Here is a 144,179-nt window from a genome sequence, read left to right on the forward strand (position 1 = left end):
GTCAGCCATCATTCAGAATGCTTTGTGTTGACTGTTCTCTTTTTCAGATTCCAAAATTGTGGCACTGTAATTGCCTCACAAAGTGCTGTCTGCATGAATGGATGATTAACTGGTTAATAACACAAATTGTAACAGTATTTAAATGCATTATGCAATATGAAACATGATATGAAACATTTACTAAGTGTTTTGAATGTCGTTTTTTCTTCTACTCATTGTGGTGTATTACAACAGCATTAATTTAGTTTCATACTCCTTGCTAAAAACAAGTACTGCATTTAAAGATGAATGTCTCTGTAATGCACTTTCAGAATCCATGTTACTTCTGTGTCAAAATTTATGCTGCAGGAGCTGACCAGTACGAGTCACACGTGCCCTTGTGTTGTCAGTGCTGGAAGAGAGACAATAAAATATGCACGTGACTAAAATTTGTGGCATACGAGTGACTAAAATTCGGAAGTGCATCTGGCATTTAGCTGAAATCAGAAAGCGGTCATGTGACGTCCGTTGCTTGGTACTCCACATTTATCCCTTTGCTTTTCACATACTTTGTGAATGTCACTCTTTCAGTTATTTTGGAGCTGTTGAGAGCCACCTGTTCCCATCTCCATCACTACTTCTTGACTTTACAAAAGATGTCTGTTCAATAAATTCCAGAACATTGTCCATAAAATTTTTCTACACTTACGTTTTACTTTTTGTGCATGGTCTCTATTGAAATACTCTCCTCCACAGTTGATACACGACTCCCAATGCCATTTCCACTTCCAGAAGCAGTCTTGTTGTACCTCTTGCTGGATTGCGCAAAGTACCGTCTGTGAATTTTCTTTTATTCATGTATCGTTACAAATCTTCTTACTTTTAATGGGGTTTTCAACTCTAGAAATAGAAAAAGAGTCCACAGGTGCCAGGTCTGGAGAGTATGGAGGATGAGGCAGCAAAGTGATTTCACCTTTTGTGCAGTAGTCACGCACCAACAGGGATGAATGTGCAGTTGCATTATCGTGTTGCAAGAGCCATAAATTGTCTCGCCACATTTCAGGCCATTTGCTTCTCACATTTTCTCACAGCTGTCACAACATTTTGATGGTACCATGGACTAACAGGTTTCCCTGTGGCACGAATTCATGATGAAATAATCCTTCAAAGTCAAAGAAAACTATCAGCAAGGCTTTGACATTTGACCTGACCTGACAAGCTTTTTTTGTCTTGGAGAACCTTTCCTGAATCATTGTGAAGATCAAACATTGGTTTCAATGTTATAACCATAGGCCCACATCTCATCATCAGTTATGATTCTCTTAAGGAAAATCCCGTTTTCATTTGTGTGATTCAAAAGCTCTGCACAGATTGCAAGGTGGTCTTTCTGGTGTTGACTCATGAGCCATGAGATGAACTTGTTGGCTACATGACGCATTCCAAGAAGCTGTGCCAGGATTTCTTGACATGATCCAACAGAAATGCTACATTCTTCTGCAATTTCTTGGATAGTCAGTCTTCGATTGGCATACACAATTTTATTGACATTCCTGACACAAGGGTTGTCGGTAGGCATTGGTGTCCTGAACAAGGGTCATACTTAAGTTCCATAAGGCCATTTTTAAAAAGATTGAACCATTCGTAACACCGAGTATGGCTTAAGCACTCATCACCACAGGCTTCTTGCATCATTTGGTGTGTCTCTGCAAAAGTTTTCTTGAGTTTCAAGCAAAATTTAATGCAGATGCTTTGCTCCTCTGACTCTACCCTCTCAAAACTGGCAAACTGTGTGGCAAAACATTCTGCTCAATTCAGCACTTAAAAAGTAACTAACAAACATACAGTAATGAAACTTCCGGCAGTTAACACATTAAACACAGGAGTGTGTAGGGATGCCAACTGCATTTCGCTCCAACACACCACTGATGTGAAAATGTGAATGTTCCGGAATGTTTTTGAACAGGCTTTGTATTTACCCTGAAAATTGCCAAACACCTTACCTCTCCCTCACTTATGAGTGCCCTAATGAAAGCTAATTGCAACAGTGTAAAAAGGGCAACCAAAATGACAACCTGAACAATAACTTCAAGTGAAATTAAGTCTAAATAAGATCTCAAGATTTTCGTGTAAGTGTTACTTGCCAATAGAAAAGTGCATTGAAAATAAGATAAAAATTAGTGAAAAAATTATTTATGGGAGCAGAAAAAACATAACAGATGGGGAGAAGCCAGCTTGTTGTCACATGCTTTTGTGTGTGTCTTTTGGTAGAAGTTGGAATTTAACCTTCCAAAGGGAAGTTCTGACTATTCATTCTGTCATCTAGTAATTTTGTACTTCAACTATATTCGCACATAACTTTCTGCAAATCATAAGACATATATGGCTGTGTTGAATTTGTAACCAGACTTTAAAATGACATTTGGTATTGCTAACACTCCAACAGCTTCTCAGTTACTGATTTATGACCATGCATCACATGTACCATTAGAGAAGTAAGCTTTATTGTGCAAAAATGAATGTACAAGGTGTGATAAAAAGTAATGCATCCAATTGTGTCTGTACAACTAAGTTTATTGTTCCAAATTGTACAATCTATTAAAATTATTCAATGTTGTTGCCTTGAGCAGCGATAAAGACTTCTTCCAGCAATACCCCTATGCCTCAAATGCTTTGTGGAAGGCAGTGACTGGAATTTCCTTTAGAGCATGTGTTGTCACCTTTTGCCTGTCCTCAATGGTAGCAAAATGGCACCTCCTCATCTTGTTTTCATGTGCGGAAACAGGAAGAAGTCTGATTGTGCAATCTTAGGATTGTACGGTGATGATGACGGTATGATGTTGGTTTGTAGGGCGCTCAACATCATGGTCATCAGCGCCCGTACAAGTTCCCAATCTTTCCAGTTCCAATCTTGCCACTTCCCAAATGATGATGAGATCAACACAACCTCTCCGGGAATCGAACCTGGGTCCCCGTGATCCAGAGGTAGTAACACTAGCCACTAGCTGTACAGTGGCTGTGGCAACATTGCCAGGTTGTGCTTTCCTAGTAATTCACAAATCAACAGAGTGGTGTAGCATGATGTGTTGTTCTGATCGCTGTCCACATTGAAGTAGGCATGTGCCTTATGCTGGCGATGCGAACCGCTAGTCTTTTTAACACTCTGAGGTAGTAAGCTGCATTCACAGTCATTCCTTGCAATACAAACTCTGAATGGATCAAGCCTTTCACATTGAAGAAGCTGATGAGCATGGATTTCATTTTTCATTTGCTCATTCTTGCGTTCTTGTGCTTGGGAGACATGGGAGTGTGCCACTCAACATCTATATGGATACTCTGCAAATCACATTTAAGTGCCCAGCAAAGAGTTCATATAATCACCTTCACAATTCTCTATTATTCCAATCTAGTAAAGCGCGCAGAAAAAACCAACACCTACATCTTTCTGTGTGAGCTGTGATTTCCCTTATTTTATTGTGAAGACTGTTTCTCTCCATGTAGGTCTCCCTATATAAGTTGGCACTTTGTTTCTGGGTCATCACTGGCTATGACATTATCTAAAATACCTGGGTCTCTTTCGAGCCATTCCACAAATTCTGTCACAATCTCCAAATGATTACACTTCTGGTCGCCACTCAACAGTTTTGTAACCAATTTGGCACATACTTTATGCATGTTCAAATAATTGGTAATGATGTTAAATGCCGTCCCATACATTTTTAGCTCATCCGCTAGCCACTGGACACTCACACGTCTGTCTGCATTCAGCAACACACGTGCATGGGTCATGTTATTGGGCATTGATCTTGTTGACAGCCATCAGCCATCCTGAGCAGTCTTCATCAGCAACTTCTTCCCAGCCCTCGTTAAATTGTTCTACCCATCTAGAAAATTCTGACTAAGACATGGCAGACTAACCATATGCCTCTTAAATCATTTTGTAAGTTTTAGCCAGAGGTTTTTTGAGTTTTGCACAAAACTTGAATAAGTAGCACTGCTCCAAAATTGACTGCATTTTGTGTGATGACACAACCACTGAACAAGGGTTTACACGAACAATGATACTGATGCTTCCACAGCTCGGAGCGGACTGTAGTGCTGGAAATCTGATATCCTCCTCCACCATTCCCCAATGTCAGGGTAGCACTCGGGACAATAGGAGCATTAGGAAATGACCACTTGCATTACTTTTTGATCATACCTTGTATGTTGCATTTACAAGTTCTTAAAAATTTTACTTTCAATCTTCTCTGTGGCCATCAGGTTATTAGAACTAGCCACAGTAAGAGTATCAACTACCAACAGAACTTGTTCTGTTTAATACAAAAGAAACTGATGTAATTTAAGACAATCAGAGCTCAATATTTTGTTGTTTATATTGTAGGTCATTCATATATAGCATCCCAAAGTTTGTTGTTGACGAGAAGTATTTGTTTCAAAGGAATAGATGGATACATTCAGTGGACGCAACAGGGAGACATGATATCAAGAGTGTCTTTGCTGTACATAAAAAGGCTGTTACCCTGCTGCATACATTTTCTGAGAAAAAGAAATGCTATCATTCTGAGATATATATTTTCGAGACCAACTTGGAGGCTCCTCTCTTCAGCAGCCTCTTCTACTCAATGCATGAATACTGAGGCCAATTACCATGTAATGCTTTTTCTTATAACTTACTAAGACTAACAGTATTTGGGAAATATTGTGCTTCTCATTAGGATTCCATGTTTTTACTTGGTTCAGTTTTAATGCCTTGTGTTTCTGACTATTTGCTAAATTACTCCTGGTGAACACTGGAACTTGTTCTAGTAATGTGTCACAACAATAATCTTCCCTATCCTTTGGCAATCATTACAAATTTGGAATCAACATCTGATGCTGTCACATTACTGCTAATAATAATAATAATAATAATAATAATAATAATAATAATAATGATGAAACAACACAATTTTATTATATTTAGGATTCAATTAATTTATCAATTAGGAATTGAATAGGGTTGTTTGTCTTCAATATTTTGTTTCATCTTTCTGATCTCATTCTTTTGTAGGAATTTAATTGCTGGTATCCCCATGTCTCTCTTCACATGACATCCTGGACGACTTTCATACTTGTTCCGAGAATAATCTTGTTTCAGTCAACTTAGTCTTCTTTTTTCTGGTTAATGAATCTTACACTGTCAGAGAAAGTGTATTAGCTTGCTTTCATCTGGAAAGAGGAATTTTCTGTCTATTTGGTTGAAGACACACATATTGTTAGATTTGTTTCACACACCCTATCTTTCACATTTCAGAACTTTTAGGTGGCAATCAACTTCTGTAGTTTTTATACTTAAATTCAGGATTAACTTACTAGTTACGTTTTTACCACAACTAATATATAAGTTAGCAGTAGGAGATAAAACTGCAGCTATTTTGTGTAACTAAGGGAACAACAGCTTTTCTCAAAGTACTTTCTTTTCTGTTAAATTTATCTCATTAAGTTATGCCTATGTAAGTACAAATTGTATGGACAGTCCAAATGAAACTGGCCTGAAAAATGCTTATGAAAAGAATTTTAGGGTGTAGTGTCCTGTGAATAACAAGGTCATTAGAGAAAGCACAAACTGGCATGAGGGAAGGAAACTAGCCCTGTCCTTGTCAACAGAATCATCCTGGCACATTCCTTAAGTACTTTAGGAAAACCACCAAACCTGTATTACGATTGTCGAATGTCAGTATTGTCATATGCACCACCAACTCACAGAGTGAAAAATGTTTATGAGCTGTGACATGAGTTAGTCCATTTATTGAATAGAGCAGCTCTTTGCGGAAGATGCTAGAAATGCCACCACTGATGATGTATTGGAGAATGTGTTGAACAATAACTCCCATCTGCACAGTTCAGAAAGCTGGTGGGGGGAAGGGCAGAGCCTAGTTGGGAGTTATTCTTACAACATATTCTCCACTCCTAAAATCATCCAGGCCTTAATCTACAATAACATACTGTTCCCATACCCTCCAGCCAATAGTTTTTGCCCCTCTGTCCTATCACCTCCTCACTGTTCATGTTCCCTCACCCTCATTGTGCACCGCTCTCTGCCAATACACCCATTGATCTTTCCCTCCTCTTCTCTTCTCCTCTTCTTTTCCATTTCCCTTGTCCTGCTGCCTTTTAGTCCCTGCATGCTCTGCCACACAGTGCCCTTCTCTGCTATCAACCGTACCCTTATATCCCTCTCCTTTCTCCATCCCACTCTGGATTGCTGCTTTCATTCGGTGTGAGAGTTGCATTCAGGCTGGAGTGGCAGAAGATAGTGATCATGTGTGCATGAGGTGTGGTTGTTTTTGTGAGTGTGTGTGCAGTTTTTTTCTGTAGAAGACTTTGGCTGAAAGCTCAACATGTAACGGTCTTTTCGTTTTGCCTGTCTGTCTGCAATTCAACATGTCAACTTTAAAACGAGTAGGAATATAATTGTTTCATAATGTTGTTGAAGTAAAACAATCGTCAGTCTAGAAACTGGCTTGAGCACCACAGAGTTTGCTAGACAGTCTGAATGGAAGCGGTATTGCCCTTGCCTCCCTCCAATTTCAATATTTGTTGGTCAGATATTAAAAGAGAAATTTACAATCAAGTTTGATCTCCGAGTCACTTTGCAACTTGTAATCTTGCACATACAGAAAGCACTGATTGAAGAAAATCCTAGAATTAACTGGAATTGAATCTCCACAACTTTAAACTTTTAATATGATACTTACCCACTAAATGACACTATCTGAAACATAACCATGAGGAAAAAGCAAGTTGGATAAACAAAGAGGAAAAGGCAAGTCGAATAAACAAGCATCAATACTTTGCAATTAAAATATAATGAACAATGCTACATTTTATTTCTGTCCTGTAATGTTGTGAGGTAAAGACATTGAGTTCTGGTCCCATATCCGTGGGTGCAGCAAAAAGCAGCAATATGTCGATGCACAGATACAAGTTTTCAAATATTGAGATGAAAATGTGGAACCACATGTAAGTCATATTACTGCCATATTACTGCTACTCAACAATATGCCAGAAAGAGATAACATGATGTAGATAAAACAGTTACAGCACACACACCTAAACCAACTTTCCCTAATTACATTTTGTACTTGGGAGCTTCATACTGTCACAGTCAAAAACAACTTTTGATGGTAGTGTATATGTAGTTTATTACATACTACCAAAAAACAATAAGAAATTGAGGTAATTCCGCAGCATAGTGCAGTGAGGAGTGGCCACACAGCTGGAGATATTGCATTGTTACCAGTGGGATGATGCTCGTAGGCTTAGCAGAGAATGTTATTCGATTAAGACATGAGAAGGTGGTATTAATAGCTTCCGACCACAAGTGTGGCACCACTGATAAGCTGTTAGCTACTATACAATGTCAGCTGTCCTACAGGGTTAAAGGAAGGATTTTCACAGAACTTCAAGTGATAGGATCAAAAAAGGTCAATGCATACTGCAGTCATTAAAGAAAGAGTGGGGTTGGTGGAGACAAGACTTTGGTACAAGTGCTGCCAGGGCTCAAGAATTCAGTCTTGGGATGTAAGTTTTTTGACACAGTGTGTGGCCAAGTGAGGCCCCTCATTCATTTCCTGGATTAGTTGTAGGTATTTGAATAGGGTTTTTATCTGAGAGCAATTGAAGTCTTTAGTTTGGTACTGACTACCCTCAGCATGGTACCTACAGAAAAGACAATTTGTTCACCTAACACCAGATATGTGACACAAGTTCTTTTCAGTACCACCCAGTATATACAATTTTGCTCCTGACACAAATATTTAGGCTTTCATGGCCAGTATCAATTACATTAAAATCCTTTTGCATGTCATATAAAATAGATTACTAAAATAAAAAATGTTTCAGCTGTGTTGCAGCAACCTTCCTCACACTAGACTAGACTATGTCCTGAAGGAGGACACTGTAAAATGGCTGAAACGTGTGTGATTTTAGTATTTAATGTGATGATGTGGCTGTACACCTCAAAAGATTTTAATGTAATTTAATCCTGTTGCCTATTATCTACCTAGATGTCTGGAATGTGACAGTATGCTTTACAAAATTAAATGTATCACCGCACAAATACGTCTAAACATTATGTCATATGAATATAAACTGCAAACTGACAGTCAAACTGTGGCTGGTTCAAAATTAACAGTGTTACCTTTACGTGCTTTTTTGTTTCAACAAACTGCAGATCACTACTATCCAATGAGTGTAAAATTTAGGCCACAAGATGAAGAAGAAAGAAATTGATATATGATAAATTAACATCTGCTTAAATATAAACATTTTAAAAAAATGTCTTCCACTCTTTTATAATTACAACAAAATATAGCTTAGAACATATTTGAAATGGTTTCATACAGTCGACAACGAACAAGTTAAGTGGTGTAATCACAAAAACAAATCGAAAGAATTTATTTACATATTGAAAATAATACTGTATGTAACTTTAAAATTATTTCCCACACAAAATGGGGTTACTGAGACCACATAAATTCTTCTAACAAAGCAAACCAAACACAATTAACTGTAAATATAAACAAACGAAACTGTCAACATTATCTCTTTAGGCTGAAGCATCAACAGACTTCAAAATGTAAATGTAAAACACATTACAGTTACAAACTTTGCACCCCAAAATCCGCTGAAATATGGCTAATTATTTGTACAAAATATAAGACATAAAACAACAACACTTTGTACTGCTTTTAAGCGTAATATCATAAACCCTGTTCAGTGTGGCACCTCGTGTGGGAGAGTAAACAGTTTTTCTTGTTGAACGATTTGCCACAAGTCCTACAAGTGTAAGTTTTACTATCAAGGTGGACCTTCTTGTGTGAGCTGAGGTACCAGTGGAAGTGGAAGCCCTTCCCACAAATATCACAGACAAAGGGACGGTGCTCGCCATGTGTCCTGAGATGCTTCTGCAGCACAGCCTGGTCACTGTAGCTCTTGCAACACACAGCGCAAACATAGTCGCACGACGCAGATCGGCTATCACCGTCACCCTCCGGGGGTGCTTCCTCCTCTGCCTCCACCGCAGTGTCTGTGAGGGAAGCGGGCCCATGGGAGCGTCGGTGTTTCGTCAGGTCGGCTCGCCGAATGTACTCGTTGCCACACAAATTGCAAGGGAAACGTTCCCCAGTGTGCACGTTCCTGTGGATGTTGAGGTTCGTCTTCCACTTAAAAGACTTTCCACAAGTATCACAGGTGAAAGGCGTGTCCTGTAAGTAGCAAGATATACCAATAAAAGAATGCGTAAAACATTGCTCAGAGACAAGAAACGAAGAAAAATGTCACACAATACTTAGAGGTTCCTAAATATCAATGTGGTCCTGTGGATATAACTAGATAAGCAGCAGCTATTTAATATAAGTGAAAAAGGGCTAATATTTTCCCCTTCTCCCTCCACAGTAACTGTCACATGCAGCACACACACACACACACACACACACACACACACACACGCACACGCACACGCACGTTCGCACATGTTCCACCTCCCAAACTAAAAGATCAATCTAAACCAAACATGATACACACCTCACTTACTGTCTAAAAGGAAGTACTGAGGGGGTGACGTGTGACATGACATTTTTAGGATAGCGTATCCCACTTGCAAGCCCTGTGATGATGAAAGACGTTTATGACATTTAGAAGTACGTAAGTACATATTGTGACATCCAACTGTGGGAAATGTTGTTATGGTATGTCTAGATGGAAGAATACTTTGAATCCATCACTTCTACAAGACAAGATGGGGAGTGAGCATCCCCAAATGCTATGTGGGGGTGCTTGTTTCTTGGTACCATGCTTTGAAGCTGTTTAGAGACAAGAAGAGAAAGGGGAAAGGTCATGACCATAATGGACACTGTACAAATGACTGCTGAATTGGCTTATGTGATACATAATTCCTGTATTGTTTTTGCACAAGCTAAAGATGTATAAAACAATCTGTCAACCCACTTAGTATATGAGATAGTGTTGTTGTAAAAGAAAATGTGAATACAGGAAGATTAAAGTTCAGCTGTTTACACTATTCAAGTAGCTTGGAGGACAATTGCTGCTCCCATTCAGCACCCATCCATGCACAGGGAGACGAAGTACTGTGAAGGCTACTGCATGAAGGCTACTGCATCACACCTGGTAGGAACTCACTAGCAGGTCCACCTCAACAAACTTCATTACAGATTGCACACACAAAATGGAAAAATGACGCCAGGCGGAGAAATCGCCCACATTTCAATCCAGGGTAAGAACCACCTACCGTATTTACTCGAATCTAAGCCGCACCTGAAAAATGAGACTCGAAATAAAGGGGAAAAAAAAATTCCCGAATCTAAGCCGCACCTGAAATTTGAGACTCGAAATTCAAGGGGAGAGAAAAGTTCTAGGCCGCACCTCCAAATCGAAACAAAGTTGATCCATTGTAATATGAGACAAAATTTAGGTCGACTGAATGACGATACAGCTACAGTAGATTGGTTCAAGTCTTAAGCTTAGCAGTTAAGCTTTACCAGGTAGCCATTGCTTTGCGTCAGGCGCTCCATCCGTATTTATATGGGTACCCTTCCTTTTTCATGTGCTTCGTCTGGTTTGAATAGATTGCTTATTTTGCTTTGATCTCATAAGTGCCGTTTTCTTTGTTATAGGTGTTTACGTCACTAAGCTGAAAATGCATTACTGTACTGTGTCATGCATTGTTTGTCGCATTCTGATATTGCGTGTTTACGGTCTGTCGCCGCTCGCGGCATGGCTTGCTTTTGTGCGCGCTACTGCCGCTAACAATAAAAAAAAAGAGAGGAATCGTCTCATTAGCGAAACAATGGCAAGAGACTGCTATTTGTTGTTACTTACACTGCTGCTTTCTTTGATAATGACCAACAAGAACCAAATAATAGACTGCGTATGATAGAACATGTTCTGAACGAGAGTTAGGCGAAAATTTTTCTCCGTTTGAAAATTTTTGCGGCCGCTTCTTTAGTACATCAAATTCTGCACAGAAATTAGAGTCATCTTAAATTTAAAAATCTAGTCAGTTGCCGTGCTTCATTTCTGACTGTATCCCTATTAGGCATAAGAATAATACGAATATAAACATGACCCGATGCGTATATTCTTCTGCGTTTGCTGTTGTCTCACTCTAGTTTCGTAGTTTATTAGGCAGACAGGATTTAAATGAGATAGCAGCAAATACAAAAGAATACATGGCAAAATGTTTATATTCGTATTATCCTTATGGTGAAGAGAATACTGCATGTGATTCACATTTCATCAGGTTCCTATTAGCAACCATCTCTTCTCACAGGTAGGAAAAAATTCAGAACGTAGAGTTGGCCATATTGACAAACATCCCAAACAGTCTTGCCAGTCGGATTTTCATAGTACATTGAAATTCTGCTACATTCGAAGATGAATTTGTATTTACTTCATTGGATAAAGTATGAAAATGCAGTGTTCGAAACTCGGGGCGGAGAAAAAAAGCTCGTCTTCCACCTTTGTTTCTTAAATTTATTTACTGACGCAGAGGTTTTGGCGCCAGTATATATCTTTGTGCCTACAAACCATGCCTGTGTAGAGGTACATATATTCGACGGCAGAATTTAGTTGCAGCACCTACCAACATTTTTCAGAACTTCCGCTTGCATTGCACTCGATTCTAAGCCGCAGGTGGTTTTTTGGATTACAAAAACAGGAAAAAAAGTGCGGCTTAGATTCGAGTAAATACGGTATCTGCCAAAAGGGTGGGGTTGGGGGAGGAAAAAAAAAAGTATAGCCCATGACGTGCAAATGCTCAGACTTGATTCATGCAGTATTTGAGAATGAGAGCACGTAATTACTAGCAATAAACTCTGTACATAATTTATGAAACTTTTTCTCGCTGACACCCTGCACAAAATGATGAAAGGAAAAAAGTTTATTGTTTACAAAGTTTTCGCAGTTCCTGCAGTAAAACTGCCACAGCAGGCATGCCATTTCAAATCATTACCTCTTTGCTACTAGTTCTATTCATGACACACTTTGCAGACAATGTACCAGTGAATGTACCTACAAAATTACATCATTACACGACACACAGTTCAGGAGATAGCCATTATTAACATTGAGCTGTGTGAAAAAAAGAAGTGAAATGTGTTTACAAGTATGTCTGAAATATATTGAAACACATATAAAATATATTTGTGAAATGCATATGATATGCATACATGGATGGAAGCCATGGATAAGAAGTGCCTCCTAGACCCCTGGCTCGATTTCAACTAGACCTGGTATACATATTATTTACTATCTGGAAAGAAATACTGTGTGGTAAGAACCAGCAACCTCTTGCTGTGGTGGGGGCGATTGCCAGTGAAGCATGAGGGGGAGGAGATGGACAGAGAGAGGGGGGAAGGAGGAGGTGGACACAGATAGGGGGGGAGGTAGAGATGAATAGAGAGAGGGCGAGTGAAAAAAATAAATACATAAATAAAAAATAAATAAAAAAACAGTGGTCTGTCCACTTCGGTAGCTGTTAAGTCAGCACAGTGGATTGCTCCGAAGGGGCTTGGGTTTGATTCCCAGCTGAAGTGGAGATTTCCTCCACTCGGGTACTGTGTGTTGTGCTGTCCTTAGGTTTGTATTGTCATAACTGACAATCCATGGTTGAGATGGCTGTATGGGTATGTCCCAAAAGCAATTTTTTAAAAAAAATAATGGTCTGTAATGAAACATATTTACAATGTGGCTTGTGTTTTACATAAAAAAACAGTTCATTACTAAAGAGGTTGATTTTACTTATGGTATTTTATGTTCAATTTCTACTCACATCAGGAAACGCAGTTCATGAAAAGGATAGATTGCTACCCCCACCCATAAACCATAAACAAGGATATTGTCATCAGGAGAAACAAAAATGGGGTTTTATGGATTGAGTGTGGAATGTTAGATCCCCGAACTGGACAGGTAAGTAAGAAAATTTAAGAAAGGGGAACGGATAAGTTGAAGTTGGATATAGTAGGAATTAGTTAAGTCTGGTGGCAGGAGGAGAAGGACATCCGGTCATATGAATACAGGGTTATAATTACAAAGTCAATAGGTGTAACACAGGAGTCGGTTTAATAATAAGTAAGAAAAAAGGAATGCAGGTAAGCTACCATGAACAGGATATTGAACGCATTACTGTAGCCAAGACAGACATGAAGAATGTATGATGAGATAAAAGAAAATATTCAGACAGTTAAGGGAGATGAAAATTTAATTGTGATGAGGGACTGGAATTCGATGGTAGGAAAGGGAATAGAAGGAAAAATAGTACGTGAATATGGACTGGCAAAAAGGAATGATAGAGGAAGCCCCCTGGTAGAATTAATCATTGATAACACTTGATTTAAGAATCATGAAAGAAAACTGTATACATGGAAAAGACCTCGAGGCACCAGAAGGTTTCAGCTTGACTATATAATGGTAAGACAGAGATTTTGGAACCAGATATTAAATTGTAAGGCATTTCTAGGGGCAGATGTGGACTCTGACCAAAATTGAATGGCTGTGAATAGTAGATTAAAACCGAAGAAACTGAAAAAAAAGTAGGAAATTAAGGAAATGGAACCTGAATAAGTTGAAAGAACTAGAGGTTGTTGAGAGTTTGAGAGCAAGCCGTAGCAAAGATCGACTATAAGAGGGACAGGTATACAGTAAATGACGAATGAGTAGCGTCAAGAGATGAAACAGTGAAAGCAGCAGACAATCAAATTGGCAAAAAGACAAGGCCTAGTGGAAATCCTTGGATAACACAGGAGATACTGCATTTAACTGATCAATGGAGAAAATATAAAAGTACAGTAAATGAAGCAGGTAAAAGGGAATACAAATGTCTAAAAAATAAGACTGACATGAAGTTCAAAATGGCTAAGAAGGAATGACTAGAGGGCGAATATAAGGATTCAGAAGCATATTTCAATAGGAGAAAGATAGATAGATAACACCTAAATCAAAATTAAAGGGAAAAGAGAAGCAAGGCTATGAATATCAGCAGCTTAGATGGAAAACCAGTCCTACACAAAGACAGGAAAACTGAAAGGTAGAAGGTATATTCAGGGCCTATACAATGGACATTAACTTGAAAGCAATACTACAGAAATGGAAGAGGGTGTGTGACAAAACAAGCTGGGATAATTTTACTTCCCTTTTGTTTTGTTATCGGCCTCCTTAAAATTATCTTTTTTTTTTTTTCCAATTTTAACTAACCATCATTAACATAAGTTTATATAATCTGCATTTTCATAAAAGAAAAAGGTTGGCCCTTAGTCTTAAAGTATATAACACCAGATCTTATTTTGTGCTTAGTTTTATGTAAGTAACTGATTTTCTAATTTATTTCAACTATTTCTAGTTATTATCTTTCATTATAGGGCAAAATAGTAATTGTTTCATAACTGAAATTCTACTGTTGACATATAAACAAATACAAAATCTGTACTAATTATAAACATTTGGAAGATGAAATACTAGTAATCTTAAAGTATCTATTTAGCTCTATTCGAAAACATGTTAGCAAAGCCAGCACTTAATTAATTCAAAAGTAATTACCAGTTTTGTCAAAAGTATTGTTTGCTTAATGATAATTGTTAATTCCATGATTTAAACAAATAATTCAGTCTACACCTTGTAATAGAAGAAACTGTTAAAAGGAACGAATTTTTCGGTGTATTCAGTTAATTTAATGAGTTAAGTTTTAACTGTAACTTCTGTAATTTAACTTCGAACAATGTGTAGTTTCAGCATCTACACTCCTGGAAATTGAAATAAGAACACCGTGAATTCATTGTCCCAGGAAGGGGAAACTTTATTGACACATTCCTAGGGTCAGATACATCACATGATCACACTGACAGAACCACAGGCACATAGACACAGGCAACAGAGCATGCACAATGTCGGCACTAGTACAGTGTATATCCACCTTTCGCAGCAATGCAGGCTGCTATTCTCCCATGGAGACGATCGTAGAGATGCTGGATGTAGTCCTGTGGAACGGCTTGCCATGCCATTTCCACCTGGCGCCTCAGTGGGACCAGCGTTCGTGCTGGACGTGCAGACCGCGTGAGACGACGCTTCATCCAGTCCCAAACATGCTCAATGGGGAACAGATCCGGAGATCTTGCTGGCCAGGCTAGTTGACTTACACCTTCTAGAGCACGTTGGGTGGCACGGGATACATGCGGACGTGCATTGTCCTGTTGGAACAGCAAGTTCCCTTTCCGGTCTAGGAATGGTAGAACGATGGGTTCGATGATGGTTTGGATGTACCGTGCACTATTCAGTGTCCCCTCGACGATCACCAGTGGTGTACGGCCAGTGTAGGAGATCGCTCCCCACACCATGATGCCAGGTGTTGGCCCTGTGTGCCTCGGTCGTATGCAGTCCTGATTGTGGCGCTCACCCGCACGGCGCCAAACACGCATACGACCATCATTGGCACCAAGGCAGAAGCGACTCTCATCGCTGAAGACGACACGTCTCCATTCGTCCCTCCATTCACGCCTGTCGCGACACCACTGGAGGCGGGCTGCACGATGTTGGGGCGTGAGCGGAAGACGGCCTAACGGTGTGCGGGACCGTAGCCCAGCTTCATGGAGACGGTTGCGAATGGTCCTCGCCGATACCCCAGGAGCAACAGTGTCCCTAATTTGCTGGGAAGTGGCGGTGCGGTCCCCTACGGCACTGCGTAGGATCCTACGGTCTTGGCGTGCATCCGTGCGTCGCTGCGGTCCGGTCCCAGGTCGACGGGCACGTGCACCTTCCGCCGACCACTGGCGACAACATCGATGTACTGTGGAGACCTCACGCCCCACGTGTTGAGCAATTCGGCGGTACGTCCACCCGGCCTCCCGCATGCCCACTATACGCCCTCGCTCAAAGTCCGTCAACTGCACATACGGTTCACGTCCACGCTGTCGCGGCATGCTACCAGTGTTAAAGACTGCGATGGAGCTCCGTATGCCACGGCAAACTGGCTGACACTGACGGCAGCGGTGCACAAATGCTGCGCAGCTAGCGCCATTCGACGGCCAACACCGCGGTTCCTGGTGTGTCCGCTGTGCCGTGCGTGTGATCATTGCTTGTACAGCCCTCTCGCAGTGTCCGGAGCAAGTATGGTGGATCTGACGCACCGGTGTCAATGTGTTCTTTTTTCCATTTCCAGGAGTGTATTATTGTGAGGATATATAAGGGCACAATTTTTGGTCCCAAGACAGTCAGTCCATGGCCAATTTTCATGCGAGAAACCTGTGCTGGTTGGAATCACAACAATGCTTCAACTTAAATGTGAAATAAGTGTTACACAATTAGGCTGTGTATTAGAAGAATGACAGTGTGTGCTCCATACGTACTTATCTATTCTTCAAGAACTGTGAACTTTGTGGTTAGGTTTTCACTGCTTGTAGATATTCAATAGTAAACTATGATAGCAGTATGTGGAGGTTTGCCTGAAACCTAGGAGGCTTATCGGAAGTTAAACAATAGTGCACTGGCCATATAACTGTAATATTGGGGGGTTGTGAACAGTGAAAGTAAAGACTGTGAAACACAAATGTGCATCTGTCGGATACATCATTTACAGTAGATAGTAGTTGCACTTCCATCCCCTATTTTTTCAGCCAGTATGTCAACACCGAAGACAACAAATGAAGAGACAAAGCAGGTGAGCGTCGCTACAGACGTAGATGAAGATGAGAGAGGGGATATGATAATATGAGAAGAATCTGACAGAGCACTGAAAGAACTAAGTTGAAACAAGGTCCTGGGAGTAGACGATATTCCGTCAGAACTACTGATAGCCTTGGAAGAACCAGCCATGACAACTCTCTTCCGTGAGCAGAGGTAAAATACAGGGACTGAAAGGCTATTTACAACTTGTACACAAACCAGATGGCAATTATAAGAGCTAAGGGACATGCAAGGGAAGCAGTGGTTGAGAAGGGAGTGAGTCAGTGTTGTAGCCTATCCCTGATGTTATTCAATCTGTACACTCAGTAAGCAGTACAAGAAACCAAAGGAAAATTTGGAGTAGGAATGAAAATTCAGGGAGAAGAAATAAAAACTATGAGGTTTTGGAATGACACTGTAATTCTGCCTGAGACAGCAAAGGACTCCGAAGAGTGGCTGAACAGAATATACAGTGTCTTAGATGGAGGATACAAGATGAAGAGCAATCCAAGCAAAATATGGATATTGAAATTAAGTCAAATTAAATCAAGTGGTGCTGAACGAATTAGATTGGGCAATGAGACACTTAAAAATATGGGTGAGTTTTGCTATTTTGGCAGCAAAATAACTAACGATAGCTGAAGTAGTGAGGATATAAAATGCAGACAGGCATTGGCAAGAAAAGCATTTCTGAAGAAGAGAAATTTGTTAACATCGAAAATAAACGTGAGAACCTGGAAGTCTTTCCTGGAGGTATTTGTTTGGAGTGAAGCAATGTATGGAAATGAAACATGGGCGATAAACAGTTTAGGCATGAAGACAATAGAAGTTTTTGAAATGTGATGCTCCATAAGAATGCTGAAGATTAGATGGGTAGATCACATAACTAATAAGGAAATACTGAACAGAATTGTGGAGACAAGAAATTTGTGGCATAGCTTGACTAAAAGAAGGGATCAGTTGATACAACACATTCTGAGATATCAAGGGCTCACCAATTTAGTACTCAAGGGAAGTGTGTGGGATGGGTGGAGGGAGGGGGGGGGGTAAAATTTGTAGAGAGAGATGGGGGACCAAGAGATGAATAGGCCTGCACAGGATAGAGTAGCATAGAGTGCTGCATCAAACATGACTATGGACTGATAACAACAACAACAACAGAAACAACAGACTATTACTGACCATAAACATGGCCCACAGTTGCAGGCATGTACAACTAAAAGACTGCTACACACTGAGCTTTTGGCCAAAGCTTTTTTCAGAAAAGAAAGGAAAACAAACAAGTAGGGATACCTCATGTGCACATGACAGTTATCTTACGCTGTTCTGGCCAGACTGTAACTATTGAGTACATCGAAAGAAGCAATCTGGTGTGGGATATTGAAGGGGGAGAACTAGCATGATACAGATGGAGAAAGGGAGATCGAGCAGCGATTAGAAGTTGCTGGACAAGGCTGCCAGATGCAGCATCGGGTCGCTGTGTGAGAGGAGGACAAAGGGGAAAAGACTGGTGGATGATGGCAGAGGACAACACACAATGAGGTGAGAGGACATGAACTGGGAGGTGGTAACAGGAGAGAGAGGGTATGGAAACTGTTGGGTGAATGGTGTCGGGACAGTAGATTATTGTAGGTTGAGAACAGGATAACTCTGGGATGGAGAATGTGTTGTAAGGATAACTCGCATCTGTGCAGTTAAAAATAGCTAGTGGTGGAGAGAAGGATCCAGATAGGAATTATTCTTACTACATATTACTACAGAATATCTTCAATAATATAGTGTCTGCACACCCTCATCTGTTCCTAGATAGAATACTCTATGGAATCACTTTGCCAAGACACCAACCTTCACACAGCCTCAAAACAGATCCTCACTTAATCATCCTACCTGCAGACAAAGGTGCCAACATTGTCCTTATGAATCACAGTTACTCCATGGCGTGAGGTCTTGCCAATTGTCTGACTTCTCCACCTACTAACTCTGCCAGAATAACCCCATCCCAGAAGTCCAACGTAACCTCCAGTTGTCAGGTGTGATAACTCAATGAAAAGACCTTTTTTCCCTTTATCTAGGGGATGCTGACAGACATTCGTGAGTTTCTTATTTGGGCTTAAGTAACCTCTTTGGGTTGAGAGGAGAAATTTTCCATCTCAGAGTAAACACTCTGAGGAGATACTGGAAATCAGTCTCATGACTTCTAGGTTCACAATGAGGACACTGTGACCACTACATTACGGAAACAATTGCTTTAAAATGGTGAAGTTAAACATAAAAATGTTTTGCCAAAAACAAAGTGCTGTCTTGCAACTTAATGGATACAAAACATTAGTCACTGTATTCCTAAATCGATTTAATATCTTTTATATAGAGACAAGTAAAATAGTTATTTTGTGAATTTTAATGCCACAACACATGCATATTAAGATGCAAAATTCTTTTTAAGACAGAACAACAAACCTTCGAGTGGACCTTGTAGTGATCAATGAGATGAGAACGAACACGAAAGGCACGCCCGCATGTGTCACAGACGTGTGGCCGTTCATCAGAATGCGTGCTCCGATGTGATTGTAGGTTGCGCATATCACTGAATGCCTTGCCACACGTTGAACAGACAAATGGCTTCTCACCTGTATGTGTTCGGCGATGTCGATCTAGTTTTCCACGCACCTGTGAAGAGAACAAATACTTTTTAACCGTACATTTTATATGACTTTTTTTTTTAAATTCTTTCTTAATCTCTGAGAGCATTTTATTTCTACAGACGTGTCATTACATTAGAAGTGCTCTGCCCCAAGTATTTTCCCGCTTTTCAAATAATTACAAGTTGCAATAAACAAAGATGAAGGATGGTAACCATTCACCTACAGTTGATTGACATGCGGCACATAGACACACATAACAACACAGAGGCTTAACTAGCTTCTGAGCAACCACTATTTTCTAGTGAAAATTTATAATTTCACACACGCAATCACAAACACACCCAAGTGTGCCAATCCATGGCCATAGCAACACTAGTGAAGACAGTTTTCCGACTTGGCAGAGGTAAAATGGTGATTTAAAATGAAAACCAAGTAAAAAAGAAGTGATTGTAGGAACAACAGGCAGAGAACACATCCAAACGGTGAATAAGGTTAATGTAGCAATACAGCAGTTCAAAAGAAGGGACTGGAAATTATGTTTAAAAAAGCATACTGAACAAGATATAACTCTGATTGTAAACATGGTTTAGTCTGTGTACTGTTTCGTGTGACCATATGTTTGTCCTTCCTCATCTTTGTTTATTGTTTCCATTACAAAATATCTGCTGTAGCAATAACTATGTTTAATGTGAGGCTTTCTCCTTCTCCTTACACCTATCTCTGTTGTATAGAGAAAATTTTGCTGACATCAATCCAGTTTTCTTCCATCGTGCTGGAGATTTCAACTGCACTCACTTAAAAAGGTAAACACATACATTCCTACAACTGTCGTGTTGAATGTCCTAACAGTCCATCACCATCAAAATGTCAATATTAACAAGCTACATTGAATTCTAGATACCGTAAAGAAGACACGTCAAGTTATAGATAGGCATGATTAAAAGACGCTCACATAATCATGCCTGTCTGCAACTCGGCTGTATTCTTTATGGTAAGTAGCAATCTATCTTTTCATACATTGTTGATATTCCTACTTGGAGTTTCCATTGTTTGAAGTCTAGACTGTTTAAATCTATGTCCATGCTAGTGCAGAGGGTGCATTCAGTGGGCACTGCAAGCTTCAAATGTTAGGCAGACGATGAAGTTCCACAGGGAAATGACAAGGAAGTCAGGCCAATGTCCATTTGATATGGTCGCCTGGAGGTCTCTTCCAAGATGTGGTGGAGGGTTTGTTGGAGGCTCCTGAGTGCACTGGGTTCAATAAACCAAATGTGGTACTCTGGTTTGGATTTGAGTAGATGGTTTAAAGCAGTGGTTCAGATGACCGTGTGAAAATTTGGATGCAAATTTCTCAACCTCTGCAATTTGGTGTAGATTTGCAGGAGCCCTCCTAAGCACTACACATGACACGCCTATTATGGTAACAAACTGTGTGACATGCACTTATGGGTTTTTAAGATACAGAAACACCTCCTCCTCCACAGGCCTAAATAAATCTGTTCCTATTTCAGAGGGGGGGGCAAGAATTATGGACCTCATTAATTACAGAGGGTAACATTTGTTATGACACATCATAGGAAACTGCGAAGAATTACAGTCACTCATAAATGGTGCTAATGCCCACCAAGAATTAGGAACAGGAAGTTGATATGATCAGCAATATAAATTTAAATTCTGATTGGAATGTTTATTGGAAAGGTATGCTGTGCATCAGTGGCAAAGGCATGTTTAAAGCTATAAACAATGCAATATAATTTTTTTGTATATTTTATGGGATTAGTACAATTTCTGAATTTTAAATAATTTGAATGAAGACAAGTATTAAAATGAATCAAACATTTTAATCAGATACTTTTATAGTCTTCCTGCATCAGGAGCAGTACTGGCAGGACATTTCTGAGAAAACTTGGACAGAGTTGCATAAAATTTGCTGATAATGTTATAGTATTAGGGGGAGAGTTCAACTTGTCAACTACAGACTCTAGGGGACTCAGGTGATTAGGATGAGACACAGGAACAGGTATTTGTGTAATACCTTTCCTTTTTCTTCTTTTCTTTTTTTTTTTTTTAAAAAAAACCTACCTTGCACAGTTAACAATAGAATGACAAACTGTGTGGGTAACATCCCACATATCCTTACTAAACATGACACAAACTCACGATTCAATTGATGTATAGGAAGGAACCAGTGCTCATCAGGCTGCTATAGCATCACTGACTATAGGTGCAGTATGCATTTTAAGAAAGCTTGAAAGATATCGCTGCTAAGTAAGTATGACAACAAACAGATTTCAGATCACCATAGCAGCCAACATCAAACATTCATCTCTAAGACTGAAAATTTTCAGTATAAATCATAAAATCAAAAGTACTTTATAATACGCCTTGGACAGGTACATGCCAGACAAAGTTCTGACGGACTGGAAAGACCCACCAAGATTCAACAGGCATTTTTGAAAATTGCTATGAGAGGAAAGAGAATTTCATCACAAATTTAAATGTAGCCAAAGCCTTGTTGATACACAAATCTAAACTAAGGCACAACATATCTATATGACAAAAAGTCCATGGATCAACGCCTTTTATCCAGTCCCATCATGACTATAGTGACCCCAAAATAGAGGACGCAGTGTGAAGGTAGAAATGTTAAATTCTATTTTCCAAAACTGTTTCACTGAGGAATAGCATGCTACGATCCCTCCTACTATTTGCTACATAAGCATCAACATGACAGATATAAGTGACCGTATGACAGGAAATCAACTAAAATTGCTCAACACAGGGAAGACAACTGTATGATTCCATGCAAAGTATGCAAAAGTGCCTGTTCTTCTTCCAGAAATCATTAAAAGTGAAGTGGATCCCTCTAAATCAATGATTACTGTACCATAGATCATGGGAGGAACAAAGAGAACATATGCACACAAGTATAGGTTTATACTTCTTATGTCAGTCTGCTGCAGAATTATGGCAAGCGTAGATTGCTGCTTTGTGTGTGTGTTGTCTAATTCAGAAGACCTTGTAGCCGAAAGCTCACTTGCTTAGCAGTCTTTTTGTAGTGCTTGCCTGCACTCAACATCTCTACTGCATGGGGAGTAGCAATCTATTCCTTTCATAATATTGACATTATTCCATACTGGCTTTCCCACCGCTGTAGAGTTACGCAACAAATCTTATGTTCATGCATCAGGGCATTTCTTCTGTAGAAGGTAACACGGACAGAGCACAAATCGATCTTTTGAAAACCAGCTCACTAAGTTGGACCACATGACCCAGAAGACATTACATACTGACACTGCGTTTGATGCAGTGCTTCTTGACTTCCAAAAGGCATTCAGTATACTTCCGCACTGTCAACTAATGCATATAACATGAGTGTAAAACAAGCTCCGAGACTGGATTGAAGAGTTCCTAGAAAATACAGCACAGTACATTGTTCTTAACAGATCTAAATCTTCTGGTGTAAACTGTCAAAGAGCTCTTTGAAGAATGATGGAGTGGCCGTTTACATGAAAAATGGTATTTCATTTGAATCTATTGATGAATCGAAGCACTGCACTGAACAGGTCGCTGAATGTTGTGCAGCAGCAGTTGAATTCAGTGAAACTAAAGTTTTAATTTTAGTTATATACAGTTCTCCTAACTCTGATTTCAGGACATCATCTGAAGCACACTTTATTCTTTCCAACCAGAGTGCAGGGGAACAGGAGCATAGCTACTGACAACATTTTTGTTCATTCTTCATTATTAGAGAGGCATTCCAACAGTGAAAGTGTGAACGGCCTTTCAGACCATGATTCACAAATTTTAAAACTAAATGGGCATGCAGCCCCCCCCCCACCCCCACAAACATATTGCAATAGAAACTTCTTTAAAGCCCCCCCCCCCTGAAATTTACATGAATTCAGTGGTGTGTGTGTGTGTGTGTGTGTGTGTGTGTGTGTGTGTGTGTGTAGATATGCCAACTCCCTCCAGCAATGCCACAAAGTGTCACCACTGTTATCTGGGCCAAAAGTGCTATTATGTAGGTGGTCATAATGGACTGGTTAATCAGTGTATAATGCTTTCCTCATCACATATATCATTATCCTTGAAAGTTGCCTTCTATTAGAATGTTTAGAATGAGACAGTAGCACTAACATGCAACCTGGATTACAGACTAATTGGATAACGGTATCATTTAAAACAAAGTGTGTATTGTATCAAAACATTAGAAATAATGAAAGCTCAGGTGCAGGAGCCCATTACAAACAGTACTAAGGTCTAGAATGAATTCTTTACTCTACAGTGGTATTTGCTTGGGTAGCTCAGTTGGTAGTGCACTTGTCAGCAAAAAGCAAATGTCCTGGGTCTGAGTCACAATTTGGCACACAGTTTCAATCTGTCAGGAAGTTCCAGTACTGGAAGGGCTTCAAAACTTCATTAGGAAGGCAAACACTTGTCATGTGGAAATAAAACAGCTATTTATCAGGATAAAGTTAAAGCAATATTATCAGTCATGCAGGAAGTGTCTGGCCAACAGCAAAAGTTTGAAGATATAAAGTCAATACACAGTGAAAATGTTTTTGTAACCGCATGTACAGCAAGTACCAGTCACTTTTTGAATATTGCAGGTGAGTTAAATAGCCAACATTAAATTAAATTTCTACAGGGAATCCTGTAACTTTCTAAGAAAATGACTTTCCAAAACTGCTATCTGGAATACACATCCTTGATTCTGACATGGGGAGATTCACTCAATAACTAAATTGTTGAAGACTAAGCACTGTCATGGAGTTTCTAGCAGGATACTAAAGCACTGTGCTGCATATGAGGTGTGTTCAAAAAGTATCAGGAACGTTCTTTTTTTGAAAATTATTTTATTTATTTGTCTATACTAATATTATCTCCTCCAAAGTATACCCCATCAGATATTATATACTTATACAATGACTTCTTCCAATCCTCAAAACACTTCTGGAACTCTTATCTTTGGGATAGCATTCGTATATTTCAGTGATTTACTTTTAGTCTGATCTAAGCTTGTAAATCAATGGCTATGTACGGTTCTATTTATGTTTTGAAACAGGAAATTGTCATACGGAACCATATCTGGTGAATATGGAGGCCGCAGCATCATACAGCTTTGTTTTTCACCAAAAATTCATGAACAAGCAATGAAGTGTGAACATATGCATTATTGTGGTGCAAAAGCTACGAATTGCTTTGCCGCATGCCACAACACCGCCGCCCCCCTCCCCTTTCCCCTGCTGCCCTCCCCACAAACAGCATCGAACTTGTAGGTAGTACTCCTTATTGATCATCGTTTGATGTCTTGGCAAAAACTCATTATGCACTATGCTATTAAAATCGCAGAGAGCAGAGCCTTCACATTCCACCGCACTTGCTGAGCTCTATTCAATCTTGGCGATCCAAATGTCTTCACTGGGAGATGGGGGCTTAGTTACAACATCATACCAATACACTCATATTTCATCACCTTTTATAACATGTCAGTAGATCTGCATCGTTGTTGACTTGATTTAGTGACTCCTGAGCAACTTACATTCGCTGTCCTTGTTTTGCTTGAAATTCAATACCTCTGGCTCAAATTTTGTTGTCACTTTTTCCATTTCATTGGTTGTTGATGTGCTGAGGCATACAGAACATTTATCACCTACAACCCCTCCAAGCAATCTTGGAAATGCTTATACCACTCATAAACGCTTGTCTTACTCATAGAAGGCTCACAAAAAGCAATGTCCAACACTTCTAAGACTTTGTTATATGTTATTCAATTTTTATAGAAAAATTTAATACAAATTCTCCGATCCATTCTTAAAAGAAATCAATAATCGCCAATCATGAGCAAACACATGTAACCTTCTTGACAACTGATGGCATACTAAACATCCAATATGACTACTAGTGCACAGATTGGTTTCAGACATGTTTATGAAAACAACAACGAAAAATTGCATAAACTGAACCTGCAGAATTACACAATTCTCAATACTTTTTGAACACACCTCGTGTGACAGTACTGTGCTCTGCCACATTTGTAATTCTTCTTTTACAAAATGTCAGTTTCCTGAATGATTAAAGAACTCAGTAGTGAAAATGCTTTTCAAAATTGGAGAAAGGGATAATGTAGACAATTTTAGATCTGTTTCTATGCAACGGGTGTTTGTGAAAGTTATCGAAAATGCTGTATATAGGATGTCCCATGAGGAATGGTCAATATTCAGGGAAATAACAGGAACAACCATCGGAAGCGAGAAAGCCTACAGTAAACAGGGGCTCTACAATGCATACTTTAAGAGCTATGAACCTTTGTTCAGTAGATGATGTGTTTCACATTAATTAAGATGAACAGGTGCTCATAGCTCTAACAGTATACACTTTGGAGCTCATGTAAAATGGACATTTTTTCTTGTTTTGGTACACACTATCTCCTCCCAAAATAGGGAAAATAAATTGCAGTAGAAGATATTTGTTTCCAGTATTGTAACATGAGAAATTGCTCATAGCTCTTAAGGTATGCATTTTATAGCCCACATTCACTAGACTTTTTTGCTTCAAATGATAATTCCTCTCATATACCTGGATACTGACAATTCCTTCCTCCTGGCACACTTTGCACATTATTTTCAAAGTGGTTTAACAACTGAAAATGCTATATTCTCTTTTCTCCGTGCAGCAATTGATGGATGACTCAAAAAGCTGCAACCATTTGGTGTCTTCCTTGATTTTGACTAATATGTTTTATTATGTTGATCACAAAATATTGCTGCAGAAGTTGGACATTTGGAATATGAGGAGCAGCTCGCAACTGGTTCCTCTGATAATTTCCTACAGCGAAAACTCATTCTCGACAGTAATGAGAACGGCTTCCAAGTTGCTTCTGGTTGGAGCACAGTTAAGTAGGAGTTGTCTTGGGGGTTAGTGCTGGGATCACTACAGTTTCAAGCTATAGTTTCAGTGTTACAAAAAAGTCTCGAAAGTATATATACACAATATAAATGGGAAAAGCTGGTAACAAAAATCTTGAAAAGTTCATGACAAAATTACTTCAAATTTTTATTTGACAGATTTTTACTTGAGAGATTTATTTCGTATTTTCACACAACACTATATAAACATTCGGATGGAAATAGGCTATATATTTTTAAAATATATATAACATATAACTTACTGTATAAGACAAGCTATTGATTAACACTGTTACTAAAAATCTCTAGAAGTATGTGGGCGAATTACTTCTGATTATTCACAATACCCTAACAAACATTCAGATGGACATAGGATTTTTTAAATTATATGTTACAGAAATATATACCTAATACATAAAGGGGGCAATTTGCTAGCCAAAAATCTTGAAAAGTCCTTGAACAATTAATTTGAAATTTTTATATTATATTCTAATAAAAATTTGGACGTACAAATGCTGTATGCCAGCTCCTCCAAGATTTATGTTCACAGGAAATTGTGAAATACATGCTTAGAATTTACAACTATATAGAAATTAAAAAATGACTTCAAGTTTCCGGATATTTTAGTCAACGTCCAGTACAGTAGTAAACTTGGGATTTCATTACTGATAATCTTAAAAATTTTGTAACTCATCCTTTTGAGCTTTAAAAGCCGTCTTTCTATGTCTATATGTATTGTAATTGAGTAGTGGAAGGTTTTTATTAACAAAAAATATTATTTTTTGGAACATAAACTGAAAAAACTTGTCAAGTTAAGGGCTTAATATAATGAAATATTTTCTTAAAAGTTTCCTTCTCCTGTTTCACCCCCTCGGGGTTTGAATTTCCAAAAACACTTAAACATGTAATTTTTTTTTGCTATTGACAATTGAGAAGTCACATACCAGCATTCATAGATGTAGCCTTAAAAATACTTTAGTATTTCTTTAATACTGATTTATTTACAAAAGCATTTTCACCTACTATTTTATCCTCTTAGTGGTTGAATTTCCAAAAATGCTTAAACACATAATTTTTTAATTCTAACTGAGAAACCAAATACCAATTTTCGTAGTTCTGGCTTAAAAATTGCCTCAATGACAATATATTTTGAAAAAGCCTTTCATCCCTTATTTCACCCCCTTGAGATAGGATTTCAAACAAGCCCTTCTTAAATTATGCCTACAGTATACGATCAACATTCTCTCCAAATTTCAAGTTTTTATCCTTAGTGGTTTGGCTGCACAACGATGAGTCAGTGGATCAGTCAGGGCCCATTCCACACCTTTAGGGGTTGCATTTCCAAGTACAGTGAAACATGTATTTTTTCCAGCAGTGAAACACACATTATTTTTTTTTTTTTTTACTTCTAGCTGAGATGTCACATACCTATTTTCATAGATGCAGCTTTAATAATTCTTTGTAGTACTTTAATCATGATTTATTTTCAAAAGAATTTTCACTCACTATTTTACCCCCTTAGTGATAGAATTTCCAAAAATTCTGAAATGTGTCTCTCTTCATTTCTTCTGAGAAACTATATGCCAATTTTTTGTCTTAATACTGACATTTTTCAGAAAAACCTTTCATCCCTTATTTCAGCCACTTAGGGGTGGAATTTCAAAAAATCCCGTCTTAATAAAAAAATTCCTCCTTAAATGACACCTTTTGACATTGGCACTATATAGGCAACTGATAGTAGTCTGTGTAAAGTAATATAAGTACAGAGTGAGTCAAAAAGGACTTTACAATTTTCGAATGATTTAGAAATTTATTGAGACAACTTACAGAATCAATAGATGTGTCATTTCGTAGCGAACACCTTCTCCAAATTTCAAGTTTCTTTCATTAGCGGTTTTGGCTGAGTGATGATGAATCAATCAGTCAGTCAATCAATTAGCACATTTCCTTTAGACTTTAAATAAAAATTGTGTACACAATAGTGCACTGTTTTGTTTTCTTTGTCACAGTCAATTTTAAGAGGGAAGTAGTACTTATGGGCTGTCTATTCATGATTAGAATACTACTATGGAATCTTAAACTTTGCAATCCTGGCCAGATTAAAACGGTGAAAAAGGTTGTTATTGAAGCTACAATCCTAAAAGATACAGCAGCTGGAGAGGCCTCTCCTACACTCCTTATATTAATGATCCCAAATGATTTACCCATTCATTTTAAGTGACTTCATTTCCCAATCATGGTTTTGGTTGCAGTAATCATAAACAAGGCTCAGGGTCAGAGAGAGAATGAAAGAGGAGATGGACAGAGGGAGGGGGGGGGGGGTAGAAAATGGACAGAGAGGGGGAAGAGGAAATTGACAGAGAGAGGGGAAAAGAAGAGGAGATGGAGAGAGGGACAAATTGAGGGAGAGGAGAAGATGGACAGATAGAGGTGGGGAGAAGGGCATTAGATGTATTTACAATTCCCATGTATATTTAGCATTCATGAAGCATTGCCAGGTTCACTAGAGAGAAAAAGAGAAAAGAGTGTCTTTTAATATGACAGGTGATTCTAAAATATTTCTGTTCATTGATGACAGTAGCTTCGTAGAGAAGGATGTTGAGTGTAACATAGGTAAAGTATCAAACAGTGTAGTTCATAGCTTGTAAAAAATAAAGTGATGCTAAATCACAGTAAGATTCAATTTTTACTGTTTCTAAAACACAACTGAACTAAAGCTGACATTCTTATTCCACAGAGTGGATACATGATTAGTGAGTCTGGACAGTTTGTTTTGTTTTTGTTTTAGGGAGCGAAAACAACTAGGGTCATCCGCACCCAGGTCAAAACTGTAGAACACGAAGACAAAGAAAGGAGTTAAAAATGACTACATGTCAATCCCAATCGATGGAAGAGAAGACTGCTGAAAACAGAGACATGCAGAAAGGTCTATAAATACTGAGCAGTGTGCTGGAAGCTGATACCGAAAAACTTTGGAGCTAATGACAAAGACATATCTCACACCACGGTCAGTCCAAGAGCCACCAGTGTACACAAAGGTACCTTTGCGAAGTTCTATGCATACGTCGTGAAACTGAAAGTGATAGAGCGAGGCTGGAGTAGTGTCCTCAGGAAGCAAATGAGAACATCAGCCACCGCACAAAGCTGAGGTGGTCAAGGGTTCACATCCACCACAAAAGTTGTGGGGAGCATGAACTTATGCTGCCGGAGCAAGAGCCAAAAGCGAACTCCCAGAGGCAACAGAGAAAAGGGATGAGTCCCGTACTGGCAATCAAAGGAGTCATTGAAGAAGGAAGCATAGGATGGGTGGCCACACAGGGCAGAAAAACGGCATGGATATCTGCTCAGGAGAAAGTCACGGCAGTAGGACAGCAGTAATTTGGTTGGTTCTGCATACAGACTCTCAACTGGGCTAGCGTAAAATGCAACAGTGGCCAAACGGATGCCACGATGGTGGATAGTATTGAGATAGCGTAAGAGGGACGGATGTGCAGATGCTTAAACAAAGCACCCACAGTCTACAGTTTTGAATGGACAAGGGACTGGTACAAACGGAGGAGGGTGGTTCGATATGCACCCCAGGAAGTATCACCGAGGACACACAGAACAGTGAGGGACTACATACAGCAGGCTGCCAGGTAAGACACGTGGGAGGGCCAAGAAAGTTTCCTATTGAGCATGAGCCCCAGGAATTTCGTAGTTTCAACAAACAGAAGAGCTACAGGCCCAAGATGTAAAGACACTGGAAGAAACCAATTGTGCCACCAGAAATTCATACAAACGGTTTTGTCAGTGGAAAAACTACAGCCATTGTTGATGCTCTATGAGTAAAGACGATTGAGACATTGCTGAAGATGCCACTCAATGAGACAAGTCCATGGAGAACTGCAACAGATGGCAAAATTGTCAACAAAAAGGGAGCCACAGATGCCCAGCGGGATACAGGCCATTATAGGGTTAATGGTGATAGCAAAGAGGATGACGCTCAGGATGGAACCCTGACACACACCATTTTCCTGGATAAAGGTGTCCAAGGCAGAACTGACACGTACCTTGAAAACTTGGTCTTTTAAAAATTCCTGAAGGAAACGGGCAGGCACCCATGGAAGCCCCACATGTAGAGAGTATGGAGGGTACCAGTCCTCCAGCAGATGTCATAGGCTTTCTCGAAATCGAACATGGCCACAGTCTGAGATTTCCACAGAAAACCATTCACGACATGGGTGGACAAAGTGACAAGATGGTCAACTGCAGAATTCTGTGCTCGAAATACACACTGTGCAGTGGTTAGTAAATTGCGAGACTCAAGCCACCATACCAGTCGGGCATGAATCACAGGTTCCATCACCTTGCAAACACAGCTGGTGAGAGAAATGGGGCAATAACTAGAAGGAAGGTTTTTGTTCTTACCGGGCTTAGATATGGGCATGACAGTGGCTTCAAGGGGAATATGCCCAGATGCATTTGTATGTATTAAGCAGAAAGTGCTTGTCTGCAAGAGAAAGGTGTTGCAACATCTGAAAGTGAACAGTGTCTGACCCTGGAGTGGAGGATTGGGATGAAGTGAGAGCATGATCTCGCTATCTCATAGTAAAGACGGCATTGTAACACACACATTTCGGAGAAGAGAAGGGTACTGCCTGAGCTGCCTCCACTCGTTTCCGATGGAGGAAGGCAGGATGATAGCGGGAGGAGCATGAAATCTCCACAAACTGGCGGCCCAAGGTGCTGGAGACAGCAATAGGGTCCACAATGATATTGTCTGCAACTGTCAGGCCGGAAATTGGGGAATGAATCTTGGTCCCGGGGAACCATCAGAGATTGGCCCACATGACGGAAGAGGGAGTGGAACTGTTAAAATAACTAGTGAATGAAATCCAACTAGCTTTTTTGATATCCCAAAGAATGTGACTACACTGTGCATGGACCTGTTCATAATGAATGCAGTTTGCCATCATAGGATGATGGTTAAAAATGTGGAGAACACATGTCCGTGCGCAAATTGTGTTGTGGCATGCCTCAGTCCACCAAGGGACCTGGACATGGTGTGGTAAAGAGGAAGTGTGAGGAATAGAATGTTCTACGATGGTAAGGATAACGTTTGTAGGATATTCCACCTGAACATCACACCTGGGGAAATGTTCGTCGAAGGTCACCAGGAAGGAATGAAGCCTCTGCACTAAGCATGCACTAAGCTACCTTTTGGGTGTGCACAAACAGACAGCATAGGGGAAATGGTTGCTTGAGTATGTGTCAGAGAGAACAAACCACTCGAGATGATGGGCAAGCTGGGCAGTGCAGAAGGATAGGTCCAAATAGAAATAAGTGCGCAATGAGTCTGAAAGGAATGTGGGAGCTCCTGTGTTAAGGCATAAAAGGTTAAGTTGATTAAGAAGGTCAGCCAACAGGGAACCTCTTGGACACGTTCTGGGTGAACCCCAAAGGGGATGGAGCACATTAAAGTCACTGAGCAGCAGAAAAGGGTGAGGTAGCTGCCCAATAAGCTGGAGGAATTCTGCCCTGGTGACATTGAATGACAGAGGGATGTAAACAGTACAAAGGGAAAAGGTCAAGTGAAGAAGGAAAAAGCGAACTACAACAGCTTGAAGACGGGTCGTCAGGGAGATGGGTTGACTATGCATGTCATCCCATATGAGCAGCATGACTCCCCCATGAGATAGAATGCCGATCTCAGGGTGAAGATCAAAATGGACAGAGAAGAAATGCCGAAGCTTAAAGCTGTCGTGAGGATGTAATTTTGTTTTCTGAAAGCAGAGAACAAGTGGTCGCTGAGATCCTAAGAGCAGCCTTAAATCCTCTTTGTTGGATCGAAGGCCACGATGTTCCACTGGAGGAGAGTCATGACAAGGAAAAACAAAGGAGTGTCACCTCGGCGTCTGCCAAGTGCCAGCCTGTGAAGACATGCTGCTACAGGGTACAGAGGCAGGAGGATCCCGCTCCATGAAGTATACATAAGCATTGGCTGTCTTCTGCTGTTCAGTGCAGAAAAATGGTTGGTGGTGCGCTCCGGTGACATGGAGGTCAGCCCAGTGAGGGTATCACATGGCCACACTGTCAAAGAGGATCTTTGAGTCGGCGAAGGAGAAGACCGTTTGCCTTCGTTGGACTTCTTTGAGCCTTTCCCGTTAGCAGAGGAAGACTCAGGTGTTGGCTGGCTGGAGGTATATAGGAAGTCTTCACAGTAGAATTCCTTCTGTCATTTCTGAAAGCCAGTTGTGTAACTGGTGACTTTGCCCCGAGGCGAGAGTCTGATGGCTTGTTGCACAGTTGGATGAGGAGAAGGCAATGCTATCATGACAATGGGCAATTTCACAACCTCAGTGTTGAATTTGAGGTCGCATGTCTGTGTGGCCACATCCTTTGTGGAGTGATATATAGCAAGAACAGTACTGTAAGTGCCGGATGGTAGAAAGCAGGATTTGCAACTAGGCAATAACTTGTGAGCGACAGGGTGCAGTACTTTTTCCTTTACCTGGATTTCCTGGACAGTCCACTCATCGAGATACACAGGACAATCTCGAGAGGCAGCGGCACGATTGGCTCATTGCGAGAAAATCCCCCATGACTGTCAGTGTCTCCGATGGCATGCTTCATCCAACTGGGGGCCTCCTTCACAGGGGGGCGCACTTGCCTTAGGTGATTGTTCACACCTCAGGCCACACCTCCCGAACACCTGACAGAGGGACCAATTGGCAATTTGAGAAGATAGCCGCTCAGACAGTCACCCTTGCCTGACCCTGGCCTGTACCAGGGGGTATGTGCAAACCCTACCTGTCGACCAGCGGCTGGGAGTTATGCATTACCTAATCACCTGTTAGGTCCCAGATGCATGGGCTGGCACTCAGGAGTCAGGAGTCTACAGGGAGGAAGAAGGAAAAGAGGAGCCTCAAACGCAGAACATTCCCAAAAACACCCCAGACATGTTTCCCAAGAAAGGGGAAAAACAATAGCAAGAAGATAGACATACAGCATGGAAGGGAAAAGATGCACAGGCTGGGGCCCCATGGTAGCCAAGCACGAACCTGCCAAAAAGCGGCAAGCCCTCTGAGGGAGAGCCTGGACAGTCCAAATTCCTAGGTGTTTAGGTTGATGGTAAGCTTTCAAGTAAAAGCCCATGTTTGCGATCTTATTCAAAAACTGAATGCTACAATATCTATCATTAGAAAAGTAATTGCAATAAGTGATAGTTCAACATGAAAATTATTAGACTACTTTGCTTAGTTTCATTCACTTCTGACATACTGCACATCTTGTGTGTTAATTATTCCCATTCGTAAACAGTTTTTTTAGGTCAGAAACAAGCAGTTCGTACAGTATGCAGTGTACCTCTTGCCAACCTCTGTTCAGAAGTCTGGTAATTCTGACACTGGACTCTCAGCATATACTTTCTTTAAGGTCTCTCAACATATAATTTCTTTAATGCTGAATGTTATTAACAATATGAGTTTATTCCCAAAAATTAGCAGCTTTCACTCAGTTAATACTAGGCAGATGTCCAATCTGTATTTGGATCACACCTCTTTGACTCTTCTGCAGAAAGCCAAACAATATTCTGCCGCATCCATTTTCAATAACCTACCACAAGAATTTAAAAAATCTTAGAAGTAATCCTTGCAATTTCAAGTCCAAACTGAAGAATTTCCTCATGGCTCACTGCTTCTAATCTGTTGGGAATTACCTGGAAAAAATTTAAGCAAATCCTTTGTTATGTAGTTGATTGTGTTCATATACACACTGCAGCTTGTCATTTGCATAGAATTCATGTAAATTTTATATTATCTATTATTAATTTTTCTGGTGTTAATTTCACATGATGACTTGTTCCATGGTTATGGAAATTAGCTCCTACCAAACTAGACATGTAAAATAAAATAAAAAATTTAGAAAGAGAAGAGAGAGAGAGAGAGAGAGAGAGAGAGAGAGAGAGAGAGAGAGAGAGACGTTTGCAGATGTTGCCCTTGCATGTAAGGAAGTCATAACGCTAAAAAACTAGCAAAATGAGGGAAGACCTACAGAGGATTGACACTGCTGAAGAGTTAGCAGTTAGCTCAATAATTACAGGAAACAATCACATTCATTAAATATCTGGGAATATTCACACGGGGTGATTTAAATTGCAACAATTACACGAAACTAATCTTATGAAAGGCAAAAACTAGACTGAATAGATTTCTACTTACTCTAAAGAAGGCTTGTTAAGGTGCTGACAGGCACAATTAAAAGACACTTACATAAAACTTTCGGCCACAGTCTTCAATAGCAAAAGAGAAACACACACACCATTCATACAAAATGATTAATGGAAAATCTCATATAAAGATGTGAAACAAATACTAAGAAAGAGATAGAGGGGCTGGTCAGTACTTACCTCAGCTCAGTACAGCCGATAGATACACAAAACAGAACAAAAAATTTACATTCCTAGCTTTTGGAACTTTGTTCCTTCATCAGGGAGGAGAGAGGTGAAGAAAGGGAAGAAGGGAAAGTGGATTCAGTTACTCACAACCCAGGTTATGAAGCAACAAAGAAAGGTAAACAGGGAGGGTAGTAAGGATGGAGGCATGGTCATCAGAGGGAAGCGAAAGATATTCTACTGTTAAGTACTGTGCCAGCTTCAAACCAAAGAGGGTGCATACAGAAGTAAAGAGGTATATAGTAAAAAGATAAACACAACTATGTAGGAAGAAAAGATACGTGAATGGCTAAAGAGGAGAGAGAAAAAGGAGAAGACTGAAGAGTGAATGGGAGTGAGGTTGGTTAACGTAGGTTCAGTCCAGGGGGATTCACTTTTGAAGGCCAGACCTACAAACAAATCAGGGGAACGGCCATGGGAACCACGATGGCTCCGTCCTATGCCAACCTCTTCATGGGCCGCATGGAGGAGGCTTTCCTGAAGACCCAACAGCTGCTTCCCCTGGCCTGGTATAGGTTTATAGATGACATCTTTGTGGTCTGGACTCATGGTGAAGAAACACTCCTTAATTTCCTCAATAACCTCAACTCCTTTTCGAATCTGAATTTCACCTGGTCCTTCTCCAAAACCCAAGCCACCTTCCTGGATGTTGACCTTCATCTTGTTGAAGCTCACATCCACACCTCTGTCCACATCAAACCCACAAACAAACAACAGTACCTTCACTTTGACAGCTGCAATCCATTCCACATCAAGGGTGCGGGGCAAAGTCAGGACATGTGGGGACCAAGCAGCAATCAGTATTGTAATTGTAAACTGTTGAAGCTGCATTGGTAAAGTACCGGAACTTCAAGCGCTGATCGAAAGCACCGAAGCTGAAATCGTTATAGGTACGGAAAGCTGGCTGAAGCCAGAGAATAATTCTGCCGAAATTTTTACAAAGGCACAGATGGTGTTTAGGAAGGATAGATTGCATGCAACCGGTCGTGGCGTGTTTGTCGCTGTTAGTAGTAGTTTATCTTGTAGTGAAGTAGAAGTGGATAGTTCCTGTGAATTATTATGGGTGGAGGTTACACTCAACAAGCGAGTTAGGTTAATAATTAGCTCCTTTTACCGACCTCCCGACTCAGCAGCATTAGTGGCAGAACATCTGAGAGAAAATCTGGAATACATTTCACATAAATTTTCTCAGCATGTTATAGTCTTAGGTGGAGATTTTAATTTACCAGATATAGACTGGGACACTCAGATGTTTAGGACAGGTGGTAGGGACAGAGCATCGAGTGACATTATACTGAGTGCACTGTCTGAAAATTACCTTGAGCAATTAAAAAGAGAACTGACACGTGGAGATAACATCTTGGACCTACTGATAACAAACAGACCCAAACTTTTCGACCCTGTAAGTGCAGAACAGGGAATCAGTGATCATAAGGCTATTGCAGCATCCCTGAATATGGAAGTAAATAGGAATATAAAAAAAGGGAGGAAGGTTTATGTGTTTAGCAAGAGTAATAGGAGGCAGATTTCAGCCTTCCTAACAGGTCAAAACGAAAATTTCTGTTCCGACACTGACAATGTTGAGTGTTTATGGAAATAGTTCAAGACAATCGTAAAATGCGTTTAAGACAGGTACATGCCGAGTAAACCTGTGAGGGATGGGAAAAACCCACTGTGGTTCAACAACAAAGTTAGGTTGGTTGGTTGTTTGAGGTTTAAGGGACCAAACAGCGAGGTCATCAGTCCCTTGGCAACAAAGTTAGGAAACTACTGTGAAAGCAAAGAGAGCTTCACTGCAAGTTTAAACGCAGCCAAACATCTCAGACAAACAGAAGCTAAACGATGTCAAAGTTAGCATAAGGAGGGTTACGCGTGAAGCGCTCAGTGAATTCGAAAGTAAAATTCTATGTACCGACTTGACAGAAAATCCTAGGAAGTTCTGGTCTTATGTTAAATAAAGTAAGTGGCTCGAAACAGCATATCCAGACACACCGGGATGATGATGGCATTGAAAGAGAAGGATGACACGCATAAAGCTGAAATACTAAACACCTTTTTCCAAAGCTGTTTCACAGAGGAAGACCGCACTGCAGTTTCTTCTCTAAATCCTCGCATGAACGAAAAAATGACTGACATCGAAATAAGTGTCCAAGGAATAGAAAAGCAACTGAAATCACTCAACAGAGGAAAGTCCACTGGACCTGACGGGATACAAATTCGATTCTACACAGAGTACGCAAAAGAACTTGCCCCCCTTCTAACAGCCGTGTACCGCAAGTCTCTAGAGGAACGGAAGGTTCCAAATGATTGGAAAAGAGCACAGATAGTCCCAGTCTTCAAGAAGGGTCATCGAGCAGATGGGCAAAACTATATGCCTATATGTCTGACATCGATCTGTTGTAGAATTTTAGAACATGTTTTTTGCTCGCATATCATGTCATTTCTGGAAACCCAGAATCTACTCTGTAGGAATCAACATGGATTCCGGAAACAGCGATCGTGTGAGACCCAACAAGCTTTATTTGTTCACGAGACCCAGAAAATATTAGATACAGGCTCCCACGTAGATGCTGTTTTCCTTGACTTCCGGAAGGCGTTCGATACAGTTCCGCACTGTCACCTGATAAACAAAGTAAGAGCCCACGGAATACAAGACCAGCTGTGTGGCTGGATTGAAGAGTTTTTAGTAAACAGAACACAGCATGTTGTTCTCAATGGAGAGATGTCTACAGACGTTAAAGTAACCTCTGGCATGCCACAGGGGAGTGTTATAGGACCATTGATTTTCACAATATATAAAATGATCTAGTAGATAGTGTCGGAAGTTCCATGCGGCTTTTTGCGGATGATGCTGTAGTATACAGAGAAGTTGCAGCATTAGAAAATTGTAGCGAAATGCAGGAAGATCTGCAGCGGATAGGTACTTGGTGCAGGGAGTGGCTTCTATAAAATATCTGGGAGTATGCGTGCGGAACGATTTGAAGTGGAATGATCATATAAAATTAATTGTTGGTAAGGTGGGTACCAGGTTGAGATTCATTGGGAAAGTCCTTAGAAAATGTAGTCCATCAACAAAAGGAGGTGGCTTACAAAACACTCGTTCGACCTATACTTGAGTATTGCTCAACAGTGTGGGATCCATACCAGGTCGGGTTGACAGAGGAGATGGAGAAGATCCAAAGAAGAGCAGCGTGTTTCGTCACAGGGTTATTCGGTAAGCGTGACAGCATTACGGAGATGTTTAGCAAACTCAAGTGGCAGACTCTGCAAGATAGATGCTCTGCATCGTGGTGTAGCTTGCTGTCCAGGTTTCGAGAGGGTGCGTTTCTGGATGAGGTATCGAATATATTGCTTCCCCTACTTATACCTCCCGAGGAGATCACGAATGTAAAATTAGAGAGATTCGAGCGTGCACGGAGGCTTTCCGGTAGTCATTCTTCCTGCAAACCATATGCGACTGGAACAGAAAAGGGAGGTAATGACAGTGGCATGTAAAGTGCCCTCTGCCACACACCGTTGGGTGGCTTGCGGAGTATAAATGTAGATGAAGATGTAAATGAAGTGTTCTATGTGCATCTTTAATAGCAAATTAAATATTATTGTGATTGAAATGATTTCTTTTGTATGTACTTATGGGGTATTTTTACAAGTCCCTGTGAGCAGTAAGTTGTAAATCAGTTGCTTTCTCTGAATTTAACCCCGAAGTGGGTGCACCGATGGTAAGTGTGCCAATCACAAATAACACTGTCTTATACCATTGAAATGTTGTGTAACAGTTGCAAGCCCATACCTATTATTCCTTCATTACTGCTTCAGCTACCACACTGTCAAAGTTGTGCTGTCATATGTCCAAGTGAACAACAGTAATATAAAATAAACAGTGCGCTTGGCAAGAAAAACTTGCAATCCATGCAATAAAATGATCCAGATTTTGAGCTAGTGGTACAATCCCACAATGAGGCAGTTGTAAACGAGATAACTAGCAATCGAATAAGTGCTTGGCTATGATCTGATGCAACTGTGCTGTTTAATACTTCAAGTGTGTCATTATTGTGGGGTACCACTTGTACGCAGTGTCAGAGCGATACAATGAAAGTTGATTTTATTATTGTTTCACTCAACAGTGATTTAGCTCATATAATGTTATGCGGCATCAGAGCAATACAATGAAAGTTTATTTTATTACTGTTTAATTAAACAATGATTTAGCTCATATAATGTAAGTTCATTTTATCATTGTTTAATTAAACTAAGAGTAAACTGTGATTCTGATCATACATGTTTACCTAGGTAACATAAAGACAGGTATTCTTCACATATGTGCAAAGTATGCCGCACATCCGCTCGTGTTATAAAAAGAGGTACGCCCACTTGAGGGTCAAACAGTCACTGGGCAGGGTTGCCTAACAGCAGTTACTGATGGAGCTTCAGAAACTGTAGAGGGAAACATTCCACGTGGGAAAAATATATCTAAAAACAAAGATGATGTGACTTACCAAACGAAGCGCTGGCAGGTCAATAGACACACAAACTAACACAAACAAACACACAAAATTCAAGCTTTCGCAACAAACTGTTGCCTCATCAGGAAAGAGGGAAGGAGAGGGAAAGACGAAAAGATGTGGGTTTTAAGGGAGAGGGTAAGGAGTCATTCCAATCCCGGGAGCGGAAAGACTTACCTTAGGGGGAAAAAGGACGGGTATACACTCGCACACAGACACATATCCATCCACACATGTACAGACACAAGCAGACATATACAGAGGCAAAGAGTTTGGGCAGAGATGTCAGACGAGGCGGAAGTGCAGAGGCAAAGATGTTGTTGAATGACAGGTGAGGTATGAGTGGCGGCAACTTGAAATTAGCGGAGATTGAGGCCTGGTGGATAATGGGAAGAGAGGATATATTAAAGAGCAAGTTCCCATCTCCGGAGTTCGGATAGGTTGGTGTTAGTGGGAAGTATCCAGATAACCCGGACGGTGTAACACTGTGGCAAGATGTGCTGGCCGTGCACCAAGGCATGTTTAGCCACAGGGTGATCCTCATTACCAACAAACACTGTCTGCCTGTGTCCATTCATGCGAATGGACAGTTTGTTGCTGGTCATTCCCACATAGAATGTGTCACAGTGTAGGCAGGTCAGTTGGTAGATCACGTAGGTGCTTTCACACGTGGCTCTGCCTTTGATCGTGTACACCTTCCGGGTTACAGGACTGGAGTAGGTGGTGGTGGGAGGGTGCATGGGACAGGTTTTACACTGGGGGCGGGCACAAGGGTAGGAGCCAGAGGGTAGGGAAGGTGGTTTGGGGATTTCATAGGGATGAACTGAGAGGTTACGAAGGTTAGGTGGACAGCGGAAAGACACTCTTGGTGGAGTGGGGAGGATTTCATGAAGGATGGATCTCATGTCAGGGCAGGATTTGAGGAAGTCGTATCCCTGCTGGAGAGCCACATTCAGAGTCTGATCCAGTCCCGGAAAGTATCCTGTCACAAGTGGGGCACTTTTGTGGTTCTTCTGTGGGAGGTTCTGGGTTTGAGGTGATGAGGAAGTGGCTCTGGTTATTTGCTTCTGTACCAGGTCGGGAGGGTAGTTGCGGGATGTGAAAGCTGTTGTCAGGTTGTTGGTGTAATAGTTCAGGGATTCTGGACTGGAGCAGATTCGTTTGCCACGAAGACCTAGGCTGTAGGGAAGGGATCGTTTGATGTGGAATGGGTGGCAGCTGTTATAATGCAGGTACTGTTGCTTGTTGGTGGGTTTGATGTGGACGGACGTGTGAAGCCGGCCATTGGACAGATGGAGGTCAACGTCAAGGAAAGTGGCGTGGGATTTGGAGTAGGACCAGGTGAATCTGACGGAACCAAAGGAGTTGAGGTTGGAGAGGAAATTCTGGAGTTCTTCTTCACTGTGAGTCCAGATCATGAAGATGTCATCAATAAATCTGTACCAAACTTTGGGTTGGCAGGCCTGGGTAACCAAGAAGGCTTCCTCTAGGCGACCCATGAATAGGTTGGCATAGGAGGGGGCCATCCTTGTACCCATGGCTGTTCCCTTTAATTGTTGGTATGTCTGGCCTTCAAAAGTGAAGAAGTTGTGGGTCAGGATGAAGCTGGCTAAGGTAATGAGGAAAGAGGTTTTAGGTAGGGTGGCAGGTGATCGGCGTGAAAGGAAGTGCTCCATCGCAGCGAGGCCCATCCAGGGAAGTACCTCCTCGACTGATATCTCTGCCCAAACTCTTTGCCTTTACAAATGTCTGCTTGTGTCTGTGTATGTGCGGATGGATATGTGTGTGTATGCGAGCGTATACCTGTCCTTTTTTCCCCCTAATGTAAGTCTTTCCGCTCCCGGGATTGGAATGACTCCTTACCCTCTCCCTTAAAACCCACATCCTTTCGTCTTTCCCTCTCCTTCCCTCTTTCCTGATGAAGCAACCGTTGGTTGCGAAAGCCTCAATTTTGTGTGTATGTTTGTGTGTCTATCAACCTGCCAGCGCTTTCGTTTGGTAAGTCACATCATCTTTGTTTTCAGATATATTTTTCCCACGTGGAATGTATATATTTTTTTTCTTTTTTTCAAGCACTAACTGCTTGTCTTTTTGAAAGTGCCCCTACTAGAAATTAGCGAAATTCATCTCTCAAGTCTCGATTCAAATAATTCTACTGTTCATTAGAGTCAAAATTCTGGATTCAAGTCCTGCCCTGGTGTAAGGAAAAATATTGAATCTGCCACGAATTTTAGGGTTTATAACTTAAACAACAACTAACCAAAAGTATGGTTCAAAAACGTTTAGCCGGCCGCGGTGGTCTCGCGGTTCTAGGCGCGCAGTCCAGAACCGCACGACTGCTATGGTTGCAGGTTCGAATCCTGCCTTGGGCATGGATGTGTGTGATGTCCTTAGGTTAGTTAGGTTTAAGTAGTTCTAAGTTCTAGGGGACTGATGACCACAGCTGTTAAGTCCTATAGTGCTCAGAGCCATTTGAACCATTTGAACCAAAATGTTTATTTAAATCAAACCATTACCTGTTTTGGATTTATTACAAATCCATCTTCAGACTCTTACAGATTTCCTTACTTTCCTGCTGGGGCCTTACTTTGTACGTGTTTGATACACTGACAAGGCAACATTCCCAGGTGTAAATAAACAATCTTCACAACGCTTTGTAGGTATGTACAGGGGTGGAAATAATGCAATAAGTATTTTTTTCATTTTTCCCCAATTTTACTTTTAAGGGGTAAAACACACCTTGAAAGGTAATTTGGCATATTAGGTTTAGAGGGAATACCTTCAGAACTATGATATATAAAAAATGTGTTTCATATAAAAGTTGACTTATAATTAACATTCTTGAAAACTGTATACTCAACTTCTGTATTAATCTGGAAGCTTCCACACTGCATCCATCCATGTCTAATAAAGGTGGTTTCCAAAATATTATTCTGTAAAAATAAGGTGTACACAATGTGCTGGCAGAGTATTTTGATTGCACCTAATTAAAGTACCTAAACATTCATTATTATACTAATTATTTGTTTTTTTATGTTTTAAATGTTATTTTGCATTTTAAGTTTACTGTTCCACATATGTGTGTTACGTTGACTGGAAATAATAAGTAATTTATAAATATGGTTCAAATTGATGATTATCTGTCAAGAAATGCTTAAAACGTAACTTTTTTATGCTATGCACATAAAATGAATGAAACTTCTTCATGTATAACACATGATGGACAACATGACCTAAAACAAAATTCAGAAGGATTCTCAAATTGTGGCAGGCAATCGAATAAATATTCTGAAGTGTACCAGGTACATTTCACTATATGCGAAGACCTTGGTGAAGATGATGATGATTATTAGTATTTTAGGGCGCACAACAACGAGGTTATCAGCGCCTGTTCCCAAAAGATCAATTCAGAGCCGATCTTTGGGAGAATTGGTAATGTTCAAATTGCAAGATTGGACACAGCACATCAAAACAGGTAGATAAAACTAAAAATAAAATAGCAGTACAAACAGGTAAAAATAATTAACGGTGGCTGAGTGACCACTTACAAATAATGGGTGACCAAACCACTGTGCAGCACATTAAGACCTCAATCCCAATATTTTGGGAAGAAGTCCAGACATCGCACAAAAACGTAAAACTCTAGCGACACTCGCCTCATTATTAGTTAAAAGAGAAGGCAGGTCTGGTGGGAAACTGAAATCTTCCCTCAAACCCGCATATAAAACACACTCAGTTAAAATATGTCGTATCGACAGCTGTGTCCCACATGTCTGACATGTTGGTGGCTCCTCACGACGTAACAGAAAACCATGTGTCGGGGACAATGTCCTATTCTAAGCCATGTAAGGGCTACTTCCTCAGCTCATCGTTGTCGGAAGGAGGTGAGCCACGGTCGGACAGAATCCTTCATCGCTCGCAACTTCTTATCCCTCACGTCCAGCCACTGAGCCTCCCACCAATGCATGACCTTCCGAGTCACGAAAGATGTTATTGCCTGCAGGGGGACGGAACAGCGAGCAGAAGGTGGGATGGAGCAAGCCTCCTTGGCAGCTGCACCTGCAATTTCATTTCCAGGAATCCTTATGTGCCCTGGAACCCAGCAGAAAATTACATCCTTAGCCTGCTGTTGCAAGAGCAGGAGTGCGTCTTGCACTTCTTGCACCATCCGATCTGCTGGGTACATCTGTTCAAGAGCATGTAGAGCAGTTTGGGAATCGGAGCAGATGATGAATTTCGTGCCATGATGTCGGCGCATATGCTCTAATGCTTACAGAATGGCAAACAGTTTTGCATAGTAAACTGAGAACTGCTCTGGGAGCCCTATCCTATGGACAGTATCAGGAAACACAGCAGAGCAGCCCATAAAATCCCCTTATTTAGACCCATCCGTGTAAACAGTAATAAAATCTGAATGGCATTCTAAAGTCTCAGTAAGTTTAATTTTAAAAAGGTGGTCTGGGGTACAATACTTCTTGTAAGCAGCCAGATCAAGAAGTAATCTTGGCCGTTGTAGTAGCCAGGGAGATCACCTACTCCATCCCTGTCGGAGGACCTTAATGCCCTCCAGGTGTACTGACTCGAGACCCTCCTTTGCACAGATGCCAAACGGCTTTGTTGCCTTCGGACGGTGGTGGAAGAGACGTTCCAGTGCCAGCTGGGAAAAAGTGTTGGACGCCAATGAAAGAAGAGCGGACTTGGCCCTGTACGCGTGCCGTAGCACGAGGAGAAGACGCCGAATGGACAGCGGAGGCTCTCCCGCCTCGACACATAGACTAGCAACTGGACTCATGCGATAAGCCCCTGTTGAAAGCCTAATACCCTCATGGTGAATCACATCCAACATTTTGAGGTAGGAAGGTCGTGCAGAGCCATAAGCTTGACATCCATATTCCAGTCGAGGTCGCACAAAGGCCTTATAAAGTTGGAGCAGACGTGCCCTGTCAGCGCCCCAGGATCTATGACTGACGCATTTAAGGACGTTTAAAGCCTTGAAACAGCGGACTTTTAGATCCTTTAGGTGTGGCAACCACGTGAGCTCCTCATCAAAAATAAGCCCGAGATATTTCACTTTTTCCATAAAGGGGAGAACAGTGTCTCCTAGTTTTAAAACAGGGAGATTACAAAGAGAACGGGAACGGTGAAAATCTACACAAACAGTCTTCTCCAAAGAGAATTTAAAGCCTGTGGTCTTAGACCATTCCTCCAATCGCACGAGTGTCAGCTGTAATTGGCGTGTAGCAGCTGTGATGGAGGAAGACGCACAGAAAAATGGAGAAATCGTCCACAAACAAGGAGCACTGCACGGGCCGTTGTATTGTGAACACAATACTATTGATGGCAATTGCGAAAGCTGTCACACTGAGGACACTTCCTTGAGGGACACCGTTCTCCTGCTTAAAACAGTCAGGCAGGACATCCCCAACCTTATACTTAAAATACCTGTCCGACAGAAAGGATCTGACGACTGTGGGTAAACGCCCACGGAAACCCCACTCATAAAGCTGCCGCAAAATGTTATGCCTCCAGGTAGTATCGTACGCCTTCTCCAGGTCAAAGAAAACCCCGATAAGGTGTTGCTTACATAGGAAAGCATCTTGTATCGCTGTTTCGAGTAGGATCAGGTTATCTAGGGTGGAATGATACCTCCAGAACCCACACTGGCAGCGGGTAAGTAAGGATCTGGATTCGAGAACCCACACCAGGCACCTATTGACCATACGCTCAAATGTCTTTCCCACGCAGCTCGTGAGACTAATGATACGATAGCTACTAGGTTTGGTCCGATCCTTCCCCGGTTTTAAAAGGGGAATTAAAATCGATTCTTTCCACGAACTAGGAAAGTCACCTGTCTTCCAAATTTCATTAAAAGTTGAAGGAGGACTTCCTTTGGCCGCAGATCCAACTGCTGCAGCATGCTATACGATATCAGGTCTGGACCAGGTGCAGTATCCCGAGATACTGACAGTGCAGAGTCCAACTCCCACAAAGAGAAAGGCTGGTTGTATTCTTCAGTGTTGTTTGAACGGAAATCAAAACCAGCCCTCTCCTGTGTACCCTGATAGTGAAGAAAGTCTGGGTCCTGGCTAGAATCGGCCGTAATAGTTTGTAATGATTCTGCCAATGCCCGGGCGATGTCTCTTTGAGATGTTAGGAGACACCCCCGCTCACGTATAGCTGCTATTGGCGGTCGAGAGTATCGCCTTGAGATCCTCTTAATGGCTTCCCATACTTTGCTTGAAGATGTGGACCTATTGATGGAGTTCAGGAACTCACGCCAAGACCTCCGTTTGCTCTCCCTAACAATTCTTCTCGCCCACGCCCGTGCTATTCGGAAAGTTGCCAGATTCGCATCAGTGGGGCACCGATGGAATCTTCTCAAAGCCGCCCTTCTGTCTCTGATTGCGGTATGACAGTCGTCATTCCACCAAGGGACAGGCTGCCTCACAGGTGTTCCCTTTGACATTGGTATGGATACATCAGCGGCATGGTGCATCACTGCCGTAATGTGATCCACCCAATCCTGGACGCCTTCACACTGTGCAAAAACAGCCAACTGCCAGTAGAGTGTCCAGTTTCCCTTCCGGAATAACCATTTCAGCAGCTGTTCGACACGACCCATTTCAACTGGCAGATGGAGCCAGATAGGATAATGGTCGCTGCCATGAAGGTCGTCGTCTACGACCCACTGAACAATGTCCGCAAGCACAGGAGAACAAATAGAGAGGTCTATGGCAGAAGACGAACCTGAAGCGGTGCTAAAATGCGTGGCCTGACCTGTGTTCAGCAGTATGATGTCAGAAGTCCTGATCAACTGCTCAATCATCTGGCCTCTGGGGCAGGTTTTGTGTGAACCCCATAATGCATTATGAGCATTAAAATCTCCTAAAATGAGAAAGGGACGGGGTAGCTGATCAATGAGCTGGGCGAGGGCTTCACTGTCAATGAGCTCAGCAGGTACTAAATACAAGGAGTACACTGTGACATTAACCTGGGCCAGGATCCGAGCTGCAACCGCTTGTAGAGTTGTGGTTAAGGGCACAGGTGAGGAGTGGAATGTGTCCTTAATGAACACTGCCACCCCACCCTGAGCCCTATTACCAGTCAGGTCATCTTTCCTGTACATGTGATATCCTGTAAGTACAGGCGTGTCAGACTGTTTAAAATGTGTCTCTTGCAAAGAGATGCAAAAGGGGTTTTCCTGTACTAACAGCCGCAATTCTTCAAAGCAAGGTCTGACTCCATTCAGATTCCACTGAAGTATGGGAGCCATATCAGCGTTTCGGTTTAGATTTCCCACTGTCTTTGCGCTGCGCTGGTGAGGCACTTGTGGAGTGAGTGGCAGCAGAGGGGCTGCCAGGTTCTGGGGAAGAGATATCGAACTCCATGACGATTTCCTCCTCATCAGTCAGGGATGCCATGACGACATCCGATGGTGCCTTTGGCAGGTTTGATGTCAGACATCGTGCCCCTTTCCCTGGTCCCCTTTTCTTTGTGGAAGTCGGGGATGGGGGAAGTGGAGAGGCACTCTGTTTCTGGAGGGCCTTCGAAGGCTTCACTGTAGCTTTCTCTGCAATTGCGTTTGGTGCAGTCGAAGCAGCCTGAATAGCTATATCTTTATTGGTTGTGCTCTGGCAGGTACAAACGCAGGAACAGGTATTGGTGGAGGATACTGCTGTGCTGGACATGGTCTGCGTCGAAGCGTCTACTTTTGACGCACGGTTGTGCACCAAGGAGGCATAGGATGTGGCAAAGACAGGGGGTTTTGTCGCCTTATACTCTTTTTTGGCTTCCACATAAGGTAGCCTCTTTGTCACCTTGATCTCCTGAATTTTTCTTTCCTCCGCAAAGATGGGGCAGTCTCTGCTCCAGACGGGATGGCTCCCAGAGCAGTTGATACACAGCGCTGGAGATGTGCAGTTGGTCCCAGCTTCATGAGCTGCCTTGCCACATATACCGCAGGTCGGTTCACCCCCACAACTCATTGTCGTATGGCCAAAGCACTGACATTTGAAACATCGCATAGGGTTAGGTATATAAGGCCTAACCCTAAGTCGGAGGAAACCAGCCAGAATGTATTCAGGTAAGACAGGCGAATTGAAAGTCACAATGAAGGTGGCAGATTTCTCAACAACTCCATTATTCCTGCGTGTCCGTTGTTCCACGTCTACAATCCCCTGTGTTGCCCATTCTTGCTTCAGCTCTTCTACCTCGATATCCATTAAATCACAGCAGGTGACGACGCCTTTAATGGAGTTGAGGGAATTGTGCAACTCGACAGTAATATCATACTCGTCTGACTTGGTTGACTTTCGAAGCAGCTCCACTTGCTTTGCCCTAGTAGTCTCAACTAACAGGGTACCATTCCTCAGGTGTTTGATAGATTTCAGTGTACCTGCGAGTCCTTCTAAACCTTTATGTATGTAGAAAGGAGACACTTTTTCAAATGAGCCCTCCTTTCTCTTAATCACGATGAAAACATTGTCATTTATGACTCCGTGAGCCCTGTTACTCTGTTCTATCTGCATATCTGGAGGACTAGCCTCCCTCATGCGCTTTACTGATTGCGAAGGTGGTGTAGGGAAATACATGGTTGCCATGTGCGTCCCACGAGCAGCTACAGAACTAAACGTCCGCCCAGACAGAGCCCCGCATGCCTGGGTAAGCCATATACAACTGAGGTGTGGCAGGTTCCTCAGAGGTCGCCCGCTAGCGACTGTTCCACCTCAACAGCCATGCATCTTATCGGCGCGCAGCACACCTTAAGATTGAAGGTTTTTTTTATAGAGGTATGTACCATCCACGCGATCCAGGCAATCAAGCCAAGATCCCCGGCCCCTGCGACACACAACATTCCACCGTTGCGCCACACGGTGGTCGCTGAAGCATGCCCAGAGCTTACGGTGTCAGAGGACTAGCGGTGCACACCAGTCCACAGCTCGGGGACCCCGGGGTCGCCAAGCCCATACCCAGCAAATGAATGCTGAGTTCCCTGAGGGGACCTTGGTGAAGAGAACTGATTATATACTAGTCACTGAAGCTTGATTATGTTGTTTCTCAAGTGGAGACTGACATCATAATCATTCAGCAGAAATAGACGTGACAACCTTCTCACAATGTTCTTCTAACATCAAAAACCCTGTGTGTCCAACAGCTTGTAATGGTACTTGAATTACGTAACCATAATGGTACCTCACCTGAACCTCTCGATACCAGTAATATTCTACTGTATTTCTGTTAACTACTTAACATATTTCTGAGACAACATTCAGATTTGATTTCATTTGTGATACATCGATATGTTTATATTGCAATGATATTATTCTTATGTGTATTCTTTCTTTTGTCACTATGATCTTTGACGTACTTGTAACACTGATTTTTGGGCGAGTAAGCGATTGTTAGTTAGTTGTTGAGTTGTTAGAGAGTCGCACCTTGAAAAAGTCAAGTGTTGGATGTCATGTTGGAAAGACGCATAACGTAGTCCACTTATAAAATGTGAACTTTAACAGTGACTGTGAGAGAGATGATTTCAAGTATGTTTTGTATTGTGAAGTGATGTTTGTGTGTTACGTGCCATTGCAATAAAAGAAATTACAAGGAAGTGTAACTTAATTTCGGAGTGCTGATTATTTTTTTACATCACCATTGTCCAGCAAAAGTGTACTCTCCAAGAATGGTTTGTGAAGCGCATCTACAAAATTTATGAATATAGCAGAATAAAACCTAGGCCTCTTTGCAGCCGAGCTTGGAATAATAACAACCTAGATTTTCAACGATTGAGCCATGATTTTACGACGAGACCTGTGTGGGAAACACAAAAAGATGAGTGCCTAGTTTTTTCATTATTACATGAAATGACTATTAACTGTGCTCTAATGACACCTGCCACATAATATGACTGTTGTTATATTTTAACTAAAGTTCAGTCTTGATCACAACACTTATGTCTCAATAACATAGGTGACCGGTTTCGGTTATTTTTACATAACCATCTTCAGACCCATGGCTTCCTTGGAGGATGGTAGGCAGAGCTCTCCTCAGTTGCTACAAAATCAACTGATCAGTTGACTTTGTAGCAGCTGAGGAGAGCTCCGCCTACCATCCTCCAAGGAAGACATGGGTCTGAAGATGGTTATGAAAAAATAACCAAAACCGGTCACCTATGTTATTGAGACATAAGTGTTGTGATCAAGACTGAACTTTAGTTAAAATATAATAATCTATTGATCACTGTATTCCAAAAATGACTGTTGTTGTCCGATAATGTTGTTGCCCGATAATGCAGTATTTAGCAGCGTGAGCAACACCACAATCGTTATTAAAATTTTTAACCTTTGTTGTGGTAGGGTTGTTAGACGCTGTACCTGTCCCATTGACGAATTCCTTCTCCCTATTATTGTGCTCAAAATATTTCTTTTTTTCATAAACTTATGGAAAGTTTGGACTGAGAATTCAACAATCTCTTTCTGAACCCCAAGTGTTCTTGCGATGGCATCAGACTCTGGCAAACTAATGGCTGATTACATCAAAAGATATTTGACATAGTTTTATTTCACAGTGCAGGAGAAAAATCTGTACAACTGTGAGATTCTTCGTGTAGTCAATCTGAAAGAACAATTTTGAGCTTCCTACCTGAGGACAATGAACTTGTTCATCGGGTGATCCCAAAAGGCTCGATAGGGCAGATACAGCCACTGGGTGTACATGGCTTTGACGTTGAAGAACTTTGTGAAATTTCACATCTAGTTCTACTAACATGATTATAATGTCAAATACAATTTGAGAAACAACTTAATGAAGCTGCAATGACAAGTATACAATCAATTCTGTTCATTGAGGTTTTCCAATGTCCTGAAATGTGCCTGATACAATTCAGGATATTTAGAGGATCGCCAGCCACACAATTTGAGAAGTCTGCTGAATTGTGTTTTATGTCGTGTTGTCTGTCATGTGTATTATGTGTAGAGAAAAAAACATTTCTTCACAGACAATCATTATAAAAATGATTTTGTATCGTAGTAATGAGTTACTTTCAATCATGTAAAAGAGAGAGAGAGATTTTAAAACATAAAACAATGTAAAACATAAAACAAAAATAGGTTACGCAAATAATTAGAACATAAATAAATATTTAGATATTTTAATTAGGTATGTTTAAAATACTGCAGCACCACATTGTTTACAGTTCATTTTCACAAAATGATATATTAGGAATCAGCTTTATTACACAGGGATGTACATGCCATGAAAAATTATTTAATTTTTGCTGTAACAAAAGTTTCGAATTTTCAAAATTAATTAATGGTGATGGGATATTTTGCAAAATTTTACACCACTGCAAAAGATGATTATACAGTTTTCAAGAATGTTAATTACATTTCAACTTTTATATGAAACGAGCCAATGAGGTTACCTCTTCCTCCTCTCTCTTTTGTTTTTTAGGGGGTGGGGGTGGGGGTAGGGGAGAGTGGATGGGTGGTCAATTGAGGATCATGTGCTGATTTCAAATACTCTTCTAGTACTCTTTCATTTGCACTTTGTTCTTTTTTCCTGTCCTCTGGCCACTTCATACTAGTTATTTTCACTCTTCTACCTTGGAATCCTTCAACACTCAATACTTTTCCCCTAAAAACAAACATCTGTGCGTTCTTTCTTCAGCTTTTATATTATTTTTTTTCTAAATCCTTTTTTTACTTCATGGCTGCAGCTTCTTTCTGATTTCTTATCCCACAAATATTTGAAGATCTTCTTGGTTAATCTATTGCCTTGCATTTGATATAGATGTAAAAAAAGAGCCAATCTTCTTTTTTGCATTACTTATGATATGTATTCCACATTTTCATCATTACTATATAAGTTCCATCCTTCCCAAGTTTTTCTGGTTTCACAACAGCACTGTAATAGCTTATTTTTGTATTTTCATCATTCATGGTAAATGACTGCATCCTTAAACATTCAGTGAGCTTCATCTACCTTCTTCTAGCTTCTGGTCTATAAGTATATAAATTAAAGTCACCCACTATGGTTTCCGTCTGTATGTTACACTAATCTCAAGAACTACTCTGGATTTTGATACAGTTTTCACTAATAGATAGACGAACCATGAGAAAGGTTTATGTGTGTATTTTATAAATTTTTCATGCAAATTGGCTGAACTGTGATGACTTTAAGTCCCTTGCCATTGTGAAAATGATGCCACTGCCAACTACTGGTGAACAGCAGAGCTCCTTGGAACCACATACAACCACCCCACTGTAGGGGTGAGCTGATTCGAGTTATCACTATCAGGAGGCTGGCGTTAGGTACTGCCGACTTCCTAAAGAACAGACGCATACAGTTACAAACCTATACCGCTGGCATCAGTCTGTTGCAGAATTTTGGAACATGTTTCATGCTCACTTATTATGAGATTTCTAGAGACTGAAAATCTCTGAAGTAATCAACATGGATTCCAAAAATGAATGTGGGAGACCACGCTCAGTTTGTTTGTTCATCGGCACCCTAGGTTGATGCCTTGTTCCTTGACTTCAGAAAGGTGTTCAACACAGTTCCTCACCACAGCCAAATGAATGAAATACGAGTGTAGAGAATACAGAGCACCTGATGAGTTCCTAGCAAACAGACCAAAGCATCTCATTTTTATTGGAGAAAAAACTTCATATATGAAAATAACTTTGGGTTCACTCCAAGAGAGTGTTATAGGGCCTTCACTTCTTACAATATAATACATGAAAGACCTAGTGAATAACACTGGAAGTTCTGTGAGGCTTCCCGTGGATGATAGAGTTACATACAAAGAATTGTAGTGAACTGTAGCACGACCTACAGAGGATCAACACTTGGTTCAGGGACTGGCAGTTGTCCCTCAACATAAGTAATCACAACATATTGCACATAAATAGGCAGAAACGCCTGTTATTGTATGATTACATGACTGCAGAATGATCTCACATCCATTAAGTATCTAGTAGAATGCATATGGAGCAATTTAAAGCAGTATGACCACATAATACTAACTGCAGGTAAGATTATGCCAGACTGACATTTACTGGAAGAGCCCTCGGGAAGTTTGGTTCATCCACAAAGGAGTTACCTAACAAAAACCTCATTCGACCAATACTTGAATACTGCTTGTCACTCTGGGATCCAAACAGTTAGAATCAACAGAGGAAGTAGAGAAGTTTCAAAGAAGAGCAGTGCATTTTGTTACAGGTTGATTAAGTGGCATAGAACTGCACAACCAGCTCTAGTGGCAGATATACTGCAAGTGGGAGATTCTGCATCACAGTGTGCTTTACTGTTAAAATTCTGAGTGTGTATGCTCCTAGAATAGTCAACCAATATATCTCTTCCTCCTTCGTATATCTGCAAAAAGACCATGAAGGTAAAATTAGAGAGATTTTAGCTCACATGGAGGCTTGCCAACAATCATTCTTCCCACAGATCATTTGCAGCTATAAAGGGAAAGATGGTAAGTGGCACTGGTGCTAAAGTACTCTCCACTATACGCCATAAGTTGATTTGAGGAGTGTAAGTATTCACATACATGAATATACAAAACAATATGATACGATACACAAACCATTACCAGAGAATAGCTATGCCACCTAAAATATAACATCTTTAATTTTGAGTTCAAATTGAGATATTTAGTTCACTAGCAGCGTCAAATAACTGGGTCGATAGTAAATAACAAGTTTATTAATTTTGCAGTATTGCAGTATTACTGCTAAATTTCCTCTACTTCGTTTAATAAGCTCCTAATCGGAATTTCCATTCTTTGATTAAGTTTATTAGTTTTAATAAAGATGAAAAATTAGTCTGCCTTACAACTCACAGGAAATGTCTTGTTGCAGAACTCACACTGGAACAGGCCAGTGTGCAAGCGTTTGTGCAGAGTAAGATCCCAACGCTGGAAAAATTTCTTTTCACACTGATCGCACTCATATGGCCGCTCTTGCCTGTGCACAGCCATGTGTTCATTCAACTTCGCTCGTCGTTTGAACGTCCTTTCACACATTTCACAACGAAACTTCCCACCACGTGACGAGGCATTTTCATTGTCTTCACTGTCAGTCTCTTTGTACCTACAACAGGAATAAAGGAATAAAAATGATATCAAGTTGAAAAGTTTCTTTTATAAACTTAAGTTCTATCAATATCAGTTAAATCAAACTTAAAAAAAGGTGGCGCCTAAGGAAATAGAACTGGCAGCTTAAGGCAATTGTTGCAAAATGTAAAATGACTTTCAGTAACATCAACAACCATGTGATATCTGGTAGTCAACTCACAATTATAAAGAACTGCATTACAAGGCACCTATCTAGAAATTGATATCTGACACTGTTCTTTCATCAATTACAGGTCATGCCTCTCATATTTTCATACATACGACAGTAAAATCATGTGAGCAATTGTCAGAACACTGAGGAGATGTAGTGTATCTTAGAGACAACTAATTAGTTTCATGTCCCATTGGTCTTTACATGATAAATCTTAATGATGTGGAATGAGACCACGAACCTACTATGCTGTCATAGTAGGAGGAGAGGTGATACTCCTACGTGGCGCGTCCCAGGTGGTGGACAGGGAAGTCCTCACCGGTTTACCGGCGGACTTGAGTGAAATAAAATAGCTCTCGCGTACCAAACACACCCTCTGCGGTTAACAACCGTAGTTGTAAATCGGAGCTAGCTCCAACTAAGGTTGACAACCTTTGAAAGTCAAAAATGGAAAGGTCTTTTAGGAAAAAAATTCCACCGTCCTGCTCGAAAAGGCAGGAAAAGACTACATCGGATTTGGTGGGTAGTCAACTAGAAGACAGCAACGAATCGGAGCGTTTGCAACCATCAAAATGCACACTAAAACACAAAAAGAAGATTAAACATGAGCAGATAAAATATATAGCAACACACAACATAAACTCACTACTTCAGACCGGAAAACTCAAGGAGCTCACAGATGAACTAAATGAACAAAAAATTTTAATAACAGGGATCCAAGAAATGAGAAACACCACAGAGGACCAATTCGAATCACAAGGATACAGAATTTATAATGGGAAACCAGGACCAAGAGCAATGAAACAATGTCCCCAGTTTGGAACAGGGTTTTTAGTAAACATAAAAATAATAGCTTCAGTAACGGATTTCCAAGCAGTATCACCAAGAATTGCGACTCTAAGCTTTAAAACAATGAATAAAACCTATACAATAATAAATGCTCATGCCCCATCAAATGAAAAAAATTGTCTAACAAAAACAAAGGAAGAGGTAGATAAATTTTGGGACCTTCTAGAACAGAGTAAATAAAAAGAATGTAAAAATCTTATTGGGAGATTTCAATGCTCAGTTGGGAAAAGAAAGGAAATATAAAGATATAATTGGAAAATGGAGTCCATATAAATTTACGAACAAAAATGGTCAAAGACTTGTAGAACTCTGCAGAGAACACGATCTTATATCTAAATCAACATACTTTAAGAGGAAGCCAAATAAACTTAAAACATGGAAACAAACAGACTGAAGGAAGGGGGAGTGGCAGCTAGACCATGTGTGTATGGACAAAAATTTTCATAAGGATATCCACAATGTTAAAGTAGTAGACACAGGCTCAGACCATTATATACTTAAAATTAAAATCAAATTCACTCCGTTAAAGAAGATGACGGGAAAAACTAATAAAATAAAAAGGAAGTTTGACCCACATCAGTTAATTAAAAATAATAAATACCAACAAATAACACAAACCATCAAATTAACAGATGATCTAGAACAACTAGTTCCTACTCTTAAAAAAGAAGCAGAGAATCTAGCTCCCTTGAACCCACGAAGGAAACATGCATGGTGGACATCAGAATGTGACAAATTCCATGAAGATAGACACCAAGCATGGTTAAAGTTTCAAACACACAAAACTGAAGAAAATGCCATAAACCTAAAAAATGAAAGAAAAAAATTCACACAAAATATTAGAAGAATCAAGAGAGGATTCCATAAAGATATTATAAACTCTATAGAAGGTAATTATCATAAAACCAACTCCAGGAACTACTATAAAATCTTTGGGAAACATCTACAACAATATTAGGCCCCTACACTAATACTGAAAGATGAAGATGGAAGAATGACACACAGTAACAAGGAAAATACAGAAATCATGGCAAAGGCATTTAACAAACTTCTGAATTGCGAGGAACACAAAGAACGCTTACAAATCAACATAAATACCCCAATGAAAACCAAACCTAACAAACTAGACCCTCCAACTTTCCAAGAAGTAGAAAAAATTCTTAAAGAACAAAAAAATTATAAGGCATGTGGAGAAGATCAGGTTTTTGTTGAAATGTGGAAATATGCAAGTGACACAGTCAGGACCTCCTTACACATGGCTCTAACAAAAATTTGGGTAACAGAACGATTCCCCGAACATTGGACCACAGCTATCATCCACCCACTACACAAAAAGGGAGATAAGAGCAAGCCAGACAACTACAGAGGAATCTCTCTCCTAGATTGCACATACAAAATTCTATCCAAGATCCTATATGAAAGAATCAAGGAGCAATAAGAACAGGAGTTAGGGGAATATCAGGGAGGTTTCAGATCATGGAGAAACTGTGCAGAGCAGATAATTAGTTTAAAATTGATTATGGCATACTACAAGAAACGGAACAAACTTCTGGCAATAACATTTGTAGATTTTAAGAAGGCATATGACTGTCTCCACAGACCATCAGTATCAAAAATTTTAAGAAATCTAGGACTCCATCCAAAACTAATTAAAATAATACAACTCACTCTAACCAACACCAAATCAAAAGTGAAGTTTAGAGGAGAAATTTCGGCACCATTCCTCATAAAAACAGGCTTAAGACAAGGTGACTGCCTATCACCACTACTGTTCAACTGTGCACTGGAATACATAATGAGAGAAAAGTACAAGGACAATCCAAAGATGATAAGAATTGGAAGTGCAACAGATGATAATAGCTTAAACTGCTTGGGATTCGCTGATGATCTTGCTCTCCTAGTCAACACCGTACAAGAAGCCAGGCAACAAGTGAAATCACTACAAGAAATAGCAGGGAAAGTAGGCCTTAGAATATCATTTGAAAAAATGGAGATTATGCTAACTGACCCACCACTTGCAAACAAAATTACAATAGGAGAAAAGGAAATCAAAATTGTTGATAAATTTAAATATTTAGGCGAAATAATAACATACAATCTAAATGAGAAGCCATCATGGCAGAATAGAATAAAAAAAAAAAACTGAACTACGCAAATTACATTACTAAAACTACATACAACAAAAAAAGCCTATCTATAGATGCAAAATTAAAACACTATAAGACAGTTACACAACCAGAAATAACGTATGCAGCTGAAACTATCTTCAAAACAACTAATACAGCAGAAATTGACAGAATACTAAAAATAGAAAGAAGAATAATTAGGACATGTATAAATAAACAGTATAAAATAAATGGACATTGGAGAATAGCATCAAATGAAACAGTATATAAGAAAATAGAACCTGTCATCAGCACCATCAGGAAGAAACGCATGTCATTCTTTGGACATCTGATGAGAACTCCAGAAAACAGAATTAGTAAAAAAATAATACAAAAATTGTGGAATAGCAAGAGCGACATTAAATGGATCACCGAAATTAAGGAAGATATAAAAGAACTCCAAATTACAGTAGATGACCTAAAAAACAAGACAGAGAAAACCAGAATACTGCAAGACCCGCAAACCAGACTACAAATGAAAATCAATAAAAGGAATACAGGAAGAGTGGTCTCAGATGAAGAAAGAAAGAAGATATCTGAAAGAATGAAGAAATGTTGGGCAGACAGAAGAGCAAAACACCTTTCATATAAGAATAGACTCTAATAATTATATTACCTAAATATCATATTAAGTTATTGTTGAGCCATATTGTATCACTGTGTAACAACTTTTTTACAACTTTGTGTTTTTGACTAGAGTGGTCCAATGAAGGCCACAAAATAAATAATATAATATAATAAATATAATAGAGGGAAACATTCCACGTGGGAAAAATATATCTAAAAACACAGATGATGTGACTTACCGAACGAAAGTGCTGGCAGGACGATAGACACACAAACAAACACAAACATACACACAAAATTCAAGCTTTCGCAACAAACTGTTGCCTCATCAGGAAAGAGGGAAGGAGAGGGAAAGACGAAAGGATGTGGGTTTTAAGGGAGAGGGTAAGGAGTCATTCCAATCCCGGGAGCGGAAAGACTTACCTTAGGAAGAAAAAAAGGACAGGTATACACTCGCACACACACACATATCCATCCGCACATACACAGACACAAGCAGACATTTGTAAAGTATAATATAATAATATATACATGTGGAATGAGTCATAATATGCATATGTGAGTTAGTAACTCCTACCCACCACATTTTACACATTAATATGACAGAAATTCTTCTATGGAACAAGAGTTGTCAAGGAGAAATGTTTTCGGTTTGTTTCCAAATTTTACTTTGCTTTCTGCCAGACATTTTATATCACTAGGTAAGTGGTCAAAAATTTTGGTTCCAGAATTATACAATGCTTCTTGCACCCAAGACAAACTTATTGTGGGGTCACGAATGTCATTTTTTCTCCCGGTATTGTAATTACGTATGGCACTGTTCCTTTTAAGCTGCATTGGATAATTTACAACAAATTTCATGAGGAATAAATATACTGTAAAGCAGTAGTTGAAGTGCCTAACTCCTTAAGCAGATGACTACAAGATATTGTGGATGTGCAGCACATCTTACTCTTACAGTACATTTTGCAGCAATGAAGACTTTCTTAATCCCAGGTTATTATGCTTTTCAGTATCTTTGTTTATAACAGTCCTTAATTACACTGACACAGAAACTTGCTGTTTGCTCTATACCACACACAAGCAGTGTGTGTGGACAATGTTTTGTAAACTTTAACCCAATTGAATAAAAAAAAATTGCAGTAAACATTTTAATAGCTATTTTTCTTAACTGATACTGAATAATTATGAATTAGGTACTTACTCAATTACAGGTGTGAGTGCCATTGCTGTAGCTAAGGTCTGATCCTCTTCTTCAATAAAGAATATCTCAGTAGCACCATTCTGAAATTTTGTAGAACCTACGGCAGACGTTGTGGGAGACCTCGTAACTGGGACAGCAGCTGTTGCAATGAAAACAGTATGTGGATCGGCTACAGATGAAGCAGCAACTGATGAGGTATTATGTACAGAAACAGGTGCTGAAGGTGGAGGTAAGGGAGCAGGAATACTACTTGGTGCAACAAGACTTATGGTGGAGAAATTAGTTCTGCAGGCACTATTTGCAACCGTGGAGGTCTGTACAGAGCACACTGGCTGCACTGGGGTGGCAGACTGTAGGGCAGGAAGTGAATCACTGGCTGCTGGACATGGACTTACTGCCTCGGTTTGAGGCACACTGGAACGTGCCTGCAGAGGTTCTACAGTAGTTTCTTGTTGGGGTCTCGGAAGCAACAAGATTTCTGTAAGCAGTGCACTTTCTGTAACTGGAAATGTGTCTGTGATAGATGTAGGCAGAGTTGTAGCGCCGTCATGGTTTAAAGGAGACACAGTACACGAGGCAGCAGCTGTGTCTTCAGGTTGATCCATAGACACAGGTAGAGCAGTAATACTACTGGGCATTAAGTGTGTTGAGGTTACAGTTCCTGACTCTGACGCGACAGTGCACACACCACTGGAAATGTCTTGTTTCTCTCCTGATAATTCTGCCAAAATATCACACTGCGTGTCAGCATGTACTGTACGTGATACGAGTGTAGATGCAATACCAGAAACCTCTGGAGAATTGTTTCTGGGAAGTTGACAGGTACTGCTATGTGTTTCAGCTTCCAAGTCAATGGAAACACTTGAAGGGCAGTTATTTGTAACACTGGAAATGGTAGGACACTGAGAGCCAGAAATCTGTGTAGGCAAGCTTACAGATATGTCAGCAGGCATGATCCCTGGTGTACTTCCAGAAACTGAGTCCGATACACCGACAGCAAGGCAAAGGTCATCGGATGTGTTTGTGCTGAGATCGTCTCCCAGTTCATCTGTCATATTAACAGATGAACTGGCAGCTAACACAGAGGCTTCAATGTTGGGCACTTCTTGACTCTCATCACAGTTCATAGCAGACACAGCTTCTGATGAGGTAGGTATTTCAATGGGTAGTTCAGAAGGAATATTGGACATCATTTGTGTGCTAATGCTATCTGGTACTATTGATGCTGCATTGCCAGTTTCTGGGATAGCACTCACTAAAGATGAACATGGGGCAGTATCACAGGTAGATGCACTATGTACAGACTGGGGATGCAAAGTATTAGAAGATACAGAAGCAACTCTGTCACTCGACAAATCCACTTTGGTCGGTTGATCGTCTCTCTGTGCACTGCACACATCTTTGAACAGTGTCCTTTCTGTCTGCACTAAGTCCACAAGACCTTCACTTTTTGAGACAGACGTCATTGGCTGAGTGGCATACAGGTGGGCTGGCCCAGCAGCTGAAACACCATCTTTGCCCGATGAGAAAGTGAGCACCTGAACCTGTGTTAGGCTCGGGCGCCCGTCAGAACAGTCGAAAATATTGGTTTTGGCTGGACAGACACTTTGACTGTTTGCAGTAAATGGAGAGGCAAATGCTTTCCCATTGCTTGAAATGTGTTGCATATTCATGTCATACATCACAGAAGTCTGCTGGTTATTTCCTGCACAATTGTGGAGTGGAACCTTGCCCATAGCATTCTGTATGTGGTAGCGAGGTGCCCCAAATGACAGCTGCTGTGTTGTCTGCTCACAATTACTGCTTAGTTCCACCATAACAAGGATGTGTTCTTCGTGACCTCCTACACTCCCATCAACCTGCAAAAAAGTGATGCTTTGCTAAAAGAATTAATTTTATTATTTATACAGAAATAAGCTCTTTGCTGATCTCTCTTTCAGCAAACACTTTTGACACTGTGCTAGTGCCAATTCAGAGCAGTTTCACTATTATGGAATCACACCCGCATACCTTTCAAGCATAAATGCATTTATTTAGAAGCAACTATACTGATAATGGGTATTAACTGCCTGCTGCAAAGAAAAAAAAAATTGTAATTCGATTAACAGGGGAGTTAAGCATAAATCAGACAATTGTTTGTACAGAGTGGGAAAAAATGCTCATCTACAAAAATGTGATTATTTTATAGTTTACTTAGTAACCTACAAATAACAAAAATGAGGAATTGTAAGCACTGGCCTTCTGACGATTGATGGCTGGTATACAGACACACTTGCGTTAGCTTTTCACCTACAGTGCAACTTATTCTAGTGTAAGTACTTCCTCTCTCTCTCTCTCTCTCTCTCTCTCTCTCTCTCTCTCTGGACACAACCTCGGGTTCTGTCTGCTTCTGATTAGTAAGATTTATTGCCACCTTCGGTTTGTATATGTCTACTGGCAGAGTGTGTGGCAAGGGAGGACACAATGCCAGCGGCAGAGTGTCTGGCAGGGAGGTGCAGCTCAACAGCTGCAGCCTACGCACAAATATATGTCTCACATAACTTGTAAGCTACAGCGAGCCTGCATATGACTGTATTAACAAGTTATGTCGGTATGAACAGTATAGGCTTTCAAAGTCAACAGTTTCTCAACAGACCACCAAAAAAGGAATAGCTGCATAAACGAAGGACCAATCAAAGTAAAATGTGATACCCTATGAGCTGCCAAAAGGACACCTTATAAAACAAAAAAGGGATAAAAAGTAGCATAGCAGACAACATCACTTACTATGGCACTGACAGTGTCAAATAAAGAACATGTGGCATGTGGAATTAAGTCAATCCCATGATAACCTATTCAGTAATATTACCAGAAAGTACAATTTACTTCTCCATCCTCGATGTCTTCTTTAAGTGGTGAAGCCTTGGGAAGTACTTGTAGCAATGTCTTACCCCTCCTTTAGTCTCTATATAAGTGATTGGAACAATGGTTCCTGTAACCATCTCACATTTGTAACGATATGTCTGAGCCTTCATCTGCCTCTTCTGACAAAAATATAATGGCATTGCATTATGAAAAACCTTTCCTGCATCTACAGAATGCGCCAAGTATGCAGGTCAGTGGGTGACAGTCAACTGAGGCAGCATCCCTTCAGAACAACGGGGTGGAAATGCCCTGTGTTCAAAATGAGAAGGTCTTTCTACACAAGTGTAACGTTATTTTGCATGATCTCTACTTGGACTACCACTTTTATTTTGCAGAACATTTTATTTAAAAAGGTGTACAACTTTGCTTCCGCCGTTTGCTGATAGGTTGCGACACAATGGTAAGTAGCGGTCGAAAGAAACAGATCGTAGACGTCAGGCAGTTAGCTTGGACCTCGGTCAACATAACCTCATTCAAACATTAGTTGATTTGTGTCTGCATAATAAAGTTGTTCTTGATTGAAAATGTCAGTTTATGAGCCTAATTCTCCTCATTTGTGGGAGGTGCTACAGTTTTGTTTCAATATCGAGAAAACAGTGGCTGACTCTCATTGAATGTTTTCAGGTACGTATGGTAAGGACACTATTAGTGAAAGACCATGTCATGAGTGGTTTCAATGCTTCAAGAACGGTGATTTTAACATCTTAGACTGGCATAGTGGTAGAAGAGAGAATTATTTTGAAGATGCAAAATTGGAGACATTGCTGAGGGAAGACTCGCGTCAAACTCAAGAAGAATTGGCACAATTAGTGGGAGTAACACAGCAAGCTATTTCAAAACGTCTCAAGGCTATGGGCATGATTCAGAAAGAAGGAACTTAGGTCTCGTGTGAGCTGAAACCAAGAGACGTTGAACAGCATTTGTGTGTTTGTGAACAGTTGCTTCAAAGGCAAAAAGAGAAGACATTTCTGCACCGCACTGTGACAGGGACAAAAAATTGGTTCATTACGATAACCCTAAATGCACAAAATCATGGTAATATCTCGGCCATGATCCATGTTGACGGCCAAACCGAATATTCACGGCTCCAAGATGCATTTGGTGGGACCAGCTCGGTGTCGTGTACTATGAGGTGTTAAAACCAAGTGAAACAACTACAGGTGCTCGTTATCAAATGCAATTAATGCGTTTGAGCAGAGCATTAAAAGACAAACGGTCGCAATACAAGCATTAAAAGACAAACGGTCGCAATAAAGTGAGAGGCACGATAAATTGATTTTGCAGCACGACAACGCTCGACCCCACATTGCATAAGAGGTCAAAACATACTTGGAAACATTAAAATGGGAAGTCCTACCCCATCCGCCATATTCTCCAGACATTGCTCCCTCTGACTATCATATGTTTAGATCAATGGCGCATGGCCTGGCTGACCCACACTTCCAATCTCATGAAGAAGTTGCAAATTGGATCGATTCGTGGACCACTTCAAAAGATGAATAATTTTTTAGACGTGGGATTCGTACACTGCCTGAAAAATGGGAGAAAGTAGTGGCCAGCGATGGAAAATACTTTGAATGATACATTTGTAACCAATTTGTTTCATTAAAGCCTCAAATGTTGGGGGAAAAATGGCAGAAGCAAAGTTGTACACCTTGTATATAAAATAAAATAACTATTCATTGTTTCAGCTACAAAGGTAAGGAGTACTAATTAAATCACTCCTACATTAAACAATTTTTTTATTTTTTTTATTTTTATTTTTTTATTTTTTACTTAATGAGAACTTGTAACTTTAAGATAATGTAAACAGAAGTTCCATCACAGTGGTATTAAATTATGCTTTTATTCCATAATATCCAATGTTACTATTATTGAAAATACATAGAAGACAGGCTACCCCCCCCCCCCCAAATATGACACATTTTGGGAAAGACAATGACTGCAAACTTGGGAAAACAATTCTAAGGCATACACAATTCTAAGGCAAAATTAATATTTCTAAAATTAGGGAAATATAACCACTCACCTACAAAAGAAAAATTCGGAGTAGGTATTAAAATTCATGGAGAAGAAATAAAAACTTTGAGGTTCGCCAATGACATTGTAATTCTGTCAGAGACAGCAAAGGACTTGGAAGAGCAGTTGAACGGAATGGACAGTGTCTTGAAAGGAGGATATAAGATGAACATCAACAAAAGCAAAACGAGCATAATGGAATGTAGTCAAATTAAATCGGGTGATGCTGAGGGGATTAGATTAGGAAATGAGACACTTAAAGTAGTAAAGGAGTTTTGCTATTTAGGGAGCAAAATAACTGATGATGGTCGAAGTAGAGAGGATATAAAATGTAGACTGGCAATGGCAAGGAAATCATTTCTGAAGAAGAGAAATTTGTTAACATCGAGTATAGATTTAAGTGTCAGGAAGTCGTTTCTGAAAGTATTTGTATGGAGTGTAGCCATGTATGGAAGCGAAACATGGACGATAACCAGTTTGGACAAGAAGAGAATAGAAGCTTTTGAAATGTGGTGCTACAGAAGAATGCTGAAGATAAGGTGGGTAGATCACGTAACTAATGAGGAGGTATTGAATAGGATTGGGGAGAAGAGAAGTTTGTGGCACAACTTGACTAGAAGAAGGGATCAGTTGGTAGGACATGTTTTGAGGCATCAAGGGATCACAAATTTAGCATTGGAGGGCAGCGTGGAGGGTAAAAATCGTAGAGGGAGACCAAGAGATCAATACACTAAGCAGATTCAGAAGGATGTAGGTTGCAGTAGGTACTGGGAGATGAAGAAGCTTGCACAGGATAGAGTAGCATGGAGAGCTGCATCAAACCAGTCTCAGGACTGAAGACCACAACAACAACAACAACAATGGACTGATGTGTTGAGCAAAGAAACACATAAGAGAAAACACATGCTAATTTTTGCGCTCTTGCTCTTTCTGTAGTAAAAGTATGCACTTTGACAGATGTCTCAGTGGCTGCACAAGATGAAAGGAGTTCAAAAAGTAAAGCATATAAAAGTGAGCGGGGGAGGGGGGGAGGGCTGGGAAGGAGAAGAAGGTGGGGATAAAGATGAAGAGGGAGACAAAAAGGGAGAACAGGAAGGGGAGGGAGAAAAGGAAGAAGGATGGGGGGAGGGGTAGGGGGTGAGAGTGAGAGTGAGAGTGAGACAGAGAGAGAGAGAGAGAGAGAGAGAGAGAGAGAGAGAGAGAGAATGGCCCCCTGCCAGGAGGAGGGAGGGGAGAGTGATGGGAGAAGCCATACACAATCCAGGTAGGCAAGGAATGGTGTGGACAGAACACAAGAGACAAGGCGGAAGATAAGGCGAGGCAATGGGAAACAGGTTAACAGAAATTTATGCCAAGGGGAATGCAAAACTGCAAGATATGTTGGAGAGAATTCACACCTGTGTAGTTCAGAGAAACCTGTGCTGGAAAGAAGTATCCAAATTACCTGTGTTGTGAAGCAACTGTTGAAGTCATTTCTGTTGTTGTGTGCAGCATTTTTGGCAACTGGGTGGTCTAGTTTGCGGTTTGTCAAAGCTTGGCAGTAGCCTCTCATGTAAGTAGACAGTGGGGTACTTGTCATGCCCACACAGATTGCAGCACAGTAATTGCAGCATAGCTGATACGAGGGAAAAAAAAGAGAGGAATAACATTGCCATGGGCATAGCTTGTGTAGTAAATATTTCTGCCAGTAGGCGTGTATAGTACAACTCACTGCCTGTTCAGTGCTGCCTCTGTTTTCGACCTGGCTTGTTCTATTCATCTGTAGTGACTATTTTTGCTGTCGATGTTTAGTTCTTGTTTCGGTTTTTATGATGGCAAATTTAAGTGAACAATGTGCAGTTGTGAAATTTTGTTTCCTACTTGGTAAAATACTGTTGAAACTGTTTTAATGTTAAAACAGGTTACCAAGATGATGCTATGGGAAAAACTCAAGTGTAGGAGTGGTTTGCTTGATTTAAAAAAAGGTGACATGTCGATTGATGACAAACCTCATTCTGAACGTCTATCAACTGCCCGAGTTGATGAAAATATTAAAAAAATTCAAGGGCTTGTGCTCACAGACCATCGACAGACAATTGATCAACAGTTAGAGATTAGTGGGTTATCTCGGAGCCCAATTTGTGGCAGACAGGAGACTGGGTCTTCCACAACAACAATGCTCCTGCGCACACAGCCATCATGTTAAGACAGTTTTTGTCTAAAAATGGCATGCTTCTGTTGCCCCCACACACCTTACATGCCTGACCTGGCTCCTTGCGACTTTTTCTTATTTCCACACATGAAAAGGGGCATGAAAGGACATTGATTTGACAACTTGAAGTAGTCAAGAAAAAATGTGGGAGAGGCTGTCAGCCATTTTTAATAATGACTACACATAATGTTTCAAACAGTGGAAGCATCAGTGGGACAAATGTATTAGTTGTAATGGAGAGTATTTTGAAGAGGATGAGATTGTTTTGTACAATTTGAAAATATATAGATTTTAAAAAATAGTTCCAGTACTTTCTAGATACCCCCTCATATGGAACATGGCTGTTTTCACACATGGACATGCCATTTATTTGGTATCAAATGTCTGTGACTGGACTCCAGAAGGAGGTGGTGGGTTGGTGTATGGAACAAGTCTTGCACCTTAGGGGGCCACAAAGGAATGACCCACGTGGTCCAGGATTGAGAGCAAAATTGTAATGTTGGTGGGCAAGGATATTTTGTAAGTTAGGTGGGTGGTGGAACACTACTTTAGGTAGGATGTTTGGCAGGATATTTCTCATGTCATGGCATGACAAGAGGTAGTCACAAAATCACAATGGTGGATGTGGTTGAGCTTTCCAAGGTCAAGGTGATACTGGGTGATCAGAGGAGTGCTGGTTGGTGGCTGGTTAAAAGGTTACTGGTGTCAGAGTAGAGATGGCACATGAGGTCTGTTTATGGATAATCTAGATAGAAAAGCTGTCTTCCATTCCATGTCAAACAGTCTCTTCCTTACAGCCTCACCACCCATGAAGCCACTTCTGCAGTGGAAAGCAGGCATTATCAAAATGTACAATAATCATTACCACAGCCTTTATTGACAGATAGTATCACAAGGAACCTCTCAACTTCTTTTATCTACAAGTTCTCCTGTCTTCTTTATTACCTATACATACATATATATATAGCAAATGCTAAATTGCTACTTACCACAAAGACGACAGGTTAAGTTGCAAACTGGCACAATTAGAAGACACTTAGACCTAGGGGGGGGGGGGGGGGGGACGACGACGAGGATATGAGTGGGAAAAGATGGCTGGGTGCACTGGCAACTGGCAGGACAACAAACAAATATGATGGGAAACGAGAATGTGAAGGAGGTGATGGGACAGAGAGGGTGGAAACTGTTTGGTGGTGGGTGTGAGGCCAGTATATTACTGTAGGTTGAGGCCGGATAACTATGGGAGTGGAGAATGTGTTGTAAGGATAACTCCCATCAGCACAGTCCAGAAAAGCTGGTGGTGGAGGGGAGGATGCAGATGGCTCGGGTAGTGAAGCAGCCATTGAAATCAAGCATGTTATGTTCAGCTGCATCTTGTGCCATAGGGTGGTCTACTTTGCTCTTAGCCACAGTTTGGTGAAGTCCATTCATCCTGGTGGACAGCTGGTTGGTAGTCACACCAATATGTCAATATATGCCCGGTTTTTATATGCCAACATATACCAAGTGGTATGACCACCAACCAGCAGTTCACCAGAATGAACGGACACTACCAAACTGTGGCCAAGATCAAGGTAGACCATCTGTGGCACAACATGCAGTTGAACATAACATGCTTGATTTCATTGGCTGCTTCACCATCCGAGCCATCTGGATCCTCCCCTCCACCATCAGCTTTTCTGAACTGCACTGATGGGAGTCATCCTTACGACATGTTCTCTGCTCCCACAGCTATCCCAGCCTCAGCCTATGGTAACACACTGCCACCACCACCAAAACGTTACCATCCCTTCTGTCGTATCATATCCTCCCCATTCTCTTCTCCTACCCTCTGCCAATGCACTCACCTATCTTTCCCCATTCCTCTCCTTTTCTTACTCTGTTTTCCCCACCTTCCTGGCCCACAACCTCCAGATGCCATGTCTGTTGGCATGCTAGTCCCTGCACACTCCGCCAAACAGTGCACTTCTTTCCCACCACATGTACACTGCTATCTCTTCACCTTCTCTGCCCCCTCCAGACTGTTGCTTCCATCACACGCGATAGTTGCATTTTGGCCCAAGCTGCGAGGGTTTGTGGTCATGTTTGCATGAGGTGTGCTTGCTTGTGTGGATGAATAGGGTTGTGTGTTTCTCTTTTTCTGGTGAAGGCTGTGGCCAAAAGCTTATGTGTACGTGTCCTTTAACTGTGTCTGTCTGCAACTTAATGTGTCATCTTTACAGTAAGTAGCAATCTATCTTTTTCAACAATGCTGATGTTCTGACCTGGAGTTTTCATTGCCTGACTATACATACATAATACAGATGTATCTGCTTATAATGATTCATATAAATTTATCTTATCTTAAATCAACTTAATTGTATGTAATTTTAAAATATAATTCTGTAAGCCACACATCAAATAAATAAAACATCCCACCCAGCTCATCCATAAACAGATCTTCTGTGCCATCTCCTCCTCCTGACACCAGTAGACCTGATAAAATCCTCTCGAGCTTCCTGGCAAGTCAAGTGGTTTAAAATCCATGAGCTTTCAGAAAGTACTCCTTGGCCACTGTCAAGTGGTGACTGTTGTTTGGTTGCTGCTACCATCCTTATATAGCCATGCTGCCCTCTCTGACATCACTGGTGCTTGTTCCACTGCCATATAAGGTAATGTTTCATTATGCAGCTGCTTCAACCTTCCAATAGCTGTATCCTAAGATGTGCTTAGCTAAAGGTCACCATTTTTATTAAGGTTGTTGTCACAAATTTTTATCTCAATCACTTCTTTTATTATGCTATCTCATAAACTATCAGTCCATGTCATACCAGATGTTTCCTCAAATGCAATACGATGTCCATTTTATAGAGCAATGCTCTGCTACTGTCAGCTTATAAGGGTACCAGAGGCAAAAACATCTGTTGTGTTCTACACAGCTCTGTTTAATAATATTCACAGTCTGTTCGACATAAAACTGTCCAAACCCACGGGATATTTCGTATATGCCTGGTGTTTTGAGGCTTCCATCATCTTACACAATCCTCATGATCTGTCAAATTTTTGCTGGAGCCCTGAAGACGAAATTGATTCTATGCCTCTCTAAGAGACAATCTTCCCTGTTACTGGGCCACAGAATGGCAAAAACACAAGCTTCTCCGACTCCTCCTCAGAGACCTTACTTCCGTGTTCTCAGAAAGAAGCTTGTGAAATCTGGTGGTTGTTGTAGCTGCTTTCCTTGAGCACTTTCTGTAACCAGCTCAGTTCTTTCAGCAGGTTTTCTGCATCCGAAACAGCTTCCTCTCAATGTACCACGATCCTCAGAACAAAATGTTCCTGCAACAGGTGGTGATAGGTGTTAGCATGCCAATATTCCTTCACCAAAGAAGACGATGTAAATTTTCCAGAATTCAAATCAAGAACTACTGTCAACATGAGTGACTTAGATGTAGATATCCTCAGAGCAGTGAAGCAACTTAAATCACTTAACAAAAGCAAGTCTTCCTGTCCAGACTGTATACCAACTAGGTTCCTTTCAGAGTATGCTTATGCAATAGCTCCATACTTTACAATCATATATAACCACTCACTCGACAACAGACCGGTACCCAAAGACTGGAAAGTTGCACAAGTCACACCAAAAGTCAAGAAAGGCAATAGGAATAATCCACTAAATTACAGTCCCCTATCATTAAAATCAATATGCAGCAAGATTTTAGAACATAATATTGTGTTCTAACATCATGAATTACCTTGAAGGGAATGGTATACTGACACATAGTCAACAATGATTTCATCAACCTCATTCTTGTGAAACACAACTAGCTCTTTACTCTTACGAAGTGTTGAGTGGTATTGACAAGGTATTTCAAATTGATTCCGTACTTCTAGATTTCCAGAAGGTTTTTGACACCGAACCTTACAAGCAATTTTGTAATCAAATTGCATGCTTATGGAATACTGTCTCAGTTATGTGACTGGATTTGTGATTTCCTGTGAAAGAGGTCACAGTTTGTAGTAACTGACATAAAGTCATTGAGTACAACAGAAGTTGTCTCGGGCACTCCCCAAGGTAGTGTTATAGGCCCTCTGTTGTTCCTTATCTGTGTAAATGATTTAGGAGACAATCTGAGCAGCCATCTTAAGTTGTTTGCAGATGATTCTGTTGTTTATTGTCTAGTAAAGTCCCCAGAAGATCAAAACCAACTGCAAAAATCCACACTAGTGCTAAAAGGAATCTGTTAAAACTTCAGTTACACAATAAATCAATCAAATCTAAAGGCTGTAAATTCAGCTAATACCTAGGAATTATAATTATGAAAAACTTAAATTGGAAAGAACACCAAAAAAAGTGGGAAAGATGAACCAAAGATTGCATTTTATTGGCAGTGCACTTAGGAGATGCAAGAAACACACTAAAGAGACTGTCTACACTATGCTTGTCCATCCTCTTTCGGAGTATCGATGCATGGTGTGGGATCCTTACCAGATAGGATTACTGGAGTACATCATGAAAATTCCAAGAAGGGCAGCACATTTTGTTATTATAGAGAAATAAGGGAGAGAGTGTCATGCCATGATACAGGATAAGAGGTGGAAATTACTAAAACAAAGGCATTTCCCATTGTGGCAGGATCTTTTCACAAAATTTAAATCAGGAACTTTATCCTCTGAATGCAAAAATATTTTGTTGATGCGGACTTACATAGGGAGAAACAATCATCAAAATAAAAAAAAGGGACATCAGAGCTCACAAAGACAGACATAGGTGTTCATTTTTTCTGCATGCTGTTTGAGAGCTGAATAACAGAGAATTACAGTGAAGGTGGTTCTATGAACCCTCTGCTAGGCAGTTAAATGTGACTTGCAGAGTAGCCATGCTGATATAGATGTGGATATCGGCCCTTGATGATGGATTTTCTGGTAAACACTGGGGTTGAGACACCCATTTGCTCTACGGCAGATGAGGATGTCAAAGAACGGCACAGCACAATCTGTCTGTCTATCTCCATCAGAACTAGATGTTGTCATGGATACTGCTGATGTGGTCCAAGAACTCACTGCCATTTCCTACCCAGTACAAGACAGGGCCACATGTGAAAGCAGCCATGTTATATATCAGCTATGCTGTATTTAGCAATTGCTTCACTACACAGTTGGCAGGGATATTTCACAAGCCAACAGTGGCTTGATAATAGCACAGCAACAGAATCCAGGGAGGGGAAAAAACTCATCGTGTGAGTCAATCTATGGGAAGCACAGTCTAAATCCAAGTAGAGACGAGAGTGGGCAGAACTTGGCATGAGGATGGTGCAGATAGCTAATGGTAAGCACTAGCACAACAAACAGCACAACACACTAAGCAAGGTCTGCAGTGGTAAAACTCTGAGTAAGCTTAGGCCCAACCTGCCTACTGCTGCCCAGAGGTAAGCAACTCTGCCAGTGGGTCTGCCTATACCATGGGCCACTTGTGACCTCCACTGTGCGATATCAGCCATTATCCAGTAGGCCGACTTTCAAATATGTGTGCCGCCAATAACGCTGCTGCATTTTCTACAACCACCACTGCAGCACGAGGGTACTGCCACGAGTGATTACACTGCTGCCAATGAGATGGGGGCATCCCCTCTCTGCTCCACAGGCAGGTGTACTTAAGTTTGAACATTCATACACTGACCCCCATTTTTTGTGTTTGCCAGTTGAATAAAATTTACAGACTTTCATAGCGGCTAGGGCTTGACATCTTCTGAATAGACATTGTATTGAAGAGTGTCGGATTTACACATCTTTTGTATCTGTATATGTTTCAATATTAAAATCTACTGTTAGCAAATGACGTGGCAATCTACAACAATAAAGTTTCTTATTATTTTTACTATTTGATAACAGCTGTAGAATAAATTAATATCTGAATTCTCTGTTCATGAATGCATCTGTTCCTCACTCCTGCACCCACTAAAGAACCATACAGCATGCAAAGAAGACATAACAGACTAGTGATGAGCAAAAGGACGTGAAACAAAGAGCTTTGGACACCAGGGCAAGACAATTTTTTATTTCTATTGAATTATTTTTTGTGCTTGTGCATATATTAAGTTGAAATACATAAGTTGAAATATTTAAGATGAGATATATAAGGAATCATGGCAAACAAGGGAGAATAACATCTAAGTGCTGAGCAGCATCTAATGTCTCTTGTTCAGTTTCAGAGTGAACAAATAACAAACCTGCTCTCAGCAGTTTCTTGCCTCGTACAAGTGCAAGCAGCACAGCAACAAAAGGCGCTAGAAGTTAAAGAAGGAATTAAGCTGCCACCTCCATTCTTCTAACAGGTTCAATGAGACAAAAGAAATGTGGAAAGAATACATAACCCAGCTGCATCGGCATTTTGATGCCCACGAAATCACAGGTGAATCACGTTGTGCATTTTTCTTATCACGTGTAGGAGTGCACGCCTACTGCCTCCTAATGACATTGTTTATCCTCAGTGAGCCCCAGCCATATGAGGTCATAACTGCAAGTTAGACGAAGTTTTTGAGAGTCAAATACACACTGATGCTCCATGGCATAAATTTTTCCTCAAGTCTTATAAACAATGGCATGCAGAATTGCAGGGCATGACTAGAGACTGTAAATTCAATTGTGTCTGTGGCACAACTTAGGATGAAATGCTTTGTGACACTAATATTCAGAATCTATAAGATCAGACAGTACTGCAACCATACCCTCAGTGAATTCCTTCACGAAGCATGCGAAATTCAAGACTCAGCTGAAAAAGATTTTGTCTATCAGGTATCGCTTCACTCGAGACAAACAGCCCATGCTCCACCCACAGTCCCGGCCCCAGCACTCACAAGGCAGCACTGTGTAAACATGGCTGGACACACTACATACACCATTTGCCACACTGGTGCAAAACTAATTACACTGTCCCAGCTCTGCGCAAAGCGAAGTCATGTGAAATGCTGTAACACTTGATTGCAAGAACTGCTCCTTCAGACACGCTGAATGCAAATTTTGTCACTGCATGGGACATACAAAACCAGACTGCATGGAAAAGACTAGAAATCCCTCCTCTGTTTCATGTGGGAGCAAAGCAAAGCAGGAATGGATGGAATGCAATGTCAATTTCACATTCAGATTCTACACCTCCTCCTGCTCAAAAATCAGACAAGTGAAGATGCAGAAATTACGCACACATGTATTTGATGTGAATACCCATACACTTCAAACAGGATCTCCCAATCTCAAAATTCATGACAGTGCTATAGTGCACAGGTGGAAACGGAGAACGGTCTTTCACAACACAGAATGGACAATTGTATTCAGAGTGCACATTGCAAGCTGCTGCAAATTTTCAACTAGTCAGTGCCTTTTCAACTAGATACCAGAGCTTCTGTCACTTTGCTTAACCTAGATACGGATGAAAAATTGGCCAACCATCTTTGCAAAAATCAAGTCTGTATCGCACCACCTATGAGGGAGACAGCATTTCAGTGCTTGGAACATGCCGCTTAACTGTAAAATACAAAAACATGACTAAGGCAGCCCCTTTCACTCTAGTTGCCTCATGTGTGAGCCCAAATATTTTCTGCATGCATGCATTTGATTCCTTCGGATTAGACATACTGGACAATGTGCATGCCATTGACACAAAAGTTTCCCATGCTGCAATTCAACAACACAGTGATAAGTGTCAATAATTTTATGATGGTGCTCTAAGCTGTACAAAAGATTTTCATACTCACATTATGCTGAAAGCTAACGTGCAGCCCAAATTTTCCTGTGCATGCACTGTGCTGCATGCATTGTGCAACGACGTGGCTACAGGAAGTCAGACTGGAATCGTATTTCATCAAGTCAGCGGGCATCATCCTTAGTCGTCAATTGGAAGCCAAATGGGAAGATTCATCCTTGTACAGATTTCAAACCCATTGTAAATTCCTAGATGCCCATTGACTCCTACCCACTCCCACTTACAGAGAACTATTTGGATTGCCTAGTGGGAAGTCAGTTCTTCTCAAAAATTGATCTTTCAGAAATCTAGCTTCAATTACCATTGGGCGAAGAGACAAAGAAAATTTTTGAAGTGAATACTCATGTGGGCTTGTTTGAATATAAACCCACCTTTCGGAGGTACTTCTGCACCCTTTCAAACATTCCTCGAACAAGGAATGTCCAAGGTGCCTTCTTGTTTCAATTATCTTGATGACATACTTATCTTTGGATAAACTCCGGAACAGCAACTAAATAATTTGGGCTGTCTTTTTCAAGTTTTAACTGAGACAGGTCGCAAATATAACTTGCAGAAATGTTCTTTTTTCAACACATTAACTGAATCTTTAGGACATACCATCAACGCCAATAGTGCTCATCCTTCGATGTAAGCAATTCAGAAATTGCCGCCTCCTAAGAATTTAAGTGAGCTGCAAGCCGTTCTTGGGAAATTGACTTACCTACATAAAGTTCATTCCTAAGGTGGCACAAATTGCCGCACCCATGAACAACCTCAGATGAAAAAGCCTTTTGCTACATTGGACAAAAGACTGTGACCAAGCTTTTGAAAGACTGAAGAAGGCATTGTTTTGTCAACCTTGCGTTATGCATTATGGTCCGCTCATACCACTTGTACTTGCCTCGTCCCATGGCATCGGTGCAATTTTATCCCACAAAATTTGCAAAACAGAATGTCCCATTGCATTTGCTTCCAAAATTTTGAATAGTGGTCAGATTAATTATTGTCAGCTGGAGAAGGAGTTTCTGGTTATAATATATGGTGTCACTAAGTTTCATTATTACCTGTACAGCAGAAAAATATTCCTGGTCAGGGACCAAAAGCCTTTGACTGCACTGTTTCATCTGGTGAAACAAGTTCCTGATCACGTGGCACAAAGGCTTCAACACTGGTTGCTATTACTGTCAAATTACCAGTATGAAATTCAATATAGCCCAACGGTGCAACACACAAATGCCAACATGTTGTCTCATTTAGCTGTCAGCACAGATGTAGCATTTGACACATCAGAAGCTTCTTGTTTACATACTGATTCTTCTGATTTGCAAGCACTGGATTCTTTTCCTACGATTTATGATAGATTGCACAAGCTACAGAGCATGACTAATCACTATGACTGGTAAAATGTTACATTCACAAAGGTAGGCTGTGCTTTCAGAGGTGTATGCCTATTGTGCAGTCCTAAAGCATTAACCGCTCATCGAGCATCACAGCACTGCAAAATGGCATCAAGAAGGTGCTGAGCCATGCGTCAATGGAAAGAACGGGCAGTACCACACCTCCAGGAAGACAGAGTTCAGCACCCCCTGTCAACGCTGACTTAACCAGCCACCCTTCGCTGGTTGGCCCTAGTTCGGTCACAGACTTCGAGAGCATCATTACTGAGTAATACAAAGACAATACTCAGTCTGTGTTCTGGAAGAAGTGATAAGAGAGTAAATTTAACTGCACATAGGAAGTACAGGAAGCCACCTCATGGCGAGAAGTTAAATATTGCTTCTTTCCATAACAGAAATACAGTTTTCTATTAATTAGAAAGTGTTTTGTACAGATGATTTTGGATTCCTGCCACCAGCCATTGCAGCTTCTCTCCTTCCTTATCTGTGTTGGTTCTGACTCCCCAGCAGTCAGCACAACACCTACAACAAAAACATGAGATAACATGTCTCCAAGGTACCTCGAGGGAAGCTGCAAGTTGTGACGCCTCTTCTAAGAAGCCAAACTACTTACACAATCCAATGTCATCTCTGTAACAAAAATTTCAGTTTTGAGAAGAACATGAGACATCATCGGAGTCATCATGGTGAGTTTGTTGGTGGAGATGGATCCGTGAGGTGCTACATTTGTAATTAGTAAGTGCTCTCACAGAAAACTGTTTGTCCAAACGTTTAGCAGTGGCACACAATATACAGCTTATGAGCGAAGCACTGAATTTTGCCATCTTTTGACAACTTTTGGAATTGGGACAACAAAACAGAGAAGTTGACATATTCATTTTATGGCAAGAACAGTGGGTCTCAACTTGCTGCTGACAATTCTGTAAGACATTACTATTTATACAATCATTCAGGCTGTTTTACTATGAAAGATAAAGGTGCCAAACATTTAACACCTATATGGGACGAATTGAAGGGCTCTGTGGAAGAAAGTACCAACCCACCAGACAATATTTTGAGCTGCTACATATTATGTGTTTAATTAAATTTAATGTAAGGAAATGAATTTCAATAAATCAAAACAAATTATGAGCTCTGCTTCTATATGGAAGTGAAGTGCATGTTCCGATGACAGCTCAGCCAGCACTCGCTTCATGACATTTTAGCAGACGTCATTATCATTCTGAGCAAAGCTGCCAGTTACCTTCCTGTCGCTAAGGTTGGATAGTTTCCCTGGCAGTCACAAGATACAATGTCAGGAAGTGGGTTGGTTTGCACTGCCTCCAACCAAGCAACCAGCCTCATCAGTATGCATGGCACAGGCCTCCCTCTGTACCTGCCAAAATGCATGGGGAGAAGTGCAGAATCAGCCGTTATCCAGTCAGCTGCACTTTCAAATACATGCACCATCGGTTAAACCGCTGTGTTTTCTACAGCCACCAGAGTGGCACAAGGGTGCTGCCATGAACAATTATGTCACTACTAATGAGATGCAAGCAACCCCTCTCTGGAGATCCAGCAGCAGGTGTACTTAATTTTGAACATTCATGCACTGACCCCCACTTTGAGTGTTTTCCAGTTGAACAACATTTACAGACTTTCATAGTAGCCAGGGCTCAACATCTTCTGAATAGACATTGTATTAGAGAGTGACAGATTTATAAATATTTTGTCTCTGTATATGTTTCAACATTCAAATCTATTGCTAGCAACTGACACTGCAATCTACAGCAATAAAGTTACGTATTATTTTTAATATCTGAATTATCTGTTCATGAGCGACATCTGTTCCTCGCTCCTATATTCACTAAAGAACCAAGCAGCATACAAAGGAAAACATAGCACAAGGCAGATTTCTACACTAATCCGCTGCACTACCTATGCCAGCTCATCTGCCACCGTTGTGATGTGTGCTGGCACGGATACTGAATTCTTCTCTCCTGAAAAATCCGCGTAGGGCCAAAACTGATCAGGCTTGGGCCAGCAAAGAACTGGACAGCCCCTGGAAAACCTGACAGCGGACGAACCACCAGATGGGGCAACATTGATGCTGATGGTTCTGCTGGAAGGGAGGCAGGGGCAATTGGGGAGGAGGGTGGGGTGGGGGAGAAGGGTGTCCACCGGCGGCAGTGGAAGTGATGCCACCTCCACCAGCGAGGAGACTGAGGAAGAGGAGGAGGAGGCTGGACAAAATCCATGAGCTCCACATTGGCAGGAGAAGGTGCGGGTTTCACTGGGGGTCACTGCTGCAGATGAAGGGAGGACAACGGAGGCTGGGGAGGAGGCAGCAATGGGTCAGGATGCCGCTGCAAGTGGAAGTCCTTATCTGGAACAATGCCATGATCCATCCTGCCACCTGGCAGACCAACAGGGAGAGGGCATAACGATTTGCATGGAACCACCAGAACACCTGGCAGCCACTCCTGTCTCCAGCAGAAGAACTGGATTCAAACGGCAGCCCTGGAAAAAAAATGCAGTGGTTTATGGAATGCAACTCAGGGTGCAGCAAATCCAGATCCTGTTGCTAACACCCATCCAAATGCACTCCATTACTCCACGCAATGACTGGTGTTGCCCGAAATGTAACCAAAAAGTTTGACAACCCATAATCACGGGAGGTGGCAGACATGGACTTCTTCAGTAGGGTCTTAAATGTATCCATGAAGTGTTCTACCTTCAAGTTAGAAGCTGGGTGAAATGGAACGGTAATCAGATGCTGGATAGCACTGCGAATGCAAAAGTCCTCAAATTTCCATGAGACAAACTGCTGACCATTCTCATATACCAAGGTCTCCTCAATTGCAAAAATAACACAACATGTGAACTGTAGCAGTAAATAACATGGACAACAGCTTGGTCACATAAAGGGTATTGGACAGTGCATCAACCACTAACAACCACATGTTGTCCAAGAAAAGGATTGGCAAAATCAACATGCACCCTGTCTCAAGGGAGCTCTGGGACCGATGAAGGAGAGAATTGGCACTGTGATGCAGCCTGGTTCTGCCCTCAAGCCCTGCAAGAAGGCACCAGATGTTTGCCGTCGCAAACAATTGCTGGCCAGCAGACGAAGTCGCACCAATGTCTTCATAAGAGTCATACCCCAATGAGACAAATGCACCAACTGAAGTACATGAGGACACAACACTGGGGGAACAACCACACAACAGCATTGTTCCTCCATGGCAAGCATGAGAACCACCTGGACAACATACAGTTGATCACACAGGAGGAAAAATGTACACAACACCTCATCTGCATCCAAAGAGAAGTGTTCCGACCAACCCAACTCTATCACTGGAATGATTTTCTGGAAAAACAGGTCAGTGGCTGTGGTGATTACGATTTTGCGTGCCATCAATGGAAAGCCCAACAGGGTTTGCTGCAAGGCATCATCCAATGTGAACACAAGTGCTTCCTGCCGATCAAACTCTGGATGGGCCCACTGGTAGCTGCGATAGTGCATTGGTGTGCTGTGCAGTGAAGCTGTAACTAATGGCACAATGACAGTTACTGAGAAAGAGGTCCCACCACTGCAATCGGTGGGCATCCTATCCAGCAGTTTGGAACAAGGGCCAAATAAGAAAACCAATGGCTTGTAGTTGGTGACGAGGAAGAAACTTGCCACACATAGGAAAATGTGGAACCTTTTTAACCCCAAAAGGAACAGCTAGCATCTCCTTCTGCATTTGTGAATAACTATGTTGCACAATGGCAAATGCCTTTGATGTGTAAGTGATGGGTTGCTTGGTGCCATCTGGGTTCCGATGGGAGACAGCAGCACCAGTGCCAGACTGGGATGTGTCTCAGGCCAGGGTTAACGGTTTACCCTATGTAAAGAAAGCCAGGCAGGTAGAAAAAGCAGAAACACTGCTTGAGATACTGAAAAGCCCACAGACAATCTGCAGACCAGACAAACTTAACACTCTTCTGGCGAATCCAGTTAAGAAGTTGGCAGATGTGCGCCGGTTGGGGAATGACCTGAGCATAATACAAAATCTTACCCAAAAAAGACTGGAGTTCTTCCAGGTTCTTGGGTACCAGAACATTACCAGTGGCCTTGATGTAGTTTCCCGTGTGGACAACACCATCTTTACTATGCACATGACCCAAAAAAATGTACCTTCAGGGAGAAAAAAATGCACTTTTTCAGCTTGCAATGAAGGTATTTTTCCAGGATCCATTGGAAAACTAAGTGAAGGTTTTGTAAATGCTCCTCCTAAGTAGGGTTCATGACTCAGAAGTTATGATGGTAATTGATGCAACAGGAAATGTCCTGAATCAACTGCTCCAAATGCCATCTGTTAATTCCAGGAGCAGACGAGATTCCAAAATGCAAGGATTAAACTGATAAAGTCCAAAGGGAGTGTTGAGGAAGCCCGAGAAATCTCCTCCACCGGCAACTGTAGCCAAGCATCACACAAGTCCATGTGGGAAAAATACTAGCCCCCCTCCCCCACCCTGACAACTTCATCAGCCTGTCGCAGAATGAGATACAAATCTGAGACACATTGCACGATGACTGTCTGCTTAAAATCACCGCAAAGGTGCATGATGCAGCCAGGCTTCTGAATAACCATAAAGGGGTGGCCCACAGACTCAATGAAATAGGAGGTATGATGCCTTGATCCTGACAACACTGCAACTCACCCTTTACCCTGTCACGCACAACGAAGGGAATGGGGCGAAGATGACAAAATTTGGGTACCTCCGATTGGTTAGGAGACACATGTGCCTCAAAATTTTCTGCTCTATAGAGGCGGTAGAACCATAGAAATGAGTCCAAATCAAGAAAAAGAATAGATAGAGTCAATAAATGCACTTTGTCAGTGTTCTGGAAGCCAAAAACAGAAAATGCATTCAGTACAAAGACTTTTCGTGCCAGCACTGAATTGATTACTAACTAGTCCAGTTGGAGTTCCACATTCTTATAAAGTGTGGAGCACCCACCAAAGAATGCATTGTTTACTATACGACACAACATGATGGAGCAGCCATTGTGCCTCCAGGAACCCCAAGATCCTCTAAGTATCTTTGTTAATTAGCCTGTCTGTATCTCCCATGTCTTCCTGAAACTCAACTGGCCATCCATCCACTATACGCTAGGTGAGGTCCATGGTGGTTGAAATCAGAACTAGCAATGGCCCACCCAGTCTTCTGCCACCTGCAGGTAAACACTTCTGCCTGCGGGACTGGCCATACCACGAGCCACATGCGCCCTCCACGGAAGGTTTCTGCATTATCCCACTGCGCTACCCAAGTCAGCTCATCTGCCTCCTTCGTGATGTTCGCTGGTGAGGATACTGAACTGCAATTGTTACACAGCATTCTATGTGAGCAAGACAAGTAACAAACTGTCTACTCACATTAATGGCCACTGCCATACTGTGGTAAAACACGAACTTTTCATCCAGTTGCCAAACCTGTTGTGCACAACACACATTACTTCGCTATGCAGGTCATTTGGATACTCTCTTCCAGCACAAGTTTCCCTGAACTACACACATAGGCATTGTCTCTCCAGCACATTCTGTGCTCTTACAATCCTCCCAGCTTAAATCTCCTGGAATGTGTTTCTCATAATTGGTTATAACTGTTTTAAGTATCAATATGGTCACAAACCTCTTACACCATTTTTTGTCATATTTAAAATGTCTTTCATTGAGGTTTGGACTTTTTTCCCTTTCCTCTTTAAACAGCCTTGTTACTAACACTCTTCATCTAATCATGCATAGATTAAAATTATTTTTGTTATTTTAATGTTGCAAACATTGTTTCACACAGTTATAATTAAATGAATGCTAAGTATATTACAACACTTTTCATCAATACTTTCCAACACTGAGCATGTTCCGCATAGTTGAAACTGTTCTTATACTTCATGGTTTGGTCTTCAGCATACACAAGTTCGTTGGGATCAATGTAAATCCATGTCGCTGGGTTTGGTTTGAAGCTTTACACAGTCTGTTGAAATGTTTCCACTCCATAAGTTCCTGTTTTTGTCGAAGCCAGGTAGTAAGTGTTCCTTAACTGCTATGTCGTCTGGGTTGCTCGGAGCTGTGGTTTCCCAAACCTGTGCTCTTACCATTTCAGGTGATGCAGCTGGTTCATGTAATTAATGGAAAAGATTTTCTATATTTCAGTCTCTGATCTGGAAGCACAAGTCTGTGCAGCAGATAGTAATTTTTGGACTCTAATTTAAGCCTTTTCTTTATTCTCAGCTGTTTCTCTGGATAAAAAATAAAATAAAATAAAATAAAACTAGATGGGGACTATTCCTGCTAGTTGATGGTACCTGACAATTGGAGTAACCCTTAATTAGCCTGTCACTAGCCTACAGGTTTGAAGGTCAGTTGCTCACTTGTTTAGAATGAGACAATGAGCACCTGACTGGGCACTTGTATTCTGCAACAGAACACCATAGGACAGGTGCTGAGTGTCCCAACAGTCAGTGACTGACAGTTTCAAAGTGGCCCAGCCAGTTTGCACAAGAAAATTCTGTCAAGAAGTGACCAAAATCGATGCTACGATTCTAGCTGACACACCCAGTTCAGCCAATTGGTACAACTCCGCTACAGCATCTATGAGCAACTTCAAAATGGTTAGTTTACTTCAACATACTTCCCTCAGTGTTTTCACATTCCCTAAAATGTCTTTTAACTATTGCTTTTTGTTCTCACCTTAGTGATTAAGTCTTTCTCAACACATTCTTTGCAGAAGTTTTACATCACTTTCATATTTTCTCTTAAGTATGCTGTTCATCATATGAGAACACACACACTTTATATGCAACAAAACGCTTGCCAAACATTACTCTATGCGACATTTTCTACTTACCACCATTGATTACAATGAGAATACTTCACATTTTACTACAATTTATTTCAAAATAAGATTTATTTTCTGTCTCTTATGTAAATGTTTTTTGACACATGTGCGCACATGCACACACGCGCGTGCGCACACATGCACACGCTCACACACACACACATGCACACACACACACACACACACACACACACATGCACACACGCGCGTGTGTGTGTGTGTGTGTGTGCATGTGTGTGTGTGTGAGCGTGTGCATGTGTGCGCGCGCGCGTGTGTGTGAGCGTGTGCATGTGTGTGCGCGCGCGCGCGCGCGCACGCACACACACACACACACACACACACACACACACACACAACAAAAAAGTATTTTCTTTTGGAAAATGTTCAGCTATAAGAGATGTACTTCAGCCCAGTTGTCTTCCCTTGTGTGGAGATCCCAAATACAGACATAAAAATCTGCCACAGAAAATAAGATCAAATCTTTGGTTAAAATGTGATGACATCTGTATTCTGGGATGCTGATGGAGTCACACATACCAATTTCCTTGAACCAAACACAATCATAACCTCAACTAACTGAGTGGTAAAAAAAGTCTCTCGGGGAAAACTGGGGAGAAAGAAAATTACGTGCACCATACTGTCCAAGCCTGGCACCCTGTTGCTTTCATCTCTTCCTTAAAATGATAAAGGATCTACATGGACATGTAATAACTCCATGAAACTTGTTCGGCGTACCCATTTATGTGGGGTCCCTGTGTGCAGGGGGGAAAAGAAGAGTACAACGCTGAACAGGAAATTCAAAGAGAATTTCTGATATAGTTTCATACAGTTATTTGCAGTCTTTTGGAAGTAATAGTTATCATTCAACCCTCAGACTTACAGAATATCTGATCAGATGTATGACAGACAGAGCATCAAGAAATTTTTATTTAATCAATTACTTACCTTGCTGAGAACAAGAACACTGCTATCAGGCTGCACATTAAGGGGATTTGCATGGCTGGGGACTTCTGGAATCCACTCATTTTGCGTTCCAACAGGCTCATCATCCTGTTCTTCATCCTGTTCCTGCTCTTTTTCTTGTTCCGCAAGAAGAGATTCTATGCCCGCTTCTGTCATGGTGGCCATCTTGACAGCTTCATCCTCGACCTGTTGCAATACATCACTTTACATGAGTTAGTTGACTGAATTTTGTATGTTACAGAGTAATAAAGAAAAAAAAGAAAAGAAATCTACAATTCAGTTTTAATTATTGTCACATGAGACAAAAACTTTTTCTGTATAAGCACACAAAGAAGGTTTTATCTAAAGTTGCTGAAACAGGGCAAAAGCTGGGAGACATGAGTGTACAACTATTTCAAAACAGTAAATCATTATTGGGAGATAAATCTATAATAGGAGAATGGTAAAGGATTAGAAAATATTGTATGGAAAGTTCTTGCTGAATCTGCATAAATTAGGGGTAAAGGTGACAATTCACCAAATAGCTGAGGTGTTGAGTCATTGAACAGTGAACTGTTACCTTTATTTCTGAATTACGTATTTACATAAGGTTTAAAAAAAGTGCTGCAAGTATTGGCAGGAGGAAAGTAACAATGAAAGAGACGTAATATAGCTTGTGCAATGTGAACCATGCTTACATTGGAAACACAATCCCTAACTGGATGCCTCACAATTCCACAAACACTTCTGCTCCTTTTTCCTCAACAAGAACAATGTTCCTTTAGCACCCATACCAATAGCTGACATTATGGTTATCCAGTTCAGCAAAGTTTTCTTTGAAGTACTGGTGCTGAGAAAAGTAGCTAATGGTATTTTAAGGATTTAGGTTTCTGTTTTTATTCATTGATTGATTTTTTATTGTTCCCACTTTATCATACAGAATAAAACGTACAAGTGATATGGGGTGTCAATGAGAACAAATTTGTAAGGTTTGAAATTATATATAAACTTTGTTGGAAGCTGCTAGATGCTCTCATTCTCACATACTGGATGAGTATAGTCTGGGTATTTGCATGCAGTGAATTATGCTGCATCAAGACATACACAGTTTCTCCATCTATACTCTGCAAATCACCGTGAGGTGCATGGCAGAGGGCACGTCCAACTGTAGAGTTATTAGGGTTTCTTCCTGTTCCATTCATGTATGGAGCATGGGAAGAATGATTCTTTGAATGTCTCTGTGCGTGCAGTAACTGTGCTAATCTTATCTTCACGAACCTCATGTGAATGGTACACTGGGGGTTGTAGTATATTCCTACAGTAATCATTTAAAGGCTGTTCTTGAAACTTTGTTAATAGACTTTCCTGGGATAGTTCACATCTATCCTCAAGAGTCTTCCAGTTCAGTTCCTTCAGTACTTCTGTGGCACTCCCCCATGGATTAAACAAAACTGTGACCGTTCGTGCTGCCCTTCTCTGTGTATGTTCAATAGCCCCTGTTAGGCCTATATGGTACAGGTCTACATAACTCAACATACAGGTATTCTAGAACCAGTGGCCCGAGTTTGTAAGCAATATCCTTTGTAGATTGATTGCAGTTCCCCAGTATTCTACCAATAAACCAAAGTCTATCACCTCCCTTATCCACAACTGAACCTATGTGATCATTCCATTTCATATCCCTACGAAGTGTCAAACCCAGGTATTTGTATGGGGTTGGCCAATTCCAACAGTGCCTCGTTGATATTATAGTCATAGTTTTTTGTTTTATGATGCGCAAAATTTTATGTTTCTGAATCAAATTCTGAAACCTTATCAAGATATGATAGATTATTTATGCAGCTTCTTCCATATAATATTTCATTATAGGTAGCTGCATCATCTAAAAAAGCCTGATTTTACTATTAAAATTGTCTAACTGTAACACCAGTCTTACTGTGACAAACCTTCGACATAAAATTATACTTGTTAATGAGTAGATTCTCACAGAAGTTAAAATTTTTTAATTTGCTCAAAAATTATACAAAACTCTGAAAATAAAATTTTTGTTAATATGAGTGCTGCAAAATTGCTGAATTGGTCACTAAATGAAAAGCCACTAGTTAAAAAACCAATGACTTTATTCTGTGCCTTTCAGGAGATACCCATCATCAGATAGGCATGACCATCTAGGTTTTCAGATGCATAAAGACATGTTGTAGCTGATACAGCTGTAATGGCAGGCTGCCATGACACGACTTGACAGATGTATCAGATAGAACGTGTCTTTATGCATCTGAATACCTAGATGATCATGACTGTCTGATGATGGGTATCTCCTGAAACGTGTCAAATAACATCCATGGTTTTTTTAACTACTGGAATTTCATTTAGCGAGCAATTCAGCAATTTTGCAGCACTCATATGGATCTGGAGTATGGTTCCGTTCTTTCTGAGTCACTTTCTGTCACAATTAAAATTTCTGTTGCCCCTGCAAGTTGTTAGATAGGCAACCTGCAATTGAAGCAGGTGCCACGAAGTGGGTTTACCATTTACTAATAATGATTCCCTCCCCCCATGAACCATGGACCTTGCCGTTGGTGAGGAGGCTTGCGTGCCTCAGCGATACAGATAGCCGTACCGTAGGTACAACCACAACGGAGGGGTATCTGTTGAGAGGCCAGACAAACGTGTGGTTCCTGAAGAGGGGCAGCAGCCTTTTCAGTAGTTGCAAGGGCAACAGTCTGGATGATTGACTGATCTGGCCTTGTAACAATAACCAAAACGGCCTTGCTGTGCTGGTACTGCGAACGGCTGAAAGCAAGGGGAAACTACAGCCGTAATTTTTCCCGAGGACATGCAGCTCTACTGTATGATTAAATGATGATGGCGTCCTCTTGGGTAAAATATTCCGGAGGTAAAATAGTCCCCCATTCGGATCTCCGGGCGGGGACTACTCAAGCGGATGTCGTTATCAGGAGAAAGAAAACTGGCGTTCTACGGATCGGAGCGTGGAATGTCAGATCCCTTAATCGGGCAGGTAGGTTAGAAAATTTAAAAAGGGAAATGGATAGGTTAAAGTTAGATATAGTGGGAATTAGTGAAGTTCGGTGGCAGGAGGAACAAGACTTCTGGTCAGGTGACTACAGGGTTATCAACACAAAATCAAATAGGGGTAATGCAGGAGTAGGTTTAATAATGAATAGGAAAATAGGAATGCGGGTAAGCTACTACAAACAGCATAGTGAACGCATTATTGTGGCCAAGATAGATACGAAGCCCACACCTACTACAGTAGTACAAGTTTATATGCCACCTAGCTCTGCAGATGACGAAGAAATTGAAGAAATGTACGATGAAATAAAAGAAATTATTCAGATAGTGAAGGGAGACGAAAATTTAATAGTCATGGGTGACTGGAATTCGAGTGTAGGAAAAGGGAGAGAAGGAAACGTAGTAGGTGAATATGGATTGGGGCTAAGAAATGAAAGAGGAAGCCGCCTGGTAGAATTTTGCACAGAGCACAACTTAATCATAGCTAACACTTGGTTTAAGAATCATGATAGAAGGTTGTATACATGGAAGAACCCTGGAGATACTAAAAGGTATCAGATAGATTATATAATGGTAAGACAGAGATTTAGGAACCAGGTTTTAAATTGTAAGACATTTCCAGGGGCAGATGTGGACTCTGACCACAATCTATTGGTTATGACCTGTAGATTAAAACTGAAGAAACTGCAAAAAGGTGGGAATTTAAGGAGATGGGACCTGGATAAACTGAAAGAACCAGAGGTTGTAGAGAGTTTCAGGGAGAGCATAAGGGAACAACTGACAGGAATGGGGGAAAGAAATACAGTAGAAGAGGAATGGGTAGCTTTGAGGGATGAAGTAGTGAAAGCAGCAGAGGATCAAATAGGTAAAAAGACGAGGGCTAGTAGAAATCCTTGGGTAACAGAAGAAATATTGAATTTAATTGATGAAAGGAGAAAATATAAAAATGCAGTAAATGAAGCAGGCAAAAAGGAATACAAACGTCTCAAAAATGAGATCGACAGGAAGTGCAAAATGGCTAAGCAGGGATGGCTAGAGGACAAATGTAAGAATGTAGAGGCTTTTCTCACTAGGGGTAAGATAGATACTGCCTACAGGAAAATTAAAGAGACCTTTGGAGATAAGAGAACCACTTGTATGAACATCAAGAGCTCAGATGGAAACCCAGTTCTAAGCAAAGAAGGGAAAGCAGAAAGGTGGAAGGAGTATATAGAGGGTCTATACAAGGCCGATGTACTTGAAGACAATATTATGGAAATGGAAGAGGATGTAGATGAAGATGAAATGGGAGATAAGATACTGCGTGAAGAGTTTGACAGAGCACTGAAAGACCTGTGTCGAAACAAGGCCCCCGGAGTAGACAACATTCCATTGGAACTACTGACGGCCTTGGGAGAGCCAGTCCTGACAAAACTCTACCATCTGGTGAGCAAGATGTATGAAACAGGTGAAATACCCTCAGACTTCAAGAAGAATATAATAATTCCAATCCCAAAGAAAGCAGGTGTTGACAGATGTGAAAATTACCGGACAATCAGTTTAATAAGCCACAGCTGCAAAATACTAACACGAATTCTTTACAGACGAATGGAAAAACTAGTAGAAGCCGGCCTCGGGGAAGATCAGTTTGGATTCCGTAGAAATACTGGAACACGTGAGGCAATACTGACCTTACGACTTATCTTAGAAGAAAGATTAAGGAAAGGCAAACCTACGTTTCTAGCATTTGTAGACTTAGAGAAAGCTTTTGACAATGTTGACTGGAATACTCTCTTTCAAATTCTAAAGGTGGCAGGGGTAAAATACAGGGAGCGAAAGGCTATTTACAATTTGTACAGAAACCAGATGGCAGTTATAAGAGTTGAGGGACATGAAAGGGAAGCAGCGGTTGGGAAGGGAGTAAGACAGGGTTGTAGCCTCTCCCCGATGTTATTCAATCTGTATATTGAGCAAGCAGTAAAGGAAACAAAAGAAAAATTCGGAGTAGGTATTAAAATCCATGGAGAAGAAATAAAAACTTTGAGGTTCGCCGATGACATTGTAATTCTGTCAGAGACAGCAAAGGACTTGGAAGAGCAGTTGAACGGAATGGATGGTGTCTTGAAGGGAGGATATAAGATGAACATCAACAAAAGCAAAACGAGCATAATGGAATGTAGTCGAATTAAGTCGGGTGATGTTGAGGGTATTAGATTAGGAAATGAGACACTTAAAGTAGTAAAGGAGTTTTGCTATTTGGGGAGCAAAATAACTGATGATGGTCGAAGTAGAGAGGATATAAAATGTAGACTGGCAATGGCAAGGAAAGCGTTTCTGAAGAAGAGAAATTTGTTAACATCGAGTATAGATTTAAGTGTCAGGAAGTCATTTCTGAAAGTATTTGTATGGAGTGTAGCCATTTATGGAAGTGAAACATGGACGGTAAATAGTTTGGACAAGAAGAGAATAGAAGCTTTCGAAATGTGGTGCTACAGAAGAATGCTGAAGATTAGATGGGTAGATCACATAACTAATGAGGAGGTACTGAATAGGATTGGGGAGAAGAGGAGTTTGTGGCACAACTTGACCAGAAGAAGGGATCGGTTGGTAGGACATGTTCTGAGGCATCAAGGGATCACCAATTTAGTATTGGAGGGCAGCTTGGAGGGTAAAAATCGTAGGGGGAGACCAAGAGATCAATACACTAAGCAGATTCAGAAGGATGTAGGTTGCAGTAGGTACTGGGAGATGAAGAAGCTTGCACAGGATAGAGTAGCATGGAGAGCTGCATCAAACCAGTCTCAGGACTGAAGACCACAACAACAACAACAATAATGATTCTTGATAGACATCAAGCCATGCATGAAAATGTGTAAGTCGTGCAGTGTTTTATTATTTAAAACAGTTACAAATTTAAAATAAAGTAGCCTTTCCTACAGTGGACAATTTGCTGTTATATTCAAGAATCAAACCTGAATAAACAGAAAAAAAAAACTGGTCAGTGTCATATCAGCATGGACTGAATATGACTGACAGAAGTATTCAAATGTACATGTAAGCTTCACATATTTCAATGTATAGAGCCTTGTTCTGGACGTAAAAAAGGGCACACAGAGAGAGAATGGATAGCGGCTGGTCAAATATTTACCAAGGAAAATCGCCAAACAGCCATGCATTTTGAGAAGTTATTTTATTTTGACAACTAGTTTTGGTATTTCAATATGCCATCTTCAGGCCTCATATTCACTTCATGTATAGACATTCAGGTAACTTAGACAAGAAGTATTCGAAGGAAGCACTTGAATAATGAATGAACTGTCTCCAGGGTACTGATGGCTCCGGAATGGCAATATCGATACATTTGAATGTCTATACATGAAGTCCATACTGGGCCTGAAGATCACAGACTGAAATGCCGAAACTGGTTCTCAAAACAAAATAATTTCTCAAAATGGATGGCCGTTTGGTGATATTCCTTGGTAAATATACCATTGCACCTATACACCACCTACAACATAAAGAATGATCAGTGATTTGAAAACTGGGAACTGCTAACAAAATTGGTCCAACTCTGTTCCCTGCTAGATAAAATTTACTCACAGTTCCAATTCAATATAATGTTTACAACGATGGACATACCTGTTCTTCATCACCCTGCGACAACACCGTCTCCACTGCTTTCTGATTTGAATTAGCATTCTGTAAAATTGTTTCAAATTTTGCATCAGCGGCAAGGCACAGTTCTATCAGTTCAGTAAATATTTCCAGTTTTGAAGCACAGTCGAGGCATATACTTTTAGGCTTAAGGTCATCTTCAGTAACCTACAAAAATTTAAAATTACTGCTTTGAAGGAGCAACTGGTGATATGTGTTCAGCAAAAAGAAAAACAGCTATAGATAAAACTTAAGTAAACAAATAAATGCATTATCTAAGTCATTATACCCAGCCATGAAAGTGAAGCAATTGAATTGTACTTTGAGATTAAATGGACTATTGATGCAGTGTTGTAATTTATCCTCACCCAAAGTCATCACAAAAAACAAATTAAGTATGAAAATTTAATTGACTTGCAAAATGTTACATAGTTCACCTTACACAAATTAAAAAGAGCCGTCATATTTATTGAAGGCAACTACAAAGGACAGTCAAATGAAAAACACCCATTGTAACACAGTCAGCGCGTCAGGTGGCACCACTGTAGTTACATTTCGATACTGTCCTCACTGTGAGAGGGGAACAGCATAGTGCCATATCACAAGTGCACACAGTTGTTGGGTTATGACCTTGGTTGTGTGTTCATCCAGCTGCTGACACTGAGACAAGCAAAGAAGAATAGAGAGGTGTGGTCCATTTTCTGGTGGCTGAGGGTGTTGGAGTACATGAAAGTAATCGTCACATTCTTGCTGCGTATGGTGAACACTGCATGTCCCTGACATGTGCACAAGTGACAGAGGAGATCCCAGGAGAGGTGCACATCACTGCAAGATGATCTGTGCCCAGGACAGGCCCATTAAGCCATTACCCCTGATGTAATGAGGCGGACTGATGGCCTTATCCACGAAGACTTATGAATTTGGCTTCACATCGGCATAAGCTATGGTTCCGTGCATGCCACCATAAAAACCACTTGCATTACCACAAAACTTGGGTGCTGTTGGTGCCACATTACCTGACAGAGAGACAAAAGATGGACAGAATGCCGTCAAGTCTGAATCATTTGCTGCAGTACAACGTGGAAGAGCATGTGTTTCTGTCCCTTACTAGCATCTGGGGCAAAATGTGGTGCCACCATTTTGAGCCTGAGGGCAAAACAACAACAATGGAAACATGCCACATCTCTCCTACCAAAGAAATCCGAGGCTGTTCACACTCGATCTAATGTCATGATGACCTTCTTCTTCAACTGCAGGGGCCCTCTGCTCATCATGTTCTTCAAGTGTGGAACCACAGTCAATTCTCAGTGCTATGAAGACACTTTGCAGAAACGGAGAGGGAAGATCTGTCCAAGCTGCTGTAGATGGCAATCACATGTGCATGAGGTGTGCTTGCTTTAGTGAATGAATCTGTGTGTGTGTTTTTTTCTTTTCTGAAGAAGGATTCAGCTGAAAGCTAAATGTGTAACAGTCTTTCTGTTGTGCCTATCTGCAACTCAACATGTCATCTTTATAGATTACATGCACTCGCAATTGGGATTATGGAAAACCATCCGCTGCAAAATGGAACGACAACAAGAAAGTTTGTGCTGGACCAGGAATCAAACCCAGATTTCCTACTTATCCCGAGTGTCACCTTAGCATTTGGCTATTCGTGCATGACTCACAGCCAGACCCAAACTTCCCATGTCGTCAACCATGCGTCTACAATCCATACTCATACACATCCATTATGTAAATTCTCGTACAGACAAAACATTCTACTTTAAGTTGCTTGCCCGGTGTCGGTGGATAAATCGAAGTGTTGACCATCAAGGACAGATTTTAGGTGTAAGAAGAGATGAAAGTCGCTAGGGGCGAGGTCCAGGCTGTACGGAGAATGATCAAACGTGTCCCAGTGAAATTCCCATAAGAGTTGTTTGATCACATTTGCTGTGTGAGGTCGAGCATTATCGAGGAAAAAGAACACTTTTTGGCAGTAATCCTTGGTGCTTGTTCTGTATCGCGCAGCACAATTTCTTAATGGTCTCGCAGCAACCATTTGCATTGATTGTTTGGCCTCATGGTAAGAAATCAATCGGCAAAATGCATTTTCTGTCCCAAAAAATGGTGCACATGTCTTTTCAAGGTGTCAAGCTTTGCTTAGGCTTAACCTTCGTTGGGGATGAAGTGTTCTTCCATCCCACTAATTGCCATTTTGTTTCAGGAGTGTCGTACGATACCCAAGTTTCATTCCGCGTGACTATCCGAGAAAGAAAACCATCGCCGTCTTCATTGTAGCTTGTCAAAAACTGAAGTGCACTGCCCATCCGTTGTTTTTTGTATTGTTCAGTAAGAATTTTGCGTACCCAAAGTGAGAAAAGCTTTTGAAATTTCAGTTTTTCAGTAACAATTTCATAAATTAGTGATCATGATATTTGCAGAACTTCCACAGCAAGGGTACTAAGTTTAAACATACGCCTGTACTTAAGCTTCTCTTCAATTGTGTGAACCAGTTCATCAGTAACCACAGACGGGCATCCACTTCGTTCTTCATCGTGCACTTGGATCATGTCCTTCATTGAACAGTCTGATGCATCTTCTAACCATTGAATCACTTATAGCATTTTTCCATAAATCTCACAGATTTGCCGATAAATTTCCTTCGATTTAACTTTCTTTGCATTTAGAAAACGAATCACAAATTAAGTGGACAGAAAAAGTATGAAATGAAGAAGTAATATCATTGGAAGAGTTGTGTTTCAAAATAGCAAAGATTAATAAGTGCTCATAGCTCTCAAGGAATGCATTTCAGAGCACATGTTTACTGGACTTTTTTTCCCTTTTTTGGTCCATATTACCAGTTCCCAAAATATGGAAAGCAAAGAACTTGCAGTAGAAGAGATTTGTTTCACAGTATCAAAGATGAAAAATTGCTCATAGCTCTTAAGGTATGCATTTTTGACCCTATGTTTACTGAGACTTTTTTCTTCTGGTACTGTGTACTTTCAACTATATGCATTTACACCTTTAATTATGATACACCCTGTAGAAAGAAGGTAAGCAGAGAAGCAGTGAGATTTATGAGGAGCACATACAGACTAAAAATTGCAGTATCTAACTACAACAATTAGACCAGCCATCAAAAACTACAACAACTACACCAGTCCTCAAAATATGTGCACAAAAATACAACTGTTAACTGAAGTATACCTTCAAGGAAAAACAGTTTTTGAGAATCATTACCAGAAGCAAGGATATGTCAAAAGAAGGTGAGCTAATTGGTCCATAAGGACTTGACTTGGCAGAAGAAGGGATAGAAGCGAGCTATATAGTTAGACAAAGATTGGAATATGTTAAAAACTTGTCCGAAGACATGGGGTGAAGTAAGTGTGCAGACATGAAAAGATTAACACAAGATAAGAGATGCTAGGCTTGAAAACAGTTAAGAGATTTATGACATAAAAACAGCAGTAACAGGCAAGTTCAATGATGGCGAAGAGTTCTCGGGCTTCCAGCCGGGTGGCGGTGTCTTCAAACTGCGACGTTTCGACGAGTGACATAATCGTCATGTTCTGGCGAAGTGCCGAGACTTTGCGGATGCCAGTCTCTTTATACCTGCGGCGTGCCCCCCACCACCTGGCCGCGGGAGGCCTGGATCCAGAGGAGCTGGTGGGTGGGGTGGAGGGGGAAGTGAGTGTGCCGTTCATGTCTCCGTCAGAGCATTCTGGTCGCGTCTCGTGAACTGGACGGTTCTTGGTGCGTTCCTGGCATATTGTGGCTAATGCTGGATTCCAGGCCGCGCTCAGTTGATAACCTTCATTCCTGTTCACAAGATTCTCGTGGACCTGTATTTCTATTGATTCTTTAATGACACTGTCCCAATAGCTCCCGGCTCGGCACAGCACCCTGGTGTTCTCGAAATCAAAGGTGCGGTTTTCTTTGATGCTATGTTCCACTATAGCAGATTTCTCTATCTGTCCAAGTCAGACATACCTGGTGTGTTCCTCACACCTTTTCGAGATGCAGCGCTGCGTGCTGCGTTTGTCCAATGTACTGTACACCACATTTGCAGGCAATGCTGTATATACCAGGTGTGTTGAGTTTGAGTGGGTCTTTAGCTGAGCCCAGCAGCTCTTTCGTCTGCGGCGGTGGTCAGAAGACGGTATTTATGTTTGGTTTTCTCAGTAGCCTCCCGATTTGGCTGATATGGGCCCCAAATATGGAAGAAAGGCAAGTCTCTTGTTAACTTCCTCTTCCTGAAATTTGTCAGCCTGTCTCCTCTTGAAGGTCCTACCAATCTGTGCTTCACTGTACCCGTTTTTCCGAAATACCTCTCTTAGGTGGTGTAATTCGTCTGAGAGGCTTTCTTTGTCACAAATGACGCGCGCCCTATGTACCAAGGTGGTCAGTACTGACTGGCGTTGCGCCATATGGTGGCAGCTGGTTGCATGGAGGTACAGGTCGGTGGGCGTCTTCTTTCTGTATACTGAATGGCCCAGCGTGCCATCCGCTTTCTTCCTGATCAGTATGTCCAGGAATGGAATACAGCCATTCTCTTCTACTTCCATCGTGAAGGTGATATTCTCATGTATGCCGTTTAGGTGGTCCATAAACTCCTCCAGTGTCTGCCTGCCATGTTGCCAAATCACGAAAGTGTCGTCCACATAGCGGAAGAAGTGCCTGGGTTTACGGTGAGCAGTTTGTAGTGCCACCTCCTCAAAGTGTTCCATATAAAGATTCGCAATCCCTGGAGCAAGGGGAGATCCCATGGCCACTTCATCCACTTGTTCATAATGCTCTCCATTGCACTTGAAGTAGGTGGTCATAAGTGCATATTCAAAGAGCTTCACTGTTTTTGGTTCGAAGTGCTGATTAAGGAGTGCCAAGGCGTCTTTTAGAGGTACTTTCGTGAACAAGGAGGTGACGTCGAAGCTCACGAGTAGGTCATCTCTCTGTATTCGGATGTCCTTCAGTATTCTTACGAAATCTGCGGAGTTTTTCACGTGATGACTGCAGTGTCCCACCAGTGGTTTTAATAGTGTCGCCAGGTATTTGGCCAGTCCATAACTGTGCGAGTTGATAGTGTCCAAAATCGGCCGTAGAGGCACCCCATCTTTGTGAATCTTGGGCAATCCATACAGGTGTGGTGTCGTTGGCGCTCTGGGATACAGCCATTTCTGCACTGCCTCTGGTAGATCTGAGTCCTTCAGTAGCGCCATGGTTTTCCTGGTCATCGTCGATGTAGGGTCCTTGTTGTGTTTCCTGTAGGCTGGGTCTTGCAGCAGAGAGCAGATTTTCTCTTGGTAGTCGACTGTGGGAATCAGCACCGTCGCATTTCCCTTGTCTGCTGGGACGACCATGATGTCAGCATCATCCCTCAGTGCACGGATAGCCTCTTGCTCTGGCGCAGTAATGTTGGCTTTCGGGAGTCGTGACTTGTCGATGATCCTGCAGGTCTCCCTTTGGATCTGCTCAGCTTCCTCCTTGGGTAGGCCCTGGATTGCTTCCTCTACGCTATTGATGATGTCCCGTTTTGGTATGGTCCTTGGTACAGGTGCAAAGTTCAACCCTTTCGTGAGAGCAGAAGTTGTGGCTGCATCTAGCACCTTATCTGTCAAATTTACAATAGCTCTGGTGCTATTTGTCACCTTCTGGGTCGACTGAGCTCCAGATAGTCTGTCGAATTTGTCGATCTGTTTTGCGGCAACATTCCACGAGAATCTTGCGAACAGGTTGGTTGGTTGGTTTGGGGAAGGAGACCAGACAGCGAGGTCATCGGTCTCATCGGATTAGGGAAGGACGGGGAAGGAAGCCGGCCGTGCCCTTTGAAAGGAACCATCCCGGTATTTGCCTGGAGCGATTTAGGGAAATCACGGAAAACCTAAATCAGGATGGCCGGACGCGGGATTGAACCGTCGTCCTCCCGAATGCAAGTCCATCTTGTGAAAAGGGACGAAGGTTATCAACTGAGCGCGGCCTGGAATCCAGCATTAGCCGCAATACACCAGGAACACACCAAGAACTGTCCAGCTCACGAGACGCAACTGGAATGCTCTGACGGAGACACGAACAGTGCACCCACTTCCCCCTCCACCCCGTCTGCCGGCTCCTCTGGATCCAGCCTCCCACGGCCAGGTGGTGGGGGGCACGCTGCAGGTATAAAGGGATCGGCATCCGCAAAGTCTCAGCACTTCGCCAGAAGATGACGAGTATGTCACTCGTCGAAACGTCGCAGTTTGAAGACCCCGCCACCCGGCTGGAAGCCCGAGAACTCTTCACCAGCTGTATACGCCGGGAAAGCATACATTCACATTTACAAGTTCAATGATATAATATCAGAAAAGTTTAAATTAATAGAGAAACAGGCACCATCAGATTAATAAATGGGGGGGGGGGGGTCAAAAATTTTCTAGCCTAACAAATAATGACAGGAATTTCATAATACCAATTTATTTTTCAATATAATTCCCGTGTACACTAATACGCTTGCAGGGATGCTAAGATAACAATTGCAAACCATTCAAATAAAAGATCCTTCATTATGAGTCCAACCAAGTGTTCACAGCATCATCATTGCCAAATTGTCATTCTCTGAAGTCCTTTTTTAGGTTTGAAAAAAGAAAAAAGTCTGATGGAGCCAAATCTAGAGAACATGGCGGATGACGTAACAATTTCAACCCACAGTCACACTGAGTTTCCAGTGTCATGGAGGGCTTTGTGGGCCGGTGCATTGTCCTGATGCAAAAGAACTCTGCCAATTTTCCACACCTTTTTTTTCTTTATCTCTTCTCTCAAACAGCACTGGAGGGTGCAATAGTATGATGCATTGATAGTTACACCCTTTCGCAAGTAATCCACCATCTGCATCCCAGAAGACTGATGCCATCACCTTACCGGCTGATTTTTACACCCAGAATTTTTTTGGGGTGGGGGATGAAGGATGTTTCCATTGTTGTGACTGTTGTTTGTCTCAAGCTCACAGTGGTGAACCCATGCTTCGTCCACTGTCATATACCCTGCAAGAAAGCTGTCTTCATCCACTTCAAATTGGCAAACGATTTCTTCACAACACTGCATACGTTCCTGTTTCTGATCTGCATTCAAGTCTTTCGGGACCCACCGACATGAAACTTTCTGCATTCGCAAAATATCCACAACAATGTCATGAGCATGGGAGATTGAAAATGTGGTTTCAATGTGCTGCAACATTGCTCAATGATCCTGCAAAATCATACCGTGAATTGCAGTCACTGTTTAATCAGTGACAACTGTGATAGACCTTCCGCTCCTTGGCACATCTGCCACACTCATTCTTCCACGTTTGAAGTTGGACATTCAGTTTTCCACTGTTGCATAAGACGGAACACTCTCCTTAAGTGTATTCTGCATGTCCTTCACAATTTCCTTGGGCATCATTCCTTTCAAATGAAGATATTCAATCACAGTATGGTCCTTGATTCTCTCGATATTTGCCATTTTGCTTACACTATGGTATACAATGCATCCTAGTGGCAAAACTAATGAAGCTGGAGCCATGGAATTTGATCTGCATACCCACAAAGGGCCACCATAAAAGTAGGTGGTTGTGTTTGTGCGAGACATTACAGTAACTATCTTGGGCTAGAAACTTTTTGACTGCCCCTTGTACACAACCTGAATAAAATTCATTGAAATGAAAGGAATGTAGGCGGTGGGGACAAAATCAACAAAGATGCAGTAACTGCTTTCAATGCAAGCATTGCTCTATCTTCTGCAAGCCTCTTCTCCAAATACCTACTGCAACCTACATCTGTTTCAACCTGCTTACAGTACTCAACCCTTGATCTTCCTTACAAATAGCTCCCACCCCCACCCCAACCACCCTCCCCATATACACTTCCCTACAATACTAAATTCCTTGATGTCTCAGAATGTTTTCTATCAGCCAAACCCTTTTTGTTGTCAAATTGTGTCACAAATTTCTTTTTTCCCCAGTTTGATTCATTAGTTATGCAATCTATCCATCTAATCTTCATCATTCTTCTGCAGCATCGCATTTCAAAGGCTGGTAATCTCTTCTTGTCTGAACTGCTTATTGTTCACGTTTCACATTCCTACAAACCTACATTCCAGACAAATGCCTTCAGAAAATACATTCTAACACTTAAATTTACATTTGACATGAACAAACTTGTATTCATCAGATACAACAATGAAAATAATCAATTACTGATAATATAACGTAAATGGATAGATAAAAAATCTACTCACCAAGTAGTGGTAGGCGAACACACACACACACACAAAAGGATTTACCTTTTACAAGTTTTCAGTGCAATGGCTCCTTCTTGTAGAAGAGTTGAAGGGGAAGGAAAAGGGATGAAGGAAAAGGACTGGATTGGTTTAGGGAAAGTGGTACACTTCAGGAAAGTCACGCAGAATCCTGGGTCAGGAGAGACTTACTGGAGGGGGTGAGGAGGAAAGACTTTCCTTCTCATTCCATGTGGTAAGTCTCTCCTGACCGCTCAAGGTTCTATGTGATTTTCCTGAAGTGTATCCCTTTTCCTAAACCAATCCAGTCCTTTTCTATCACCCCTCTTCCTTATCCTTCAACTCTTCTACCAGAAGAAGGAACCATTGGCTCCGAAAGCATGTGTATGTTCCCCTGCCGCCCCTTGGTGAGTAGATTTTTTTATCTATTCATTTACATTTACATGTCTTCATCAGATATGCTATTCTTACCATTGCCAGTCTACCTATTTCTTCTTGCTATTCTGGCTATTATCAGTTACTCTGCTGCCCAAATAGCAAAACTTGACTACTTTCAAAGCCTCTTTTTCCTAATCTAAGCCCTAAGCATAGCTTGATATACAGGGTGATTAAAATTAAAGTTAAACTTTAAAAATGCTGTTGAAATAACACCACTGGTCAGAATGATGTCAAAATGATATGGAATATTATCTGACAAGGGGGGAAACATATGGCAGAAGAAAAAAAAGTGAGAATTGATCAATAGATGGCACTGTATGTGTCAGAATATGACATTTTATCTACTGTTCACTCTCTAATGGCATGTGGGAAAAATGAACACTTCAGTCCTTCTGTACTGGCTTTGTGTTCTCTTATTTTATTACAATGATTATTTCTCCTGATGTAGGTTGGTGTCATTAAAATATTTTGCATTCAGAGGAAAAAGTTCGTGATTGAAATTTCGTGAAAAGATCTTGCTGCTTTGTTTTAAGGATTGCCACGAAAACTCACTTATCACATCCATGACACTCCCTTCCCTTTGAATTATTATACAAAATGAGCTGCCCCTCTTTGGACCTTTTCAGTGTCCTCCATCAATCCCATCTGGTAAGGATTCCATATCACACAGTGATACTCTAGCACAGGATGGACAAGCATAGTGTACTTTAAGTACAAGGGTTGACTGAAAAGAAATGCCTCCACCTTCGTGACAGCATTGGTATGCGGCAGGTACTGGCTTGTTCCATAGCGTCTTCTCTACAGCTCCAGTTGTCGGGAAACCTTAGCATTGAATGGTTGTGTTGTTACAGCGTAAAGTATGGAACCCTGCGCAGATGGTCGGTCAATGAGATTTAAGCAATGTGCAGTCACTGAATTCTTGACAGCAGAAAGTGTCACCCCAAAGGAGATTCATCAGAGAATGAAAGCAGATTATGGTGATTGTGTTAATGTGAATACTGTGCGCCATTGGGTGAATAAGTTTAAACATGCTGAGGCGGGAACATCTGACCTGAGTGACAAACAAAGAATTGGACATCCTGTGACAGCAGCCATGGAGTTTCACAAGCAAACTGTTGACTGACTGATTCAGAATGATCGTCGTATCACTCAGAGAGAAATTGCAAACACAATTGGCATTTCACAAGAATGTGGGTCACATTATTGCTTTGCTTGGCTATCAGAAGATCTGTGCACAATGGATACCCAGGATACTGACTTCTGAAATGAAAACGTACTTGAAATTTTGCAAGAACTCTCACGTTACGAGGATGAAGGTGACGCCTGTCTCCATTCAATTGTGACAGGAGACGAAACGTGGGTACACCATCACGACCCGGAGATGAAACATCATTCTATGGAATACCGACACAAAGACTCGCCCCAGAAAAAGAAATTCAAGACGCAGCCCTGAGCTGGAGAAATCATGGTCACAGTGTCCTGGGATGCAGGTCGTCTTATCCATGTTCAGAGTGTTACATCACAACACTGTGAACTCTGAAATGATGGCTAACAAGGGTCCAAAAGGAAAAGGAAAATATTTTCTTGCAGCATGACAGTGCCAAACCACACACTTCATGTGCCACCATAGTAGAACTTCAGAGACTGTATGGCATCCTCCATACAGTCCAGATTTAGCACTGTCTGACTTCCATCTGTTCCCGATGATGAAAGACTATCAGCAGGGACATCATTATGCTTCTGATGACGACGCTGAGAGAACTGTGAGACTGTGGTTACAAAAACAGACTGTCGACTTCTTCTGTGACAGCTTCAGAAAACTTGTTCATCATTGGCAGAAATGTATCCCAACTGGCTGGTGATTATTTTTATAATATTCCCATCCAAACCCAATTAACGAAGGTGGAGGCATTTCTTTTCATTCAACCCTCATACTTTTCCAAAAATTTTCAATGGTTACCTTTACTGCTTGCTCAATGTAGAGATTGAATAACAATTGGAATAGGCCACATCCTGTCTCACTCCCTTCTGAACTACTGCTTCTCTCTCATGTCCTTCGGCTCTTATAACTACAGTTTAGTTTTGGTACAAGTTGTAAATAACATTTCACTCTCTGTGTTTTATCCTTGTAGCGTTCAAAATTTCAATGTGTGTAGTCCAGTCAACATTGTCAAAAAGCTTTTTCTAAATCTATGAATGTGTGTTTGCCTTTCTTCAGTTTATCTTGTAAGATAAGTCACATAGTCAGAATTATCTGGCATGTTCGTACATTTCTCCAGAACCAAGCTGATCTTCTCCAAGGTTGGCTTCTAGCAGTTTCTTCATTGTTCTGTAAATAATTCATATTACTATTTTGCAACCATGACTTGTTAAACTGATAGTTCAGTAATATTCACACCTGTTAGCACTTGCTTTCTTTGGAACTGGAATTATTGCATAGAGTTTTGTCACGGTTGGCTTTCCCAAGGCTATCAGTAGTTCCGAGGGAATGCTGCTTACTTGAGGGAATGCTGCTTACTCGAGGGACCTTGATTCAACTTAGTTCTTTCAGTGTTCATCACACAGTATCACATCTCCCATATCAACTTCATTCCCTTTCATAATATTGCCTTTAAGTATGTTTCCCCTGTATAGCCTCCCCATGTATTCCTTCCACCTTTCCCATCTCTGATACTGATTTTCCATTGAAGTTCTTAATATTCATACTGCTGTTTCTGTTATCTCCAAAGGCCTCTTTAATGTTTCTCTAGGCAATATCTACCTTTCCACTAATTATGCATGCTCCTATAGCCTAGCACTTGTCCTGCAGATATTCCTGCTTAGCTATTCTGCTCTTTCTGTCAATAATACTTTTTACATCTCTGCATTCCTTTTCACCAGCTTCATTTGCTGCATTTACACAATTCCTCCTTTCACCAGTTGAATTCAATACCGCCAATGATATCCAAAGATTACTACTAGACTGACTTTTTATCCACATATTTCATTCTCTGCTACCTTCATTATTTTATGTCTCAAAGCTATGCATTTGTCTCCTATTGTATTCCTTTCCCTTGTTTCGGTCAATCGTTGGTCAATAACCCTTTTGAAATTCTCAGCAGCATCTAGTTCCTTCAATTTATCCAGACCACAACCTCCTACCTTTTTGCAATTTCTTCATATTTGATCTACAGTTCATAACCAACAAATTATGGTCAGAGTGTCCGCAGCTTGTGGTCTTGTGGTAGCGTTCTCGCTTCCCGTGCACGAGGTCCCGGGTTTGATTCCCGGCGGGTCAGGAATTTTCTCTGCCTCGAGATGACTGGGTGTTGTGTGTCTTTCATCATCATTCCATCCTCATTCACTCGCAACTCACTGTAGAGGCATTAAAGAACTTGTGGAGCGGTGGCCTAACTGCCCCGCGAGGGGTCTCCCGGCCACCAAAGCCATACGCTCATTATTATTATCATTATGGTCAGAGTCGCACCTGTCCCTGGAAATGCCTCACAGTTTAAAATCTAGCTTTAGAATCTTTGTCCCCTATTAAATAATTAATTTTAAACCTTCCAGTGTCTCCAGGTCTGCTCCATGTATACAACCTTCTTTCACAATTCTTAAACCAAGTGTTACCGATGATTAAATAATGCTCTGTGGAAAATTCTACCAGTCGGCTACCTCTTTCGTTCCTTTACCTCAGTCCATATTCACCTGCTACTTTTCCTTCTCTTCCTTTACTATTATTAAATTCCAGTCTCCCACCACACTTTAATTTTCCTCTTTCTTAAGTATCTGAATATTTTCTTTTATCTCACTATGAATTCTTTCATTCTCTACATCTTCTGAGGAACTAGACAAAATATAAACTTGCACTACTGATTGCTGCGTACAGATGCAAGCTGAGTTGGTGACCCTTCACTGACAGCTCCAGGTTGTGTTGGATTCCATCATACAGCTTGAAGCTGCTGCCAATTGGCATCACTTCAGGGGGATCAGATGTGGTGATCCAAGGGTTATTGAGTACATCCCACATGTCCCCCTTTCGGTCCACTGCTACTGTCGCCGCAGTTACTGCCTGCACTAAGACTGACCCCTAACCCGTGGTTGAGTGGGAGGTCACTCCAGGGCCTGGCAGGCAGCGAACTACTGTCCTTGGGGCTCATCACAAGGGCACCCCGGTTTTCTGACAAACAGGTTTCAGGTACTATCTGTGGATGATAATTTCCCTGAGCCAGATGCAGATGCTCCCCCTGTTCCAGAGGAAGCCTCTCGGCCCACAAGGTCTGGGAATTCATAGAAGGTGGGTTTGCTAATAGTTGGGAACTCCAGCATTAGGCCCTCTAATGGGGCCCCTTAGGGATATGGCTGCAGAGGAGGGGAAGGAGTCCTGTGTGTACTCCGTGTGCATACTGGATGGAGTCATTCCAGATGTGGAAACGGTGCTTCCAGATGTCATGAAGAGCACAGGGTGCAGACATCTGCAAGTGGTGACTCACGTCGGTATTAATGATGCATGTAGCTTCAGATCAGAACAGATTCTCTGCACTTCGGCTGGCTAGCTGAAGCGGTAAGGACTGGTAGTCTTTCTTGCGAGATAAAGGCAGAGCTCACCATCTGCAGCACTGTTGACACGACTGACTGTGGTCCTTTGGTTTTGGTACAGAGCCAAGAGGCTCAGGAATTTCTGTGACAGTGAAGGCTGCACATTCCTCGACTTGCGCCATCAGGTGGTGGTTTCCAGGTTCCACTTAATAGATTACGAGTCCACTACACACATGAAGCAGCTACATGGGTAGTGGGGGCTGCGTGGAAGGAACGGGTGGTTTTTTAGGTTGGAGGGTCTCAGGAAACTACAGAAAGGATGCCAGTCTAAAAGAGTGCAAACACATGAAGGTAGAGACAGCAAAAATTGATACCGTAGTTGTAAATTGTGGTAGCTGTGTTGGGAAAGAACTATAGCTCCAAGCATTAATAGAGAGCACTGAAGCTCAAATCATTTTAGGCACAGAAACCTGGCTAAAGCTGGAAATAAGTTCAGCTGAAATGTTTTCAAAGGATCTAATCATGTTCAGAAAGGACAGATTAAATAGTCAGTGGTGGAGTGTTTATTGCTGCCAGAAGTAGTTTACCTTGTAGTGAAATTGAAGTGGATAGTTCCTGTGCGTTAATATGGGTAGAGGTTATACTTGAGAACTTGAATAAATTAATAACTGGTTCATCTTACTGACACCCTGACTTAAATAATGCAGTTACTGAACTGTTCAAAGAAAAATTGAGTCTCATTTCAAATAGGTTCCCCACTCATAGAATTTTAGTTGGTGGTGACTTCAATCTGCCATCACGTTTAAAGCTAGCGATAGGCATAAAATATTGTCCGAAATTGTACTGAATGCTTTAAAATTATTTCGAACAATTAGTTGAGGAGCCCACTTGAAGTGTAAATGGTTGCAAAGACATACTTGACCTATTAGCAACAAATAATCCTGAACAAATAGAGAGCATCATGATGGATACAGTGATTAGTGACCACAAGATAGCTGTAGCGAGACTGAATATAACAACACCCAAAAATCCACAAAAAACAAATGCAAAGTAGGCCTACATCTAAAAGAGAGAGAGAGAGAGAGAGAGAGAGAGAGAGAGAGAGAGAGAGAGAGAGAGAGCAGATACAAATTCTAAGAGGGAATCTCCACTCCTTCCAATCTGACTATGTAAGCACAGACCAGATGTGGTTTGAATTCAAAGAAACTATATCAACAGCAATTGAGAGATACATAAATTGATAAGTGATAGTACTGATCCCCCTGGTACACTAAATGGGTCAGAACACCCTTGCAAAAGCACCAAAAAGATCATACCAAATTTTAAAAAAAACACAACATCCACAAGATTTGTTAAATTTTACAGAAACTCAAAATTTAGCATGAACTTTAATGTGAGATGCTTTTAATAGTTTACACAATGAAACTCTGTGTCAAAACTTGCAACAAACCCAAAGAGATTCTGGTCATATGTAAAGTACAACAGTGGCAAGACGCAATCAATATCTTCACAGTGCAATAACAATGGTTATATCACTGATGACAGTTCCACTAAAGCAGTTATTAACATTGTTTTCCAAAGCTTGTTCACCAAAGAGGATGAAGTAAATATTCCAGAATTCAAATCTAGAACAAGTGCCAACATGAATAATTCAGAAATAAGATATCCTTGATGTGGTGAAGCAGCTTGAATCACTTAATAAAGGCAAGGCTTCCAGTCCAGACAGCATACCAGTCACGTTCCTTTCAGAGTATGCTGATACAATAGCTCCATATCTAACAATCATATACAACTGCTCGTTCATTGAAATATCTGTACTTAACTAATGGAAAGTTGCACAAGTCATACCCAAGAAAGGAATTAGGAATAATCTGATGAATTACAGACTCATAACACTAAAGTTGATTCACAGTAGGGTTTTGGAACATATTCTATGTTCGAACATAATGAATTATCTCAAAGAAAATGATTTATTGACTAAGAATCACCGATTAAGGAAAAACTGTTCTTATGAAACATAACTAGCTCTCTATTCTCATGAAATAGTGAGTACTATTAACAAGGGTTGTCAAATTGATTCCATATTCTTAGATTTCCAGAACACTTTCGACACCTTTCCTCACATGTGTCTCCTAATCGAATTGTGTGCCTATTTAGCATTGTCTCAGTTATGTGTCTGCATTTGTGAGTTCTTGTAAAGTAGGTTCATAGTAACTAATACAAAGTCATCGAGTAAAACAGAAGTAATATCTAGCGTTCCCCAAGGAAGTATTACAGGCCCTCTGCTGTTCCCGATCTACATACATGGTGTAGGAGACAATCTGAGCACCCCTCTTAGATTGTTTGCAGATGATGCTGTCATTTACCATCTTATAAAGTCATCAGATGATAAAAATCAACTGCAAAATGATTTAGACAAGATATCTGTGTGGTGCAAAAAGTGGCAATTGACTCTAAATAATGAAAAGTGTGAAGTTATCCACGTCAGTACTAAAAGAAATCCACTAAATTTCAGTTACACGATAAATCACACAACTCTAAAGGCTGTAACTTCAACTAAATACTTAGGAATTACAATTATGAATAACTTCAATTGGAACTATCACATAGATAATATTGTGGATAAAGCAAACCAAATACTGTGATTTATTGGTAGAACACTTAGAAAATGCAACAGATCGACTAAAGAGACAGTGTACACCACACTTGTCCGCCCTCTTCTGGAGTATTGCTGTGTGGCGTGGGATCCGCATCAGATGGGACTTATGGAGGACATTGAAAAAGTTCAAAGAAAGGCAGCTTCTTTTGTATCATCACGAAATAGGGGAGAGAGTTCAATGGACATGGTGCGTGAATTAGGATGGGAGTCATTAAAACAAAAGCGATTTTTACTGTGGAAGAATCTTCTCATGAAACTTCAATCACCAACTTTCTCCTCTAAATGTGAAAATATTCTGTTGGCTCCCACCTACAAAACGAGAAATGATCATCATGATAAAATAAGAGAAATCAGAGCTCACACAAAGATTTAAGTGCTTGTTTCTCCTGCACGCTGTTAGAGTGTGGGATCACAGAGAAATAGCTCGAAGGTGGCTCGATGAACCCTCTGCTACACACTTAATTGTGAATCGCAGAGTAATTATGTAGATGTAGAAAATGTAACAGGCATTGGCTTTATGTCTATCTTGGCTATGATAATGGGTTCACTATGTTGTTCATAGTGTCTCACCCACATTCCTGTTTTCTTATTCATTATTAGATGTAGTACAGCATTAGTCTTTATAGTGTTTTCCTGGCAAATTAAAGATGTGTGTTGGATTAGTGCAATCAACTTAAGATCTGTAGCTTTTACAAGACATGGTTTAACAAACAATGCCATTCAAACCCACTTCCTAAGATAGATAGACATCTACACACACCTCATACGACAGATAAGAAAAGGAGCTATTCAACTACTGAACCTATGAAATAAGAATGAAAGTGTAAAATCAAACAATGGAAACTGCAGGTAGGAATATCAACAATGCAGGAAACAATAGATTGCTACCTACCATAAAGAAGACCTTTTGTAGACACAATTAAAACACACTTACACAAAGCTTTTGGCAGCAACTAACTTATCAAATATGGGGGGGGGGGGTATGGTATGCCCTTGTTGAAGAAAAAATTCTATCTCAAGAGAGTTTCAAGGTTTTATGTCAAGACATGAACTGTGCTCAAATGAGTCAGGTTAAAGCCTACTAAAAGCAAGATCTATATTTCAAGTCTCATTTTAAACCTTAATTTTTATTACTTTATGTAGGTTGCATAACAAATATGTTTTAACTTCTTCATTGTTTCAAAAATGTCAAGTAGGAAAACAAAATATGTCATGGAAAGGAAGATTAGGGTTCAGCGTCAGATCAACACTTATGGAGATGGAGCTCAAGCGTGAATTGAGAAAGGGTAGAGAACAAAATCAGCCATGACCCTGTCAAAGGAACCATCCCATAACTTGTCTTAATTGATTTAGTGAAAGACAAACCTGTATGGTATCTAAATTTCATGTTATTGTGGTCTTCAGTCCAAAAACTGCTTTGATGCAGCTGTCCATGTTAATCTATCCTGTGCAAGCCTCTTCACCTCCAAATAACTACTGCAACCTACATCCTTCTGAATCTGCTTACTGTATTTGTCTTAGGTTTCCCCCATCAATTATTAGCCCCCCCCCTCCATTATCAAATTGATGATTCCTAATTAGTTCTCTTAATCACGATGTGCCAGAAATTTCTCTCTCCCCAGTCTGATTCAGTGCCTCTTCATTAGCTACTCAATCTACTCATCTAATCTTCAGCACTTTTCTATAGCATCATCTTTCAAAAGTTTTTAGTCTCTTCTTGTCTGAACTGCTTATCAAAAAATGTATTACTTCCTTACATTCCAACAATTATCTTCAGAAAAGATTTAACACCTAAATTTATATCAGACATTCACAAATTCCCTCTTCTTTTAGAAATTTTTTTCTTGTTATTGCCAGCATTCTATATCCAGTCTACTTCAGCCACAGTCAGTTATTTTGCTGCCGAAATAGCTCTTTTCCTAATCTAATTCCATTATCATAAACTGATTTAATTCAATTACATTCCATTACCTTTGTTTCATTTTATTTTATAATCTCTTTTCAAAACATCATCAATTCCGCTCAACTGCTCTTCTTTAATTCCCTTTCTAAATGTCTCTTTGACTTGCTTTACAGCCAGCTCAATACACAGACTGAATAACTTTCGGGGTAAGCTACAGCCCAATCTCAAGTGCTTCTTGGCTACTACTTCACTTTCATTTCCTTCAAATCTTGTAACTGCAGCCTTGTTTCTATACCAGTTGCAAATAACCTTTTATTTCATGTATTTTATCCCTGCTACCTTCAAAATTTGGAAACATGTATCCCAGTCAACACTGTCAAAAGCTTTCCCTAAATCTATGAATGCTATAAAAGTAGGTTTGCCTTTCTTTAACTTACCTTCCAAGATAAGTCGTAGGGTTAGTATTGCCTCGCACGTTCTTACAGTTCTCTGGAACCCAAACTGACCATCACCAGGGTCAACTTCTGCTATTTTTTTCCATTTTTATGTACATAAACTGTGTCGTCATCTTGCAACCATGATTAATTAAACTGATGGTTTGGTAGTACTCATACCTGTCAGCACCTGCCTTCTTTGAAATTGGATTTATTACATTCTTTCTGAAGTCTGAGGGCATTTCCCATCTCATATATCCTGCACACCTTACAGAAAAGTTTTGTAAAAGCTGGCTCTCCCAAGGATCTCAATAATTCTGAGAGAATGTTGTCTACTCCAGGTGCCTTGTTTACACTTAGGTATATCAACAAGACATTCTTCTTGTGGTATTGTATCTCCCATCTCATCTTCACTTTCTTCCTGATCTCTTTCTATAATGCTGCCCTCAGGTTTGTTTTCCTTTCACAGAAGATACACTGTATCACATCACGAAAAGGTATGGCCGAACTTTCAGGGGACATTTCTCTTGTTTCACTGCTTGTGTTGACCTGCAACTAACCTCTTTGCTCTACTGGCATCAACACATAATATCAACTGTTTAATGTTCATCATGGACTTTGTTTATGGTACAGTGCAATGGTAGTGGACTCATATGCAGAGCTGGCAGATACCCATTTGCTGTACAGGTTAGCAGAAGATAACGGCTGTGTGTCTCAACATTTGTACCAGGAGGGATTTCCAGAACAACAGTTCCCCGACAGGAGGACACTTGAAGCAACTGATCGCCATCTTACAGGGCATGAGATGTTTGAGCCATTTGTTCGTGTTGGGGGAGCCCTAGAATGACGAGGACACCTCACCTTGAAGAGGAACTTCGTTGTCTTGTTGATGACATCCCTAGTGTCAGTATAATACAATTTGCTGCAACATGTAATTTTGACCACATCACTGACTGGAGAGTGCTACATGAGAACATGCTGTACCCATACCATGTACAGTTTCTGCAGGCACAATCAGCAGCCGATTTTCCGGCAGGGGTACACTTCTGAGAATAGTTCATTCAACAATGTGTCAACCCTCCCTTTAGTGAAAATGTGCTCTTTACAGATGGAGCTTATTTTTAATGTGATCAGATTGTAAATTTTCACAATAAGCATATATAGGCTGTCAGGAATCCTCATGGAATTGTGCAATCATGTCATCAACAAATATTTTCCATTGATGTTTGGTCAGCATTGTTGGCAACTGTTTGATAGGACCTCATCAATCCAGGCTCTATGAAGAAACTTACCATGCTTTCTTAGAGAATACTCTACTTGTTGTGCTAGAATGTGTGCTTTTTCGAGTTTGACAAAACACGTACTTCATAAACGATGGAGCTGCTCCTCATTTCAGTGCTGATGTTCATTGGCTTCTAAACAATAGACTTTGTTACGGATGGATAAGTAGAGGTGAACCAATTCCTTGGTCTCCATGCTCTCTGGCACTAAACCCACTAGACTTTTATTTGTGGAAGACTTAGCAGTCTCCTGTGTCCAGATGCCTGGTACAAGATTTATGGTGGAAGGCTGTGAAACAGCACATCAGGGGTTCAACACGAGGGCAGGCTGATGCACATATCCTTGCCAACAGAGGGCATTTTGAAGATTTCATTTACGACAGTGTTTCATACTATGCTGATACATTCTTTTCCTGTGCATTTCCCATAATTAATGTGTTGAAGAGTTGTAGAAACTGAGCTCTAGCATGGAAATAAAGCATTTCTGGACCCAGGTGCATAAAAATATTTTCTTCCTCTACATGTGGGGAATGTTTCCTAAAAGTTCAGCCATATCATTTTGTTACACCCTGTACATTCCTTCCACCTTTTACTTCTTTATTTAGTATTGGCTTGCCATCTGCACTCCTAACATTCATACAGCTGCTTCTCTTTCCCCCAATGGCCTCTTCAATTGTCCAACGGATGACACAGTGGTCAGTCAGGCCCAACTGTGTCCAGAATGGTGGTGATTGCTTGCTTACAAATGAGGCAGTCTCTAAATCTTGCACGTTCTCCTCCCACATTTATTTTAGTCACGCTAACGTACGTATGTGTCTACTCTTGCTTTTTGTTTATTATTTCCGTCTCAGAATTGACATAATTATAATATCCTTCATTACTTTATACATCAAAAAACTGGGGATCAAAAATGGAGCAGGTGTACATGTCCACAATTATATTACAGACACTACTACAGTGTATAATTATCTGATACATAAATAAGTAGACTACTCAGGAAAAAAAGTAAATAAAGACTGACTGACTAAACTGTCCTGAATCTAACTTTGGTTTAGTAAGAAGTAAATTAAATATAGCTTTATGAAGAAAATAAAATATCAAGCAGACAATTATATACGTAATTGTAGGTTTTGACAAAATGTATGAGTAACTTCATGAATGTCTGTCATGGTGTGAAGTGCAGACACATATCTGTGATAACAGATTGTTATCCTAATATTTTTATTGCAGTGTACTGTCACTTTTGTGACTTCGGACTTACAGAGACTGCGCACAGCACAGAGAACTGACAAGTTGCTCTGCAATTATAACTAATCTGAAGATGTTCAACATTTGATCAAAACTGATAATCCTTCTTACAACAAATGTGACTACAAATAATAGAATGTGTGAAACTATTTCACATTTGCCTCTACCGATACGCAGAATCCTGCTCATAAATAAACAGAGCACCTGTGCCCTCTGCTCCTCTGTCAGCAGTTAACCTGTGAACCAGCCACTGACCAGCAATCTTCTGATCTCCCAGTACCATCCCGGCCCTGAAAAATTGAACCACACCCTTCATCAGGGCTTGGACTACTACTAGTTGTGACCTGAGGTGAGGGATATCCTACCCCTATTTGTGAAAGCAGCCATGTTACATATCAGCTGTGCTGCATTCTATGTGGGCATGACAAGTCAGCAACTGTCTACTTACATGAATGGCCACAGTCAGACTGTGGCAAACTGCAAACTTCACCAAGCAATTGCCAAACATGCTGTGCATAAGAAAACAAATGACTTCAACAGTTGCTTCACTATGCAGGCAATTTGGATACTCTCTTCCAGCACAAGTTTCGCTGAACTACACAGGTGGGAATTGTTTCGCCAACATATTCTGCATTCTCACCCCCTGTCCTGAACCTCCGATAACCTGATCCCACTGTTCCACTTTACCTGTTCCCTTCTCTCTTCTGCCCACACAACTACTTCCCCAGCTAGATCATGTACTGCCTTCTCCCATTACTATTCCCCTCTCCCACTCGCATGTGAGCATATTCTCTCTCTCTCTTCCCCTCCCCCCTTCCCCTCTCAACCCCTCTCTCAACCCTCTCCCTTTCTCTCTTCCACACTTGTTTCCCCCCTTTATGTCCAGATGCTTAACTGCAGGTCTTAACAAGTCTTCCCACACACTTAAATTTTTCAGTTCTTTACAAACGCTCTATAATAATCCATAGTTCATAGATTACTATCAAACATATAAAGAAATATATAGGAGGGTACTGGCTGCTGCAAGAAAGTCATTCGGTAACAAAATAATATAGAATGCAGAAAATAAACGCAGAGTCATGAGGGATATCATAAGACAGGAAACTGGAAAAGGCAGAACCTATAAATCAGAGGCACAATGCGCCACTGCTGACTGTTAACAAAGGTCTGAGCACATGGAATAGGTGGCTCTAAGACTTCTTATGAATAGAATCTGGTACGTTATTCTGGATGGTGCGTGTTCATCAGAGATATGGGTGTCATCAGAGTGCCCCAGGGAATTATGATATGGCTTCTCTTATTCTCTATATACATAAATGATTTGGCTGACAGGGTGGGCAATGATCTGCAACAGTTTGTTGATTTCACTGTTGTATGTAGGAAAATGTCATTACTGACTGACTGTAGGAGGATACAGGATGACTTAGACAAGATTTCTATTTGGCTTGATGAACAGCAGCTTGCTCTAAAGGTAGAAAAATGCAAGTTAATGCAAATGAGCTGGAGAAACAAACCTGTAATGTTCAAATACAGTATCAGTGGTATGCTGCGTGATACAGTCATACTGATTAAACATTTAGGCCAAGACGTAATACTGCAAAACAATATAGGATAGACTGTGCACATTAAGGCCAGTTGTAAGGAATGTGAATAGTTGGCTTTAGTTTATTGGGAGAATTCTAGGAAAGTGTAGCTCTTCAATAAAGAAGACTATGTACGGAACACTAATGCAATCCCTTCGTGAGTACTGCTTGAGTGTTTATAATGCCCATAAGATCAGATTAAAGGAAGACATTGAACTAATTCAGAGGCATGCTGCTTGATTTGTAACATGTAGGTTTGATCAACACACTAGTGTTATAGAGATGCCTGGAGAGAAGATGAAGTTATTTTCGTGAAACACTATTGACAAAATTTCAAGAAGCGGCATTAGTGGGTGACTGCAGAATGATTCTACTGCCAACAATGTATATTTCATGGAAGGATCATGAAGACAAGGCATTAGGGCACATACTGAGGTGTACAGACAGTTGTTTTTCACAAGTTCCATTTTCCTGTGGAACAGGAAAGGGAATCGTTACGTTGTGGTACAAGGTACCCTGTGCCATGCACCATATGGTGGCTTGCGATGTATGATTTTAGATGTAGAAAATTGGAAGTCAAATGGCTAAAGTGCACTTACAGTATCAGCACCTCTTGCATTTTGTGATGATGTTGGCATTTTGTTGAGATTGGTCAAAGCCAATTGAGTGACTGTTTAGGATAGCCAATGACAATCACTGAATCTAACAATTTCTTTCAGAATAAGAAACAAATGGACAAATGGAGTACTCTTCTTTTATATGCTGAATCCCAGCATGACTTTTACTGATCTGTTTATTATGAATTTTATGATTGGCTATGGATTTTCATATTTATTTGGAGACATGCTGACAATTTGACTTTTAGTAAGGCCTTAGATGTAAATTAGGTTGGAATGTGATGATTAGTTTCTCATTTCGTGAAGCCAACAAATTCCAACACAAAAACACAATTGCAGTCACAGATTGATATGCAATGTAGCTCAAGATACAGTATATACATTTGTCATTGCAAAGTACTGTAAGGAAAACAAGTTGACATGTTCCCACTGTGGAGGGTGTGACCATCTAAAAAAGAACTGTAAAAATACCAAGCTAGCTCCAGTGCGCATTCCATGTTAGAAAGGGAAGAAACCATGCAGCCAAAGAAGTATAGACTGTGAAATGTAGGGCCTGCCAAATGTTCTTGGAGTAAGAGATTCAAAGAACCAAATATGGATTCTAAACCATTGTGCAGGATGCTGGTGAGCATCACAGGAAACCACAGAGTGAATACAAACACAGCAAAATCATGTCGAAGAAGATGAAACACATCCAGGAAGAAAACTGATAAATCAAAGCTCACTGATCAAACGGATTATAAAATCAGCTGTCATCTTTGTAAGAAATGGAAGCCTCCATTAAAGAGAATGATGGATGCAGAAAGTGTCAAAATATTCTGAGCCAATGTGAAGGGTAGAATGAGAAGAGACATAGCAACCCAAACCGAAAATGTGACTGACCACATAGACAAGGGCAATAGCAAGATGGAATTTAGAAAGGTCAATAATAAGAATAATGGAGAGGAGTGGAGTTTCTAGAAATAGCTAAGAAGAAAGGAAAACAAGGAATGGACAGCATGCCTACCTCTAGACAAGGAAGACTTAAACAAGTACATACTATCAATTTTTTTTAAAGAAGTTGAAAGTGTAGTAAATGCAAGGTGTGATAGCACGCAACATGTTGTAATAATGACGTGTGATAGCATTCAACAGCTAATAGAGGAAGATTACAAAAATGTGTAGAATCACAGAATCTATAGATGACACTGAGAATCACGAAAAGCATACAAACAATGATGGAGATGGCAGGAAAAAAGAAAGGGGTTTATGGCTGGGGCTGCAGCCTGTTTACAAAATGTGAAAATGCAATGAGACTGACTAAATTAGAGGATATGCATGTATTAACCATAGCAATAAGGCAACTGGTTAGGCATGGTCATCCAAAAGGCTGCACCATAAATCTTCCTGTCATGGAGGAAACTGATCATATTCAGCTCACTGTCAACAAACTGCCTGCAAATGCGAAGGAACAGAACACACTACTTGAAGTCGTATTTAAGAAGGGACAGAAGACATTTGATACTGAGCATCTGTACAGGCAATTAGTGATGACACACAACCAAATTGTACATGATTACAGGTTACACTGCCCCATAACTATGTGCTCACTAGGTTTCCAAAACATTCAATTACAATCCAATCTCATCCCAACAGCAATGAAACAGAGGCAGATGATTAAAACTGGCTAGATAAATGCAATGCGCAGTGCATTGTGTTGCAAGAACTTGGGAAAGTGTTAGAGGTGTTGGACCTACAAATACTATGTACACAGCAGCCATACTCTAGAAACAGGGCATCACCTCACATGCCAATTACAGCACAGATCATAACATCAGATCAACTTCCAGTGGCTGAGGTATTGGTGTCAGATAAAGATATAACAGTGACAACTCTGTGATGAACATGTGTGACAATAGAAATAGGAAAATTTTACATAACTAATCGCAGATAAGCACAACAAAAAAACTGTCAAAAATAGAGCTTTGGGCCATTAAGGCCTTCATCAACAATAGAGGACGGGCGGGCGCGCGCGCGCACACACACACACACACACACACACACACACACACACTCTCTCTCTCTCTCTCTCTCTCTCTGCAGTCTCAGGCAACTGAAACCACACTGCGAGCAGCAGCACCAGTGCATGATGGAGTGGCGACTGGGTGGGGCTAAGGAGGAGGCTGGGGCGGGGAAGGGGAGGGATAGTATGCTGGGTGTGGCGGACAGTGAAGTGATGCAGGTTAACGAAGGTTAGTCACTGTCCTGACCCATCCAGCCCCTTCCCTGTTCCCATTCCAGAACTACACAGCTATCATTCCACCATCACACTCAGTCTTTTTACTTCTCTCCTTTTCCGTTACTTAGGTGGAGCATCACATGGTACACTGCTCCTTGACCTACCATCCACCTTCTTACGTGCATATCATTATAGCTATGAGATTTTTTTCTGGAACTGAGAGCACAAAACATTGATAAAAATTTTACACTGCACAAAAGGGCATAACAATAATAACTAGAAATCAAATGTTTTTTATTCCAGTCTTTGATCACAATGTCAATTCTTTTGACGATGACCGGTTTCAGTCTGTAATGACAATCCTCAGATCTTTTCTACACCATGTCCTAAAGTGATAAGGCCATAATGGCATCGTCAAAACATATAAATATAATCAGCACAGCATCGCCACATAGATCTAAAATAAGATGTAGAATAGGCTACACCGTCCACACAGTCATAATTGCAACTGGCTACTGAAGTACTTCAGTAATGACTGTGTGGATGATGTGGCCTATTCTACACCTTATTTTAGATCTATGTGATGACGCTGTGCTGATTATATTTATATGTTTTGATGATGCCATTATTGTCTTATCACTTAACGGCACGGTGTAGAAAAGATCTGAGGATGGTCATTACGGACTGAAACCAGCTATTGTCAAAAGAATTGATATTGTGATCAAACACTGGAATAAAAACTACCTGACAGTACTGGATCACTGTGTCGAATACGCGAGTATGTCGCAGCCGGTACAACTAGAAATATTAGTCAGGTGCATTGTAAATAACTGTATAAGAAACTGGGTACCTTACTGCACCACATGAGTACATCCAAACATATAACAAGGAAAAACAAACAATAGTCTCAAAACAGTATTTACTGTTGGCAAATAAGCTTGTATAACAAACTGCCCAAGGAGACAAAAAAGATATTATTAAACTACACCTGTTTAAAAAGGCAGCTAAAACACTCCTCACTAGTAACACATATTTTACAGAGTTTACTTGGAGGACTCAGAGCAGTGGTTTATAATGAGGGAAATGAATACAACACCTTGTCACATTACAATAGTTTGATGCAACAAGGAAATCATGCCAAGATCTGTAGTCTATTATAGTAATGTCTTGTCTCTCTCCTGAGTTCAATATCTGACTCATCAGAGGGAGGATGCTGACTGGGTTTCTCAGGCTGCCTGAGGTAAGGCCCTGAAGATGTGCATGGGGAATAGCTGGGTTTCTACAGGCCTGCAGTCAGTTTTGTGAATGGACTGCAGTTACTGCAACCTGCCCAATTTAGATTTTTCTAAATAATTTCATTTAAATTTGAGATTGTTCCTTCATCAAGACTATGGCCAACCACCTGTCCTATCCTCACAAATGCATAGTTATACATTCTATGTTTCTGTATAGTTTTGAGGTAGTTGCTTTCATTGTGTTACTATAACAAACCCAGTACCATTGTAAGATGATAAGTGGGCGAATAAATATATTATCAAACTGATGATTCCTTAAAGCCTGATAGTGTGTCTTGTACGAAATCCTGTAGTTACTATTCACAACGCTGATAGTCAGATATCATTCTTTTAAATATAAATTCCCCTTGGCCTAATACTGGCTTAGCAACCTGAAGACAAACTGTGAAGACAATCACTCAAATGTGTAGAACACAACATCTTAGTGTTTCCATCACCTTATGGTTACTACTAAACAGCAGGTCAAACTGAAATTTTAGACTTAAGCTTTATTCCTCTAGGCATTAATGAAAATTACAACAGTAAGATTTGGTGTAACCTACAGCAATATATACTTTCTTTAAATATGAAATGAGATGGGTGTGTGTGTTTTTCCTACATTAACAACCTGAAACACTCACAACACTGGGATCTCAACGCTAATGGTAGAAATTCATATCTCTGATCAAAAATAAATGATTTCAATAATCATAAATACCTAGTACAGCATAAACAAATATCAACAATTAAACTCTGTAATGTAGCTACATTATTCGCTCTAATACACAGAATGGCTGTAAATATGAAATATGACGTGTCCTGTTTAAAAAGTTTAGTAGAGCAATCTGAGCGATTACTGGCTTTAATTAGTGTACATATGCTTGTCATCAAATACAAAGAGCACAGTATCTAAAAGCGATTACGTTTTTATGCGATAACATCTAAAATTTCACACTGTCGCTACAATATAGCAAATCTTTATAAGAACACACAATAAAATACCGGCAACTATGACGGTAATTAAAATTATCAACAAAACAGAACACCATTTTTTGAGGATACAACAGGGCCGCCTTACTTCAACAGGTAGGCAGCATTTCTTTATTTTAACGTCGATTCGCTCCTTATCTGCGCCAAATATCGGTATGAGGACGTCGGAAATATTTGCACACAACCGGCACACATTATTTGGGAATTTGTCGTTGACACACCACATAACGGCAGGAAATCATGACTTCCCTAAAAGAATATCACTGATATAATAACAAACTTCGCTTTGTGGCTTCTTCATCATTTCAGAATTTAATAACCAACTGCCACACTGTATTTTTCACTGTTATACAAACATCACAGGCCTACGCTTTTAATGCTCTTGTTTTGCTACTAGGTGTAAACAGAGAATCGATAAATCAGTTCGATAATTAAACTGATCGATCGAGCTATCGACACTGTTGAGATCCAAAATTGAATTGAATTGAATTTTCAATTTTATCTTTGCGCGATCTCAGAAGTCATCTGAATTTGTCGAACAGTTACGACACATGCATATGCAATAGCTACCTGCACAACTAATTACTAATTGCTGTGCTATTAAACAAGTCTCCTATTACTTATCACGTATTTATAACAGTCATTTAAGGTATAGATAAGAAACTTCCTGACAGATTAAAACTGTGTGCCCGACCGAGACTCGAACTCGGGACCTTTGCCTTTCGCGGGCAAGTGCTCTACCATCTGAGCTACCGAAGCACGACTCACGCCGGGTACTCACAGCTTTACTTCTGCCAGTATCTCGTCTCCTACCTTCCAAACTTTACAGTTTTAATCTGCCAGGAAGTTTCATATCAGCGCACACTCCGCTGCAGAGTGACAATCTCATTCAAGGTATAGATATCGTACTGTTCACTGATGAAGCACTTCCAAATTGTACAATCACAATAATAGGCCTAAAGGTGTTTCAATGACTCTATTTTTGTTCACGCGTAGTATCTAATTTATTTAATGTATAATTCACAGAAATAGCAAACAACTGGACAGAAAAGCTTCTGGTAAACACAGATAAGCTTAAAAATCCATTTCAATAGAGGTGTCACATATCGATACCACGCTATCGGCGTTTCGCAATTAATAACAGAATAGAAAGTTTCCGTTGGGCCCCAGAAACCGGTCGCGTGGAATCTGGCGGATCCAATGGTGCACACCCACTGCTCACGCCTCCAGTGGCTCTCGCCAACGAGCGACAGCTCGACTCTAACTCATGCTACATGTTTGTAATGAGTTTTCATATGCCTGAATAAATACAAGTCAAGTAAATCTTTTGTTTACTGTGTTATATTGCTCACTAATCATTTCTGTTCCTGTCCAGCTTTCCTATGGCGACAGTTACCACACCACTCTGTAGCCCACCACTCCTTACTGTTGTGTACGAAAGCATACACAACGTAAATGAAAAAAACCTTTTTGTATCCAACAGATGATAAGAAAATACTGAATATTATAAAGGAATTAAAATCAAAATTTTTTTCAGGCATTGACAGTGATCCTGATTACATATTTTTAAAAAATGGGCAACAATATTGACTAAGTCCCTAAGTCATCTCTGCAACTTTTCATTGTATTGTGTTTTTCCAGAAAAACTAAAAATGGTCTAGTTAAGAGTTCCATTCAAGAAGGAAGGCAAGACAGATGAAAAGAACTATAGACCAATATCTCTGTTGCCTGGTTTTTCCAAAATAGTAGAAAGAAGAATTCCACAAAAGAATTATTTCATCCATAGAGAAAATTTTTTATCAAGTACCCAACATGGTTTCATAAAACTCAGGTTGTCAGAAACTGCCATTTTTGATGTTTTTAATGAAGCCTTGACTGCAATAGAACAGAAAAAAACATGTATTAGCCATATTTCTGGACCTCACAAAAGTTTATGATGTGATACACCGCAAATTACTGTGTCAAAAATTGGAATAGTAGGAATTAGATTCTTGACACAAGAATGGGTGGCGACATACCGGAGAAGTAGAGAGCAGATAGTAGAAATCATGCATCAGGAAGAAAAGAAATTAAGTATGGTGTGCCCAGTGTTATTCTTGATATTCATAATTATATAAAATTTGTGGGTGACATAAATGTATTGATAAAAGGCAAAAGTGCTACAGAATTACAATATGAAGTACAATGCAGAATGATTCATCACTAACAACCTTATTGTTAATATAGAGAAAGCTGCCTCAATGCATCTTCACACTACACAAAACAAACATCCACTAACCACCACCATAAATTAATTCAATAAACAATTAGATATTGTAAACTTAACATAATCTCAGGGAACAGGGATTCAGAATAATATGAATTGGGATACACACACAAATTGCGTAAGAAGGTAAGTATGACATGCTATGGCATAAAAATACTTGCTAGGTATAGAACAAAAGAAACATTAAAATGTGTATTATGCCCAAGCGGAATTACTGCAGCGATATGGGATAATTTTGTGAGGCAACTAGCCACTAACCAAAAACTGTTTCATAGCACAGATGAGAAGCATTAGGGCAACTGAAAATACTACAGCCAGAAACTCTTGCAAACTCCTTTTTAAAGCACTCTAGATAGTATCACTCTGCCATGCTTGTTCATTTTTGAGATAATTACATACCTATAGAAAATTTCAGAGGCTATAAACATACCAGGATGTGCAAATCAAGCAGTCCACACATATGACACCAGACAAAAATTGGACCTTCAACGAGTTTGTATGCACAATTTTCAGACGAAATAGACCACTGCAAAGTGGCATAAAACTTTACAGTAAACTTCCCCACCACATCAAGACAATAAAAGAAATACAAAAACTCAAAGTGGCTCTAAAAACATTTGAAAGACTGGTGCTATTATGCTATAACTGAATATCTGTTGACATAAATTTAAATTACTTCCTTTTTTGTATTATGTGCCTAAGACTACCTTTGTTATCTATTGTACTACATATTAGATTGTACTATTTTTAATGTATTATATTTCATTGTTTTTCTGTACTGCATTATGTGCTTAAATTATTTACGTTATTGAATCCATACTGCCTTGTATCATGTATTTAAAACTGTATACTAATGTACAAAGTAAGCTATATCCTACATCAAAGATATGTTCAATGAATTCTTAATAAATAAAAAAATAAGAAACCTCGTAGGGCTCAACTGTAACAGGAACATTTTTATTTTAACTGATCCACTGATGTTTGAAAATGAAATGTTTAACTGATTTATTTGCATAGCACTCCTGTATATTTTTTTGTTGTAGTGGAATAATACCAATATATGTCTGTTCCTCATGTTATATTTACGGTATGACATACTGCTCATATCTAAAATAATTCTGATGATATTCATTAAACATTGCAAAATGATGGCACAGCCACAAAATTTAGTTCACGGAAAGTAGGTCTGTAGTAGGACTCTAGTCACTGAATTCTTTTGGTAGTCCTGTCAGCGCAACTGTGATTAGGACTGTTCAACTTTGTTAGATGTGTATCTTCCAAGCCTGCTAGAGTGTGTAAATTACCCTCCCTTTCAATATTGTGGAACAATAACCTTATTCATCAGAACAGGAAACAACTGCATTCAACTCACTTATGAACAGTTAGGTGACAGTTTACATGAGTGTAGAATAGTCTCTTAAAAGGCTGAAACAGATAACAATGAATCTGTAGTCAAGCTGTATGTAACTATGAGCAGTCTCTCCAAGAGGAAGACAAAAACAAGGAGTTTAGAGCACTGCCAGTGCAACACCATCTGTGGTTGCGTGTGTAGTTCCACTCGACAAATGCGATGATAACAGACTTCAGAGGATGGCAGATGACGATGATGTGTCATTACACCAGCCCCTGTGGTGGAAGCAGAGCGTCATCTCTGAAATGTGCAGGTTAATGTACATGCCCCCCCCCATGAACCATGGACCTTGCCGTTGGTGGGGAGGTTTGCGTGCCTCAGCGATACAGATGGCCGTACCGTAGGTGCAACCACAACGGAGGGGTATCTGTTGAGAGGCCAGACAAACATGTGGTTCCTGAAGAGGGGCAGCAGCCTTTTCAGTAGTTGCAGGGGCAACAGTCTGGTTGATTGACTGATCTGGCCCTGTAACATTAACCAAAACGGCCTTGCTGTGCTGGTACTGCGAACGGCTGAAAGCAAGGGGAAACTACAGCCGTAATTTTTCCCGAGGACATGCAGCTCTACTGTATGATTAAATGATGATGGCGTCCTCTTGGGTAAAATATTCCGGAGGTAAAATAGTCCCCCATTCGGATCTCCGGGCGGGGACTACTCAAGAGGACGTCGTTATCAGGAGAAAGAAAACTGGCGTTCTACGGATCGGAGCGTGGAATGTCAGATCACTTAATCGGGCAGGTAGGTTAGAAAATTTGAAAAGGGAAATGGATAGGTTAAAGTTAGATATAGTGGGAATTAGTGAAGTTCGGTGGCAGGAGGAACAAGACTTTTGGTCAGGTGATTACAGGGTTATAAATACAAAATCAAATAGGGGTAATGCAGGAGTAGGTTTAATAATGAATAAAAAAATAGGAGTGCGGGTTAGCTACTACAAACAGCATAGTGAACGCATTATTGTGGCCAAGATAGACACAAAGCCCATGCCTACTACAGTAGTACAAGTTTATATGCCAACTAGCTCCGCAGATGATGAAGAAATAGATGAAATGTATGACGAGATAAAAGAAATTATTCAGGTAGTGAAGGGAGACGAAAATTTAATAGTCATGGGTGACTGGAATTCGTCAGTAGGAAAAGGGAGAGAAGGAAACATAGTAGGTGAATATGGATTGGGGGGAAGGAATGAAAGAGGAAGCCGCCTTGTAGAATTTTGCACAGAGCATAACTTAATCATAGCTAACACTTGGTTCAAGAATCATGAAAGGAGGCTGTATACATGGAAGAAGCCAGGAGATACTGACAGGTTTCAGATAGATTATATAATGGTAAGACAGAGATTTAGGAACCAGGTTTTAAATTGTAAGACATTTCCTGGGGCAGATGTGGATTCTGACCACAATCTATTGGTTATGAACTGCAGATTGAAACTGAAGAAACTGCAAAAAGGTGGGAATTTAAGGAGATGGGACCTGGATAAACTGAAAGAACCAGAGGTTGCAGAGAGTTTCAGGGAGAGCATAAGGGAACAATTGACAGGAATGGGGGAAAGAAATACAGTAGAAGAAGAATGGGTAGCTCTGAGGGATGAAGTGGTGAAGGCAGCAGACGATCAAGTAGGTAAAAAGACGAGGGCTAATAGATATCCTTGGGTAACAGAAGAAATATTGAATTTAATTGATGAAAGGAGAAAATATAAAAATGCAGTAAATGAAGCAGGCAAAAAGGAATACAAACGTCTCAAAAATGAAATCAACAGGAAGTGCAAAATGGCTAAGCAGGGATGGCTAGAGGACAAATGTAAGGATGTAGAGGCTTGTCTCACTAGGGGTAAGATAGATACTGCCTATAGGAAAATTAAAGAGACCTTTGGAGAGAAGAGAACCACTTGTATGAATATCAAGAGCTCAGATGGCAACCCAGTTCTAAGCAAAGAAGGGAAGGCAGAAAGGTGGAAGGAGTATATAGAGGGTTTATACAAGGGAGATGTACTTGAGGACAATATTATGGAAATGGAAGAGGATGTAGATGAAGACGAAATGGGAGATAAGATACTGCGTGAAGAGTTTGACAGAGCACTGAAAGACCTGAGTCGAAACAAGGCCCCGGGAGTAGACAACATTCCACTAGAACTACTGATGGCCTCGGGAGAGCCAGTCCTGACAAAACTCTACCATCTGGTGAGCACGATGTATGAGACAGGCGAAATACCCTCAGACTTCAAGAAAAATATAATAATTCCAATCCCAAAGAAAGCAGGTGTTGACAGATGTGAAAATTACCGAACTATCAGTTTAATAAGTCACAGCTGCAAAATACTAACGCGAATTCTTTACAGACGAATGGAAAAACTGGTAGAAGCCGACCTCGGCAAAGATCAGTTTGGATTCCGTAGAAATGTTGGAACACGTGAGGCAATACTGACCTTACGACTTATCTTGGAAGAAAGATTAAGAAAAGGCAAACCTACGTTTCTAGCATTTCTAGACTTAGAGAAAGCTTTTGACAATGTTGACTGGAATACTCTCTTTCAAATTCTGAAGGTGGCAGGGGTAAAATACAGGGAGCGAAAGGCTATTTACAATTTGTACAGAAAGCAGATGGCAGTTATAAGAGTCGAGGGGCATGAAAGGGAAGCAGTGGTTGGGAAAGGAGTGAGACAGGGTTGTAGCCTCTCCCCGATGTTATTCAATCTGTATATTGAGCAAGCAGTAAAGGAAACAAAAGAAAAATTCGGAGTAGGTATTAAAATCCATGGAGAAGAAGTAAAAACTTTGAGGTTCGCCGATGACATTGTAATTCTGTCAGAGACAGCAAAGGACTTGGAAGAGCAGTTGAACGGAATGGACAGTGTCTTGAAAGGAGGATATAAGATGAACATCAACAAAAGCAAAACGAGGATAATGGAATGTAGTCAAATTAAGTCGGGTGATGCTGAGGGAATTAGATTAGGAAATGAGACACTTAAAGTAGTAAAGGAGTTTTGCTATTTAGGGAGTAAAATAACCGATGATGGTCGAAGTAGAGAGGATATAAAATGTAGACTGGCAATGGCAAGGAAATCGTTTCTCAAGAAGAGAAATTTGTTAACATCGAGTATAGATTTAGGTGTCAGGAAGTCGTTTCTGAAAGTATTTGTATGGAGTGTAGCCATGTATGGAAGTGAGACATGGACGATAACTAGTTTGGACAAGAAGAGAATAGAAGCTTTCGAAATGTGGTGCTACAGAAGAATGCTGAAGATAAGGTGGGTAGATCACGTAACTAATGAGGAGGTATTGAATAGGATTGGGGAGAAGAGAAGTTTGTGGCACAACTTGACTAGAAGAAGGGATCGGTTGGTAGGACATGTTTTGAGGCATCAAGGGATCACAAATTTAGCATTGGAGGGCAGCGTGGAGGGTAAAAATCGTAGAGGGAGACCAAGAGATCAATACACTAAGCAGATTCAGAAGGATGTGGGTTGCAGTAGGTACTGGGAGATGAAGAAGCTTGCACAGGATAGAGTAGCATGGAGAGCTGCATCAAACCAGTCTCAGGACTGAAGACCACAACAACAACAATGTACATGCTGTCCAGAGAGTGTCGTGCACACTGGTTGTGAAACTAAGTCGAATGTTTGTTGAGGTTGCAGTTGTGGCAGTTGTTTGAGGTCGTCGTTCCAGTTGCAGTAATGGCTAGGAGAGAAGAAGCTCTCCTTGATACATCATGAATGATGTATGACGGTTTGATGCAGTCAATGGAGATGGTCGTGGCCTTGTCTTTGACGGAAATATCTGACATTGTGCAGTTCTTTGCAACACATGGTTTGGGCCCATGTACATAGCTTGTAGGTAAGATTCCACGTCATCTGTGCATAGCATTATGTGTGAGCAACTGACCATGCCGTGATACACAGAACAGGGCGGTGTGCCATGTCTGGAAACTTTATGCGATGTCCTTACACAAGTGATGTAGAAAGTCTGACTGATCTTATGTGGCAGACTACTGAGAACTAATGTCTATGAATTCACCAGAAAAATTATTGGCTCGCTGAAAATGGGTTCTACCAATTATGCATCTTTTTCCAGTTTGCAAGCATTAAGTAGACAAAGTGACACAATTGGTAGAGCAATCATCCAAATCGTGTCACAGCCCATAAGAGCAGCTTTGGGCAAACAATGCCATTGATCTATCAGACCGTTGCTTGCTGGGAGATACCTTATGGTTTTATGATGGACATATACAGAGAACTATACAAGCTTGGAGAGTAACTGTTTCAAATTGCCTGCTGCATTTTGTTGTTATGTCAAGTGTACGACCAAATCTTGATAACTAAGAGGACATTAAAGCAGAGGCAAATGTTTCTGTGGAGGTGTTGTCCAACGGTACTGCCTCTGGCCATCGAGTGAAATGATCTGCGACAATCAGTAGGCATTAGCGATCATCTGATGGAGTAAATAGACATGGCATCGAATAGGGCATACTCAAAATGTGAAATGATGTCAGGGAGTTTGACCACTTGTGTTTGTATGTGCTGAGACACATTTCTGTGTTGGCATAGTATAAATGTGCATGTCCACTCGCGGCAGTCCTCCTCCATTCCCAGCCATATGAAGTGCTTCAGCAGCTAACAGAACACTGGACAGTCTCCAATATGAGACAAGCTGTGTTAATTGTCGAAGACTTGCTTATGAAACTGAACAGGAATGAAAATTCGGGATCTTCCTTGTGAGATGTCAAAATATATTTTAACATCTGTGCCAAGGACACTAACAAGCTGCAATTGTAATGCCGATCCAGTATCGTTCAGGAAAGTGAGCAGTTCTTGGTCAATCTCTTGCATCTGTGAGAGTGTGTTGAAATGAATGGGGCTCAAAACGCTTTGACTCCTGAAGGACTGTTGGCTACCACGTTGTCCATACCAGAGATGTGCCTGATGTTGGTAGTCAACTGCGTAACAAATTCCAGACGATTATACTACCTTGGTGAACAAGTTGTTGCTATTCCACCTGAGTATAGGGCAAAGCGGGCATGGCCTTCTCTGCATTATTTCCACTTTTTTAAGATGGCGGGTACAAGATGGCGGCCATAGATGTGGCAACATCACAGTGACATCATGGTGGGAAGTTCAAATTTTGGTGGGAAAACAGGTCAATTGGCCTACCTCCACTAACCTACCCCCCCTCCCCTCCTGTCCCCCTCCCCCCTCTCTGCCCCATCTGGAAATTCGTGGTAAATGAGCTCAGTCTGTGCTGGGATGCCATATAGGATTGACATAAGTCTTTATTTTGTATACATTGCTCTCCCTATGGAAATACATAGGAAAGGATTCAGTCTGTGCTGGGCTCCCAGATAGGATAAACGTAAGTATGTATGGCTTATTTAAACAATTTGACTTGTCACATATAGTAGCTTCATCCGGTGTGTTCACCATGAGGTCCCTAGTCCACAACACAGCCACCAGAGCAGGCTGTGGGCCCTCCCCCTCTCTCCTCCTGTGATGTAATCCAAGTTGGCGGTCTGTGGAAAAATGGTGGGAAAAGGATTCAGTCTGTGTCTAGCTGCTGGACTGGGAGGACAGACTTAATTGTTTAATGTGTTCAGTGGATGAGGTGCCCGTGCTGGAGAAGGATGAGTATTAAGCTGTAACTGTGCATCTGAGGACTGTCTCGATAGCAATGGTATTTGTTGAAGACGAATATTCCTCATGAAATAATGAATATGAACCATGGTGGGGCTAAGCTACACTACACAACACATACTTAAATGCATGTGCTGTAACTGTAGATCATACAGTAAAAGTCGAGAGAGTCTTCTGAAGTGCAAGAGGCAAGATGTTCACCCACTCCAGCGTGTGGCCTCTTCCAACAGCCCCAGAGACTCAGGCAGGGAGCTCGCTGGGTTCACAGCATGCCAAGAGGCAGCTGCAGGGACATTCACTAAGCACTTCCTGTCGCATTGGAAATAACCGTGGTCTTCCACCTTTCCATCCTTGGTGCACAGATATCCTTTGGCATTCAACATGAACTGCTTTGGGAGTTACTGCATCTGGTGTTGAGGAATATTGTTACATACATAACAAGAAGATGTCGTCACAGGAACTAAATACAACGCTGAACAAAGGGAGAGAGACAGCTTTGCAGATGATGCAAAACTGTTTAAACAATTACACGTTTTATTTCGAAGAATACCACCACCACTGCACCTGAACATGGACTGTAAAAAAATCACGACACAGTTGTGAAACCATCCCTGAGACACTTCCTGAGCTTTTGTGGGAAATACACTTCTCTTTGAGCACGTGGTGCTTCAGGCTTTACTAAATCCAGTTGAATATATCTCTAAATGCACTTTCAAAAAGATCGCTGCACAGTAGTTTGCTTCAATTTTGTGATGTATACCACCACTGACTCTAAAACAAAAGATCACAGCACACTTGTGAAACCTCTCAGACTTCCTCCACTACTCCAGAATATTTGCATGCATAAACAAATTAGGTAAAGTGTTTAACCAGTATACTTTCAGATGTTTCTTTAAGCAACTTGTTTCCAATACACTCACACACAAAACACTGCACTGTCTTCCCAGGTGCACGTGGAACGGAAATACATTATGGCAAAATACACTGAAAAAAACATTGCTAAAATAAATGAGGGCAAATACACCAAGTCAAAACTCTGAAGATGATCCTGCATCACGTAAAAAGAAAAAAAATTGTTAAATACACTATAAAAGCAGTTTGCTTCACAAGGGGCGGTTGTAACTGGAGGACTCGCAAAGTGGCGGCGCATCTGTCAGCGGCCACAGCTCGCCACAGAATGAAGTGCAGACCAGAAGCAGGGTTTTTCCAGCTGAATCCACGAGTGCACGAAAACCGTAGCTGGCCAGACCACACGAATTTGTCTTGTGTCCTCAGAGCAGCATTCATCTACAGGTGGTGTAGAATGCCACACTGCTATTGGTTACTGAATATACTGTTCAGGATTTCCAATCAACTGCTCTTCTTGATTGGTTCTCCCAAATCGACAAGTCTATATAAACCCTCCCCCCTCCACCCCCGGTGTCATTCAGCCATCGTCAGAACGTCTGTATAGTTGTGTGACTCTGTGCATCTCCCTGTCTCTCATCAACCAACCACGAAGTGCAGCAGAAGCAGCACCTCCAGTGTCGGCGACAGTAGCAAGTGTTGTAGAATGGCTGAAGAAGAAGAGGGAGAATATGAACAGCGCTGGAGTAAGCTTTTACTAGCACACTGGTCGCCAAAGAGGTTGCAAGAAGATCGATAATAGGCGCAGAATTAAGTACGCCTATCAGGAGAGAGGCCAAAGACGCACTCGCAAGCAGTGCGCCACCAATGCTCTCTCGACCACAAGTATTTAGATCACCGCCGCTGACCGGATGGCCCAGTCAGTCACAGACAGTCAGCCCAGTCGCAGACAGAGTCAGCCACAGTTGCAGTCAGCTTAGTTACTAGCTGAGTCACTATTCTAGTTGGCGTCTATTCATGTCATCAGCTACAAGAGTGTAGTGTTTAAAGCAGGACTTGTACTTCACCAGCAGTGAGGCAAATGTGGACTATTATGGAAGAGTTTGTACCATAACACAGGGACTCGCTTAAGAATAAGTAGCTTTCTTGCTCTTGTGAATAAAGAATCCTGTTAATACAAAAGTGCAGTTGTGGTGATACCGGCCACTAAACAACATCATCTCCTTGCTTCCCACGGTACAAGACTCTACAGTGGGAATGACAACACAAAATGAACTACCACGTAAGTGAATAATATATATATATGGTTATGGTGTTTAAATCGGGAAAAAATGGTGTGTTAAAATAAAAGAATTCCTGTTGGTAGCGTAGTTTCTTTTTTTTTGTACAGCGCAATTCCAGGACCTTATCCTGGATTGAGAGAGTTGGCAGGAGGCAGCGGAGGAAGAGTCTGGACCCCTGCAAACTCCTCCTCATGAGGAAAACCAGCAGCTAGGACTACCATGTGACTACAAAAAAAAAAAGTTTTTGTACTGATAGCGTAATTAGTTTTTTTTTCTTTATGGATGGTTTATTTCTTGCTCTTAAGGATATCTGGCGCTAACAAAGGTGTAAGTTTCTAGAAAAAGAGGGAAATATCTATGCATCAGTAGTAGTAGCTATGTAATTAAAATATATGTATATATATTTATGTTTCATCTTGTTACAGGAAAGTTCTAGAAGTGTTAGATGGCCTAGACAGGCAGTTGGAGTCAATTCGGCATTTGCAACAGCCTCCAGCGCCTAATAAGAAGGCACAGCAGCCCTGCAACTGTAAAAATAATTCTAATTTTTTATGTGTCTGTAGTAATATAGGTTTTTTCTCTAACATATATATATATATATATATATATATATATATATATATATATATATATATATATATTACTGTTGTTGTAGGTGAGATGGATCAGCAGCATATTGATTCTGAGAGGATGAAATACCAGACAGGGTCAGGGAAACTGCTGTAGACATAGAGGTACAAAGGCAGATTGACCTGGCTCGTTTAGAGGAGGAGGATGAATTCCCTGAAGGGATGGTAGAAATACCGGACAACATTAATGAGTTGCTCACGCCGAGGACCCAGAGCAGGAGAGGTAATTACTCACTCCGTTTATAACCATGTGATCGTCTTGTAACACCACAACTCTGTGGCTGATCATACAGTTTCTACGTGTTCTGCCAAGTTTGCTTTATTAGTTGTGCTGAATATTATTCTTGTGAATATGTTGTCAAGTTACAAATGCTATTTGTTATTTAAGAAAGAGAATACATATGGAATGTTAACATTTGTAAGTAGACACGCAGGTCTAGTCAGGGAAAAGCTATTGTCACAGAGTGTAATAAATTTTAAATGCATTATGGCTGGGCGTGTGAGAGCGACAAAAGTAATAGCAGTTGAGAGTTGTGGAGGGACAATTGCTGTCGTTGGTTGTGTGTATTCGTTGGTGTGGCTATGCAAAAGTGCAGAGACAAAAAGTCTGTTTCCGAATTGCAGAGCAGTGAAAATTGAATTGGTGTTTGTGGATGTTTACTACGGGCAAGCTATGGAATTTATTGGGCACAGTACAAATACAGCAAGAGTAATTCACGTATCATCAAGAGTACTGTGGGCCCTTGTTATTGGCTATGGTACGGCAAGAAGATCAACCAGTGCGCTATTTAACGCTAAATCAAGCCACTCAACAAACCAATGGCATCATGAAGTGAAGTAAGATCTAGACTTTTTATAACTAGAAGTAGTGGTGGACAGGAAATCGCGTATCTGTTAGAAATCACAGTGACTGAGAAGTCACAGATATCACAGTAGCAACTTTACAGAATCTAACTGCGATTTCAGTCACAGTTAGCAGTCGCATTTCACATTCAAAGACGTGAGCCATCTATTGGTCGAATTTAGCACTGCTTTCTGCGATTTCAGTGACAAGTCGCAACTAAGAGTCGCAAGTAGCATCTAAAAAGCGCGGTTAACAGTGGCATCTGTTGGCCAAAGTTCGTACTACGTCCATCTCTGCGGTACGCTATGGAGTCCAACTACGATTTCCGTGACAAGTCGCAACTAAGTGTCGCAAGTAGCAACTAAAAAGCGCAGTTAACAGTGCCATCTGTTGGCCAAAGTTCGTACTACGTCCATCTCTGCGGTACGGTATCGAGTCTAACAGCGATTTCCGTGACAAGTCGCAACTAAGAGTCGCAAGTAGCAACTAGAAAGCGCGGTAAACAGTGCCATCTGTGGGTCAAAGTTCGTATTACGCCCATCTCTGCGATACGCTATTGAGTCCAACTGCGATTTCCGTGACAAATCGCAACTAAGAGTCGCAAGTAGCAACTAAAAAGCGCAGTTAGCACTCCCATCTGTTGAGCAAAGTTCATACTACGCTATTCGCTACCGAGTCAAACTGCGATTTCTGTGACAAATCGCAACTAAGAGTCGCAAGTAGCAACTAAAAAGAGCAGTTAACAAACTTTTCCTCGTGTCATCTGTTGACCGACGTACGTACTTCGTTATGAGAGCCTTGTGCCTCACGAGATCGATGTGCTGTGTGTGCATATGAAGGGCTTATTTCAATAGTGGTACAAGTCCATTTTTGTTCATTTTGAGATACAGAGTCGTAAAGTTAAATGAGCGCTGAAAAGTCTGCAGTTGAGATACCAGAAATATTCAAGCATATGGCTTCTTGCTAGAGATGAACCTTTATTTATGTTTGTTTGGATCACTAATTTCAGAAGCATTATAGACAGAAAAGTGGAGGTAATGGACTTGTACCACTATTGAAATAAGCCTTTCATATTATATGACCACATGCACATTCAGCATCAGTTATGGTTGGTCAAATACTGCTGTGACTCTGAATGTATTATATTAATAAGAAGCAACATTGCCTTTTTCTCCTGAAAATATCAAGTAACGTAACAAATGTGTTTGATTCTGCTTCCAATATGACAGTTTTGGTTAATACTCCACATGCCTACAGGACTTTGCAATGTTAACACAGCAGAACTCAGACATCTGTATAAGTGTAGAGAAATGAAAACAGTCATATGAATGCCTCACTTTTGTTCCGACACAGTTCAAGACTCGGGAGAAAAGTTTTACACCTGGTGTTCTACATGGCAACTTCACACACAAGAACTTTTTGCCGACACTACTACCACCTACATAAGTAAGCTTTTCCTGTGTTACTTTCAAGTAATGCACTTAAGCTATTCCTGATTTAACTGGAAGATCTGTACTTCCCACTTTCATATCAACAGCCTCAAACTGCATATTGTAGACTTCGGGATATGTTACAGGTCAGTGTCACACCAAGATTGTGGAGAAAGGAGGGGGGGGGGGCGGCATGTCGCTCTCCAACAAGTGTTTACCAATAAGTAAGTGGCGGAAAATTATGGGTATAGGACGGCTTAAACATGTGGAAAATGAGATTTTTATTATTCACTCACTGTATTTGACATTTATTATTCCTTTAAAATCGCACAACAACTTCAATAAAACACAGTTTAATCATTCACACACTTATTTCACAATTATTTCACTTTTAAACTGCAAATCCTCTAAGAGCTGTCTTGAATCTTCACGAGTCCCTCCCAACAGCCTTGATGTGGATAGATACATACAGCAACCAGTAATCAGAGTCAGAACTGTGTCTGCAAAAACACAAGGATTATTAAACAATTTTTGCTGTCATTAATTACTAGCAATATAATTGACAGAGTAGATTGCTAATATTTGCTATAATGATTATCACATTTGCAAGAACGATCTCACTGAAGTAATTAAGTCCATCGAAACGCTTAGAAACTAACCTCTCGTCTGACGAAAACGGTCTAAAGACGCAGTGGCAATTTCTTCAGATCTGTTGACAATGATATTTTGAGTTATCACTTTACTGAGTGACTGAAATGTAGTTGAGGTACCTGTGAACATAACAATATGTTAGAATTCATTTTCTAAATACGAACTATTACTGTACTGTACGGCTACTTACATATTAATTACACTATTAATATTTTCACAGTTGTTTCTTTAATTCAAAATTAAAGCCAACGGAAGAAAAAACGTAAAACATACTTTCCAATGACAGGTTTGTTGCGATGCAATTTTCTGTGTTGACAGATGTAACTTTTTCATACAGTGGTAAGTCGCAGAAATCGCAGGAGTCACAGAAATCGCAGAAGTAGCAGAAGTCACAGAAATCGAAGAAGTCGCAGAAGTAGCAGAAATCGCAGAAGTCACAGAAGTAGCAGAAGTCACAGAAGTAGCAGAAATCGCAGAAGTCACAGAAGTAGCAGAAGTCGCAGAAATCGCGGAAGTAGCAGAAATCGCAGAAATAGCAGTGGCGGAGGGATACACGACCTATGTTCCTTAACTGCGACTCTTAACTGCGACAAATCGCAGTTAAGAATAACAGATACTGAAAAGTAGCATTCACAGAAATCACTGATATCGGAAAATCGCAGTTTAGCCCATCACTAAGAAGTGTAATAGATTGACCAGCGTAGTTGAAATTTTACTGCTTGAATAATATTGTTTTGTTGCATATTGTCACGTAAATAATTTTCCTAAGTAATTATCCAAATAGTATCCATCCTATCCCTTTGTATGAACCGAGATAATCAGAAAATGAGCTGAAAATGAAGTGAACATAATTTATTAGATTATCAAAACATAATTTTTCCAACTTTTGGACAATTACGTAACAATGAAATCTTTGGTTGTAGTATGAATGATGTCAGAAAAAGAATAATGCAAAAGCCAGTATTAATTCATTTGCTAAAAATAGATTAACTTTCACAATAAAAAACTCATAGTAAAACTTTACCTGACTTGGATAAATATCAAAGCAACTGCTAAATTCAAACAATCTTTCTGCTTGCTACAGTTACGGCAGTCAGTATTACGGTGAGTAACGTAACAAAAAGGTTCTGTCCACAGCCAGGAAAAAATCTTACTTTAACTGATCTTTGTAAATTAATATGATGTATTGTATATGTTTGCTATTTGATTATTATCTGAATACTGTGACATGTGTGGTGTGAAGTGCTTGAAAGTGTACGTTAGGTACTGTTCCTACATCATGACGCCAATAACTATTCTTATGTAAGATTTCTTATGAGTATAAAGTTCAGTTCCAGTTTAATTATTCTTGTTCCAGTAAGGAACTGGCGACTGTGGGTTATTTCATTATTGGCATACTTTGAAAACCATTCTTCCAAATTTTCCACTAACTACTGTTAATTAAAAAACTAGTTTACATAATTAAAAATATATAAAGTGAACCGAACTTTGTTTCTAATCGTCATTGCTAAAATATGGAGCAGTGGTGATTCAGTTATAACTTCATCTACTCCTCTCTGTTTTGCATTATTCTTTAGAGTAGATGCCTTTTCCCCACAGATTAAGGACTTTGGGTACACGGTCATATAGAAAAGCCTAATTAGCGGGAGAAGTAGCAGGGTTATAGTCTGTATTCTGCCTTTCTTTCTTTCCTTACTGCAAAGGTTGTACTAATTTTTTTTCTTTCTTCTACACCGGACGCATCTCTGTAACCGCAGCACAATGTGGCGTGCATACAGGTGGTGCCTAAACCTTCTTCCTCGCCAAAGCGGTGTCCAGTAAGGCACACATCGCTTATAAGAGCGCCGTTGTATGTAGCACAAGAGGCTGTCGCCGGCGCTGGCCAGCACTGTCGCTCTGGCGTCTGTGGGCCAAGCAACAAGCTACCACCTCCAGGTTACTGGGTCAGGCTTGCAGCAGCAACAACAGCAATAACAGCATCGGGAACCATCGCCACAGCCAGATTGACCCCACTGGTCCGACCTGGTAGCGCCGCCTCATCCACCTCCTCATCCTTGTCAGAATCGTCACCTGAGAAAGGTATGTCTGCCAGGGCAGGTGCCGCTCAGCACCTCACCGACCCCATCATCGACAGGATGGAATACCCAGTAGTAGTAGTAGTAGTAGTAGTAGTAGTAATAGAGATTATCCTGTGGCTAGCGGCAGGTCCCTCTCCTGAATTTTTAGTGGCGTATCACCCGGCGTGATGGTATGGGGTGCCATTGGTTACACGTCTCGGTCACCTCTTGTTCGCCTTGACGGCACTTTGAACAGTGGACGTTACATTACAGATGTGTTACGACCCGTGGCTCTACCATTCATTCGATCCCTGCGAAACCCTACATTTCAGCAGGATAATGCACGACCGCATGTTGCAGCTCCTGTACGGGCCTTTCTGGATACAAAAAATGTTCGACTGCTGCCCTGGCCAGCACATTCTCCAGATCTCTCTCCAATTGAAAACGTTGGGTCGATGGTGTCCGAGCAACTGGCTTGTCACAATACGCCAGTCACTACTCTTGATGAACTGTGGTATCGTGTTGAAGATGCATGGGCAGCTGTACCAGTACATGCCATCGAAGCTCTGTTTGACGCAATGCCCAGGCATATCAAGGCCGTTATTACGGCCAGAGGTGGTTGTTCTGGGTACTGATTTCTCAGGATCTATGCACCCAAATTGCGTGAAAATGTAATCAAAATGGCTCTGAGCACTATGGGACTTAACTGCTGTGGTCGTCAGTCCCCTAGAACTTAGAACTACTTAAACCTAACTAACCTAAGGACATCACACACATCTATGCCCGAGGCAGGATTAGAACCTGCGACCGTAGCGGTCGTGCGGTTCCAGACTGTAGCGCCTTTAATCGCTCGGCCACTCCGGCCGGCAAAATGTAATCACACGTCAGTTCTAGTGTAATATAATTGTCCAATGAATAGCCGTTTATCATCTGCATTTCTTCTTGGTGTAGCAATTTTAATGGCCAGTAGTGTACATCAGGCTCGCTAATGATATAGGTAATGAGCAGGCATGCATTAATGCCGAAAATAGAAAGGATCAGGCCTGTTTTGCATGGTCAATCCTGGCTTGCGAGAGAAATTACAATCGTAGGGATCATCCTGAGCGTGTCAGTACCTACAATATAGGTGATAATATTCGTGGGTGTTATAACTTTGATGGTATCGAGTTCCCCACCAAGATCCAGGACATACCTAAATTTGAGGCACAGAATTCCGGAATATTGGTTCATGTTTATTGTCTGAAGAAGAAAAGCAAGTCAGATAAGGAGGACAAGCATACTGTCGTCAGCCCCTTCCATTTCCAAAAATTTGCCTGTGAGCATGAGAGGCATGTTAACATACTATTCTTGTCTGGAGGCGATAATTATCATTATGTTTCGATCAAGGACATGTCCTGCCTTCTCGTCTCACAGATGAATGAACTTAAGGGTAAACAGCATACATGCTTAAGGTGCCTGAGTAACTCTTCCTCAGGAAAGTTATTAGTGGTACATCTAGTAGATTGCGCTTCCAGCGACCTGGTACGTGTTATTATGCCTACTGAGGAAGACAAATTCATAAAGTTTTAAAATGCTCGTCACCAGGAGCGATGTCCATTTGTAGTGTACTCAGAATTTGAATGCGTCCTCGCTCCTGTGGCCCACTGTGAAGGTGACTGAACGACCTCACACACCACTTTTACAGAAAATGCGATAGCGTACCAAATTGTATCGTCTTATGATTCGAGTCTAATCGCTACAAATCTTATGTAGGGGATAATCCTGCGGTTTGGCTGCTCACTGAGCTCGGAAAACATTCATGGGAGGCTGAAAAGCTTTACAGCAATTATGTCCCCATGACCAAATCGAAGGAGAATGGAGCTTTGTGCAATAACGCGGTTGATTCTCATATTTCTGGGCTGCCGTTAGATACAAATGCCCAAACTCCTCGTAGGGACCTCTGTCATCTTACGGGGAAGTTCCGTGACGCAGCTCACAAGTTCGTGCAACTTGAAGTACCAACTACCAAGGCACATACCATTTTCTTCCACAATTTAAGCAAATATGACGCTCACTTTCGAGTTGAGCACTTGGCTGATTTAGGATGGGAGGAAAATCAGGTCAGTGTCCTACAAGAGAGCGTCGAGAAATACATTTCATTCTCCAAACGAATGACGCCAAAATTACGCTCTGCTTCTCTGATACGCTACGTTTTATGCACGAGCCACTTCAGAAACTCGTTGAAACTCTACCTCAGGGGGATATGCATATCATTCGGACTGCGTCTCCCGACGAGGAAAAGTTTCAACTTGTGACTAGGAAGGGGACTTTCCCTCACGAGTCTGTGGTCAGTATGGCGAAACTCAACGAAACCAGGCTACCCGATACAGCTGCATTCTCCAGCAACATTACGGGTGATGCCATAACGGACGCGGAGAATAAGCATGCCATGAATGTTTGGGGGAATTCAACATCTTCACTTTAGGAGATTTAAAGGCATATTTGCATGCTGAGCTTTTCTTAGCAGAAAACGTAATTGTAAGTAACAAAAAAAGAAATAATTTAAGCCATAGATACAGCCCACAGCTGCATAAATATTGTATGCGGCCGCTGGAAACATTTGAAGATTTTTGATCGTCATATTATTGGCGAATGAGGAAGAGTCACCTCTTGTTTTCTAGGTCTTGTCCAGATCAGACGTGCGTGGCACACCACCATTAATACTACGTTATTTGATTATTTTATTCACGAGTTGCAACCAAACGGCACTCGTAATTGTACAATGTAAGTGTACTTTTTAATTGTGCTTTTATTTCAGAATACATTGTAATTACTAATCAATGTATGTTTTATTTTGTGTCTTTGGTCATTGTGAGATTGTTAGGTGACTTGGCATGGTAAAAGGTTCTGCAATTTTAAGCAAAAAGTCGTCCAGCTCGATCCACCATCGTCTTTGGGTGCTGTTTGATAACGAAGTCCAATTTTAGAGAAATCACAGAAATAAGAAACACGGTTAAAAATACATGAACGGACCTTTAACGAAAATGCCATGCTCAAGTGCCGAAAGTTTGTATAATTTTTTTTTAAATTCGTTGCTATAATTCATTGTATGGTCTCGATCCAGTTACAAATGAGCGAGAAAAAAAAATTAATTAAAGAGAGTACACAAAGTTTTACTTGGACACAGACATACGCTTGCTTGCTTTTCGAGAAATTCTGGCGTCAATGCATGACCACATATTCTCTGAACCCCGCCTATTATTACATGGCACTTGGATTGTCTTGGGACGCAATGCTCAAGAAAACAGAGTGCAGCATTGAATTATTGACCGACGTACTTCTTTTCTTTGAGCGAGGAATCTGTGGGGGCTTTTCCAATGTGTCCATAGGCATGCATAGGCAAATAACCCATGGGTGGGTGACAGGTTCAACACGTCCCTTTATTCGAATTACATAATGTTCTTGGATGTAAATAACTTATACAGGCATGGCATGCAGCAGTCACTGCCGATTGGTGGGTTTCTATGGGTGCCCAAAGACGATTGCAGGGATTAGGTGGAAAAGTCTTGGGGGGGGGGGGGGTATGGTGGCTGATTCTGATGTAGGGAATGTGCTGGAGCCACATACCATATTAGTTTATCGATTTGGCCTTGTGTCCAGAGGAACTGATGACAACGCTGGGGAATAAACAGAGATACGTTATTAATTATTGTAATTTCCAGCAGTCTCTCAGCTTGGGGATGGAGCTGTTTGGAATTACCCAGGCTATCTCCTTCAAGCAGTCCCCCTGGTTGAAGGAGTATATTGATTTAGATACGAGACGGAGAGCGTCTGCGACGTGTGACTTTGAAAAAGATTTTATAAACTAATGAATAATTCAATTTTTCGTAAAGCAATGGAGAATTTCAGGTAACTACGTCAAATTCTGAGTAGAACCGAATGGGATGGGCGTTATGGCGTAAGAAATTGATTGCCAGACCAAATTTTGAGAGAGTCACCATATTCAATAAAAACTTTGTTGCTGTGGAGATGGCAGACTGCAGTAGGTTTACAAAACTTGTTTATGTGGGGCTGCACATACTAGACCTATCCAGACTCAACATGTACCGCTTTCATTATGAGTTTGCAAAACCTCATTTTGCAGATCCTAAATTACTTTATATGGATACAGATATCTTTATCTACTGGTTGAAGAATTGCAATCCATATGAAGTAATGATGTACCATGGTAATGAATTCCACACATCCTCATATGTGACTGATAATCCTTATCGTATTGTTCCACAGAACAAGAATTTTATCGGCCTTATGAAAGACAAGGCAAATGGAGTGCCGATCGTGGAGTTTGTAGGTCTGTGATCAAAAATGTATGCGTATTGCACACTGGAAGGCGCCACCCAGAGGCAGGCTAAAGGTGTGCGTCATATGGAATCGAGAGCCCTCCCTACCGAAGACTATTTGCGGTGCCTGTAAAGCTGTGTTCGTGGTGCTGCACCGCAGCCACCGCATATAGTACGGTAGACTAGTTTCCCTCGAGAGGAAACGACGTGTACAGTCGTGGACAAAACGAGCGAGACCCCTCGCCTTTTCATTATGCTGATCGGCACAGCTTTAAAGTCTGTTAGACAGCAAAATAGGCACGGCGACGAAATGCTACCAACATACTATACACAGGCGTGAAATTGAAAAACTAACCAAACTTTGTCAGACTGATTTCAGTCATGTGTAAGACTACATTAATGCTGATTAGTGTGTTAAACACAACACATAAATATAAGATATAAATGAAAGAAGAAACGCTAATTAGTATGAACTGTACTAATAAAAATGAATTTCAAAAAAATGGCTCTAAGCAGTATGGGACGAACATCTGAAGTCATCAGTCTCCTAGACTTAGAACTACTTAAACCTAACTAACCTAAGGACATTACACACATTCATGCCCGAGGCAGGATTCGAACCTGCGACTGTAGCAGCAGTGCGGTTCTGGACTGAAGCGCTTAGAACCGCTCGGCCACAGTGGCCGGCAATGAATTTAAGCTTATCAAGGTAACATAACTGTTTTAGTAAGGCAAAGTACCCCAGATCGTTACGAATTAGCAAAATATTATGCGCATTCGGCAGCGAAATGGTCTATGTCAACGTTCAGACCAGTCATACTGGATTACCGTTGCTGACCTACCATGAAACTGTGTAAATTTAGCAATGCGTGAAGATTCATAACGAAATTAAGTTAAAAATCATTCAGTGCCACATTTAAGTCAACTCAATTATAGACAGAAGTGGAAAAAGTAGGCAGCAACAAGTATGAAATTCAACAAGAGTTTCATGTTGACATCCACAGGGCGCCGGTACAGAATAAAGGTAGCAATAAAACGTATTGGGGGCGCGGGAATTTCTTAAAATTGCTTTACTGATAGACTATCTGCCTCCATCGAGATTAGAACCGAAAACAAACCAGGCCTCCCTTGCAGTAGCAAACACCTTTCACTAAGCCAGCAGACAACCCAGGCAAACAGCCCTCTATTATTACCCCAGACATGAATAAGCCGGAAATTTTGCAATGAAAATGGCAAAATGATCTGCAATTTCTGTTGCATAGAGATTTCTGGACTCAAAAACGTCGCGTGGTTCTAGGCGCTTCAGTCCAGAACCGCGCTGCTGATACGGTCGCAGGTTCGAATCCTGCCTCGGGCATGAATGTGTGTGATGTCCTTATGTTAGGTTTAAGTCGTTCTAAGTCTAGGGGACTGATGACCTCAGATGTTAAGCCTCATAGTGCTTGGAGCCATTAAATTTTTTTTTACTCAAAACATGAATTTTCTTCGTTTATGTGCCCTGCTTATGTGACAATCATTCGGGATGTTTATCGAAATAACAAAATACTGTTATTAGAGAGTAAATTTAGTAGGATAATTCTGCATCTCTCCAGGAAATAAACGGCGACATAGCTGCCAAACGTATTCTACAATGTTTCGAATTCTCCATTAGACTCGCCGAAAACGTTCATTAGCCGAAGTGTTTCTTAAGCTAGTTAGCAATGAAAATGCTCGCACCTCTAAAACGCGGAGGCATTAATACTGAGATTTGGATTACCACGTGTATAGGCAAATGGATTTTATTTGCATTCCTGTAAACGTGATTTGGATCGAAAGCGTAGCTACGATTAATATGCTGATGTGCCGACAGCAGCTAGATGGAACATTTCGAATAAAGAGTAGGGGGAATTATTTATGCAGCCCTCATCTTCAGTAACTGTCGCAACTATTTTCGTTGTTAGGATTTCGTCACCTAAATCGGTGAAAATGGAACCCTACTAGTCTCACTTTCTTGACCGTCTCTGTGTCTACCCAACCCTTAAAACCTGTTTACCTCGAGTACGGGTAGACATAATAAGCGGAAATGTATCGCACTTCCTGCTATATACCGGTCCCTTGGTGGCGTAAAAAAGTGAGCTTCTATGTCAACGCAATCTAAAGATACGGCCGTTTATGTAAAGAAAATTTACGCGAAATGTCAAAAAATCGCTCTGAGAACTATGCGACCAAACTGCTTGGGTCATCAGCCCCCTAGACCTTGAACTACTTAAACCTACCTAACCGAATGACATCACCCACATCCATGCACGGGGTGGGATTCCAACCTGCGACTGAAACAGCCGCGCGGTTCGTGACTGAAGCGCCTAGAACCGCTGAAAGGTGGCTACACTGAGCCACAGCGCCAGAGATCGCGCTAGAGAGTATTGTTCTGCCGCCTCCACTGGCAGTGATTCTTGAGATGTTGTGGTAGGCAGTGCTTGTTTAGAACTCGTAGTAGTCAGTGATTATTGAGATGTCGTAGTGGGCAGTGCTTGGGGAGAGCTCGTAGTAGTCAGTGCTTGTTAAGAACTCGTAGCAGAGAGTGTTTGTTGAGATGTGCTAGTAGGCAGTGCTTGCTGAGATGTGATACTGAAAAGTTCTTGTTGAGATGTGATAGTAGCGAGTCGGTGTGGAGAGATTGTAATGTCTAGAGTGCCTTTCATCAATATAAATTAAGGTAACAAACTACTTTTCTTTTCTTTCTCATTATTTCAATGTCCTGAATAATGCGTCATTACAGGTTCAGTCAACAAAGCATCTGGCTTGTGTTCTTGTATTAGAGTGTAATTCTGGTTTTCTTGAGTAATTATGGTATTTCTATTTTCTTTAATTAATTCAGTATAAATGATATTTAAAATTTCTTGTGTCGTTGAAGAAGAACCGTGCCAGATGCGTACGTTGAGTCATACTTCCACACACAGAACAGTTATACTTGTGCTTTGGTTTCGTAGGTTTTATAGTTGCTGGGGACTTAATTAATTAATTGTGTTAATGAAAATTTCCATTTCATTCTTTGTTATTGTTCTATGCAGTCAGATAGCGTAATAATACTAGTCAGGGCCAACCGTTTACGAGACTTCGTAATCGGACAAACAGCTACTAAAGCAAAAAATTAAAATTATTTCATTTTTTTTTAAATTAAGCCCCCATGCACGTGGCGACCGCTGCTTCGGATCGTCCCTTGGAATCTTCTGACTGTAAAAATAGTAGATAGTAGTATTGTTGTAGTAATTGTTAGTTTAGTAATTGTAGTCTGTTTTGCATATGTAGATTTGGTAATTGTCATTCTTCTAATGGTATTTTTTTTCAGAATTTAATTTTGTTGTCTTGTCTACGGGTTTGACAATTTAGTGCAATTATTTCAATTGTTCGTTAATCATGTTTGAAGGAAACATTTCGTGTGAATGGTATTGTTGGAGATAAGGAGTTGTTGTGTGTAATTTTCGTACAGTGACGAGTTTTGTGTGTTTTGTAAATGATTACGCGATCAATGAAAAAGGCAAAAATGATGGATAGTCAGAATGACGAAATTGTTGACATGGCGAACTCGCCAACACAGGACAACAGTATGATGAATAATGAAGTGGAAAACAATTTAATAAGTCGGGAAAATAGTCCGGAACCATTTCAAAATTTTTCTCAATCAGAAAATTCACAGAATACGAGATTAACGATAGAAAATTCTGGTATAGTATCGAACACATATAGCTTTACAGCTATGACGAATGAAACTGGTTTTGCGGGAAATGTTAGGGGCGAAAAGAATTTCGAACAAGTTAGTATGGAGCAGTTGATGAGTGCAATATTAAATTTTCGATCTGAATTTAAAACACAGATAGGAACAATAAAAACACAGATGGGAACTTTGGCAACACGGTTAGACTTACAAAGGGGAACAATGGAGCAGTTAGGATCTGAATTAAAAACAGAGATCGGAACAATTAGAACTGAGATGAAAGCAATGACAACACGGTTATGCTCACGAATAGGGACATGTTTCAAAAATACGAAAGATGAATCAAAGAAAGAAATTACAGAGGAAGCACAACCGATTTTGAATTCTCACAATAATAGATTAATTGCAGTAGAGATCAGACAAGAGGAACAGGATAGAGAACAGGAAGAAAGAGATTGCGTGATAGTACAGAAATTTTCAGAGTTAAATTTACAACGTGCACACGATAAGGAAGAAATACTTGAAAGAATCGAGGAATCCGTACCAAATGACTTAACGCAACAGTGTGAACAGTCAACTACTAAATGTGACAATACCGAAACCCGAGTTGCGACACTTACGGAAGACGTAAACTTATTGGAAAGAGATGAGGAGATTTCAGATAAATTGACAAGTCTTAGTTTAAATGGGGACAGAGATTCGGATGATACAGCGCCATTACCATTTGCTGACACCGAAGAGTACCAGAACATAAATAAGCATGTTGAAATTCAGGGAAAATTTAATTTTCGCGTTAAAAGGGAATTTGAGGCATTACGAAAGCAAGTCAAACATATTGAAGGCGAAATCGTAGGAAAAGACAGCAGAAGAAATTTGGAATCACAGATAGCAGAGGGCTTTGAAGAAAATAATTTATTTCATTTATGGGATGCAACAAGAGAGCGCCAGGCGCGCGAACTTGACAATAATCGACATTGGGACTGGGACAGACGCGGTAGGTCTTTGTCGCCACGAGGCGAAAACTTTGACTATAAACACTTTTTGACTGTCCGGAAATTTCAGATCTTTCGTAATTCTAAGAATGACATACATCCATGTTCATGGATAGATCAGTTTACGTACGCACTTCCGCCAAATTTGCCACTAGGTCACAAACTGAAATTTATGTGCAGCTATTAAAGTCCTCAGGGGATTCACTATACTAAGTGAATATGTGCCGTAGCGTTCACAGGGCACCGAGCTGTAGTGGTGCTATTTCCCTTTTAGTTTTCTGCACCGCTGCCTACTCTTTCACTATTCTTTGCATCTATAAAAAACAATTCTTCTACTATCCATCTATCTAGACAGTAGGTAAAGATTACCCGGATATGACGATTTTACCCAAAAGTGACTTTGGAAATTACCGTTTGGACTTACTGTATCTTCTGCAGCATTCATTCGTAGTTTAAATGAAATTTTACCGGTTTATATTCGTGACAACATTACTTCATACGTTGACGATATTCTTATTGCTAATCGTTCTTGGAGTGAGCACAACAAAATTTTGGATTCATTATTACGTATTTTTGCAAGAGTTGGCATTACAGTGAACTTAGAAAAATCTGAATTTGGTCGATCTCAGGTGAAATTTCTCGGTCACATTATTTCTACAGACGGTATTCTTCCTGATCCAGAGAAACTAGACGCTATTCGTAATTATGCTGTTCCTTCCACAAAACGTGATGTTCGTAGTTTCCTTGGTGTCTGTAATTTTTTTAGACGCTTTGTTAGATTGGATGATTTGGCCACACCTCGTTTACACATTTCAGTTATGCGCACTTTGGTCCCAGAAAATGCTTTCATAAATTACGAGAAAATTGCTACTTCAGTAATATGGAAAAACGTATTCGATCTGTTCTTGCCAAAAGCAAATTATGTCAAAAGGCTAAGCCGCCAACTGTTTCTCACAGAGCACCGTTGTTTCCTATCATTCCAGCGAAATTAAAGGACATGGCTGCAGTCGATTTGTTCGGTCCAGTGGTTCGTTCTACTAATGGTTTTGCGTACATTTTCGTAGCAGTGGAATTGACATCAAAATATGTGTGTTTTACACCTTTACGCAAAGCAACAGCTCGTTCAGTATCTAATGCTTTCATCAAACATTTTCTTAAAGAAGTTGGTCATGTTGATAAGGTTATATCAGATAATGGATCACAGTTTCGCTCTAAAATTTGGCTTCGTACTCTACAGCGTCGTAAGATTAAACCAATTTTTATTTCACTTTTTCACCCTCAATCTAATGCTTCAGAGAGATGGATGAAGGAAATCAATAAATTGTGTCGTCTTTATTGTCATCAGAATCACAGAACTTGGGATCAGTATCTTTATATTTTTCAAAACATTCTGAATGAACTTCCTAATGACTCAACTTCTTTACCGCCTCTATTGATATTAAAAAATAAAGTACCAACAAATCGCATTTCTGAAATCGTTCCTTTTCCGCCTTCACGGAATCTGCGGCATTCTGAAGTTGTCAACCTGGCTCTACGAAATATTGCGTCTGCGGCTGCTAGAAGAGAGAAATCAGCGAAACGTCCTGGTCGTTTAAAAATTTTTTCAGTTGGTCAAAAGGTGTTAATTAAGTCTCATCGTTTGTCTCATAAAGGAAAAGGCTTATGTCGCAAATTTTTTCTGCTTTATAACGGTCGATATAGAATTCGCAAAATTATTCATGATAACACTGTTGAAGTAGAAACTCTTAAATCTCGACGCTCTAAAGGAATACATCATATATCAAACGTTAAA

General features: G+C 40.8%; 1 protein-coding gene across 2 annotated transcripts; it reads right to left on the minus strand.

Moving 5' to 3' along the window:
* Nucleotides 1-6,843: 6,843 nt before the first annotated feature.
* LOC126236023 (uncharacterized) lies at nt 6,844-116,726 on the minus strand. 2 transcript variants are annotated; one of them, XM_049945045.1, is made up of 7 exons: nt 116,434-116,726; nt 88,937-89,119; nt 82,289-82,492; nt 58,252-60,110; nt 53,022-53,271; nt 19,150-19,359; nt 6,844-9,227 (listed from the first exon to the last, which is right to left on the minus strand). In XM_049945045.1, exons 1-7 carry the CDS (start codon nt 116,569-116,571, stop codon nt 8,724-8,726), a joined length of 3,348 nt encoding a protein of 1,115 aa, XP_049801002.1. In that variant the 5' UTR covers nt 116,572-116,726; the 3' UTR covers nt 6,844-8,723. The 2 variants fall into 2 exon arrangements, with proteins under 2 accessions (XP_049801002.1, XP_049801003.1); XM_049945046.1 differs by lacking the exon at nt 6,844-9,227 and adding an exon at nt 33,846-33,944 and having other exon boundaries at nt 19,226-19,359.
* Nucleotides 116,727-144,179: the final 27,453 nt, after the last annotated feature.

This window comes from Schistocerca nitens, chromosome 2 (genome assembly GCF_023898315.1).
Source record: "Schistocerca nitens isolate TAMUIC-IGC-003100 chromosome 2, iqSchNite1.1, whole genome shotgun sequence".
Classification (NCBI taxonomy): Eukaryota; Metazoa; Arthropoda; class Insecta; order Orthoptera; family Acrididae; genus Schistocerca; species Schistocerca nitens.

Excerpts from the sequence above, each read along its gene's own strand:
- LOC126236023 (XM_049945045.1), bottom strand. The coding sequence starts at position 116,571 with ATGTGGTGTGTCAACGACAAATTCCCAAATAATGTGTGCCGGTTGTGT. Across the intron at positions 89,120-116,433 it reads AATGCTGCCTACCTGTTGAA|GTTACTGAAGATGACCTTAA; the intron begins GTAAGGCGGCCC and ends AAATTTTTGTAG. Across the intron at positions 19,360-53,021 it reads TCTGCAACAAGACATTTCCT|GTGCGTGGAAAACTAGATCG; the intron begins GTGAGTTGTAAG and ends TTCTCTTCACAG.